Source organism: Eleutherodactylus coqui, chromosome 3 (assembly GCF_035609145.1).
Source record: "Eleutherodactylus coqui strain aEleCoq1 chromosome 3, aEleCoq1.hap1, whole genome shotgun sequence".
NCBI classification, from domain to species: domain Eukaryota; kingdom Metazoa; phylum Chordata; class Amphibia; order Anura; family Eleutherodactylidae; genus Eleutherodactylus; species Eleutherodactylus coqui.
The window spans coordinates 1,678,377-1,822,555 of record NC_089839.1 but is presented as its reverse complement, the minus strand read 5'-3'; the positions used below and the strand labels follow the sequence as shown (position 1 = coordinate 1,822,555).

General features: G+C 53.8%; 4 protein-coding genes across 5 annotated transcripts in view; 2 read left to right on the top strand and 2 right to left on the bottom strand.

Moving 5' to 3' along the window:
• FLVCR1 (FLVCR choline and heme transporter 1) overlaps positions 1-5,994 on the bottom strand; it is an 8,167-nt gene extending 2,173 nt beyond the window's left edge. Inside the window, exons 1-2 of the mRNA XM_066595060.1 lie at positions 5,404-5,994; positions 3,808-3,949 (exon numbers count right to left, since the gene is read on the bottom strand). Coding sequence (XP_066451157.1) covers positions 3,808-3,949; positions 5,404-5,958 — 697 coding nt within the window. The 5' untranslated portion in view covers positions 5,959-5,994. The remainder of the gene's footprint in view (positions 1-3,807; positions 3,950-5,403) is intronic.
• A 34,415-nt stretch (positions 5,995-40,409) lies between these two features.
• SPATA45 (spermatogenesis associated 45) lies at positions 40,410-45,346 on the top strand. Its single transcript, XM_066594454.1, has 2 exons — positions 40,410-41,583; positions 45,234-45,346. Exons 1-2 carry the CDS (start codon positions 40,767-40,769, stop codon positions 45,251-45,253), a joined length of 837 nt encoding a protein of 278 aa, XP_066450551.1. The 5' UTR covers positions 40,410-40,766; the 3' UTR covers positions 45,254-45,346.
• Positions 45,347-56,375: 11,029 nt separating this feature from the next.
• On the bottom strand, positions 56,376-112,892 carry TATDN3 (TatD DNase domain containing 3). Of its 2 annotated transcripts, none has more exons than XM_066595053.1 (10): positions 112,810-112,892; positions 111,787-111,819; positions 106,101-106,174; positions 103,213-103,297; positions 86,132-86,194; positions 83,961-84,070; positions 82,801-82,856; positions 82,578-82,690; positions 67,357-67,437; positions 56,376-56,534 (listed from the first exon to the last, which is right to left on the bottom strand). In XM_066595053.1, exons 1-10 carry the CDS (start codon positions 112,870-112,872, stop codon positions 56,391-56,393), a joined length of 822 nt encoding a protein of 273 aa, XP_066451150.1. In that variant the 5' UTR covers positions 112,873-112,892; the 3' UTR covers positions 56,376-56,390. The 2 variants fall into 2 exon arrangements, with proteins under 2 accessions (XP_066451150.1, XP_066451151.1); XM_066595054.1 differs by having other exon boundaries at positions 67,357-67,434.
• A 204-nt stretch (positions 112,893-113,096) lies between these two features.
• NSL1 (NSL1 component of MIS12 kinetochore complex) lies at positions 113,097-136,786 on the top strand. Its single transcript, XM_066595052.1, has 7 exons — positions 113,097-113,463; positions 122,129-122,602; positions 126,224-126,299; positions 126,838-126,968; positions 127,259-127,313; positions 133,055-133,122; positions 135,073-136,786. Exons 1-7 carry the CDS (start codon positions 113,308-113,310, stop codon positions 135,337-135,339), a joined length of 1,227 nt encoding a protein of 408 aa, XP_066451149.1. The 5' UTR covers positions 113,097-113,307; the 3' UTR covers positions 135,340-136,786.
• The last annotated feature ends 7,393 nt before the right edge of the window (positions 136,787-144,179 follow it).

Sequence of the window (144,179 nt, the reverse complement as noted above, 5' to 3'; positions counted from 1 at the left end):
CCCCCCCCCCACAAATGCAGGCCCCAGCGACCGAGACCCCCCCCCCCCCCCAAATACAGGCCCCAGCGACCGAGACCCCCCCCCCAAATACAGGCCCCAGCGACCGAGGCCCCCCCCCCCCCCAAATACAGGCCCCAGCGACCGCGACCCCCCCCCCCACAAATGCAGGCCCCAGCGACCGAGACCCCCCCCCCCTCCACAAATGCAGGCCCCAGCGACCGAGACCCCCCCCCAAATACAGGCCCCAGCGACCGAGACCCCCCCAATACAGATGCCAGCAACCCCTAGACCCCCCAATACAGGCCCCAGCGACCCGCTTCTCCATTAGGGTCTGCTGGGCGGACAGTAACAGAAGCCCCTCCCACAACCGTTAAGTCGTTGTCTGTTTCCAAGGGCAACCAGTAGAATAAAAAAGCCGCTCCATCCGGGACAAACATGAGCAACAAGGCGGGGCTTGTGGGGGCGGAGTCTGCCCGGCGGGCGGCAGGATGTGGATTTCTGTTAGTCTTCACGTATCCTGATGTCAGTTTACAAGCCCCGCCCACAAAATGGTTTCCCATACATAAGATGGCCGCCTACGGAGGTGCATGAGACCACCTTCCAGCGAGATGGGGCGCCGCCGCCCGCAGACAGGAAGCTGCCGTCCATCTCATCCACAGGCGTAGGGCCCGCAGGCGCGGATTCATGCAGAGCGCGTGTGGAAACCAGCGAACCCGAGACTGCGGGCGAACGCCGGCCATAACCGTAACAAGACCGCCAGTGCTGCGCGGCTCTAAAGACCCCCCAGAAGTGTGCGGACCCTTTAACTGCCCTCTAACACACATCTGACGGACATGACTGAATTGACAAGGGGGCGGAGTCAGTCTGCGCAGGAACGCGAGGCAAATAAATGCGCTTATTGCAAGTTCTGCGTCTCGTAGGGCTGCGGAGGACGAAGGTTTCAGCGCGGTGTGAACGCATCCTTCGGGGGCGCCGGGGACTCACCCCATGGCGGTCAGGTGCGCCCGCTGCCGTGGCATTACTGCAGGTGGAGGGCCGCCAGGTGGGGGCGCAAGTGGTGAAGATGTGCAGCCTACCTGGCAGTATATACGGGCGCATATACTATACACATTACTATGGGGGGGCCCAAAGCGACACCTCGGGGCCCGATGAGATCCCTTACAGGTCCTTACCGCAGCCCCCCCAGGTTACAGGACCCCCGGGCTGGTGTGAAGCCTCGGCCCCCCACGGCCCGCGCAGCTATAATCCACATAATGACAGATTAACCCACATACAGCGGATTACCCGCCTGCAGCGGCCCGTCACAACCGAGGCCGAGAGGACTGAAGACGGCCCGTGGGGCCACTTATCACAAGTGTGACAGGAGGGCGGGGCCTGTTGCCTGTAGCAACCAATCACAGCGCAGCTCTGTGTGACAGGAGGGCGGGGCCTGTTGCCTGTAGCAGTCAGTGTGCAGCCTACAGCATTGTTGTTGGATGGCGGCTGTGAGCAGCTTTTGTGACAGTTCGAGGCGAGGTCTGTGCAGAGGCGCCCCCCCCCCCGAGGCGAGGTCTGTGCAGAGGCCCCCCCCCCCCCCCCCCCCCGAGGCGAGGTCTGTGCAGAGGCGCCCCCCCCCCGAGGCGAGGTCTGTGCAGAGGCGCCCCCCCCCCCGAGGCGAGGTCTGTGCAGAGGCGCCCCCCCCCCCCCCCCAGAGGCGAGGTCTGTGCAGAGGCGCCCCCCCCCCCCCCAGAGGCGAGGTCTGTGCAGAGGCGCCCCCCCCCCCCCAGAGGCGAGGTCTGTGCAGAGGCGCCCCCCCCCCCCCCAGAGGCGAGGTCTGTGCAGAGGCGCCCCCCCCCCCCCCAGAGGCGAGGTCTGTGCAGAGGCGCCCCCCCCCCCCCCAGAGGCGAGGTCTGTGCAGAGGCGCCCCCCCCAGAGGCGAGGTCTGTGCAGAGGCGCCCCCCCCCCCCAGAGGCGAGGTCTGTGCAGAGGCGCCCCCCCCCCCCCAGAGGCGAGGTCTGTGCAGAGGCGCCCCCCCCCCCCCAGAGGCGAGGTCTGTGCAGAGGCGAGGTCTAAGGGATCTGCGACACCTCTCATTCCATCTGACACAGTAATGCAGTCCTCCTACCAGCAGGCGGCGGTTAGCTTTACAGACGTGAGCCGCCATATTTACCTCTACAATACGGGAATACCCATTTAATAAAGTGAGCGGTGAAGGGGGGGGGGGGGGCGACCTCAGGGACCCCAAGAATGAGGGAGCTGCAGCGCTGCCCCCCACTAACCAGCATGGCAAGGAAAAGGAGACTGCGCTAAACATGGCGTCCTTGTCAGACCCGCCCAGGGTTATGGCAGAGCAACACTGTCCCCTTAAGGCCCCCCTGGTTGTCGGACATCGTGCATTCGGTCGTTAGTTGTTACAGATCGGAGGAGAGCTGCCGGTAATGAGTTATACTGCGGCGGTAACGAGAGGGCGCCCCCTACAGCTAGAGGGAAGAAGGCCCCAGCACCAACACAGGAGGGGGTTCTTTACTGTAAGAGCAGTGAGACTGTGGAACTCTCTGCCTGAGGACGTGGTGATGGCGGGATCCATAGAGGAGTTTAAGAGGGACTAGATGTCTTTCTATGATATTACAGGATATAGACATTAGGTGACCAGCGGGGTTGGTGATCCGGGTATACAGGCAGGTAGGTACTATTAGGGGTTGGTCCAGGGAACAGTCTGATTGCCATTAGGGAGTCGGGAAGGAATTGTCCCCCAAATGGGCTAACTGGCTCCGCCTCTTGGGGTTTTTTACCTTCCTCTGGATCAACAAGGAGGATAGACAGGCTGGACTAGATGGACATGGTCTTCATTCGGCCTTACATACTATGTTACAAGGTGGTCTTCAGCTCCACTGGATGTAGCCGCGTCCCCCCCGGCCCCCCTGGACGGCGCCGCGCTCTCCCAGCATGCTCTGACAGTTGTAAGAAGCTCCATGAGGCGCACTCATACGGACTATTTCCTCAGACAGTTTCATCTTAGGAGTCCATTTACTCGCCAGATAGAAAGATGGCGGCAGGTGGTGATTTTCCTTCTACTCCGCGGACGCACCGCACATAAATACCACCGCAGGTTTGTAGGGGCAGTACTGGGCGGGCTTCTTGTACGGATGTTGCCCTCGTCCGAGGAAGCACAAGAATGGACGACGAATCTGAAGGCGCACGGCGGACGACGGCAGCGATATAACAGATCACATAACCCGCACCCTCCAATACAAACACATCTCCCCTACCAACAGGGCGGCGCCACCAGTCCCACAACTCCTTCCATCTCAGGACTGAGGGAGGTCCCAGCAGTCAGACCTCCAACAGGAAGAGTTCTGGAACACCCCTGTAAGCCCCGCCCCCTGGCTAAGCCCCACCCCTCAATTACCATGAGTCTAAGGGCTCACGCAGATGGGTGTATACATGGACCCGCTGGGTTACTCACACGGGCCCGCACACCGCTGCACGTCCTGTTCAGACCCGAACCGCCCATGGAGGTCACCGGGGCGAACGCACCATAAAAACGGAGTCACTGCGGGTTTGCGCCCAACAATGAGCGCCGCTTACGTTTTTTCTTGTTTGCACACATGTGGAAATACGCAATGAACGGTCCGTAAATCTGCCGCGTTCAGTCATGTGCCACACTACCGCCATCATGGTGCCCACTGCAGAGCGGGGCTGCAGCGGTCACCGCGCCAAATCCCCACCACATGTGATAGAATTCGGAAGCCCCTTTAATACGCCTTCACCAAAACCGTGAAGAAACCGGGAGCGCAAGCGGCGGCGCTGAAAGACGGTGGTACCTACCTGCTATAGTCAGGAGGAACAGCACTGTGGACACCGCGGCCGTGCCGTAGAACATGATGCTGATGTTGTGCGCCGTCACATCGATGTCATCCGACCGCGGAACCAGCAGCGGCGGCAGAAGGAAGCCGATGGCCGTGCCGAACTGCGGAGCGAGAAGAGCGCCTATTAGACATCGACCGGTGCTACAGACTTTACAACAGCTTACTGGCACCAGCAGACACTTATGGGGACGTCCGAGGGAACTCCGACCCCGGGAGGAAGGATGCGTGCGCTGCCGGCTGTCCCTGGCTGCCCTGCCCTGGGGGGGGGGGGGGGGGGGTATGGGACCCTCAGACATCGTTCGGGGGAATTACATGCCGCTGTCAGAATTGCCAGCAGCATTTAAAGGGTTAATAGCCACGCCATCCCCCGACGCCCCGGGACACTAATGTACACCCTGCAGCGGGAAGGGCTTAATATCAATACACAGGAAAGAAGGACCATCTACACGGTCAGACATGGAGATCACCAATAAGCCTGCGGATACGGGGGGCGCTGTAGTGCTAAAGCTGGCAGGAGGCCAACCATCTCAGGCGCGGGACCCCCACTGAAGGGACCTCAGGATGGCTGGAAGGCGACCTCAACCCACTAGTAAGGGCCACAACCGGCTACTGGCAGGACACCTCGGACCTACTGAACAAACTGCCAACCGTAGGTCCCCTCCCCACCAGCACCATCCTGGCCACCATGGATGTAGAGTCCCACCTGGCTGCCCAGCACCAAAGCCATACCCACCAGCAGGGGGCAACACACATCAGGGGGCACAGCCCGGCTCACCACTAGGGGGCAGCACAGCCCAGGACACACCCGTCGCACACACCACCAGGGGGCAGCACACATCTTAGGGCATAGCCCAGCACACACGCCACAAGGGGGCGCACTACATACCTGATTGCCCAGCACCACCATTGTGCAGGCCGTAGACACCTGTAGGGGGCGCACTACCCATCTGGTTGCCCGTCACACCCGCACACAGCCCGGGTAACCCGTACGGAGCGCAATACATACCTGGTTGCCCAGCACCACCGTCGCACACACCACCAGGGGAAGCACATATCTGGGGACACAGCCCAGTTCACCACTAGGGGGCGCACTACCCACCAGGCTGCCCAGCACCACCGTCGCACAGCCCAGGACACCTCCAGGGGGCAGCACAGCCCGGCGCACACCCACAAGCAGGGGGCAGCACACACCACTAGGGGGCACAGCACCCACCTGGTTCCCCAGCACCACCGTCTCACACATACACACAGGCTCACCACCAGGGGGCAGCACACATCTTGGGGCACAGCCCGGCTCACCACCAGGGGGCACACTACATACCTGGTTCCCCAGCACCGCTGTCTCACACACACAGGCTCACCACCAGGGGGCAGCACACATCTTGAAGCACAGCCCGGCGCACACCCACAAGCAGGGGGCAGCACACAACACTAGGGGGCACAGCACCCACCTGGTTCCCCAGCACCACCGTCACACACACACAGGCTCACCACCAGGGGGCAGCACACATCTTGGGGCACAGCCCGGCTCACCACCAGGGGGCGCACTACATACCTGGTTCCCCAGCACCGCCGTCGCGCAGGCCGTGGACACTTCCTTCGGGCCGAACCAGACGGACGCCACCCGGGACGGCAGGCCGAGGATGAAGACCTGCGCCACGGAGCAGAGCAGCTGCGCCAGCACGGTGACCGGGAAGAGGTCGGGCCGGGCGCTGCAGCACTTCAGCCAGGCGCCCAGGCAGTTGAGGCCGGAGCCCAGCAGCGCGGTGAGCCGCAGCCCGCGGGTGTCCAGCAGCCAGCTGGCCGGCAGGATGAGCGGCACGTAGACCAGCATGTAGACCAGCGACAGCCAGTCCACGTCCCGGTACTCCACGCCGTAGAAGCCGGTGAAGATGCTGGCGAGGATGCTGTACTGGATCCACTGGAAGGCGTTCACCAGCGAGTAGAGCGAGAAGACGCCGAGCACCGCGAACCTGCGGCGGGACAGCCGCGTCTCCACACCCGCCGCCGGGAGCATGGCCTGCAGCTCCCCGCCCGCGGGGCTCGCCAGCCCGTCAGCCACCTCCTTCCCCAGCGGCAGCCCGTGGCCGTTCATCTCGGTGGACACCATGACGGCAGCCCGGCCGGCGAGCACTGAAGGAGCGCGGCGGACAGCGCCGGAGAGTCATCACAAAACGAAGGCGCCGGCAGCGCGCAGCCAATCACAGCGCCTCGTGTCACCAGCTCAGCCAATCACACGCCGACTGCTAGATGTTGTGGCCGCGCCCAGATCACGCGGTGGGGGCGGGGCTGAGACATGTGTCCTGTCACGTGGAGAGACCGCTAATCGGATCGTTGGATCTATCTGTGAACCCGAACGAAATGTCAGCCGGCAGGTGATTGGCTGGTGCGGCTCTGAGGCCGTCAAGTGAAGACCAATCAGATGGCGCCCCAGACAGCCGGGTGTGGCAGCTTCAACCAGTCGGTGCTCCCAGCATGCCCCGGGGCCGCTCCCTAACATTTGGGGGCTCTCAGAAGCCCCTTCAGGCGCGTCCACACCCACGTGACTGCCATTAATGTACAAGCTGGAGGGAAACCGCAGCAGGAACTCGGCAGCATGTCTCGGGTGCTGGGAACCTGTGCAGGACTCCTCCTCCGGACGGGCCGCCATTGTTGCTTCGGGGTGTACAGCGCTTGCAGTCCGTCCTCGCGGTATGCAGAGATCCGCCCACACGGCGGCTTCACCCCTCTTACTTCTTCCAGGTACTTAGAAATGACGGCAAGGAGACTGAAGAAGCTTCCGGAAGGGACCTGACAGGAGGAGGAGCGGCCGTGGTAGTTGTGGCTCCACCCCTGAGGCTGCACTACTGACAGCGGCTCAATGCCTGAGGCTGCACTACGGACAGCGGCTCCACCCCTGAGGCTGCACTACTGACAGCGGCTCCACCCCTGAGGCTGCACTACGGACAGTGGCTCCACCCCTGAGGCTGCACTACTGACAGCGGCTCCACCCCTGAGGCTGCACTACTGACAGCGGCTCCACCCCTGAGGCTGCGCTATGGACAGCGGCTCCACCCCTGAGGCTGCGCTACGGACAGCGGCTCCACACCTGAGGCTGCGCTACTGACAGCGGCTCCACCCCTGAGGCTGCGCTACGGACAGTGGCTCCACCCCTGAGGCTGCGCTACTGACAGTGGCTCCACCCCTGAGGCTGCACTACTGACAGTGGCTCCACCCCTGAGGCTGCACTACTGACAGTGGCTCCACCCCTGAGGCTGCACTACTGACAGTGGCTCCACGCCTGAGGCTGCACTACTGACAGCAGCTCCACGCCTGAGGCTGCACTACTGACAGCGGCTCCATGCCTGAGGCTGCACTACTGACAGCGGCTCCATGCCTGAGGCTGCACTACTGACAGTGGCTCCATGCCTGAGGCTGCACTACTGACAGCGGCTCCATGCCTGAGGCTGCACTACTGACAGCGGCTCCACCCCTGAGGCTGCACTACGGACAGCGTCTCCACCCCTGAGGCTGCACTACGGACAGCGTCTCCACCCCTGAGGCTGCACTACGGACAGCGTCTCCACCCCTGAGGCTGCACTACGGACAGCGTCTCCACCCCTGAGGCTGCACTACGGACAGCGTCTCCACCCCTGAGGCTGCACTACGGACAGCGTCTCCACCCCTGAGGCTGCACTACTGACAGCGGCTCCACCCCTGAGGCTGCACTACGGACAGCGTCTCCACCCCTGAGGCGGTACTACGGACAGCGGCTCCACCCCTGAGGCTGCACTACGGACAGCGGCTCCACCCCTGAGGCTGCACTACTGACAGCGGCTCCACCCCTGAGGCTGCATTACTGACAGCAGCTCCTGCCGTGTCACCCTCCCACGCCTCCGGTAATAAGTACGGACAGTGGTCCAAGGTGTGGTAGCAATGTGAGTCGTACAGTCGGAGTCTGTATGTACCGTCATCGACTATGACATGATAAAATGCAGGCCCTAACCCAGCTGGCACACGAGAACGTGGAGCAGGTCCATGCCAGCCAGAAGCAGTGGTATGATCAGAACGCTGGAGAGAGCTTATGAGGTGGGTCAGAAGGTGCGGGTCCTAGCCCCCCTGACCCAAAACAAGCTCCATACCTCGTACGCCAGCGACTCAATGAGGTGAACTATGTGGTCACGATTGGTCATGCCTGGAGGAAGCAGAGAGTCTTCCACGTAAATATGATGAAGGCTCATCATGAACGGGGGGGAGCATGCGCCTTGCCCCTGTGCAGCCTTTCTGAAGAAGCCGAAGAAGAGATCCTAGTGGATCTGCTAGCCATATGTCAGGTTCGTAGATCCATTGAGGATGCAGCCTTCAACCTGCAGCTTATTATGGACCAGCTGTCTCAGCTGCAGGAGTTCCTGCTCCCCTTCCTATCCACCTTCACTGGGAAACCGGGGAGGACCCAGTTGACCGTTCACCATGTGAACACTGGGGACCACCTCCTGTTAGACATCCCACCTACCGAGTGGGACGGCTGGCCAGGGGAACAGTACATTACTATTATGGATCTGAGTTGAGGGTATTGGCAGATACCCATGACCACAAAAGCACAGAAGAGGTCTGTCTTCATCACCCCATTTGGACACTATAAGTCCAGGGTGATGCCCTTTGGCATGAAGAATGCTGCCGCAACTTTTCAACACTTGATGGATCAGCTGCTTGAGGGGCTTGAAGAATGTGCGGTTGCGTATTTGGATGATATTGCCGTCTTCAGCCCCATTTGGGAGAAACACCTAGAGCACCTGCCGCTGGTGCTCAGGTGGATCCAGGACGTAGGTCTAACCATCAAGCCTGGAGAGTGCCAGATCGGCATGCCAGAGAGCAGTACCTAGGGCACAGAGTAAGGGGGAACACTGAAGCCAGAGCACGGGAAGGTGGACGCCATTCTGGTCAGGCCCACACCCAAAACAGAAAAAAGGTTATGTCCTTCTTGTGTACCGCTGGATACTACTGTAAGTTCGTGCCCCACCAGAGTGACCTGGCCAAGCCTCTCACTGACCTGACCAAGAAAAAACTGCCTCAGGTAGTGAACTGGACCTCTGACTGTGAATGTTCCTTTGTAGCCCTGAAGGCTGCTCTGTCCAGTGCTTCGGGTATGCAGACCCCAGACTTCACCAGGAAGTTGTAGTGCAGACCAATGTGAGCGCATATGGCCTGGGTGCTTTTCTTGGCCAAGTAAACGCTGGCGGGGAGCAGCACCCGGTACTATATCTGAGCCACAGCTCCTGCCCAGAGAGGTGGCATATGCCACCATAGAAAAAGAGTGCTTAGCTGTCGTGTGGGCTCTGCAAAAGCTGCAGCCCTATCTCTATGGGCGGAATTTCACCAGAGTGATGGATCACAAACCGCTCAGTTGGCTGCATAGTCCCGCAGGCGCCAATGAGAAACTGCTCCGCAGTAATGCTGATGGGTTAACCTGTTGGGACGAGGCAGTGGAGGTGGACTTCATAGGTGATGTGGGAGATCAACCTACTAGACCCACTCTAAAAGGGGGAGGTCTGGTATAATGATATTGGTAAAGTGTCACCCAACTGTCCACCATTCTGGTCTAGGGAAAAGTTGAGTGGGCTCTTCCACATTCATCTCTCCCCTCCTCTCTAAAGTGTTCTATGATGTGCAGGTGGCCTCAGGAAGTCCTTGATCATGATGACAATAAAGTTAGCCAGTGACAGGGGCATGCTAATTACCCCCTGCCAGTGGTATAATTTCCAGATCGCGCTTGGTATTGCTAAATAGATAAAATCATGACTGGAAATATGCCAGACATATATTCCCGATGGGAGGATCTGCGGAAATATGTCCAAAATGGGAAATTATGGTTTTTCCACAAATAAGTACGCATTTACCACACCCCGCTCTCTCCCTGACACCCCCATCCATCCAGTTCAGCCTATTACCCCCCAATGTTCATCCAGAGTAAGGTAAAATCCCCAATGAGCTGTTATTGAGGCCTACGTGATAACACGTCAGACCGAAGAGTGCTGCAGATCATCCGCCCCATCGCTGGCCCACCGCAGATCATCCGCCTCATCATTGGCCCACCGCAGATCATCCGCCCCATCACTGGCCCACCGCAGATCATCTGCCCTGTCACTGGCCCACCGCAGATCATCTGCCCTGTCACTGGCCCACCGCAGATCATCCGCTTCGTCATTGGCCCACCACAGATCATCCGCCTCGTCATTGGCCCACCACAGATCATCCGCCCCGTCGCTGGCCCACCGCAGATCATCCGCCTCGTCATTGGCCCACCACAGATCATCCGCCTTGTCATTGGCCCACCACAGATCATCCGCCCCGTCGCTGGCCCACCGCAGATCATCCGCCTCGTCGTTGGCCCACCGCAGATCATCCGCCCCGTCGCTGGCCCACCGCAGATCATCCGCCCCGTCACTGGCCCACCGCAGATCATCCGCCCCGTCACTGGCCCACCGCAGATCATCCGCCCCGTCACTAGCCCACCGCAGATCATCCACCCCGTCGCTGGCCCACCGCAGATCATCCACCCCGTCTTTGGCCCCCCGCAGATCATCCGCCCCCGGGAGCTGGCCCCCCGCAGATCATCCGCCCCGTCGCTGGCCCACCGCAGATCATCCACCCCGTCTTTGGCCCACCGCAGATCATCCGCCCCCGGGAGCTGGCCCCCCGCAGATCATCCGCCTCATCATTAGCCCACCGCAGATCATCCGCCCCATCGCTGGCCCACCGCAGATCATCCGCCCCGTCGCTGGCCCACCGCAGATCATCCACCCAGTCATTGGCCCACCGCAGATCATCCGCCCCGGGAGGTGGCCCCCAGCAGATCATCCGCCCCGTCGCTGGCCCACCGCAGATCATCCGCCCCGTCGCTGGCCCACCGCAGATCATCCGCCCAGTGATTGGCCCACCGCAGATCATCCGCCCCGGGAGGTGGCCCCTCCGCAGATCATCCGCTCCGTCGCTGGCCCACCGCACAAAATCCGCCCCGCCGCCGGCCCACCGCAGGTCATCCGCCCCGTCGCTGGCCCACCGCAGGTCATCCGCCCCGTCGCTGGCCCACCGCAGGTCATCCGCCCCGTCGCTGGCCCACCGCAGATCATCCGCCCCATTGCTGGCGCCGTGCTTGTGCAATTATGTTTAAAATCGGTGATTCTGGTGGATCTGGCTTAAAGGGTTTACCCACAAAAACAACTTATCGCTTCTCCACTGGTGATTGGTGGTGTTCCAGCGGTCAGACCCCCAGCGGTCAGATACTGTTGTTATCGCCTATCCTGGGAATCACTTCAGGACTTTTTGAAAACGTACATGTTAGATTGCAGTGAACCGCAGAGATGATTGGGTGATTACAGTTAATGGGCAATCTATGAAACTGTCTAAAAGACAATCTATCGTAATCACCCAACAGCCAATCAGAGCGCAGCTTTCATTTTACCAGAGCAGAATACAGAATAAACATTGCGCTCTGATTGGCTGCCAGGTGACAGATTCTCTTTTAGACAGTTTCATAGATCGCCCAAATGTCTCCCTATATTTTCCTACTTGCTAGCAGCGTCTAGTGATTGGCCGATGGCTGCCGGCAGGGTGGCTGTCAGTCTCATCATTTGGTCTGTGAGAGGGAATTTTATTTTGCCTTCATTTGCTCTGTCTCTGTTTACACTTTTGAGCTCTTTCTTGGCTTATGTCATTTGTGTCATGAACTCTGCTGTTCTGTCCTCTGGCTCAGCTACATCCCAGTCAGCAAACAGTTAACCTTTTTACCTTGGACTCCACCTATGACCAGCATACACCTGCCATATTAGGCATTTTTTCCCCATGGAGGATGCCTAAGCGATTGGCCATTGCATGTTGTGCGGTCTTGGCTCTGACCCCAATGGTCTGACCTCTGAACTCCGTGACCTTGGCTCTGTATCTTGAACTATTGTCTGCTGACTGCCCTGACCAACAGCATGGACCTCATGTACGTACTGGTGCTGCCAGTCCTGACCATAGCCTGCTATCCCATTACGTGCCTCTTCAGACCTGCAGGTACTGCACCTCGCTCCAGTGCAGCCTCAGAAACCACACAACTGGGACTGTGTGTTTGGAGGGGTCAAACATGAAAACTGGGGTTCCTCGGGTTCTGCCACCGCAGCCCACAGCCAAACAAGAATGTGGAAAGATGGACCCACATCCGTCTGACTGACAATTTCTTTGGAGTCCAATTCACATTACTTGTTCAATTTTTTTTTGCTGGCTCGGGTGGTTCAACCCAGTGTAACTGTTATATCTGAGCTGGATGCAAGACACCTCCGGACTGGACGCTATATTATGTCCTTAAAGGATGGATATACGCTCCAGCTACAAACATGCATAACACAAAATATCATATAAGGAAATATAAAAAATGGGAAAAAGGAATTCTAGCCCTAACCTTCCAATGCAAGAGAACCCTAGGTAAACGCGGGGTGATTGCCCTGATGAGGACGACCCAACATCCAGAACGTAGAGTGATTCAGACTTCCCCCAAGTGATGACAACGTTTTGTCCAAAGCTTGGTGTTACACAATAAACTGAACCGCAAAAATACAGAAAAGATGTTCTAACACCCCAGACAGACGTATCTAAAGTCAGACTCGGGACTGGGTCTAGTGCAGCTGGCTAGACCAGGAACACCATCAGACCGAAAGTATAACCAGGCTCCTCTGAGGAGTGGCCGTGATAAATACACACACCACTGCTGATTGGCTGGTTAGGGGCGCCCACCTCCTGCCAACCAATCAGTCCATTTATTGGCAGAGAAGTGTAGGCGGCTCCCAGTCACATGATCACTCTTATCCACCGCATAACAGTGATCATGGAAAGTTAAAAAAGTTTAAAAGTTAAAGTTTCATCTCCCTTTATGGATTGTATCAGTAAGGGGAGATAAAATTACATAACTAAGTCCCCGGATTTGTCCCACATTCGGATCTTTATCCGCGGACCTTACCCTGGATTCTGCGCATGCACCCATCAGCAAATTGGTGGACGCATGCGCAAAACTCGAGGATTGTACAGGAAATTGAAAATCTCCCTGCTCCTGGCTACCACGGGTAGCCGAGAGCCTGTAGATGTCACGGGGGGCCGTGGTATGCGGTTCCTGGTCACATGATTGCTGTTATCCAATGAATAATGCGATCATGTAAAAGGAAAAAAAAAAGTTGAAGTTTCATCTCACTGATGCGATGGCGAGAGGAGATGAAACTTCTTACCGGAGGCCTCTGCATTTGAACCCCAACGTTATCCTCCTCCACGGACCTTACTCGGATTTTGCGCACGCGCCTGCCAGCAGAATGCCGGCCACATGTACAGGGCCCAGGGAATTTAAAATCCCCTTGCTCCCGGATACTAACGGTCGGTAAGGGCTTAGAGCAGTGAGCGGTGGCCTCGCTCAGCGGTCCCCGGTCACATGGTAAAAAGGTAGAGATTTACCTTAGGCCGGTCTCAGACAACCGGATAGGAATTACGGATCCCGCATGCGTCTGATCCGCAGAACAATCAAATACATTGGATTACACAATTCTGCTCACATTAGCGGGTTGGAATTATGTAATCCACTCACAGAAAACACAACGCAGCGCGTTCTATTTTACTGCGGATATCTACAACATAGCACCCATTGTGCTCTATCGTCACAGTTATACCCGCAGCCCATACGTCGAGAACGTGGACGTGGGCATCCGAATGAGGGTATGGGCAGAGGCAGAGGTCCTGGGTGGGGTGAAACAGTGCCTGCTGCTGAGGGAGAAGTAGAAGGCCGCGTATCTCTTCTCCCCAGCTTCATGTCACATTTTTCAGGTCCGCGTGGTAGACCATTATTAAAAGCACAACAGTGCGATCAGGTGATGACGTGGATAGTGGATAAAGCATCCAGTAATTTATCCACCACCCAGTCTTCCACGCAGTCCACTCACCTTAGCCAAGGGACTGGACCTCTGAATCCTCACGCTGATCCTCCTTCCTCCCAGCCTGGTCACTCCAGGAAAAGGAGAGATTCAGAACAGGCATACTCCCAGGAACTGTTCTCGGGTCCCTGCCTTGAGTCGAAAAAAAATGGTTCATGAGCCACCTGAGGAGTTTGTTGTGACAGATGCCCAAAATTTGGACCTTTCACAGTCTCAGGGTGATGAGAGTGGGGACTTCCAAGTAGTGTCTCAAGAGGTATTTGATGATGATGATGATGAGACACAGTTGTCTGTCCGTGAGGTTGTTGTTAGGGCAGTAAGTCTGAGGGAGGAGCGCACAGAGGATTCGGAGGAAGAGCAGCAGGACGATGAGGTGACTGACCCCACCTGGGTTGGTAAGCCTACTGAAGACAGCACTTCAGAGGGGGAGGCAAGTGCAGCAGCAGGACAGGTTGGAAGAGGTGGTGGGGTGGCCAGGGGGAGAAGCAGGGCCAGAGCAAATAATCCCCCAACTGTTGCCGACAGCACCCCCTCGTGGCAAGCCTTCGTGCAGAGGGCTAGGTGTTCGAAAGGTCTGGAGGTTTTTTATTGAGAGCGCGGACGACCAACGAACAGTGGTGTGCAACCTGTGCTGCACCAAGATCAGCCGGGGAGCCACCACTACCAGCCTCACAACCACCAGCATGCGCAGGCATATGATAGCCAAGCACCCGACGAGGTGGAACGAAGGCCATTCACCGCCTGTGGGTTATACCACTGCCTCTTCCCCTGTGTCACATGCTGGCACTGAGATGCAATCCCCCTCCCAGGACGCAGACATGAGCGTCTCCCGCCCTGCACCCACCCCTTCACCTGCACGGTCCTCCACAGTCTTCACCAATGTGTCACAGCTCAGCGTTCAGCTGTCCATAACACAAACATTAGAACGCAAGCGCAAATATGCAGCCACCCGCATGCACAATCGCTAAATGTGCATATCTCCAAACTGCTGAGCCTGGAGATGCTGCCATATAGGCTGGTAGAAACTGAGGCTTTCCGCAACCTCATGGCGGCGGCCATCCAGCCCTACACCAGCACGTGTCAGGGAATATAAGCCGTGCCCTCCCCAAGGCGGTTACTGGGAAGGTCCACTTAACCACTGACACGTGGACAAGTGCTGGCGGGCAGGGACACTACGTCTCCCTGACAGCACATTGGGTTAACTTGGTGGAGGCTGGGACTGAGTCTGACCCTGGGTCCGCTCATGTGCTACCCACACCAAGCGGGTCCTACCTCAGGCAAGGTTTCTCCGGCTTATTATGCCACCTCTTCCAACCCCCCCACCTCCTCCTCCTCCACCTCTCAATGACCATCTGTGAGCACATCGCCTTCAGTCGGTAGCTCGAGACAAGCTCAGCAAGGTGCGTCACGTGTGCACACATTTCAGAAAGTCCACCACAGATGCTGCCACCCTCAGGACACTGCAACAGCGCTTCCAGCTGCCAGTTCACTGACTGTTGTGCGACATGCCGATGCGCTGGAATTCAATTTTGCACATGTTGGCCAGGTTTTACGAGCAGCATAGAGCCATTGTTGAATAACAGCTGCAACATGGCCATCGGAGTGGTAGTCAGCCTCCGCACTACTTCACAGAGGAGTGGGCATGGATGTCTGACATCTATCAAGTGTTAGGAAACTGAGGAGTCTACACAAATGGTGAGCGGTGATGCCACCATTATCAGCGTAACCATCCCACTGCTTTGCCTGCTAAGAAGTTCGCTGCTAAGCATTAAGGCCGACGCTTTGCGGATAGAACAGGAGATGGGGGATGACAATACGTCGCTTGATAGCCAGACCACTCTCAGACCACAGGAGGAACGTATCTTTTCATCAGAGATTTATGAAAAACTCTATGAATCTTCCAAGAATCCGGCAATGCCCACTCATAGGCCACAGGATTGACAATTCTAGTGACCAGAAAAGGTCCCACAAATCGCGGAGCCAATTTCAATGCGGGGACCTTTAATTTCAAATTCTTGGAAGATAAATAAACCAACTGACCAACATGAGTCAGAGACAATGTGTCTGTTCTCGTTATTCCTTAGCATGACCCTCTGAGAATGCTCCAAATTACGACGCACCCCACCTCATATCTCCTGAAGCCTCTTGACCATAGAATCCTCTGAAGGATTCTCAAAGACCGGAGAAACAGAAAATAATAATAATAATCTTTATTTGTATAGCGCCAACATATTCCGCAGCGCTTACATAGACAGGGGATACAGAAAGACAAAAGTACAAACATTACAGAACCAACCGCGGTTACATAGTAATCAATTGATGGAAACAATAGGGGTGAGGGGCCTGCTCCAACGAGCTTACATACTACAAGTAATGGGGTGATACAGAAGGTAAAGGGGCTGGAGATGTGCACAGTATGGTAGGCTGGAGATGTGCACGATATGGGGAGGTGGAGATGTGCACGGTATGGTGGGGTGGAGATGGGCACGGTATGGTGGGGTGGAGATGGGCACGGTATGGCGGGGTGGAGAGTGAGCGATGTTATACACATAGACAATGGTCAGACATTTAGCCGTGTGACGGCAGGATCAGTATGACTGCAGGAGCGGTTTATGATGGCTAGCAGGAATTGCAGTCAGTAGGTCGGGGAGCATGTTATCAGGGGGAGTACAGAGAGGTTTGTTTAGGGAATGCGGTATGCCTCCCTGAAGAGGTGCGTTTTTAGAGCACGCCTGAAGTTCTGCGAGTCCTGGATTGCTCGGGTAGCCTTTGGTAGTGCGTTCCAGAGGATCGGTGCTGCTCTGGAGAAGTCTTGGAGGCGGGAATGAGAAGTTCGAATTAAAGGGGCGCTCAGTCTGGTTTCGTTAGCAGAGCGGAGAGCCCGGGCTTGTTGATGGATTGAGATAAGGGAGGCGATATAGGAGGGCGCTGCGCTGTGGATGAGGGATACAATATAGGAGGGCGCTGCACTGTGGAGAGCTTTGTGGATGAAGGTGGCGAGTTTAAATTGAATTCTGTATGTAACGGGCAGCCAGTGCAGTGACCGGCACAGGGCAGAGGCGTCCGAGTAGTGGCCGGACAGGAAGATGAGCCTGGCTGCCGCATTCAGGATGGATTGGAGAGGGTAGAGTCTGGTGCAGGGGAGACCGATCAGCAACGAGTTGCAATAATCGAGCCGGGAGTGGATGAGGGCAACAGTAAGCGTTTTTAGCGTGTCCACAGTGAGAAAAGAGCGGATTCTTGCGATGTTCTTGAGGTGCAGCTGACATGTTCGGGCCAGAGATTGGATGTAGGGGGTAAAAGAGAGATCAGAGTCGGATATGACCCCAAGGCAGCGGGCATGCTGGGAGTTATGGTGCCACACACTGAGATGGAGATGTCAGGAGGAGGTCGGTTAGTGGAGGGTGGAAATACCAGCAGGTCAGTTTTAGAGAGGTTTAGTTTTATGTAGAGAGCGGACATGGTATTAGAGACAGCGGACAGACAGTCGGTGATGTTCTGGAGGAAAGGTGCAGAGATGTCACGGGCAGAGGTGTATAGCTGGGTGTCATCAGCATACAGGTGGTATGGGAGGCCAAATCTCCTGATGGTTTGTCCAATAGGGGCTGTGTAGAGAAAAGGAACACCAGGGATGATAACCAGCAATGCAGAAAAACTGCGAAATTCCAGAAACAGAATTACAGTGATTATTAATGGCAAACTCTGCTAACGCCAAAAAATCTGCCCACTGATCCTGACGATCGCTGACATATAACCTGAGGTACTGAATCAATTCTTGGTTCATGTGCTCAGTCTGCCCATTGGATTCAGGGTAAAAAGCAGTAGAGAATGACAACCCAACCCTGAGGTTTTTACAAAATGCACGCCAGAACCGGGCAACAAACTGAACCCCTCGGTCTGACACTACATTGTCAGGGATGCCGTGTAACCGCACCACCTCCTTGATGAAAGTGGAATCTAATTCGGGAGCCGACGGTAACTTCTTAAGAGGGACAAAATGTGCCATCTTAGAGAACCGGTCAACGACCACCCATATGACCGAGTGTCTCTGAGACAAAGGGAGGTCCGTGACAAAATCCATGGATAAATGCGACCATGGTCTGGATGGAACCAGGAGTGGCATAATGGGCCCCTCGGGTCGTCTCCTGACATTCTTCCCTCGAGCACAAACTGAACAGGACTCGACAAACTTTCTGACATCCTGGGCCATTTGTGGCCAACAATACAGACGTATGCATAATTCCAATGTGCTGAGAATACCAGGGTGGCCCACCAAAATAGATGCATGCACCATCTCTAGAACAGACAACCGCAAGGCACTGGGTACAAACAATCACTTGGAGCACCCGTTTGGGCTCCAAGAATCTGGCTGGAGATGTCTGATGACAAGGCCATCACCCCAGGGAATAGGATACTCTCGGGTTGAGAATTTTCCTTTCAGGCACCCCCAAAACTACGGGATAGAGCATCGGCCCTGACGTTCTTCGACCCTGGTACATACGTAACTACAAAATTAAAACAAGAGAAAAATAATGCCCACCGGGCTTGTCAGGCATTTAAGCGCTTAGCGGACTCTAGATAAATCAAATTTTTGTGATCCGTGAAAACACTAATCTGATGTCTGGCCCCCTCCAGGAAATGCCTCCACTCCTCAAATGCCCATTTGATAGCCAGCAATTCTCTATTGCCAATATCATAATTCCGTTCAGCCGGACTAAACTTCCTAGAGAAGAAGGCACAAGGCTGAAGATTGGAGAGAGAGGCAAATCCCTGGGACAGGACAGCACCCACACCATGCTCAGAGGCATCCACCTCCACAACAAATGGAGAATTGAGGTTAGGTTGTACCAATACCGGGGCAGTAGAGAACGCTTTGTTTAGACGCGCAAATGCTTCCTTAGTCTCAGGTGACGAGACGTCTACCTCAGCGCCCTTTTTGGTAAGGTCCGTCAGAGGTTTGGCCATAACTGGAAAATTACTAATGGATTTACGGTAAAAATTAGCAAAACCTAAAAAGCGTTGCAATGCTTTTAGGTTGGTGGGTTGACACCATTCAGTTATGGTCAGAATACATCTGAATAGCAGAAGGCGTTATGACATACCCCAAAAAAGAGATCTCTTGGACCCCAAATTTGCATTTCTCCAGCTTGGCAAACAAATGATGCTCTCGAAGACGAGAGAGCACAACACGTAAATGACTCAAATGCGTATCCCAACCGGGGGAAAAGATCAAGATATCATCTAAATACACCACCATAAATGTACCCAGAATATCATGAAAAATAGCGTTCACGAATCCCTGATAAACGGCCGGGGCATTGCATAATCCAAACAGCATCACTAAACACTCAAAATGCCCAAAAGGAGTATTAGATGCGGCCTTCCATTCATCCTCTTCTCTAATTCTAATCAGGTTGTACGCTCCCCTCAGATCGAGTTTGGAGAACCATCTAGCTCCAACAGCCTGATTGAGGAGATCAGGGATCAGCGGAAGTGAGTAGTGATTCTTCACCACAATCTTGTTTAATGCTTGAAAATCAATACAAGGCCGGAGATTACCATCCTTCTTTTCCACAAAGAAGAGCCCAGCCCCCGCAGGGGACTCAGAAGGATGTATATGCCCCTTGGATAAACTCACGGTTACATACTCCTTCATGGCCTCACTTTTGGGAACGGTAACATTGTAAATTCCTCCCTTGGGAATCTTACCCCCCCCCCCCTTCCCGGGATGAGATCAATTTTGCAATCCCATTCCCTATGAGGAGGCAACTCTTCTGAAAGTCACTTGGAAAATACATCAGCAAACTCCTCTAAATATTTAGGCAGATCGGAAACCTCACAGCTGGAAGAGTGCAGCTGGACAGATGTTAAATGATCTCCACAACCCGCTCCCCACTGTACCAACTCAGAGGCTGCCCAATAAATAATGGAGTTGTGAAGACATAAGCACGGTAACCCCAATACAATATCAACTGATAAATTCTCCATGACTAAAAACGTACAGGTCTCTGTATGTAAGGCTCCCACTGAGAACGTTAGTTCGGGGGTAATCTTCTTAACTAATCCCGCAATCAAAGGGGTGGAGTCAATTCCAGAGAGCTGTATGGATTCAGATCCTGCAATTCAGCGGCAAAAGACTTGACAAACTCCAAATTTACAAACTTGGCAGCCGCCCCAGAGTCAATAAAGGCATGACCATACATCTGACAGGAACCAAACAAAATGCAACAAGGAATAAGCAACTTAGAAATACCCGGAAGTACCTGAGCTCCTAGGCGATCCCTCCGGACATTGCTTAGGAGCAGAAGTTTTCCTGCAGATATCTCTTATCACAGGTGGAGACCAGATGTCCAGGATCCCCGCAGTAGAAGCACAGCCCGTTCTTTAGGCGGAATGCCTTACGATCTGGAGATGACATATATCCCAGTTCCATGGCTTCAGTATGGTTGCTGGGTAGAACTGAATTCTGCTCCTTCAATGCGGGGGAGGAACTAGGAGACCTAGGGTTAAGTCTGGCCCCAAGACAACGGCCAGCCCTAACTGCTAAAGTATCTAATGTCTTAGGTTCAGGATGAGACAACAGCAGGTCTTTCACTGCCTCAGACAACCCGATAAGGAATAGATCCTTTAAGGCCCGGTCCAGCGGGCATTCCCTCCATTATAGGCCTAGACATGTGTCCTGTAAGTAGATTAGGTCCACAAAGGGTATGTCTCTGAACACAGGACAAACGGGGGGATCCATTTTGGGGTGAAGGTCTTCATTCACGCGTGCGGTACAAAAAAAACAGTTTTTACAATGACACAATTTGCAGAAAAATAAAAGTTGAAATTTTTTCCTTTTGCTTTGCTCAGATTCATTCAAAAACGGTGGAGTCAAAATACGCAGTAAAACGGAGTCTAGATGGATTCGTTAAGGGGTCTAGTTTTCAGAATGGGGTCATTTGTGGGGGTTCTCCATCACTTCGGCCGCTCAAGGGTTCTACAAGTGGGCAATAGGACCTAAAACCCCCTCAAGCAAAATGTCTTTTCTGAAAGCCACCGACTGCTCCTCTCTGTTTGGGCCCCGTTGTGCATACAGACAGAAGATTAGGGCCACAATGGGGATGTCTCTGAACACGGGACACACAGGAGGATACATTTTGGGGTGTAAATCCTCATTTTCATGTGCACTATAGAAAAAGAAGCTGGCTATAAAATGTGCAAAAATCTGAAATAGATTGCAGCAAGCTTGTGAAGGGAATACTTCAAGCACTTATTGGCGTGGTCTGTGCAAACATCCTGCAGCTCCTGCGGCACCTGCCTGTACAAGCTGCAGCATTCACTTGTCTTCATCTTCAGGCAGATTGTTTCTGCCAGCAATCTTCAACTATAAACTACATTCCATCTCTGCCCCTCACTGATTGCCTGTCACACTTGGAGGTCTCCTCAGTGTATTGCAGTTACTTCCCTGCAGTGCAGCCCCCTGTCTGATGCTTAGCAGCCAACATCTTGATCATGAATGATTTTGTTTTCACTTTCACATCTATCCCATGATGCATCAGCACAGCTATACCATTTCTTTCTGCAGAGGATGGGGGTGGGGTGGATTATCATCATCTTCTATAGTCACCTAAATAAGCTACTGCCCATAAGTTTACAATCCAGAGGATGAGCTGTGATCTCCTCTATTATACCTGTGTGATCATCACCAGTAACTGTGACAGGAGGGTCTGTGTCCTGCTCTGGGCAGTTTCTGTGGTAGATTCATGTAACAGCATCACATAGAATGAGAAACTGACTAAAAACTGAACCCATAACCCCAAGTAGCTCTGAGTGTGCCAGAACTGAGATCACATGACCATATGAGGAGGCCGGGGGTCTCAGACAGAAAGCAATAACTAACCAAGGTAACAGCAGCCCACTTATATATACCGGGGGGAGAGCTATATAGTGATAGAAGAATCGCCGGAGTGGCCCTTAAGAAGCATCCAATGTTTTAAACAATTTTGTTCTTGGCTACCAATACTCTGGGGTAAAGAAAGCAGAACTTTGTGCAAAACCCCAGAGGGGTGACCCCGGGCACCTGCCTAAGGTGCGAAGCTGGGAGGGATAAGTGCTGGCTTGTCACGGCGGCACTTACCAGGCTCTGGTCCCTGAGGGATGACACGCAGCCAAGGCCAGAGCAGGACTGCAGGCCACCAGGGACACCCCTATGATAGGGAATGCCAATAAAAGGGATGATGTGGGTAGTCGTTATCACTCGTCAAGCCACCGTTCCCACACACCGGTATGCTGCATGGTGGAGAATAAACACAGACACAGGTGTATAGTACCTCGGGTCCCCAGGAATGGTTAGGGCCCGGTATAACTTTATGTGTAATAACTTTTGCAAACAATTATTTACAGTAATTCTGGTACAATTGTTCTCAGTGCAGGTAGAACAGAGGTCAGAGGTCAGGGAGGGACACAGGATGACACGGGCCTGCAGTCCATGTTATCTGTACGGTACCGCTCCTGGACTGAGAGCACTCCGGAGGAGGAAGGCGGTAGGGGTCACCCCACAGACACTCTGGCAGTATTTGATTACTTTACAGATTAGCACCCCACAAGGGAGACACGTGGGTATGACTTAGTAGTGTACTTCTATGCGGTGATCCTAGCTTTAGACGGCCGTGCAGGAACAACTTGTCTGAATTAGTACCTCTGCACTGGGTCTCTCTATACAGGGTTACTTAGGAATGCTCTCTCTTACAGTTTGGGGGGCTCACTTCACTCACATCCAGTCTTCACACGCTGCTGGACATCTCCTCCTCTTTCATCTTCACCACAAGGAAGCTGAAGGTGCTTCTGCGTTTGGTGACACTCTAAACTCCAGAAGATGAACCCTTTCCCACTCTCAAACACTCATATTCATACCTTCTTACACACCACATGACAGACTGATACATCCACATGCAGGCAATGATTCTATTACTGTTAGCCTCTCAAGCGCTGCAGCTGGTCAGCACACACACTGGAAATAACAAGACAGGTTTTGCACAGTGCATGCGCATAGGACAAACATGTATGACATTTATGGAGGGGACCAGGATGGTGCTCTGGGCCACTAAATTTCCCCCCCTACTTAAGAAAAAGCCACCCCCGGCGCCATCCGGAGTCGGGCCATCTTGAGTGTATTACTTTCATCCCCTTTAAGAACACACTGCTGAGTCATGGAGTGTGCAAGGTGAAACCTGTAAACACAACTCCTACCTCTGGTCACCTATATATAAGGATATACCCACCCCCAGTGTACTCCGACTAAAGGAAGTGTCATTTCTATGTGTGGTGTCTATTAATGACACCATGTAAAGGACTGTAGACCATATATCCGGATATATCTATCTATTTATCCATCTCCTATCTATCCATATACTATCTATCTATCCATTGTATATCCTATCTATCTATCCATCCATCCATCTGCTATGTCTATATATCTATCTATTAATCCATCTCCTATCTATCTGTCCATCTTCTATCTATCTATCTATCCCCCTCCTATCTATTTATCATTCTATATATCTGCTATCTATTTTTCTATCCATCTCCTATCTATATATTTATGTATCTCATATCTATCTATCTATCATCTAGTTCATCTATCTAATATCTATCCATCTATCTATCTCCTGTTTATCATTCTATCTATCCATCTGCTTTCTATCTATCTATCTATCTATCTATCTATCTATCTATCTATCTATCTATCTATCTATCTATCTATCTATCTATCTATCTATCTATCTATCTATCTATCTCTTATCTATCTGCTGTCTATCTATCTATCTATCTATCTATCTCTTATCTATCTCATATCTATCTATCTTTCTATCTCCTATCTATCTATTTCATATCTATCTATCTATCTATCTAACACACCCCAAGGTCGTTCTCATATGTGTTCAGAAACACGTGTGAGCGGTGTGTGTGTCTGAGTGGCCTGTGGGGCTACAAACAAATTTTCATGTAGTGCATTAAATGCGTCATGTTTGGAAAGATTAGGTATGGGTACGGGGGATTGTGGGGTAGAGGCCTAGGGGGGCTCCGAGCTGAACTTTTGCTCCCGGGCCCCTGAGCCTTTAGGTACGCCCCTGACATCGCTGTTTCTTACATAGAGAAAAACACACTGTTACTATACACAAAAATATGAAAGGGTGACTGGCAGGAAAAAGAGCAAGAATATCATCGGAGCCGTCAGTAGCTTAACCGCTGTCCGGGATTTGAGAAGAAGTGAACAGAAGGTCCCGCCCCCCGAGACAGGCTGGAACGGGCTGCTGAACACCACGACTGGACTTAGGGGTACACAAGAGACCTCCAGTCATACACATATAACTATCCCACCATGCACACAGTCTCCAGCATAGGATGACATTGCTATCCCAGCATTACTACATTAGCGGGAATCGATTACATAGACTAGGCATTAATTTGCATGAGAATACTAAATGACTTTACAGATCGTGACCAAGTGAACTTTCCTTTACTTCCTCCGCAAACACTTAAACATTATGGACGTTGCATAACTTTTATAACTTTTCAACATGAAAAAAAACATTTACAAAAGGCAGGACTTTGCAGTCCTTGAATTAAGTCATGAAGGGGAAAAACAAGAACACAGAAGTGTCTCTTACGTGAAGAGCCTTTTAGAAGGTGAGCCGGTCCTTGGGCTTCCTAATAATTTGAGAAACATAAATTTCTCCGGTTTCTGACTCTGTGGACCGGCCAGACGGGGACGGCATGCTCTCCCCCGATGAGGTCCATAGTGATGCCACGGACGAGGGACTATCCAGACCATGGCGCCGTCTTTCCATTGTCTAGGTGGCGTGGCTGGCAGGTCCAGTTCTTTGGCTTTTGGAGGGTCGGTAATTAGAGGCTTCAGCTCCCTCCTCAGCAGCAAACATTCCTGAGCGCTGAAATGCTCTCTCACTCACGGGTCCTCAAAAGCCTGCAGGAAGGGTTGCAACATGGGAGGTATAAGTGCTCGGGCTTGTTGGTGGTCTCTGTGGAGCACTATCCAGGCAAGCAGTGGCTCCTCTCTTCCCTGTGGCCCTAGTCACGGCACCCACCTAGGCTGCTGCACATGCAGAGACAGGATCACTGGTAGCAGTGTGACCTCCTCTACCGGTTTGGGTAGTCTCCAGGGTCTGGCCGGCTGCAGCACCCCAGGAGGGATCAGCCTCTTCTTTGGCAGAAGCACTGGAGTCATGCCCTCCTGGTACAATTCTCAGTGCAGGTAGAACAGAGGTCAGAGGTCAGGGAGGATACACTGTATGACACCGGGCCTGCAGTCCATGTTATCTGTACGGTACCCTTCCTGGACTGAGAGCGCTCCGGAGGAGGAAGGGGGTAGGAGTCACTCCACAGACACTCTGGCAGTATTTGATTACTTTACAGATTAGCACCCCACAAGGGAAACACGTGGGTATGACTTAGTAGTGTACTTCTATGCGGTGATCCTAGCTTTAGACGGCCGTGCAGGAACAACTTGTCTGAATTAGTACCTCTGCACTGGGTCTCTCTATACAGGATTACCTACACTCTCTTTTATGGCTTTGGGACTCACTTCACTCACATCCACAATACAGTCACTATAGGATATCTCTCCTTTGCCTCCATCTTCACCTACATGGAAGCTGAAGGTGCTTCTATGCAGCTCTGTGTTAGCACTCTCTCTCTCCCCCAGAAGATTGGCCCCTTTTCCGCTCTCAAGCACTCCTATTATACCCTCACTCATACCACATGACATGACTGACTGATACATTTACAGGCAGGCAATGATTTTATTAGAGTTAACCTCTCAAGCGCCGCAGCTGTGCTACACACACTGGCTATGACAGGACAGGCTTGCACAGTGCATCTACATAGGACCAACATGTATGACCTTTATGGAGGGACCGGGATGGGGCTCTGGGACATTACACTAGCATATTGTGGAACAACCAAAGGGATCTTGCAAAGTGGATCCCCGTGACAACTGCCCATTGTAGGATGGGTAAGGGGAATCCATCTAGAAGCTCGCTGCTTGAATCCCCGTGTAAAATGCAGATGATTAGATGATCCCGGCTGCACAGGGGTGGGGGGGGGGGGGGGGGGGATGCATCGAAACCGATATATGCTGCACAAATTACACAGAACCAGACCTTTCCGCAGCCTCCTATTTATGCTTCACCTGCCACTATCATTAGTTCTGCATTATTTTATTGTCCCCGAGGCCGGTCTCACATCTGTGTTGGATCCTCCGGTCAGATGCTCCGCCGCAGATCCGGCTGCATGCAGCTGGGTGGAGAGCGGACGGACCCCATTATAGTCAATGTGGTCCGTCTGGCGCCGTTCGTGAAGCGGGTGTGAGACCACCCTAAGAGATTAAGAGGACCACCAATGTACGGGCACACAGTATGTAGAGAGACATGTCTTCAGCGTTCTCTCTAGAGCGGCTCCGTTAAAAAAAAAGTTGACATTTTTGTTCCAGTTGGACGTTAACTTAACCTAAAATGGCAGCATGAAATTATTAAAATACTAATATTTGAAGTCTAATTCTATATACTAATCTGAGGAGCATGGCGCCGCGCTCATCGTCCGGCGCCAAATAGTTTCCGAGATAGGAATTATCAAAAAATGATGGTTCTCGGTGACCTTCAGAGAATTGACCCCCCCCCCCCTTCTATTTCTTGACTCCTTGACCTGAAGAGTCTGTAAATTCAGATTGTTATATACATACTACCAACAAACCAAATGTGTGAAGTTTCATCAGACCGGAGCTGGTGGGGTGTGACCCCATTTATCCTCGTATAGACGGCGCTCTGGAGAGCCTCTTCTAGCCTTTATTTGCCCAGGGCTGAGAGCTCAAGGCATTTGCTGGCAAGCTTTGGGACGGCTGAGGATGGTGAGGCTTGGCCATGGCTGAGGATGGTGAGGCTTGGCCACGGCTGAGGATGGTGAGGCTTGGCCGCGGCTGAGGATGGTGAGGCTTGGCCGCGGCTGAGGATGGTGAGGCTTGGCCGCGGCTGAGGATGGTGAGGCTTGGCCGCGGCTGAGGATGGTGAGGCTTGGCCACGGCTGAGGATGGTGAGGCTTGGCCGCGGCTGAGGATGGTGAGGCTTGGCCGCGGCTGAGGATGGTGAGGCTTGGCCATGGCTGAGGATGGTGAGGCTTGGCCACGGCTGAGGATGGTGAGGCTTGGCCATGGCTGAGGATGGTGAGGCTTGGCCTCGTTCTCCAGTAACCCATCACCCAGTCCTTATCACTTCTACCTGACCTCCTACCTTCCTCCAGCCCATCGGCTCCTCCACCTGCCAGCAGCCGACTCTCCACAATGTGACACTTTATTGATACTTATGTTTTTGTTTGTTTTTATTATCCTTGTTAACCCCTTAGTGACCGGCCCCTAGTGTTTTTACGTCCTAGCAAAGTGGGCTTTAATCCCTGAGGACGTAGAGACATGCATCCCGCAGGGATTAAGGCCCCGTGGGCTGCGGACGTGACCGCCCCATGCTGTCGGTGCTCGGAGGGAGCTGACAACATGGAGCTGTCATCTCGGGCTGCAATCGGCGCTATCCAATAGACACATGCGCAGGAACACAGGAGCCTGGGAAATCTTAAATCTCCTTGCTCTTGATGACCAGCAGAGTGCCTGGAGCGGTGGCCTCGCTGAGCGGTCCCCGGTCACATGATAACAAGGTAGCGATCTACCTCAGGCCGATCTCACCTGACCAGACAGAATTTACGGATTCTGCATGCGTCTGATCTGTGGATCAATCACATTGGATTACACAATTGCGCTCACATTAGCGGGTCGGAATCACACACTCCACGCGCACAAAACAGACGCAGCCGGTTCTATTTCACCACGGATATCCATGACATAGAGCCCATTGTGCTCCACGGTCGCAGATATACCGGCAGCCCATACGCAACTACATTGTATACGGGCTGCGGGTACTGGGGTCATCGCTGAGTGATGGCGGAGGAAATACAAATAATGGTGTACCACACATGACCGCCTGTGTGAGTAGGCAGTTATGCGCAGTACATTACGCGGTTGTACGCAGGGTCACAGCCGGGCTCACAGATGGGATCCGCTGCCGGCCTCCAAGCAGATCCCACATCCGGCCGTGTGAGCCCGGCGTTATTCAGACCGCTACCAGTAATCCGTAATTTACCAGAAGCCCCGGGAACGCTCGCCTTCCTGCAGTTCCAGGAGCAGCTTGTTGAGCGCCTTGTCTGTGAGACCGCCGCACCGCAGCGAGATTACGGAGCCTCACAGAGCGCCACTATTACACCCCGTACCTGCCGCTGAGGTCACGAAATACCCCCCCAAAAAGCATGAGAGGAGGGGGGATATCAGATTTATTGCCCCATGTACCCATCCCAACCAGCCTCCGTATTTACCCCTGTCTTCAGATATAACACACAGTTCACATTATTACTTTTATTGAAGATTTAGGGAACGCCAAAAAGGGTGCAGGGTGTGTGGGGGAGGGGCGGGGGATTATTATTAGGGAGTCAATTTTTATTCTGCACCAGTGAGCAATGGGGCCGGGAATTTATTCCGTTGTGCCCTGAAATCCGTTCCCTCCATTATAGGCCGAGCCGTGGGTCCTGTAAGTATTAGGGCCACAATGGGGATGTCTCTGAACACGGGACAAACAGGGGGATCCATTTTGGGGTCAAAGTCTTCATTCCTATGTGTGCGGTACAAAAACTGTTTTAAAAATTACACAATTGCCAAAAAAATGAAAATCATAATTTTTTTCCTTCTGCTTGGCTCAGATTCATCCAAAAACTGTGGGGTCAGAATCCGCAGTCCACCCCTAGATGAGTGTGTTATGAGGTCTAGTTCTAAGAATGGGGTCCTTTGTGGGGGTTCTCCATCGTTTTGGCCGCTCAGGGGCTCTACAGGTGGGCAATGGGGCCTAAATCACCTTCATGCAGAATGTCTGATCTGAAAGCCCCCGGCTGCTCCTCTCTGTTTGGGCCCCGTTGTGCAGCCAGACAGAAGATTAGGGCCACAATGGGGATGTTTATGAACACGGGACAAACGGGGATTGATTTTGGGGTGTAAATCCTCATTTTTATGTGCGCTAGAGAAAAAAATCCAGCTTTTAAATGACATATTTGCAAAAATATGACTTTTTATTTTTTCTCCTCTAAATTGCATTAACTCCAGAAAATAACCTGTGGGTCACAATCCCCCGGACCCTCAGTGATACATTAAGGGGGCAGTTTATAAAATGGGGTCATTTGTATCCAACCTCTCTCTGACCTCTGGCATCTTTCCCTCTTCTTTCTAACCCGCCATCATATCCCCGCTGCTAAGGAAGCCAACTCTGGGGGATAAAAGCCAGTGCAGACCCCCACAGCGATCGGCCATTAGTTATGGGGCGGGCAGTGGTGAGAATGGCGGCCACTAAACATCATGCTGAGGTCCATAGACAGGTGGTGGGGCAGGATACGACCCCCTCAGGGGGTCCAACGCTACAGGTACAGTCTCAGCTGCGAGCTCTGATGGCCGTTACTGATGAAGCCAGGCTGAGTTCCTTCCAGTGTTGCACCCGATTGTTCCAAGTATCTATATACTCCCTAAAATCCATAAAAACGTTGGAGACCCCCTGGCAGACCTGTCACCCCCAGCAGGGGGCCCTTTTTGGGAACATCTCACGTTTTTTGGACCGCATATTGTGTGAATTTGCCATGAATGCAGCGAACGCGATGTGGAGGTACAAACCGGGGGCGCATTGGCTTCCATAGGGGTGGTTTCACTCTATACTAATATTGCCCATCAGAAGGGTGTTGGCGCCTCCAAGCTTCATCTTGGCAAAATAATGTGGAGAATTTTACTTAATTCATTCTGAATAAACAATTTTCGCCAACGCTGCGGTACGGCTATGGGGGCGGTACGGCTATGGGGGCGGTACGGCTATGGACCATTTCGAGAGAACTTTCGTATATACCTCCCCATCCCTATCCACTATCCTCCCCTCCTGGCATCACGTCCGTGGATGGTGGAGGTACATCGATGATATTTCTTGATGTGGGAGGGCCACGTTCGGGCCTGTTAATAACGTATATTCAGAGCGGAGGTCTACACTGATGCACTCGGCTGATGAATTACAGTTTCTAGATGTATTACTATATAAGACAGACTCACAGCTGTGTACAGACCTCCACACCAAGCCCCCCGATGGCAATAATCTGCTAATGTGTGAGACTTACCACCCCCAGGAAATGGAGCCAACTCCTGCCGATGGAAGGGTGGACAGTCGACTTGAACAGATGTGCAATAAGTTTACAGCAAGGGGATATCCAGCCACCATGCTGACTTTGGCATCCCAGAAGACCAGAGCCCTGACACAGGAGCGAAGTCCGTAACACCAATTCCGTTTGTGTCCACGTTTGGGCTTATAGTGGCCGGGTCTCCGATATTCTGAGGCACCATTGGTCATTATTACAGAGAAACTGTTCCCACATCGCAGCGTTCCAACCATTACCTATGATGGCGTCTAGACGAGGCCCTCATTTACGTCACCGTCTTGTGCGTTCACATTCCATCCCTGTACAATTAGAGAGACCAAGAGTCTTGGCCCCACTAAGTCTGGTGATTTTCCGTGTCTCGGGTGCGCATGCCGCGGTAACATGGCAGGGGGACACGATATTCACCCGGCTACTGGGCAGCCATTCCAGATTAGAGCTAGATGCACCTGCAAGTCCAGGTGTGTTACCTGCGGGTTGTCATGTCCTTGTGGTCTCCTCTATGGTGGGGAGACCACAACGGAAGTACGTTCTAGGATTACCGAGCATAAGAGCTCCGTCACGACACAAAGGTCTGCCAACACCCAAGCATTATTTGGAAAAGGGGCACAGCATATCGCAACTCAAATATAGAGCGATAGATCCGGTACCAATAGGGATCAGAGGTAGGGATCGATCGTGTGCATTGAAAAGAAAGGAGGCCAATGGATGTTTGATCTACGCTATCCCCTAAAGGGTTAATATAGAGTTGTATCTGCCAATTCATTTAGGGTCCCTATTTATCCCCCTCTGTTATAGGTCGTAGAACTAGAAACGGTTTTAATTATTGTCTTTCTGTATAGATGGATGGATGGATGGATGGATGGATGGATGGATGGACGGATGGACGGATGGATGGATGGATGGACGGATGGACGGATGGATGGATGGATGGATGGATGGATGGATGGACGGCTCTCCTCTTACATCATGCTTGGCATCCACTGAAACATCACTTATTTGTCCAAAATTTTTTTTTATTTTTTTTCAAAAAAAAAATTTTTTTCTTCTAAAAAAATCCCCATTTAGTGCGACCGCCATCAAGGTGCTCGGAAGGGTTCGGAGTCACCATGTATATTGGGAATGCGCAGTCCCTGGGTCCTTATACTAGTAGAGGTAATAATACATTTAATAGAGATGGATTCCGTACACATTACATACGTGTTGCTTATTCATGGCTGGTGTGGGCGGAGCTCGTGTCACATGGTATATTATGGGACCTGGTTGGTTACGGTCCTGTCATCCCTTATATCTGGCTGCAGCCTCGATCTTATTGGCCCGATACACACTCACTATTGATGTGTAATAACTTCTATTATCACCTCTCACTTTGCCCTTTAATATTATCACATGACCGACATTGAAACTCTTATTACAAATTATTATCTGGTGTCACACCACACCGCCCCTCGTACATTGATTGCGGAGCGATGGTGGATTCCCACAAGCTGTTTTTTCCTCTGCGGACTAAGTTACAAAAATCAGTGTTGTTGGTAACTATAGTGACGGATGCTCGTTGGACACAATGCTGGCGCATGGGCCCTGACGACCACGGACCGCGGTGCATGTAACGTCATTACGCTGTTGGCGCGTGCGCATTGTACATCTCCAGACGCCAGAAGAGAAGCATACAAACGGACGCCTGATGAGGGGGAGTACTGAACATACCGCTGTCTCCTGTCTTTCTGTGATTGGTCGTAATGTGTGTATATATATATATATATATATACACACACCTCGGTGCTTCTACTTTGTACTGAGCTTGACAAAGGTTACAGCGGTGCCGAAGCGGCGCTACTCTTAACCATATTTGAGGAATAAAGATCCATCTCTGGATGTCATAATACTATTTTTTGCACCAGACTTTGCTGTCCTGCACCGCTGCTTTTCCCTAAGAAGCCGACTCTGGACGTGACTGATGCTGCCAACTACCGACCATCTCAAACCTCCCCTTCATCTCCAAACTACTAGAACGCCTAGTTTACTCCCGCCTTGTAAGCTACCCATCAGAGCACTCTCTCCTAGACCTCCTACAGTCTGGCTTTCGACCTCAACACTCGACAGAAATTGCCCTTACAAGGGTATCCAATGACCTACTGACAGCCAAATCGAGGGGCGATTACTCCCTACTGATCCTCCTCGACCTTTCTGCAGCATTTGACACTGTTGACCACAAACTCCTCCTCAGTATGCTACGCTCCATTGGCCTAAAGGATACTGCCCTCTCCTGGTTCTCTTCCTACCTATCTGACTGCTCTTTCAGTGTCTCCTTTGCTGGCTCTACCTCCCCTCCTCTTCCCCTTGCTGTTGGGGTCCCCCATGGCTCTGTCCTCGGCCCCCTTCTTTTCTCTATCTACACAGCCCCTATTGGACAAACCATCAGGAGATTTGGCCTCCAATACCACCTGTATGCTGATGACCCCCAGCTATACCCCTCTGCCCGTGACATCTCTGCACCTTTCCTCCAAAACATCACCGACTGTCTGTCTGCTGTCTCTAACACCATGTCCGCTCTCTACATAAAACTAAACCTCTCTAAAACTGACCTGCTGGTGTTTCCGCCCTCCACTAACCGACCTCCTCCTGACATCTCCATCTCAGTGTGTGGCACCATAACTCCCAGCATGCCCGCTGCCTTGGGGTTATATTCGACTCTGATCTCTCTTTTACCCCCTACATCCAATCTCTGGCCCGAACATGTCAGCTGCACCTCATGAACATCGCAAGAATCCGCTCTTTTCTAACCGTGGACTCGCTAAAAACGCTTACTGTTGCCCTCATCCACTCCCGGCTTGATTACTGCAACTCGTTGCTGATCGGCCCCCCGCACCAGACTCTACCCTCTCCAATCCATCCTGAATGCGGCAGCCAGGCTCATCTTCCTGTCCAGCCGCTACTCGGATGCCTCTGCCCTGTGCCGGTCACTGCACTGGCTGCCCGTTAAATACAGAATTGTTACGGCACTCTGCCCCCCCGAGCGCCAGGTGGGGTGCCCTGATCTTCCCGCACCCCACTGGCCCTGCCTACTTGCCTCGGCCCTGGCTAACCCCAGGCGGACAACTGGGCGGCGGTCCCTGCGCTGGCTAGGGACCTGGCGACTGCGTAGATGGAACTACTAACAGGGGACAGAGTGCCGACAGAAGAGGCAGGTGGAACAGACCAACAAAACTTACAAGCAGAGTAAGGCTGGAGATGGAGCTCACAGGCAAACTGACAGGATACTGACGAGCAACTAGTGCAGACTGAGACAGACCTGACTAGAGGCTAACAGGACCAAAAACTGGCAGTGAGCTCAGGTCACCGAAGGGACAAAAGGTTTTAATAGCGACTTATGGAATACCCTGTGAACCCTCCATGTGGCTGGCAACCCCAGCTCGTAGGCGAGTGGGTTCACCACACGTGTGATGGCAAACGGCCCCACGTAACGTGGCGCCAGCTTCAAGGACGGGACCCGCAATTTGAGATTTTTAGAAGACAGGTATACCTTCTGTCCCACCCTGTAAGGTTCAGACATCGACAGACTCTTCCCACTACGCAACTGCATACGAGTCCCCGTTGCTTCCAAGTTTTTCTGTACCTCTTTCCATACTCCCCGAAGCGTATCTGTGGCAACATCAGCTGCAGGACAGACCGACGGAGTAGGGATTGCTGTAAGGAAGCGAGGATGCTGACCGTATACACAAAGGAATGGAGATACCCCAGTGGAAGAACAAGGGCGGTTGTTTAGTGCAAACTCTGCCAACGGCAGGAACTCTGCCCACTGATGAGCCTTTTCGCTAGCAAACAACCATAAATATTGAACTAAATCCTGGTTCTTCCGCTCAGTCTGACCATTAGTCTGCGGGTGGAACGCTGAAGAGAAGGAAAGCGACGTTCCCAGGTTTCTGCAGAAGGCACGCCAAAACTGCGACACAAACTGAACCCCGCGATCAGATACAATATTTTGGGGAACCCCATGTAGGCGAATTATTTCCTTTACAAAAATCGTGGCGAACTCTTTTGCCGAGGGTAGCTTTTTTAACGCCACAAAATGTGCCATCTTTGAGAACCGGTCGACCACCACTAAGATAGTGGTGCACTTCTGGGATTCTGGTAGGTCAGTGATGAAATCTACTGATAGGTGCGACCATGGACTGGAAGGAACCGGTAGCGGTCTCAGGGGACCCTCCGGAGGACGCCGCCGACTCTTATTGCGAGCACAGACCGAGCAACCCCTCACAAAGTTGCGGATCTCCTGAGACATGCCTGGCCACCAGAAGTGTCTGGGACAAAGTTCCAGGGTCCCCTGGAACCCTGGATGCCCGGCGAGAACCGACGAGTGAGACTCATCCATGACTCTAGGGCGTAGGGTCTCTGGCACAAACCATCTGCCCTCCGGCACCCCCGAAGGAGCGTCCTGCTGAGCATCCTGTAGTTGAGGGACGAAGTTAGACTCCACAGCTGCCACCACCACGCCGGGGGCTAAGATATTTTCGGGAGTCATGGTCTCACTATCCGGTACCCCGAAACTCCGTGACAGGGCGTCCGCCTTCACGTTCTTCTCTCCTGGGATATATGTCACGACGAAATTAAACCTGGCGAAGAACAACACCCACCTGGCTTGACGAGCTGTGAGTCTTTTAGCATTGGCGAGATATACCAGATTCTTGTGATCAGTATACACGGTAATTGGGTGTCTAGCACCCTCAAGATGGTGTCGCCACTCTTCCAGAGCCCATTTGATAGCCAATAATTCGAGGTTACCCACGTCGTAGTTGCGCTCTGCGGAATTGAACTTCCGCGAAAAGAACGCACATGGGCTATACCCAGACCTCCCACTGCCTTCCTGTGACAATACTGCTCCTGCCCCCACTTCAGACGCGTCTACCTCAATAAAAAAGGGTAGTAGTGCGTCCGGCTGTACTAGCACCGGGGCAGTCGTAAATGCCCTTTTTAGATGACTAAAGGCCTCAAGGGCTGCAGGCGACCATTTTACCAAGTCGGCCCCCTTCTTGGTCAGGTCGGTCAGAGGTTGAGCAATAACTGAATAATTCCTAATGAATTTGCGGTAAAAATTTGCAAAACCCAAAAACCGCTGGAGAGCCTTGAGTTTGTCTGGTCTGACCCATTGGGAGATTGCTGCTACTTTATCAGACTCCATCTGAATCTCCATGGGTGAGATCACATAACCAAGGAAAGATACTTGTTTAGAACCAAATGTACATTTCTCTAACTTGACAAAAAGTTGATACTCGCGCAAACGGGTCAGAACCAACCTCAGGTGCTGCACATGTGAGTCCCAGTCAGGCGAGTACACCAGAATGTCATCAAGATAGATGACCAGAAATACCCCCAGGAAGTCGTGGAAGACCGCGTTCATAAAACCCTGAAACACAGCGGGGGCGTTAGAGAGGCCGGAAGGCATGACCAGACATTCAAAATGTCTTAACGGGGTGTTGAACGCCGTCTTCCATTCATCTCCCTCTCTAATGCAAATTAAATTGTAAGCCCCCCGCAAGTCCAGTTTGGAGAACCAGTGGGCCCCTACCACCTGATTCAACAAGTCAGGAATTAGGGACAAGGAGCACTGGTTCTTCACAGTGATTTTATTCAAGGCCCGATAATCCACACAAGGCCTTAGTGTCCCGTCCTTCTTCTCTACAAAGAAGAGACCTGCCCCGGCAGGGGACCTGGACGGCCGGATATGTCGGTTGGCCAGAGCCTCCGAGATATAGGACTTGAGGGCTTCATGCTCACGGCCTGACAAATTGAAAATGGCTCCCTTAGGGATGGGCCTGTCGGGAATCAGATCAATACCACAGTCCCACTCCCTATGAGGAGGCAGAGCCTTAGACAGTTCTCTGGAGAATACATCCTGAAAGTCTGACAAATACTCCGGAATGAGCACGGTATCTGCGGAGCACACAGCTATGGTAGACAGGTGATTATGACAGGATGATCCCCAATGAGTCAATTCCCGGGTGGACCAATCAAATTGGGGATTGTGCAGTGCCAACCAGGGCATACCAAGCACCACATCAACCGACATTTTTTCCATAACCAGGAAAGACAGTTCTTCCGAGTGGAGGATCCCCACTGTGAACTGTAATCCTGGGGTCCTCCATCGTACCAGGCCTGTAGAGAGGGGGGTAGCATTAATACTGGTAAAATGAATTGGCGCCTTCAGCGCCACAAATTCCGCCATCAGAGAACGGACAAAACACAGACTTATCAAGTTAGCGGCTGCTCCGGAATCAATAAACGCCTGTCCTGATCGGGAAAAGTCCCGGAATCTAACATGACACGGTACCAAAAGTTTAGGAAGTACCTGAAGTCCTAGGCGATCCTCCCTGCAATCGCCTAGGACTCGGAGTTTTCCGCCGGTTCCGACTGCGAGCGTTGAGACCTCAGTGGGCAGGTTATCACCCGATGTCCAGCTTTCCCGCAGTAGAGGCAGAGACGATGCAACAAACGGATCCGGCGTCGCTCTTTGGGGTCCAGCGGATCCACCTCCATCGGCTCGGGGACAGGGACTCGTAAGGAGGAAGAGGGACCAGGGCAACCGACTTCCCTGACTCTACAGGTCTGCCTGTCCTGCTTCCTAGACCTGGGCCTCCTATCTGCCTTCACCGCTAGCTCCATAGCCTCCCTTAAGGACCCGGGAACGGGATGGGAAATTAACAGGTCTGTAACTGCGTCCGAGAGGCCCTGTAGAAAAACGTCTTTCAGCGCGCTATCGTTCCATGTCGTATCCCCCGCATAGCGTCTGAAGTTGGAGCAATAGTCCTCCACACCAGACGACCCCTGCCGCAGCGCCAACAACCGCGAAACCGCCAACCCCGCTCGGTCCGGTTCGTCGAAGATACCCCCGAGTTCCTGAAAAAAGGAGTCCACAGACTGCAGGCAGGAGGAACCCACGGGGATGGAAAAGGCCCAGGTCTGGGCAGAGCCCCGCAGCAGGGACATTATCAGCCCGACCCTCTGAGCCTCCGACCCAGAAGAACGGGGACGCATCCGAAAAAACAGGCGACACGCCTGTCGGAAAACAAAAAACTTGTTCCTCTCCCCAGAAAACACCTCGGGAAGAGGGCACTTGGGTTCTGGGCTGGTTGAGGCGTCCGGCCCCTGCGACACCCCCCGCTGCTCCTAGGCCACCATGCGGGCAGATAAATCCTGGATCACAGGCACCAGGGCCTGCAGCTGGTTCGTGAGGGACGTGATTGCCTCCATGACAAACAGGTTTTAAGGGCCAGTTATTATGTTACGGCACTCTGCCCCCCCGAGCGCCAGGTGGGGTGCCCTGATCTTCCCGCACCCCACTGGCCCTGCCTACTTGCCTCGGCCCTGGCTAACCCCAGGCGGACAACTGGGCGGCGGTCCCTGCGCTGGCTAGGGACCTGGCGACTACCACGATGGAACTACTAACAGGGGGCCGAGTGCCGACAGAAGAGGCAGGTGTAACAGACCAACAAAACTTACAAGCAGAGTAAGGCTGGAGATGGAGCTCACAGGCAAACTGACAGGACACTGAATAGCAACTAGAGCAGACTGAGACAGACCTGACTAGAGGCTAACAGGACCAATAACTGGCAGTGAGCTCAGGTCACTGCCAGCCTTTTAACTTAAAGCCTCCGCCCAGGGGCGGAGAGTGGGAGGAGCCGGCTCTCCCACTGTTGCATATGGAAGGTGGAGGAGAGCGGGCGGCACCCTACGGGCGGACGCGCCCACGCCGCTGCACGCTGGCTGCTCCACGCCGCCGGGAGAGCCCCGACAGCAGAGCTCCGGGACGCCGGAGCCGACATCGGAGCGCCGCGCGCCGGCCGCGGGACCCAGCGCCACCCTGCATGGTAACAAGAATTCAATTTAAACTCGTTACCTTCATCCACAAACCCTCCACAGGGCAGCGCCCCCCTATATTGTATCCCTCATCCACAGCGCAGCGCCGCCCTACATTGTATCCATCATCCACAGCACCGCGCCACCTTACATTGTACCCCTCATCCACAGAGCAGCGCCGCCCTACATTATATCCCTCATCCACAGCACAGCGCCACCCTATATTGTATCCCTCATCCACAGCGCAGCGCCCCCCTATATTGTATCCCTCATCCACAGCGCAGCGCCCCCCTATATTGTATCCCTCATCCACAGCACAGCGCCCCCCTATATCGCCTCCCTCATCTCAATCCATCACCCAGCCCGGGCTCTCCGCTCCGCTAACGAAACAAGACTGTGCACCCCTCTAATTCGAACTTCTCATTCCCGCCTCCAAGACTTCTCCAGAGCAGCACCGGTCCTCTGGAACGCACTACCAAAGGCTACCCGAGCAATCCAGGACTCGCAGAACTTCAGGCATGCTCTAAAAACGCACCTCTTCAGGAAGGCATACCGCATTCCCTAAACAAACCCCTCTGTACTCCGCCTGATAACATGCTCCCTGACCTACTGACTGCAATCCCTGCTAGCCATCATAAACCGCTCCTGCAGTCATACTGATCCTGCCGTCACACGGCTAAATGTCTGACCATTGTCTATGTGTATAGCATCCCGCGCTCTCCACCCCACCATACCGTGCACATCTCCACCCCGCCATACCGTACCCATCTCCACCCCCCCATACCGTGCACATCTCCACCTCCCCATACCGTGCACATCTCCACCTCCCCATACCGTGCACATCTCCACCTCCCCATACCGTGCACATCTCCACCCCGCCATACTGTGCACATCTCCCCCCCCCCCCGCCATGCCGTGCACATCTCCACCCCCCCATACCGTGCACATCTCCACCTCCCCATACCGTGCACATCTCCACCTCGCCATACCGTGCCCATCTCCACCCCCCCATACCGTGCACATCTCCACCTCCCCATACCGTGCACATCTCCACCTCCCCATACCGTGCACATCTCCACCTCCCCATACCGTGCACATCTCCACCCCACCATACCGTGCACATCTCCACCCCCCCATACCGTGCACATCTCCACCTCCCCATACCGTGCACATCTCCACCTCCCCATACCGTGCACATCTCCACCCCCCCATACCGTGCACATCTCCACCTCCCCATACCGTGCACATCTCCACCCCACCATACCGTGCACATCTCCACCCCCCCATACCGTGCACATCTCCACCTCCCCATACCGGGCACATCTCCACCTCCCCATACCGTGCACATCTCCACCTCCCCATACCGTGCACATCTCCACCTCGCCATACCGTGCACATCTCCACCCCACCATACCGTGCACATCTCCACCCCCCATACCGTGCACATCTCCACCTCACCATACCGTGCACATCTCCACCCCCCCATACCGTGCACATCTCCACCTCCCCATACCGTGCACATCTCCACCTCACCATACCGTGCACATCTCCACCCCCCCATACCGTGCACATCTCCACCTCCCCATACCGCGTACATCTCCACCCCCCATACCGTGCACATCTCCAGCCCTTTGCCTTCTGTATCCCCCCATTACTTGTAGTATGTAAGCTCGTTGGAGCCGGACCCTCACCCCTATTGTTTCCATCAATTGATTACTATGTAACCGTGGTTCTGTAATGTTTGTACTTTTGTCTTTCTGTATCCCCCGTCTATGTAAGCGCTGCGGAATATGATGGCGCTATACAAATAAAGTTTATTATTATTATTATTATTTGTGGGGGTCTCCATCATTCTGACACCCATGACCTTTACAATCTTGGCTCGGTGCAGGAAAAGATAATGTTCCTCAAAATGTTGATAATCAATGTTAAATTTGTACGTCTCCTAAATGCTTAAAAAAAAAACTAAAGCTTTTCCAATTTGCTTCCAGAATAAAGGAAAGAAATTAAAATATATATCTTATCAAAAAATTGTACATTATGTTTGCAGATATTTGAGATATTGCAGTTAAAAAGTGAAAAAATTACAATTTTTAAAATTCTTTCCCAATTTTGGTGCTTTTAATAAATCTACACAAATTCTATCTGTCTATATTTACCACCTGAATGTACAACATGTGGCGAAAAACAAGGTGAGAGTCACCGGGATCTGCAGAACCTTTACGGAGTTATTCTAGGTTAGAGTGACACAAAGCAGATTTCCAAAGTTTGGCCCCGTCACTAAAGGGTTAATATTGTTCCATGGGGTGCCGCCGTGTCGTTTACTGGTCCGTTACATGTTGGGGGGCATTTTATTTACTCATTATGTGAAAGACTGAACTATAGGGAAGGATTGTGATTGACCGAATCAATGATGAATCTGTGTCAACAGGCGGCACGAGAGCGAACAGGAGGCTGACGACCTGTAACCCACAGACAGCACAGCGGCCGCGCCCGCCCCGTGGTCATAGTCCTAAGAAGTAGGTGACTGGTCATCAGCATGCAGGGCTGACCTGAAGCTCCTGGACCCCCATGCAGAGTCTGTAGCCCCCCACGGCCACTTATAACACTGGGGGCTTCTCATGTGGCAGGGGGTCTTTGGGACATTCATTCTTATATGTGAAATCGTCGGTAAGGATTGATTTATTTATTGTTTTAGTCGCTGACGATCTGGAGGTAAAGAAGGAAACGCGCTCAAACATCCAAGTATTCATGAAACACAATTGTTTCCTGCTGAGCCCCATTGTTCTGACTGAGAGGCCGACGGGCAAATACGGACATTCTGAAAATGGTGAGCATCCAGCTTTGAGTTTCCACGGCGAGGCTTATGTTTCACTGCTATGGTAACAGGACCCATTGTCCGCCGCGGAGCAGGAGACATCATCTACAGATCCTCTCGGTGACCGCGCAAATGTCTGAAGCCCGGAGACTGCAGGAAACCTACGAGACAAGGGAGAGCTGGTGTCTGGTGGAGAGGCACCCCACGCAGTACTGGTGCAGAGCGGAGAGCTGGTGTCTGGTGGAGAGGCACCCCACGCAGTACTGGTGCAGCGCGGAGAGCTGGTGTCTGGTGGAGAGGCACCCCACGCAGTACTGGTGCAGCGCGGAGAGCTGGTGTCTGGTGGAGAGGCACCCCACGCAGTACTGGTGCAGAGCGGAGAGCTGGTGTCTGGTGGAGAGGCACCCCACGCAGTACTGGTGCAGCGCGGAGAGCTGGTGTCTGGTGGAGAGGCACCCCACGCAGTACTGGTGCAGAGCGGAGAGCTGGTGTCTGGTGGAGAGGCACCCCACGCAGTACTGGTGCAGCGCGGAGAGCTGGTGTCTGGTGGAGAGGCACCCCACGCAGTACTGGTGCAGAGCGGAGAGCTGGTGTCTGGTGGAGAGGCACCCCACGCAGTACTGGTGCAGCGCGGAGAGCTGGTGTCTGGTGGAGAGGCACCCCACGCAGTACTGGTGCAGAGCGGAGAGCTGGTGTCTGGTGGAGAGGCACCCCACGCAGTACTGGTGCAGAGCGGAGAGGAGACACTTTCCTCAGCACCTACAAAGTGTGATTACCGAGAGGCCAGCACCATGCATGGAGTCTAGGAGCACATGGACCAATATAACGCCGAGACATAGGGAGAAAAGGCATTTCCCCAATGTGGGTAAGTGGATGGCCAAGCCAAAGTCTACTCCTACAGCTTGTGTGGCCCCATGGGCCCTGGATGCAGCATGTACTGAATGTGCTCCCAGCCTGGGAGGGATAGAGAGGTAGACAGACCATGTTTCCTCGAAAATAAGACACTGTCCTATATTACTTTTTGCCCCAAAACAGGCACAGTGTCTTATTTTCGGGGGTGTCTTATACTCACCTAGCCGGCGGCATCCCGGTCCCTCGCGCTGGCCTTTGGCGCTGCAGCAGGCTGCCGTGTCCTCTGCACTGACAGCATTCTCTTCCTGGTAATAGGGCTTTAAATCCCCCACCTCAAGGAAGTGAGCGTCACAAGCATCATGGCTCAGCCAATCAGAGTCGGTGCTCAATCATTTACAGCCATTCAGTGAGCTGAGCTGCAATACCAGACACAACACTATGAACAAGGGTGGCGCTGTGTTTAGAGGAATTCAGCCATGTTTTTCTAACTCTGGACAACCCCTTTAAAAACACTTTACCACCCTTAAAGAGGTTGTCCAGTTGTAAATCAGTGATAGCCCGTCCTCAGGATAAGTCATCAGTAGTAGACTGGCAGGGGTTCATCACATGTTCAGTAGGTTACTGTGCTCCTGCACTGAGCTAATTTCTGCAGGAAGCAGACAGCACCGTTCTCACAGCAGTGGCCAGGCTTGGTATTACAGGCAGAGTTGCCAATGAAGTGAATGGGACACAGCCTGCAATACTAAGCCTGGCCACTGCAGTGAGAATGGAGCTGTCGTCCTTCTGTAAAAATCAGCTTAATGCTAAAGCACAGTGGCCTGGCAAGTAGTTGTTAGGCAGGGGTGCCTATCGACAGACCACCACCAACCTACTATTGAAGGAATTATCAAGGAACCACATTTTTTTTCAACGTGGCTCACTGTGGTAAAAGAAGCCGTACTTGCCTCCCCGCTCCCGTGCCGCTCCTCTTCTGTCCCCTGCTGGTCTTCACTTCCAACTGCAGCGAGCCAGCGATGATGTCACAGACAGCGGGGACATTTAAATGCTGCAGCCAATCAGGGCTCACCTCCACCGGTGATTAGCTGCAGCAGCCCCATCGTCGGCACATCAATGCTGATGCAGTAAAAGTCAAAAGCAACAGGTAAGCAGGGGGAGCGTCAGGGAGCGTGCAGCGCTGAGAGCAGCGATCAAAAGTCTGGGGTCCCAGGGTAACCCCTTTAAATGTCTTTGTACAACCAGATAAGCCGCTGCTAATGCTGCCGGGGACGAGGGGGACAACGCCGGTCACACAGGATAGACCAGTGGATGTCCATGGAGGTGAGGGACGGAGAGCTGCAGGATACATGCTAAGGTCCTGCATGAAGAACGGCATGGGTGGAGAGGGGGATCGCTGCGGAGGAATGACAACCATCAGGCAATGAGGCACCAGAGGAGCTCGTCCTCCTCCTTGTCTGCAATGTGCAGAGACCCCAGAAGATAATCAGGGCGGCACGAGGATCTGATAGACACATCCAATGTAGAGCAGCCTGCAGGCGTCTTCTTGCACTTTGACCCCGTGGCTGACCTTCAGTGGATGATTTTGGTGACATTAGATTAGTGCCATCCTCACCACGCCGTAAAGCCATGATACATCGAATGACCTGTGAGGGCAGCCCAAAGCTGCAATGCTCAGTCTTTGGGCGCGCCGCTAGGGAGAGGGAAGAGTTAGTATGTGAGCGGCGAGGAGGAGAGAGTGAGGCTGGGTTCACACGGGCGAGGGGGATAGCGGGCTGTGATTCACGACCCAATATTGCACTTTCCACCAGGTTAAAGCCCGTGGGTGCCAGGCATTTTCATGTGGAAACAGCCTGGCATCACTGCAGGGAATCCCTTCATCCCAATGGGGATGAAGGAATTCCCCAGCCGCTGCTGAAGGATTCCCCCAGCTGCAGCAGAGGATCATGGAGCTCTCCCATTGCTTTCAATGGAAGGGATGGGGGTGGGGGGGAGAGAAGCAGCAAGAGAGAAGTGGTGAGAGATCTGCGGTAATACGCGGAACAATCAAATGCATTGGATTGCACAATTCCGCTCACATTAGCGGATCGGAATCACGTGATCCACTTGCAGGAAACACAATGCAGCAGGTTCTATTTTACCGCAGATATCCGCAACATAGAGCCCGTCAATTATTTAGGGGGTTTAACAACGGGGCCGGGAATGTATTCATTGTGCCCAGAAATCCAACGGGTGTTCCCTCCATTACAGGCTGAGCCGCGTGTCCTGTAGGTATTAGGGCCACAGTGGGGATGTCTCTGAACACGGGAATACAAAAAAACGTTGTCTATAAAATGACATATTTGCAAAAATCGGAAATTTTATTTTTTCTCCTCTAAATTGCATTAACTCCTGAAAAAAAACTGTGGGGTCCAAATCCTCCTGCCCCCCTCAGTGACTACATTAAGGGGTGCAGTTTATAAAATGGTCATTTGTGGGGTCTCTATCATGCTGACCCCTGTGAGCCTTTGCCATCTTGGCTTGGTGTAGGAAAATAAAGTGTTCCTCAAAATGTTAATAATTAATGTTGAATCTGTCCGTCTCCTAAATGGTTAAAAAAACTAAAGTTTTTCCAATGTGCTTCCAGAATAAAGTAAACAGATGGAAATATATTCCTTTTCAAAAATGTGTCCAGCATGTTTGCAGATATCTGAGATATTGTAGTTGAAAATGTGAAAAAATTACAACTTTTTAAAAATATTCTCAATTTGGTGCTTTTAATAAATATACACAAAATTCCTCAGCCTATTTTTACCTCCTAAATGAAGTACAAGATGTGGTGAAAAAACAACATCAGAATCAGCAGGAGATGCAGAACCTTTACGGAGTTATTCTATGTTAAAGAGATACATGGCAGATTTCCAAATTTCCAAATTCTGCTTGGTAATTAAGGGTTAAAAAAAGACCTAGACAAACTGGAGCAAGTTCAGAGAAGAGTTACCAAGATGGTGAGCGGTCTGCAAATCATGTCCTATGAGAAACGGGTAAAGGATCTGGGAATGTTTAGCAGAAGAGAAGGCTGAGAGGAGACTTAATAGCGGTCTACAAATATCTGAAGGGCTGTCACAGTGCAGAGGGATCAGCCCTATTCTCATCTGCACAAGGAAAGACTAGAAGCAATGGGAGGAAACTGAAAGGGAGGAGACACAGATTAGATATTAGACAGTGAGGGGATCAATGAGTGGAACAGGTTGCCACGGGAGGTGGGGAGTTCTCCTTCAATGGAAGTATTCAGAGACCGGACAGACATCTGTCTGGGAGGAACTGAAAGGGAGGTGGATTATGGAGCTATAGGGCCGCATATGTCTCTTTTACTAGAGCCTCCATGCCTGCTGTATCACATCTTGTATCCAAGCTAGAGGTGGTACAACAGGGTACTAGAGCCTCCATGCCTGCTGTATCACATCTTGTATCCAAGCTAGAGGCGGTACAGCAGGGTACTAGAGCCTCCATGCCTGCTGTATCACATCTTGTATCCAAGCTAGAGGCGGTACAACAGGGTACTAGAGCCTCCATGCCTGCCTGTATCACATCTTGTATCCAAGCTAGAGGCGGTACAACAGGGTACTACTATAAGTGTATATATATATATATATATACTCCTTCCCTTATTATGTCTTTTTTTCCCAGGTTCTGGGAGTTTCGTGTAAGCTGCTTGTTGACGGGAAGCAGAAGGTCCTGGCGGCTGCCGGCGGCGACCTCCGCAGCACCACTCACAAATAAACCTACATTCCTTCCTTTGAGCTTCTTGTGGTTTTATTGGACGGTCGTCTCTTCTGAAGACACAGACATGACTGTAACGTACGGAACTCCCTGAAAGGCGGCTGGTGGGACTGCAATTCAGGAGCGACATCCTTCTGAACCCGTGAAAGCAGAAAATCACTCAGAACGCCAGGACCGAACCCCAAGACAGAACCCCAAGACTGAACTCCATGACGAACCCCAAGACTGAACGCCAAGACCGCACCCCAAGACAGAACCCCAAGACAGAACCCCAAGACAGAGCCCCAAGACAGAACCCCAAGACCGAACCCCAAAACAGAACCCCAAGACTGAACCCCAAGACAGAACCCCAAGACTGAACCCCAAGACCGCACCCCAAGACTGAACGCCAAGACCGCACCCCAGGACTGAACCCCAAGACTGAACGCCAAAACTGAACACAAAGACTGAACCCCAAGACTGAGCCCCAAAACTGAACCCCAGAACTGAACACCAGGACTGAACCCCAGGACTGAACCCCAGGACTGAATGCCAAGACTGATAGCCAGGACAGATTGCCAAGAGTGAACACCAGGAGTGAACCCCAAGACTGAATGCCAGGACAGATGCCCAAGACTGAACCCCAAGACAGAACCTGATTACTGAACGCCAAGACTGAATGCCAGGACTGAACTCCAAGATGGAACCCTAGTACTGAACCCAAGGACTGAACTGCAAGGCGAAAGCCCAAGACAACCTGAGGACTGAACCCCAAGCCTGAATCTGAGGACTAAACTCCAAGATTGAACTCCAAGATTGAACCTCAGGACTGAATGTCAAGACTGCACCCCAGGACTGAACCCCAAGACTGAATGCCAAGGCTGAACCCCAGGATTGAACGCCAAGACTGAACCTGAGAACCAAACCCAAGGACTGAACGCCAAGACTGAACACCAGGACTGAACCACAGGACTGAACCTCAGGACTGAACCCTAAGACTGAATGCCAAGACTGAACCCCGAGACTGATCCCCAGGAATGAACCCCAAGACTGAACCCCAGGACTGAACCCCAAAACAACCTGAGGGGACTGAACGCCAGGACTGAACCCCTAACCACGGGGGAACGGGTCTGGACAAAAAGAGTGACCCTGTGACAGCGTAATGGTGACGCTGGGATCTAATTAGAATACTGAGCGCAACTGAATAAAACGAAGTTTTCATGCAGAAAGCAGCACAGGTGATTCGAACAAACATAGTTGTAATAGGTGCCAGAGCGCCCCACGGAGGGCCGACCGGCCAAGAACTGCTTTATAGTTGTAATAGGTGCCAGAGCGCCCCACGGAGGGCCGACCGGCCAAGAACTGCTTTATAGTTGTAATAGGTGCCGGAGCGCCCCACGGAGGGCCGACCGGCCAAGAACTGCTTTATAGTTGTAATAGGTGCCGGAGCGCCCCCGGAGGGCCGACCGGCCAAGAACTGCTTTATAGTTGTAATAGGTGCCGGAGCGCCCCCGGAGGGCCGACCGGCCAAGAACTGCTTTATAGTTGTAATAGGTGCCAGAGCGCCCCACGGAGGGCCGACCGGCCAAGAACTGCTTTATAGTTGTAATAGGTGCCAGAGCGCCCCACGGAGGGCCGACCGGCCAAGAACTGCTTTATAGTTGTAATAGGTGCCGGAGCGCCCCACGGAGGGCCGACCGGCCAAGAACTGCTTTATAGTTGTAATAGGTGCCGGAGCGCCCCCGGAGGGCCGACCGGCCAAGAACTGCTTTATAGTTGTAATAGGTGCCGGAGCGCCCCACGGAGGGCCGACCGGCCAAGAACTGCTTCCAGGGGAGGTCATGCAGGGGAACATAAACACACCCTTTTTGCTCTGTAAGGCGCTGCCCTGCGATGTATGCTGGCGGCGGGTTGCTGTTCTGCTATAATGTGACTGTTACTTTAAAAAAGGATGGCGCTGGGGGCGGGTCTTGCCTGCCAGCGGGTCCCGGAATGGGTGGTCTAAGGCAAAGTGATGATGGGCTACGAGAGCAAGCGAGCTGCAGGGTATTGCTCCGCTGCGATGAGGACTGGGTTCTGATCAGGGTTCGGCTTGTGCACACCGGCTGCTCTTCGGGGGCGTTACGCTCTTGGACTCGCCATCTACAGAGCAGGACGCTTCCACCCTTACCGCCAGGCCACGGCGTCTGGCTTCATGCTGGGTGGTCACGCTGCAGGTCGCCGGCACGTTTTGTGGCTGTTGTGAATAGTTTTGGACAAGAATGTGGTCTCGGCCCGCCCGGCCCGGCGCTGCTCCCCCCTACCAACCCTTGTTGGTCATTGGCCTCATCCTGCGCCCCAGCTATCCCCGTCGGGCGCCGTCCTATCACCGGCTGCCACACTATCTGCCACTCGTCACCTTCTGGCTGTGACTTGAAAAAACTGCAGCGATATTTCATGCAAAAACTGCCGGAACACTAAAGCCGGACGCCTCCCCCGCGAGGGACACGTTAGCGCAGCAGGTACGGCGTTCGGACGGCCGGCGCTCCCGCAAACTGAAACCTTCTTAATAGCTCCGAGTAAAAGCAGGCGGAGGGCGAGCGTCGTGGGGGGTGCAGTCATGGAAATTTCCATCTATTACATTCTACGGAGCGCCGCGGCCCCGTCGTCTGCAGCAGGGGCCCGAGTTCCCGCAGGGTGAAATTCCCGTTCCATGATGTTCCATGCTGATGGTTTCGGGGGGCAGCAGGAAGCGCCAGTTGTAGTTCTCCATCAGAAGCCCCCGTCACTCCGCTCGGCTATCCCAGCTGTTTATGTTGCGGCGGGCGCGGTTACGGAAAACCTTCATAGTCACATCAGGGGTGAGACGCCGCAGGCCGAGGTTATCACAACAAGGACGGCAGATGGGAACAACGAGACGTCTGTTTACACAGTAGATGGAGGCCAACGCTGAAGTCATAACAGCTCCGAGCCCCCCTCGTCACAGAGCGGCCGCGGCAGCACGAGCGGACACAGAGCCGCGCTCCACGCAATACGGCATCCACGGAGATCCAGGGGCTGCCATAAACCCGCATGAGAGGTTAATGAGAAAAATAACCGTGGCCGATATTATGGGGTCTCCAGCAGGGAGGGTATATAACCCGGGCCCCGGGCCCCGAGCCGCAGCCGGTCATAGCTATGGTGACGGATGTGAGCTTTGTACAGCATCGGGGACACTCACCACCCATTTATAAGCCCCCGGCCCCATCACGATCGGCGCCCCCTGTATGGTAATTCTCCCCGTGACCCCGGAGTGCGACATAAAGTCACATGACAAGTTTTCTGTGGATCAGTTTCAGTGTGAATCCACATTAGATGGAAGATCCAGCGATCGGAGCGACTTCCAACAAGGCCGGTCATCGGTGCTGGACTAGCCGGGGTCTCACTGCCAACCGCGGGGGGTTTATCATGTAACGGTGTGGAGAGTATACAGAGAATGGCGCAATGGAGGAAAACATCCAGCGAAAGGGGATCCTGCGGACGGAAACAACTCATCACTGAAAGGGGTCGGAGGAGGATGTCAGGAATCGTTCTGACCAACAGGCTGCACAGTCAGCTGAATACAACGCTGGAGCGCCAACTAACGTGTCCGAACGCACAACTCGCCGTTCCTCCGCACGGATGGTATAACAGCGGGCGACCAGTTCCAGCGCCATTGTGTCTTAGAGAAACAGACTCCAGCGGGCAAAAGAGCGCAAAACTTGTATCACTGAGCAGCAGAAGAACATCTCCTGGTCAGATGGGTCCAGATTATTGTGCTGATGGGAGGTCAGAATTTGGCACAAGCCGCATGAATCGCTGACCCCTTCCTGTCAGCCGGTTAGAACATGTCAGCACCGCCATCTAATCTGCAGCGACTACAAGAAGCTTCCTGTCCGCAGGGGCCGGTATTCCTGCAGGTTTCACCACCGAGTGGGATCTACACCGCGGTGAATCACTGCGGGTCTGAGGGGCGAAGGAGTCTGCCACCATTGGATGGCGGTAATAAAGGGCGGTTGGTGGTGAGCACTGGCGTTGCTGCCTCCGCTGTGCGGCGCTCGGGATTATGTTGGCGATATATAAATATGAGAAATAAAATACATAAAAAAATGTCAATTAACTTTATTGAAAAACGTCAGCTGCAGCCGGACCGCCGGCCGCGCACTGCTTGTCATCCCCTTTAATAAACAGTCCCATAGGGTGCTAAAGGTCATCAATACCAGATGGGTGGTCCGGCTCCTGGGACCCCCGCGAACAGCTGATCCTTGTCGATGTCGGGGGTCAAACCAACCATTTTGATAGTGATGGCCTAACTGAGAAGCAGGCCACCAATCTTGTGGTCCCAGAAACCCCTTCATTACTCCTTAATCGTTTGTCCGGAAGGCGTTATGTGCGGCCGCCTCGCAGATGCTCTCCGGAGGAAGCCCCTCCCACAAGCGACGGACTGACTGGGATGAAGATACGGGACGCCAGACCTGCGATGGTCGTTTGTACGTCCTCCTGCTGAGAGTAAACATATCAGTAGGCTGACGAGACACGGGCGAGCGCGATAGCGGACCACGAATCCCGTCCCCATATAGCGTTCGCCATCCTTAATGATTCCCTGAGGATGTGAGGCCCCATCATGCCAGAACCGTGTCGCTCCAGGGATCCTCCGGCGCGGCTGGCGGCCACACCGCTGCTTCATGGAGTTTCTCCCATTGTTTTCAATGCAGGTGGCGCGATGCTGCTGCCGCCGCCCCACTGGAGACGTTGGGTGCTGCGATGCGAGAGCACGCACACAATAGAACACGCCGCGACTTGTTTCCTGCATCGAACCGCGGTGCCAAAGAGGAAAACATCGCTCAGGTCTGTGACCCCACTTAAAGGAACGGGGTTCATATTTGTGCGTCTCACGAAGCACAAATCTTGCGCAATTTTTTTCTCCCGTGTGAAGCCGGTCTAAGTGTGCGATGATTAAAGGGTTTGTCCAGTTGCAAACTACTCATGGCCCATCCTCACCACGATTAGAGGGGTTGTTGTGTGGGACCCTCACCAATCAGCTGTCCGCTGAGCCAGTGCACTCCTAGTGGCCTGTAGTGGTATCACCTGACCAGCGGCGCTGAGAACCGGAAGCGGGGAAGCGCCACACAGTAGGACATCAGCTGCTGATACTAATAATGCAGATTTTGACTGTTTTTTGGATGTGAAAATTTAAGTCAGCTTCAGGCGCGCATCCACATGTGGCCCCAATAGTAATGGCATCCCCCATAGTGGCCCCAATAGTAATGGCATCCCCCATAGTGGCCCCAATAGTAATGGCATCCCCCATAGTGGGCCCAATAGTAATGGCATCCCCCATAGTGGCCCCAATAGTAATGGCATCCCCCATAGTGGGCCCAATAGTAATGGCATCCCCCATAGTGGCCCCAATAGTAATGGCATTCCCCATAGTGGCCCCAATAGTAATGGCATCCCCCATAGTGGGCCCAATAGTAATGGCATCCCCCATAGTGGGCCCAATAGTAATGGCATCCCCCATAGTGGCCCCAATAGTAATGGCATCCCCCATAGTGGCCCCAGTAGTAATAGTGACCCCTATATTGGCCCCTGTAGTAATAGTGACCCCACAGCGGCCCCAGTAGTAATAGTGACCCCAGTAGTAATAGTGACCCCCACAGTGGCCCCAGTACTAATAGTGACCTCCATAGTGGCCCCAGTACTAATAGTAACCCACACAGTGGCCCCGGTAGTAATAGTGACCCACACAGTGGCCCCGGTAGTAATAGTGACCCCCACAGTGGCCCCAGTAGTAATAGTGACCCCATAGTGGCCCCAGTAGTAATAGTGACCCCCTAGTGGCCCCAGTACTAATAGTGACCCCCACAGTAGCCCCGGTAGTAATAGTGACCCCCACAGTGGCCCCAGTAGTAATAGTGACCCTATATTGGCCCCAGTAGTAATGGCAATCCCCCTAGTGGCCCCAGTACTAATAGTGACCTACTATGCAACACCCCAGAGGGGCGACCCTGGGAACCTGGCTGACGTGAAGAGCTGGGAGGGATAAGTGCTGATTCGTCACGGCAGCACTTACCAGGCTCTGGTCCCGGAGGGATGCCATGCAGCCAAGGCCAGAGCAGAGTTGCAGCTTCGACATCCCTAGGATAGGGAATGCCAATAAACGGGATAATGGGGTTAGTAGTTATCACTTGTGACGCCACCGCTCCCACACACTGGTATGCTACACTGCGGAGAATAATCACAGACACGGGTGTATAGTACCTCGGGTCCCCAGGAACGGTTAGGGCCCCGTATAACTTTTACTTGCAATAAATTCTCGCAAACAATTCTTCACAGTAATTCTGGTACAATTGTTCTCAGTGCAGGTAGAACAGAGGTCAGAGGTCAGGGAGGGACACAGGATGACACGTTATCTGTACGGTACCGCTCCTGGACTGGGAGCGCTCTGGCAGTAATTATTTCCTGGAGACGCCTGGGTGTGATTGGTAGCGTTCTTCTACGCAGGGATCCTAACTATGGACGACCGCGCAGGAACAACTTGTGGTTGGGACTTATTACCTTTACGGATCTCTCAGTACAGAATTACTTATGGATGCTCTCTTATGTTCTTAGGACTCCCTCCTCTACATCCACACCCCACACGCTATGGGATGTCGCTCCTCTTCCTCCATCTTCACTTATATAGAAGCTGAAGGTGCTTCCATGTGGCTCTGTGTTAGGTAGACAGCAGTTCAGACTCTCTGAAGATGGACCCCTTTCCTGCTCCTCTTATAATAATCACTCCTATTATAAGCTCACTCACACCACATGACATGACAGACTGATACATTTACATGCAGGCAGTGATTTTAGTGCAGTTAACCTCTCAAGCGCCGCAGCTGTGCAACAGACACACTGGATATGACAGGACAGCTTTGCACAGTGCATCTACGTAGGACCAACATGGATGACCTTTATGGAGGGGACCGGGATGGTGTTCTGGGCCACTACACCTATATCAGCCTCAGTAGTAAAACTGACCCCTGTATTAGGCCCAGTAGTAATTGTGTTCCTTATATCAGCCCTAGTAGTAATAGTAACCCCGCGGTGGCCTCAGTAGTAATAGTAACCCCGCGGTGGCCTCAGTAGTAATAGTGTCCCCACAGTGGCCTCAGTATTAATCGAGCCCCGCCTGAGACATATATACTTACCTGCTCCTTGACTTAAGAGTGCCATTTCTCCTTTTTTTCAGCACTGCTGAGGGTGTAAGTGTGTGCGCCCGGACGCCTCCTCCTTTCTTTTCACCTCCTGTGGAACCAATGAGGAGAGGAGGGGAGGAAGATCCCAGGTTCACACACTGCCGTCAGTTTGTGCATCCCACAGAGGTGCCGTAGAGTGATGACTAGTGGGGAGTTGTGGCACCCTTCATACCTGGCACTGCACTGTACACTATGTAGCGGCAGCACTGCAGCAGAAGAGACTACAGAGCTCATATGCATATGGCGTTATACAGCCACCACTAGGGGGAGCTCCCTGAATATGGTGTTATACAGCCACCACTAGGGGGAGCCCATAGCCTATGGAGTTATACAGCCACCACTAGGGGGAACCCTATGGCCTATGGAGTTATACAGCCCCCACTAGGGGGAGCTCCCTACATAGGTGCTATACAGCCACCACTAGGGTGAGCTCCCCCCCCTATGGAGTTATACAGCCACCACTAGGGGGAGCCCATGGACTATGGAGTTATACAGCCACCACTAGGGGGAGCCCATAGCTTATGGAGTTATACAGCCACCACTAGTGGGAGCTCCCTGCACATGGTGTTATACAGGCACCACTAGGGGGAGCCCATGAACTATGGAGTTATACAGCCACCACTAGGGGGAGCCCATAGCCTATGGAGTTATACAGCCACCACTAGGGGGAGCCCATAGCCTATGGAGTTATATAGCCACCACTATTGGGAGCCCATAGCCTATGGAGTTATACAGCCACCACTAGGATGGAGTTATACAGCCACCACTAGGGGGAGCCCATAGCCTATGGAGTTATACAGCCACCACTAGGGGGAGCCCATAGCTTATGGAGTTATACAGCCACCACTAGGGGGAGCCCATAGGTTATGGAGTTATACAGCCACCACTAGGGGGAGCCCATAGCCTATGGAGTTATATAGCCACCACTATTGGGAGCCCATAGCCTATGGAGTTATACAGCCACCACTAAGAAGAGCCCAAAGCCTATGGAGTTATACAGCCACCACTAGGGGGAGCCCATAGCCTATGGAGTTATACAGCCACCACTAGGGGGAGCCCATAGCCTATGGAGTTATACAGCCACCACTAGGGGGAGCCCATAGCCTATGGAGTTATATAGCCACCACTATTGGGAGCCCATAGCCTATGGAGTTATACAGCCACCACTAGGATGGAGTTATACAGCCACCACTAGGGGGAGCCCATAGCCTATGGAGTTATACAGCCACCACTAGGGGGAGCCCATAGCTTTTGGAGTTATATAGACACCACTAAGGGGAGCCCATAGCCTATGGAGTTATACAGCCATCCCTAGGGGAAGCCCATGGCCTATAGCGTTATACAACCACCACTAGGGGGAGCTCCCTGCATATGGACCGGTATATAATGTATCACTCAGTAGTTGCTATATGCATTTTGTATTCAGTGAGCCGTTAAGAAGGCATCTGTGATATCAGCGAAAACTTCAGGGTGGGGGAGGGGGTAATGGCAGGATTTTACTTTGAATGTATCCTGGGTGTAAATGATTGGCTCAGATCAACCCGGATGCCAGCTTTGTTGGGGCAAAACTGACTGATTTACCCAGTGTGGCACCTCTAGGGGTCGCAGGGGTCACAATTGTGACACTATGCCGGCTGACCGCGGAGTTACTAGGTCCTCTGTGCAGCTTCTCCTGTACGCTGGCGCTTCTGCGCAGACCTCTGCTCAGCGGAGGAGAACACGACAAGGAGACTGAGCGGAGGGCCGGGTGGAAGCGCTGGCATGCAGGAGATGCGGCCCGCGCCGCGCAGAGGACCTAGTGAGAGTAACTCTGCGGTGGACATGCAGACTGCGGGCATTGCATCGTGCTGCCTCCCCGGGCTCCTGCAGTGCCACTCACATCACTCTTCCAGCGCACCGGATGTGGAGCGGCAGGCGCACCGCGGGCGCAGCTTGATGGTGTAAGTAGTAATGTACACGGGTCTGTCTCAGAGGAGCGTCCTGTGTGCAGAGGGGGGTCAAAGCAGCATGTAAGCTTTCCATTCAGTGACAGCAAGCAGAAGTTTTAAGAAAAAAAAACAAAAGCTCTGTGAAAGCTGCAGAAGACTTTCCATCCAGCGCGTTCCGCCACGGACAGCAGCGCCCGGACGCCGCCCTGCAGAGCGCCAGCTACTAAAACACTCAATCCAAATTCTTGCAGGGAGTCTGGATTCCGCGATGATCTGCATAATGACGAGTTCTACGACGGTCCAATATACTTTGTATCCGTTCCTTGGGGGGCTCCACGCCACTCAGACGCCCGCAGGGCCTCATCCTCACGACATCTCAGACGCGGATAGTAATGGATGCTCAGTTTAGATGCAGCGGTCCTGCAGGCGACGCCCACAATCGGCGCGGGGCGGCAGGTATGGAGTTCTGATAATCGCTTGCCTGACGGATGAGAAGATCGCGCAGACTCTGCGGTGGACTCCTCCGACCGCTCCAGCATCCCAACGCACGGTTTTCGCCCCTCATGAGGTTCAGTGATATCCGCGCCGTTGTTCTGTAGGGCGGATTGAAAGCACGTGTTTTAGGAGAGCGGACTGCGAGGTCCACCGTCCGCACGGTCTCCACGGCCGCACCGGCTCGCCTGCACCCCACTTTGCAACCTTAATGCGATTGTGTGATCAAAACAAAAAACCTTTGCACCGCCTGGCGCCTCCCACTGGGCTGCAGCTGAGCGGCACCTCGGCGTCCGGACCGGCGGACGTCAGCTGATCACTGCAGCCAATCAGAGGCCGCAGCATCACCGTCCCGGACCCCAGGGTGGGAGCGCTGATGCTGCGGCCTGTGACTGTGCTGGGGCTGACGCTCAGCTGCGTCCGTGGAGAGGCGAGTCTTTTATCGTACCCTGCGCCCAGCGGCCTGATGGTTGTTGCAGTGACGCGCGGCGACCACAAGGTGTACGAGGGGCGTGCGGACCGTCCGCGGCGAGTGAGCTGTAATAAATCAGACGAATCACAGGAAAATCGCAGCCGTGACTCACAATGTCTGTGGCGGAAGAAGTCACATGACAACCGCGAGCCGCAATGTCGCTGTGCGGACAATCAGCCGCATACCCCCCGTGTGAGCGCGCCCTCCGGCCGCACACACAGGACCTTAAGCATCAAAGTCAGCGCCGCGGCCGCGGAAACGGACACGGATCCACCGCAGACTTCAGCTAAAGGACGACATCTGCTGCAAAATCCGCTACGTGTGAACGCGCTCGTAAGGGGAAGAACGTCGGCCGCAGCATCAGGCTGCAGGTCAGCTGACACACCGGCTCGCGCACATTCGTCATCCGATTGACTCGCTGGTCAGCTGCACATCCGTCGGAGGGGGGGCTGTGTGACTAATGTGGGGGCGGAGCAACATGCGCTTGTCCTTATACCAGCATGCGCAAAAGACAAGCAGAGGAGCACCAGGGGACGCAAAGCTTCCATTAGAGGAATTGGACCCTCACTGCTGTCCGTGGGGGCCACTTAGTCAGTGGTGACAGGGGGATTTACATCTACCGCTGCGACGGGCTCTTATGCGCATTCGTGCTGCGGAGTGGATGACCCTCCGGTTACCAGACAACCCCGCTTCAGTAGCGCCCCCTGTGTGAACATAAATGCAGCTGTACTGCGGCCGCCAGGGACCAGCGGTGCAGCATAGGTAGGTGGGGGTCCCGCTGAAGCAGGGTGGTCCGGTAACCTCAGTTTTACAAGGGATGAGGACCTCCACATCGGGATGCCGTGGGGTGGGCTGTTCCCACATGCGTCCTGGAGCAGCGGCGCCTCCCTGTAGCTCCCATTGTAGACGCTTCTCAGAGTCGGCGTGGAATAAAGGGGGCACATTACTGTGAGGGTCTTTATTGGGGGACTTGTGGCAGCAGGCGGGGGAAGAGCCTCTGGGCGTTCTGAGTGGTAACACGGAGGACTTCTTCCAGCGAGACGCCTTTGACCTCCGCGATGTATTCTGCGCAGAACGTTATGTTCTTCGGTTCATTCCTGACCTACAAGGTGAAAAGGGCAGATTTAGTTTAGACTCACAGACTTAGCGACACGGCGCAGTCCAAGAGGGCCGCCACACGTTTCTCACTGATTCTGTAAAGCATCACAGGAGAAAAGTAGAGAAAAAACAAAAAAAAAAAACAACATGAGAGCAGAAAGTGCAGTTGTGGGCGGTCCGGCCGACTACGTGCAAACGCCGCTGAGGGAGACGCAAAAGCATCACCTACCGCGGTCACACAGGGGGCGGATCCGAGAACTCTACTAGTGAGGCGGATTGTATTATCGTGCGACGCAAGAACAACCGAAACTTAGATTTGCCAATTTGTGTGTTTGACCAGCAAACCGCTGTCCAACCAGGAGGAAGGAAACGTCTTACGGGGAGAGGGCGGCGGGAGGAAAACGTCTTACGGGGAGGCGGCGGCGGGAGGAAACCGTCTTACGGGGAGACGGCGGCGGGAGGAAAACGTCTTACGGGGAGGCAGCAGCAGGAGGAAAACGTCTTACGGGGAGACGGCGGCGGGAGGAAAACGTCTCACGGGGAGGCGGCGGCGGGAGGAAGCATCTCACGGGGAGGCGGCGGCGGGAGGAAGCGTCTTACGGGGAGGCGGCGGCGGGAGGAAGCGTCTCACGGGGAGGCGGCGGCGGGAGGAAAACGTCTCACGGGGAGGCGGCGGCGGGAGGAAAACGTCTCACGGGGAGGCGGCGGCGGGAGGAAGCATCTCACGGGGAGGCGGCGGCGGGAGGAAGCATCTCACGGGGAGGCGGCGGCGGGAGGAAGCATCTCACGGGGAGGCGGCGGCGGGAGGAAGCATCTCACGGGGAGGCGGCGGCGGGAGGAAGCATCTCACGGGGAGGCGGCGGCGGGAGGAAGCATCTCACGGGGAGGCGGCGGCGGGAGGAAGCATCTCACGGGGAGGCGGCGGCGGGAGGAAGCATCTCACGGGGAGGCGGCGGCGGGAGGAAGCATCTCACGGGGAGGCGGCGGCGGGAGGAAGCATCTCACGGGGAGGCGGCGGCGGGAGGAAGCATCTCACGGGGAGGCGGCGGCGGGAGGAAGCATCTCACGGGGAGGCGGCGGCGGGAGGAAGCATCTCACGGGGAGGCGGCGGCGGGAGGAAGCATCTCACGGGGAGGCGGCGGCGGGAGGAAGCATCTCACGGGGAGGCGGCGGCGGGAGGAAGCATCTCACGGGGAGGCGGCGGCGGGAGGAAGCATCTCACGGGGAGGCGGCGGCGGGAGGAAAACATCTTACGGGGAGGCGGCGGCGGGAGGAAAACGTCTTACGGGGAGGCGGCGGCGGGAGGAAGCATCTCTCACGGGGAGGCGGCGGCGGGAGGAAAACGTCTTACGGGGAGACGGCCGCGGGAGGAAGCATCTCACGGGGAGGCGGCGGCGGGAGGAAGCATCTCACGGGGAGGCGGCGGCGGAAGAAAAACGTCTTACGGGGAGGCGGCGGCGGGAGGAGGCGTCTTACGGGGAGGCGGCGGCGGGAGGAAGCGTCTCACGGGGAGGCGGCGGCTGGAGGAAAACGTCTTACGGGGAGACGGCGGCGGGAGGAAGCGTCTCACGGGGAGGCGGCGGCGGGAGGAAGCGTCTCACGGGGAGGCGGCGGCGGGAGGAAGCGTCTCACGGGGAGGCGGCGGCGGGAGGAAGCGTCTCACGGGGAGGCGGCGGCGGGAGGAAGCGTCTCACGGGGAGGCGGCGGCGGGAGGAAGCGTCTCACGGGAAGGCGGCGGCGGGAGGAAGCGTCTCACGGGGAGGCGGCGGCGGGAGGAAGCGTCTCACGGGGAGGCGGCGGCGGGAGGAAGCGTCTCACGGGGAGGCGGCGGCGGGAGGAAAACGTCTTACGGGGAGGCGGCGGCGGGAGGAAAACGTTTTACGGGGAGGCGGCGGGAGGAAAGCGTCTTACGGGGAGGCGGCGGGAGGAAAACGTCTTACGGGGAGGCGGCGGGAGGAAAACGTCTTACGGTGAGGCGGCGGCGGGAGGAAAACGTCTCACGGGGAGGCGGCGGCGGGAGGAAGCATCTTACGGGGAGGCGGCGGCGGGAGGAAGCATCTTACGGGGAGGCGGCGGCGGGAGGAAGCATCTCACGGGGAGGCGGCGGCGGAAGGAAAACGTCTTACGGGGAGGCGGCGGCGGGAGGAAAACGTCTTACGGGGAGGCGGCGGCGGGAGGAAGCATCTCTCACGGGGAGGCGGCGGCGGGAGGAAAACGTCTTACGGGGAGGCGGCGGCGGGAGGAAGCATCTCACGGGGAGGCGGCGGCGGGAGGAAGGAAACGTCTTACGGGGAGACGGCGGCGGGAGGAAGCATCTCACGGGGAGGCGGCGGCGGGAGGAAGCATCTCACGGGGAGGCGGCGGCGGAAGAAAAACGTCTTACGGGGAGGCGGCGGCGGGAGGAGGCGTCTTACGGGGAGGCGGCGGCGGGAGAAAGCATCTCACGGGGAGGCGGCGGCGGGAGGAAAACATCTTACGGGGAGGCGGCGGCGGGAGGAAAACGTCTTACGGGGAGGCGGCGGCGGGAGGAAGCATCTCTCACGGGGAGGCGGCGGCGGGAGGAAAACGTCTTACGGGGAGACGGCCGCGGGAGGAAGCATCTCACGGGGAGGCGGCGGCGGGAGGAAGCATCTCACGGGGAGGCGGCGGCGGAAGAAAAACGTCTTACGGGGAGGCGGCGGCGGGAGGAGGCGTCTTACGGGGAGGCGGCGGCGGGAGGAAGCGTCTCACGGGGAGGCGGCGGCTGGAGGAAAACGTCTTACGGGGAGACGGCGGCGGGAGGAAGCGTCTCACGGGGAGGCGGCGGCGGGAGGAAGCGTCTCACGGGGAGGCGGCGGCGGGAGGAAGCGTCTCACGGGGAGGCGGCGGCGGGAGGAAAACGTCTTACGGGGAGGCGGCGGCGGGAGGAAAACGTTTTACGGGGAGGCGGCGGGAGGAAAGCGTCTTACGGGGAGGCGGCGGGAGGAAAACGTCTCACGGGGAGGCGGCGGGAGGAAAACGTCTTACGGGGAGGCGGCGGCGGGAGGAAGCATCTCTCACGGGGAGGCGGCGGCGGGAGGAAAACGTCTTACGGGGAGACGGCCGCGGGAGGAAGCATCTCACGGGGAGGCGGCGGCGGGAGGAAGCATCTCACGGGGAGGCGGCGGCGGAAGAAAAACGTCTTACGGGGAGGCGGCGGCGGGAGGAGGCGTCTTACGGGGAGGCGGCGGCGGGAGGAAGCGTCTCACGGGGAGGCGGCGGCTGGAGGAAAACGTCTTACGGGGAGACGGCGGCGGGAGGAAGCGTCTCACGGGGAGGCGGCGGCGGGAGGAAGCGTCTCACGGGGAGGCGGCGGCGGGAGGAAGCGTCTCACGGGGAGGCGGCGGCGGGAGGAAGCGTCTCACGGGGAGGCGGCGGCGGGAGGAAGCGTCTCACGGGGAGGCGGCGGCGGGAGGAAGCGTCTCACGGGAAGGCGGCGGCGGGAGGAAGCGTCTCACGGGGAGGCGGCGGCGGGAGGAAGCGTCTCACGGGGAGGCGGCGGCGGGAGGAAGCGTCTCACGGGGAGGCGGCGGCGGGAGGAAAACGTCTTACGGGGAGGCGGCGGCGGGAGGAAAACGTTTTACGGGGAGGCGGCGGGAGGAAAGCGTCTTACGGGGAGGCGGCGGGAGGAAAACGTCTTACGGGGAGGCGGCGGGAGGAAAACGTCTTACGGGGAGGCGGCGGGAGGAAAACGTCTTACGGTGAGGCGGCGGCGGGAGGAAAACGTCTCACGGGGAGGCGGCGGCGGGAGGAAGCATCTTACGGGGAGGCGGCGGCGGGAGGAAGCATCTTACGGGGAGGCGGCGGCGGGAGGAAGCATCTCACGGGGAGGCGGCGGCGGAAGGAAAACGTCTTACGGGGAGGCGGCGGCGGGAGGAAAACGTCTTACGGGGAGGCGGCGGCGGGAGGAAGCATCTCTCACGGGGAGGCGGCGGCGGGAGGAAAACGTCTTACGGGGAGGCGGCGGCGGGAGGAAGCATCTCACGGGGAGGCGGCGGCGGGAGGAAGGAAACGTCTTACGGGGAGACGGCGGCGGGAGGAAGCATCTCACGGGGAGGCGGCGGCGGGAGGAAGCATCTCACGGGGAGGCGGCGGCGGAAGAAAAACGTCTTACGGGGAGGCGGCGGCGGGAGGAGGCGTCTTACGGGGAGGCGGCGGCGGGAGAAAGCATCTCACGGGGAGGCGGCGGCGGGAGGAAAACATCTTACGGGGAGGCGGCGGCGGGAGGAAAACGTCTTACGGGGAGGCGGCGGCGGGAGGAAGCATCTCTCACGGGGAGGCGGCGGCGGGAGGAAAACGTCTTACGGGGAGACGGCCGCGGGAGGAAGCATCTCACGGGGAGGCGGCGGCGGGAGGAAGCATCTCACGGGGAGGCGGCGGCGGAAGAAAAACGTCTTACGGGGAGGCGGCGGCGGGAGGAGGCGTCTTACGGGGAGGCGGCGGCGGGAGGAAGCGTCTCACGGGGAGGCGGCGGCTGGAGGAAAACGTCTTACGGGGAGACGGCGGCGGGAGGAAGCGTCTCACGGGGAGGCGGCGGCGGGAGGAAGCGTCTCACGGGGAGGCGGCGGCGGGAGGAAGCGTCTCACGGGGAGGCGGCGGCGGGAGGAAGCGTCTCACGGGGAGGCGGCGGCGGGAGGAAGCGTCTCACGGGGAGGCGGCGGCGGGAGGAAGCGTCTCACGGGGAGGCGGCGGCGGGAGGAAGCGTCTCACGGGGAGGCGGCGGCGGGAGGAAGCGTCTCACGGGGAGGCGGCGGCGGGAGGAAGCGTCTCACGGGAAGGCGGCGGCGGGAGGAAGCGTCTCACAGGGAGGCGGCGGCGGGAGGAAGCGTCTCACGGGGAGGCGGCGGCGGGAGGAAGCGTCTCACGGGGAGGCGGCGGCGGGAGGAAAACGTCTTACGGGGAGGCGGCGGCGGGAGGAAAACGTTTTACGGGGAGGCGGCGGGAGGAAAGCGTCTTACGGGGAGGCGGCGGGAGGAAAACGTCTCACGGGGAGGCGGCGGGAGGAAAACGTCTTACGGTGAGGCGGCGGCGGGAGGAAAACGTCTTACGGGGAGGCGGCGGCGGGAGGAAGCATCTCTCACGGGGAGGCGGCGGCGGGAGGAAAACGTCTTACGGGGAGGCGGCGGCGGGAGGAAAACGTCTTACGGGGAGGCGGCGGCGGGAGGAAGCATCTCTCACGGGGAGGCGGCGGCGGGAGGAAAACGTCTTACGGGGAGGCGGCGGCGGGAGGAAGCATCTCACGGGGAGGCGGCGGCGGGAGGAAGGAAACGTCTTACGGGGAGACGGCGGCGGGAGGAAGCATCTCACGGGGAGGCGGCGGCGGGAGGAAGCATCTCACGGGGAGGCGGCGGCGGAAGAAAAACGTCTTACGGGGAGGCGGCGGCGGGAGGAGGCGTCTTACGGGGAGGCGGCGGCGGGAGAAAGCGTCTCACGGGGAGGCGGCGGCTGGAGGAAAACGTCTCACGGGGAGACGGCGGCGGGAGAAAGCGTCTCACGGGGAGGCGGCGGCGGGAGGAAGCGTCTCACGGGGAGGCGGCGGCGGGAGGAAGCGTCTCACGGGGAGGCGGCGGCAGGAGGAAGCGTCTCACGGGGAGGCGGCGGCGGGAGGAAGCGTCTCACGGGGAGGCGGCGGCGGGAGGAAGCGTCTCACGGGGAGGCGGCGGCGGGAGGAAGCGTCTCACGGGGAGGCGGCGGCGGGAGGAAGCGTCTCACGGGGAGGCGGCGGCGGGAGGAAGCGTCTCACGGGGAGGCGGCGGCGGGAGGAAGCGTCTCACGGGGAGGCGGCGGCGGGAGGAAGCGTCTCACGGGGAGGCGGCGGCGGGAGGAAGCGTCTCACGGGGAGGCGGCGGCGGGAGGAAGCGTCTCACGGGGAGGCGGCGGCGGGAGGAAGCGTCTCACGGGGAGGCGGCGGCGGGAGGAAGCGTCTCACGGGGAGGCGGCGGCGGGAGGAAGCGTCTCACGGGGAGGCGGCGGCGGGAGGAAGCGTCTCACGGGGAGGCGGCGGCGGGAGGAAGCGTCTCACGGGGAGGCGGCGGCAGGAGGAAGCGTCTCACGGGGAGGCGGCGGCGGGAGGAAGCGTCTCACGGGGAGGCGGCGGCGGCAGGAAGCGTCTCACGGGGAGGCGGCGGCGGGAGGAAGCGTCTCACGGGGAGGCGGCGGCGGGAGGAAACGTCTCACGGGGAGGCGGCAGCGGGAGGAAACGTCTCACGGGGAGGCGGCGGCAGCGGGAGGAAACGTCTCACGGGGAGGCGGCGGCGGGAGGAAGCGTCTCACGGGGAAGCGGCGGCGGGAGGAAGCGTCTCACGGGGAGGCGGCGGCGGGAGGAAGCGTCTCACGGGGAGGCGGCGGCGGGAGGAAGCGTCTCACGGGGAGGCGGCGGCGGTGGGAGGAAACGTCTCACGGGGAGGCGGCGGCAGCGGGAGGAAACGTCTCACGGGGAGGCGGCGGCGGCGGGAGCAAACGTCTCACGGGGAGGCGGCGGCGGCGGGAGGAAACGTCTCACGGGGAGGCGGCGGCGGCGGGAGGAAACGTCTCACGGGGAGGCGGCGGCGGCGGGAGGAAACGTCTCACGGGGAGGCGGCGGCGGCGGGAGGAAACGTCTCACGGGGAGGCGGCGGCGGCGGGAGGAAACGTCTCACGGGGAGGCGGCGGCGGCGGGAGGAAACGTCTCACGGGGAGGCGGCGGCGGCGGGAGGAAACGTCTCACGGGGAGGCGGCGGCGGCGGGAGGAAACGTCTCACGGGGAGGCGGCGGCGGCGGGAGGAAACGTCTCACGGGGAGGCGGCGGCGGCGGGAGGAAACGTCTCACGGGGAGGCGGCGGCATACTGTGAAATGAGATTGATCGTCACCTTGAAAAAGCATGGCTGCAAATCCCAGAAGGGCTGAAGGGGTTAAGCTGCGGCCGGGATCGCTGCGGTCGGCGCAGTCTTCATATCACCGGCTCCATAAGTTGCTTTGCAAGTCAAAACAACCGCATGCAAATAAAAACCATCCAGCGATGCTAACGATAGCCGAGGGCGCCAACAGCAGGCGACGAGCGGCGGCGCAGATTGTGGGGACAGAACACGCGGCTCTCATTGGGTAAACGCCGCTCATCCGGATTTGCCAGTCGCAGTAATTCCGCTCGGCTCCGCCTCGATATCTGCGTCAGTCCTGCCGATTGAGGGGAGGTCGAATTCCGTGGTAGAAATATTCCGCCCGTGTGAACGGCCTAAAGGGGAACTCTAGTCGGCACATCACAAGTGTTGCTTGCGGGGTCGCGGCGGAGACCCCCATTAATCGCTCGGATGAGCGGCTAGAAGAGTCAGGTGAGCGCTGCTCCGCGCTCCCACGGGAAATAATGGATTCTCACAGCGGAATTACCTAGAATACGACAGCGGGCTCTTCCTGCAGGCGGGGGTCATCCTTCAGCGGACAGCGGGCTCTTCCTGCAGGCGGGGGTCATCCTCCTGCGGACAGCGGGCTCTTCCTGCAGGCGGGGGTCATCCTCCTGCGGACAGCGGGCTCTTCCTGCAGGCGGGGGTCATCCTCCTGCGGACAGCGGGCTCTTCCTGCAGGCGGGGGTCATCCTCCAGCGGACAGCGGGCTCTTCCTGCAGGCGGGGGTCATCCTCCAGCGGACAGCGGGCTCTTCCTGCAGGCGGGGGTCATCCTCCTGCGGACAGCGGGCTCTTCCTGCAGGCGGGGGTCATCCTCCTGCGGACAGCGGGCTCTTCCTGCAGGCGGGGGTCATCCTCCTGCGGACAGCGGGCTCTTCCTGCAGGCGGGGGTCATCCTTCAGCGGACAGCGGGCTCTTCCTGCAGCCGAGGGTCATCCTCCTGCGGACAGCGGGCTCTTCCTGCAGGCGGGGGTCATGCTACTGCAGACAGCGGTCTCTTCCTGCAGGCGGGGGTCATCCTCCTGCGGACAGAGGGCTCTTCCTGCAGCCGAGGGTCATCCTCCTGCGGACAGCGGGCTCTTCCTGCAGGCGGGGGTCATCCTCCTGCGGACAGCGGTCTCTTCCTGCAGGCGGGGGTGTCATCCTCCTGCAGACAGCGGGCTCTTCCTGCAGGCGGTGGTCATCCTCCTGCGGACAGCGGGCTGTTCCTGCAGGCGGGGGTCATCCTCCTCCGGACAGCGGGCTCTTCCTGCAGGCGGGGGTCATCCTCCAGTGGACAGCGGGCTCTTCCTGCAGGCGGGGGTCATGCTCCTGTCCTCCTGCAGACAGCGGGCTCTTCCTGCAGGCGGGGGTCATCCTCCTGCGGACAGCGGGCTCTTCCTGCAGGCGGGGGTCATCCTCCTGCGGACAGCAGGCTCTTCCTGCAGGCGGGGTCATCCTCCTGCGGACAGCAGGCTCTTCCTGCAGGCGGGGGTCATCCTCCTGCGGACAGTGGGCTCTTCCTGCAGGCCGGGGTCATCCTCCTGCGGACAGCGGGCTCTTCCTGCAGGCCGGGGTCATCCTCCTGCGGACAGCAGGCTCTTCCTGCAGGCGGGGGTCATCCTCCTGCGGACAGTGGGCTCTTCCTGCAGGCCGGGGTCATCCTCCTGCGGACAGCGGGCTCTTCCTGCAGGCGGGGGTCATCCTCCTGCGGACAGCGGGCTCTTCCTGCAGGCCGGGGTCATGCTACTGCAGACAGCGGGCTCTTCCTGCAAGCAGGGGTCATCCTCCTGCGGACAGCGGTCTCTTCCTGCAGGCGGGGGTCATCCTCCTGCGGACAGCGGGCTCTTCCTGCAGGCCGGGGTCATGCTACTGCAGACAGCGGGCTCTTCCTGCAAGCAGGGGTCATCCTCCTGCGGACAGCGGTCTCTTCCTGCAGGCGGGGGTCATGCTCCTGCGGACAGCGGGCTCTTCCTGCAGGCGGGGGTCATCCTCCTGCGGACTCATGGTAAGCATGACATCAGCGCGGCATACGTGGACCCATTCGCATTCAGAAAATCGTGCCGTTCACTGAAAGTATTTTGTGATTTCTACGCACAAGAAAACTGCAGGTTTCATCAATAGGAAAGATGGAAACACGCGAGGTGATACTTTACCCCAACACTGGAGGCAACGGGCGGTCATAGAATCCTAGAAAGGTAGGGTTGGAAGGGGCCTCCGGGGTCATCGGGTTCTCCGGGGTCATCGGGTTCTCCGGGGTCATTGGGTCCAACCCCCTGCTCCGTGCAGGATCACTAAATCATCCCACACAGATGTCTGTCCGGCCTCTGAAGACTTCCATTGTAGAACTCCCCACCTCCCGTGGCAACCTGTTCCACTCATTGATCCCCATCACTGTCTAATATCTAATCTGTGTCTCCTCCCTTTCAGTTTCATCCCATTGCTTCTAGTCTTTCCTTGTGCAGATGAGAATAGGGCTGATCCCCCTGCACTGTGACAGCCCTTCAGATATTTGTAGACAGCTATTAAGTCTCCTCTCAGCCTTCTCTTCTGCTAAACATTCCCAGATCCTTTAACCGTTCCTCACAGGACATGATTTGCAGACCGCTCACCATCTTGGTAACTCTTCTCTGAACTTGCTCCAGTTTGTCTATGTCTGTTATAAAGTGGGGTGCCCAGAACCGGACCCAGTATTCCAGATGAGGTCTGACTAAGGAAGAGTAGAGGGGGATAATGACCTCACGTGATCTAGACTCTATGCTTCTCTTAATACATCCCAGAATTGTGTTTGCCTTTTTGGCTGCTGCATCACATTGTTGACTCATGTTCAGTCTATGATCTATTAGTATACCCAAGTCTTTTTCACATGTGCTGCTCCTTAGCCCAATTCCTCCCATTCTGTATGGGCTTTCTTCATTTTTCTTGCCCAGATGTAGGACTTTGCATTTCTCCTTGTTAAATACCATTCTGTTAGTCGCCGACCACTGTGCAAGCTTTTCTAGATCTTTTTGAATCCTCTCTCTTCCCTAGTGTTAGCTATCCCTCCTAGCTTTGTGTCATTGGCAGATTAGATCAGTTTCCCACAATTCCCTTCTCCAGATCATTTATAACAATGTTGACCACCACTGGGCCCAGGACAGAGCCTTGTGGTCCCCACTTGATACATTCTTCCACTTGGATGTGCAGCCATTTATGACCCCTCTTTGGCCACTCAGCCAGTTGTGAATCCACCTAACAGTTGCCTCGTCAGTCCCAGATTTGGTCATACTGTCCCTAAGTCTGGTATGAGATCCTATGTCATGCGGAAGCGCAGCATGTTGTACAGCGCTGGCAGGGAGGACGCACGCGTGTAACTAGAGCCGACGGCGGGGCGATCACACCCTAGAAGAGCTTTAGTGGAACGACTCATGTTGGCCTTCACGGAAGGCGCACATTCTACAGCAGGGAGCTTCTGCAAGAGGCAGCACGGGAAGCCCCCACTTCCTCCCAGCGGTCACCATGGTGATGGTGTCAGAGGGTCTCCAGTCAGTTGTGGACTCAATTCCTGCTCTCCATGTATGGGATAATAAACTCCTCCCACCGCTCCGGCGCCGCAGCGGACATCTCGCATGACACGGTGGGGTCAGCCTCTGTACAGGAGACAAGACTGCTACAACCAATCAGATCTCATGCTTGAAGCATCGAGCTCTGGGATTGGCTGCAGCAGTTTGTGACATCCCATAAACAGCAGTCTGTAAATACAAAACTGGCGCCAAAGCTGCAGTGGTGGGAGGAGCTACGGGAGGCGGATGAAGGGTTATTTTCAGGAATCTACCTCTATTACATAAGTAGCAACCCTTTAACTGCCAACTAGCGAGCACACAGCGTAGCGGCGGCCGCGCTGCAGCATCTCAGGCCCTTGGGGAGTTAGACTGCAAAACACAGAGAAGCTCATCCACCCCTCCCCCCTACCTGCTTCTCGGGCCCCAGGGCCGGGCAGTCCGTCTCCAGGCACAAGCTCTCCAGCGGAAGCTGCCGCACCAGTCGCTGCTTCTTACACCACATGGAAGAAAAGGACACACGGCCACCATTACTGCTGCTCACACAATACATGCTAGACATGGCTGCATTCACTACCCACTGGCTTCAGAGCCGACATCTCCCAGCATTCCTGCAAAGAGACTCCCGAAACAAATCACTCATCTAATGATGCAACAAGTTAGTAGTCACACAGTGACTCCACCAGCAGAATAGTGAGCGCAGCTCTGGAGTATAATACAGGATGGAACTCAGGATCAGTACAGGATAAGTAATGTATGTACACAGTGACTCCACCAGCAGAATAGTGAGTGCAGCTCTGGGGTATAATACAGATGTAACTCAGGACCAGTACAGGATAAGTAAAGTATGTACACAGTGACTCCACCAGCAGAATAGTGAGTGCAGCTCTGGAGTATAATACAGGATAAGTGATGTATGTACACAGTGACTTCACCAGCAGAATAGTGAGTGCAGCTCTGCAGTATAATACAGGATAAGTGATGTATGTACACAGTGACTTCACCAGCAGAATAGTGAGTGCAGCTCTGCAGTATAATACAGGATGTAACTCAGGATCAGTACAGGATAAGTAATGTATGTACACAGTGACTCCACCAGCAGAATAGTGAGTGCAGCTCTGGAGTATAATACAGGATGTAACTCAGGGTCAGTACAGGATAAGTAATGTATGTACACAGTGACTACTAGCAGCAGAATAGTGAGTGCAGCTCTGGAGTATAATACAGGATGTAACTCGGGAGCAGTACAGGATAAGTAATGTATGTACACAGTGACTCCACCAGCAGAATAGTGAGCGCAGCTCTGGGGTATAATACAGGATGTAACTCAGGATCAGTACAGGATAAGTAATGTATATACACAGTGACTCCACCGGCAGAATAGTGAGTGCAGCTCTGGGGTATAATACAGGATGTAACTCAGGATCAGTACAGGATAAGTAATGTATGTACACAGTGACTCCACCAGCAGAATAGTGAGTGCAGCTCTGGGGTATAATACAGGATGTAACTCAGGGTCAGTACAGGATAAGTAATGCATGTACACAGTGACTCCACCAGCAGAATAGTGAGTGCAGCTCTGCAGTATAATACAGGATGTAACTCAGGATCAGTACAGGATAAGTAATGTATGTACACAGTGACTCCACCAGCAGAATAGTGAGTGCAGCCTGCAGTATAATACAGGATGTAACTCAGGAGCAGTACAGGATAAGTAATGTATGTACACAGTGACTCCACCAGCAGAATAGTGAGTGCAGCTCTGCAGCATAATACAGGATGTAACTCAGGATCAGTACAGGATAAGTAATGTATGTACACAGTGACTCCACCAGCAGAATAGTGAGTGCAGCTCTGCAGTATAATACAGGATGTAACTCAGGATCAGTACAGGATAAGTAATGTATGTACACAGTGACTCCACCAGCAGAATAGTGAGTGCAGCTCTGGGGTATAATACAGGATGTAACTCAGGAGCAGTACGGGATAAGTAATGTATGTACACAATGACTCCACCAGCAGAATAGTGAGTGCAGCTCTGGGGTATAATACAGGATGTAACTCAGGGTCAGTACAGGATAAGTAATGTATGTACACAGTGACTCCACCAGCAGAATAGTGAGTGCAGCTCTGGGGTATAATACAGGATGTAACTCAGGGTCAGTACAGGATAAGTAATGTATGTACACAGTGACTCCACCAGCAGCAGAATAGTGAGTGCAGCTCTGGGTTATAATACAGGATGTAACTCAGGAGCAGTACAGGATAAGTAATGTATGTACACAGTGACTCCACCAGCAGAATAGTGAGTGCAGCTCTGGGGTATAATACAGGATGTAACTCAGGATCAGTACAGGATAAGTAATGTATGTATACAGTGACTCCACCAGCAGAATAGTGAGTGCAGCTCTGGAGTATAATACAGGATGTAACTCAGGAGCAGTACAGGATAAGTAATGTATGTACACAGTGACTCCACCAGCAGAATAGTGAGTGCAGCTCTGCGGTATAATACAGGATGTAACTCAGGAGCAGTACAGGATAAGTAATGTATGTACACAGTGACTCCACCAGCAGAATAGCGAGTGCAGCTCTGGAGTATAATACAGGATGTAACTCGGGAGCAGTACAGGATAAGTAATGTATGTACACAGTGACTCCACCAGCAGAATAGTGAGAGCAGCTCTGCAGTATAATACAAAATGTAACTCAGGAGCAGTACAGGATCAGTAATATATGTATACAGTGACTCCACCAGCAGAATAGTGAGTGCAGCTCTGGGGTATAATGCAGGATGTAACTCAGGATCAGTACAGGATAAGTAATGTATGTACACAGTGACTCCACCAGCAGAATAGTGAGTGCAGCTCTGCAGTATAATACAAAATGTAACTCAGGAGCAGTACAGGATCAGTAATATATGTATACAGTGACTCCACCAGCAGAATAGTGAGTGCAGCTCTGGGGTATAATGCAGGATGTAACTCAGGATCAGTACAGGATAAGTAATGTATGTACACAGTGACTCCACCAGCAGAATAGTGAGTGCAGCTCTGCAGTATAATACAAAATGTAACTCAGGAGCAGTACAGGATCAGTAATATATGTATACAGTGACTCCACCAGCAGAATAGTGAGTGCAGCTCTGGGGTATAATGCAGGATGTAACTCAGGAGCAGTACAGGATAAGTAATGTATGTACACAGTGACTCCACCAGCAGAATAGCGAGTGCAGCTCTGGAGTATAATACAGGATGTAACTCGGGAGCAGTACAGGATAAGTAATGTATGTACATAGTAAATCCACCAGCAGAATAGTGAGTGCAGCTCTGGGGTATAATACAGGATGTAACTCAGGAGCAGTACAGGATAAGTAATGTATGTACACAGTAACTCCAGCAGCAGAATAGTGAGTGCAGCTCTGGAGTATAATACAGGATGTAACTCAGGAGCAGTACAGGATAAGTAATGTATGTACACAGTGACTCCACCAGCAGAATAGTGAGTGCAGCTCTGCAGTATAATACAAAATGTAACTCAGGAGCAGTACAGGATCAGTAATATATGTATACAGTGACTCCACCAGCAGAATAGTGAGTGCAGCTCTGGGGTATAATGCAGGATGTAACTCAGGATCAGTACAGGATAAGTAATGTATGTACACAGTGACTCCACCAGCAGAATAGTGAGTGCAGCTCTGGGGTATAATACAGGATGTAACTCAGGATCAGTACAGGATAAGTAATGTATGTACACAGTGACTCCACCAGCAGAATAGTGAGTGCAGCTCTGGGGTATAATACAGGATGTAACTCAGGAGCAGTACAGGATAAGTAATGTATGTACACAGTGACTCCACCGGCAGAATAGTGAGTGCAGCTCTGGAGTATAATACAGGATGTAACTCAGGATCAGTACAGGATAAGTAATGTATGTACACAGTGACTCCACCAGCAGAATAGTGAGTGCATCTCTGGGGTATAATACAGGATGTAACTCAGGAGCAGTACAGGATAAGTAATGTATGTACACAGTGAGTCCACCAGCAGAATAGTGAGTGCATCTCAGGAGTAGGTTGGTTGTTGGAGAGCTCTGCTGGAACCAGGGTGTGGTCAGGAGTCCCAGGTGAAGATCTAGCTGGGATCCCAGGAAGAGTGCACTTTCTCGGGTGCGTGTTTGAAATGGAGTCCCGCACCTCCTCATTCCGATCTCGGTCGGAGGGAGAGAGGGCAGTGATGGCGGCGATGGCGGCATCAGCGACAGCAGCGACAACAACATCTTCGCTACAGGTGCCAGAGAAGCCAGCAGCAAAGAGAAGACTAGGAGCCACAAGCAGCACGGTAAGGAGAGCGGGCTCTGGTCGTGGCTGCAGTGACACGGCCCGGTTTGCCAGCGCGGCCACGGTGGACGTCGCAGCAGGCGAGGGTTTGACCCGTAGTCAGGCCCGCAAGATTAAAGGTGAGCCACAGACAGAAGCAAAAGTGTCAAAATGGAGTGATAGACGGGAGGAGGAATCTGTGATAGACCTGGCCTCCCGCTTGGCAAAGCACATGCAGGACTATGAGACTGCAGGCAAGATGATTGTCCTGCAGAAGGGAAAACTGAGATCTGCTCGGCTCATGAAAGAGCAGAAGAAGTCCAAGGAGGACAAAGCAATAGCCAGGAGGGCAATAAGAGACTGCAGAGACTGCATCAATATGTGGCGAGAAGTCAGAGAGAAAATCTTAGAGGAGAGCGGCCCCTTTAAGGAGAAACTTCTCAACGATGATCGGTTTGCAAAAATGGCGGCAGGGCACAGTGACCACGTGGAAACCGATACATCCAGCGATAGTGAGAGCTCAGATGAAGAGGAGTATGAGGATGTGCAGGAGAGTCTGGGGGAGCAGCCTGTGTGCTCTGGTGAGCAATCACTGACCCAGAGCAGCACCACAAGTGCCAGAAGTCTCCAGCCTGAGGAGGTAGAACTGCCACCAACATCAGAGGAGTCTGAGGTGGACGGGAGAAGGAAAACAGGAGCACTACAAGTGCAGAAGACCCCACAGCTGAAAGCCTCTCCGGATATGGGGGGCTTTTTATTCGGCAATGATATGCCAGAAAAGGACTCTGTGGTCCATAAAAAGAAAAAGAAACCAGAGAAGGTGCAGGAGAAGCTGGTGTTTGTGTCGGTCCCTGAGAGCGCTGGTCCAGCTGAAAAGTTGGATCAGGGCTCTGACCCCAAGAACCCCACTAACTCAGGCTCTGAGGTGGGCCGGGAGCGGGGCGTTGGGAAGAAAAGGGCCGAGCTGGTCAGACCCCCTGTCCCTGTGTTAGTTGGTAATGGGGACAGAGAGGTCAGAAAGAATGGCGCAGGAAAGGCCAGTACAGCTGGAGGTGACCGAGGTGATGGCAAGGAGGGTGGCAGCGGTGCCACTGGCAACATTGCAAGAGCGGCCTGTGATGCGGAGGGGGCTCCTGGCCAAGCAGGATCCCGGGCTTCCAGCGATGTGGAGACCAAAAAGAAAAAAGGGAAAAACAAGACTAAGAATAAAAACAAAACTGATGAGGTCCTTCCATCTACCTCCGGAAAGGCCAAGACCCAAAGTCCAGATCCAGCTAAAGGAGTGAATGTGAGAGAGAATGCTGGTGATGGGGGAAAGGATGCTGGGGGTGCTGGTTGTGCCTCTGCTACATCTGGCAACGGTGATGCCATACAAGTGGATGCTGGTTTGGATGGAGGTTTAAAGGATGGTAATGTAGTAAGGGATAGTAATGTAGTAAGGAAGGAGGGGTTACAGGTTCCAGTCGCCCCTCCAGCGGCGACAACACCTGGTAGGAGTTATGCCAGTGTCGCCGCTGGAGGGGAGGGGTCCTCCTTGTCTCCAGGCTCTAGGGAGGGCGTTTTGCAACAGCGTCTCCTGGAGGCTTTACGGAAGGGGGAGAGTACAATCACAGTTGGAGGAAGAGAGGTGGATCTATCTCTCTGGAAAGAGAGACATGGCTTGGGTGCCTTCCGAGAGCAAAGGGGGGAGACCGCATGGTCCCTACCGACACCCGGGCAGGACGCAGGTCGTAGGAATGTGGTCTGTCTTCGTTGGAGAGGCAATGATGCATGCCCCCCGAGGGCAAGGGTAGTGGAGCTTCTACTGAAGATGGGCTTCAGGGCGGTTGACATCTTTGCCCTGATCCATCCTTACGGCACGTCTGAGTTTGACATCAGTTTCGTTCGCCCAGAGGGCCTAGAAATCTTCTGGGGGAATTACGAGCTGGTGAAAAACGAGCCCGGCTGGCGAGACTTTGCCATCCAGGTGGTGTCTCGCCAGAACGGTATCAAGAAGGTGACCGTTTTGACTCGTAACGAGTCACTTTCTTGCTTTGACATCATGACGTGGCTCAGTAGGTATGGAGAGGTGACGGAGATGCCCCAAAAGAACAGGGATGAGCACGGCATATGGTCTGGGGCCTGGACGTTCATGGTCAAGCTGAAGCGTTCAGGTAACTCAGTGGCACACATACCATCTGCAGCCTTCCTCGGCAGGGATCGTATCTTGGCCTTTTACCAGGGGCAGCCGAAGCTCTGCCACAGGTGCGGCGACCCCTCACACTTGAGCGCCGCTTGTAAGACCTTGAAGTGCGCTCTGTGTGGGGGTCTGGGTCATCTAGCCGCCTCCTGTACAGAGATTAGGTGTAACCTGTGTGGTGACCTCGGTCACCCATTTAGTCGCTGTCCGCGCTCCTTTGCCAATGCGGTTTCAGCACCTACGGATGGGGGTCATGAGGTGGCCTCCGGGGGTGAGGGGACCAGCAGAGGTGGAGGAGCTCAGAAGCCAGGGAAGAACCGGCAAAAGACGCCTGCGGAGCAGAGGCGTCAGGAGAAACGCAGACGGAGCAGGGAGCTGACAGGAGCGCCCACAGCAGGTGGGTCGATGGTGGCCCCTGTTCCAGAAGCAAATCTTACGGCTGAGGCTTTGAGGGACAGCGATTTAGATGAGGAGGACAGGAGGATCCAGAGGGAGGAGACCAACTCTGCAGATTCCTCCCACTGTGAAAGTGTGGATGGGGAAGGCAAGAGGTGGCTAGAGAAACGGCGTAAGCTAGGTGCCACGAGGAGGAAACGAAGGGGGGATTCAAGATCTTCTCCCACCCCGGGCCAAGTACTGGAAGGAGAAGCCTGCTCCCCTCCAGTTGGACTCTCCAATAGGTTCCGAGCCCTCCAAGACATCTCTTCCTCCTCTTCTGAGGGGGAGGCGGAGGGCAAGGTTCCTAGGGCAAAGGAAGGGTCAACAGGGGGCGCTGAGTCTCCACCTCGTGAAGGCATAGTTCCTTCCGGGGTGGAGGCTACTCTGGAACCTGGAAACAAGGATGACGGGGTCGGGGGATCCCCTGCTATGGACACATCTGTGTCCAAAAAAAGAGGCAAGGGGCTTTCCTCTGACCCCGAGGAAGCGGGTGTGAGGAAGAAAGCCGTCTAATTTAATCACTCATGATGGCGGCACCCACTCCGCTGACTCTGGCATCAATTAACGTTGCCAGCATTAAGTCGGATACGGCTAGATTTGCGGCCTTTGATTTTCTCGGCCGCGTTGAAGCCGACATTTTATTTTTGCAGGAGACCAGGCTGACAGATTTGGCAGCCATACATAAGGCAAAAAGGGAGTGGAGGTCAGGCCCTTCCTACTGGTCTCTTGCGGCCGAGCCGTATAGCGGAGTGGCGGTACTTTTTACCGCAGCGGTCGAATGCCGACGAGTAATTGAATTAGAAATGGGAAGGTGCCTGATCTTAGATGTCCTCATGAAGGGACAAGAATTAAGACTTGTCAACATCTATGGTCCCCAGTCAAAAAAGGACAGGAAGAGTCTCTTTATGAGGATCAAGCCCTACCTTTTTACCAGCCGCCAAGTTGTCTTTGGAGGTGACTTTAATGCAGTCACGAGAGCCCGCGATAGGGGAGGCTCTGCAGACAGGCGGTTGACTTTTGACAGCGTCGCACTTAATAGCGTAGCTAGCGAGGCTCGCCTGGTGGATGTCCACATCCGGCACACCCCAGGCCACGAGGGGTTCACCTATTATAGAGGTCAGAGCAGGTCTAGAATAGACAGGTTTTATTTGAAGGAGGAAGCCATCTCTTCACCAGTGTCCGTTGTTGAGGTGGAATTCTCCGACCACTGTCTAATTTTGTTTTCTCTGAATGTTGCAGAGACCCCCCGGATGGGCAGAGGTTTGTGGAGACTGAATTCATCACTCCTGGAGGAAGCAGAGATAAGACAGTCCTTTGAGGATTTTCTGCAGAGCCAGGTACCATTACTGGATCTCTGTAGCAGTAAGTCAGAGTGGTGGGAGATGTTCAAGAGAAGGGCGGCAAGGTTCTTCCGAGAGCTCTCCAACCTCAGATGCCTGGACAGGTACCGCCTGTACAACGGCCTGAGGAGGAAACTCGAACATCTCATTTCGACTGGAGGTAGCCGCGAGGAGATCTCCAGAGTGAAATCTTTGCTCAAGAAGTGCCAGTACGATAGACACGCATCCTTGGTTTTTGAGAGGGATTTCGGGAAGTACCGCTCGCCCGACCCTTACAGAAACTGTAGGATGTCAGTGAATAGTAAAGTGGTCACTGGACTGATTGACAGTACGGGGTCCCTGAATCGATCCAGATCAGGGATTCTGGAGGTCGTCAGATCCTACTACTCGCAACTCTTGGGAAAGAGGGATCTAGATTCGGAAGTGATGTCGGCTTTCCTGGCTGAAACTGTCCCTGAGCCGGGGGTAGACACCTCTCTTGATGTTTTGACAGGAGAGATCAGAATAGAGGAAGTTAAACTGGCGATTGATGGGCTCCGGCTCAAAAAAATCGCCAGGACTGGACGGACTAACATCCGAGTATTATAAGACCTTCAAGGACCTCTTGAGTCCCCTCTTGACGGAGGTATTAAATGAGTGTCTTTCCTTGGGCACTCTGCCAAAGTCAATGAGGAGGTCAGCTTTGATCCTTCTGTCAAAGGGTAAAGACTCGAGCCGTATTGAGAACTGGCGTCCCATAGCACTTCTCAATACGGACAGGAAGGTTCTGGCAAAAGTGCTGTTTAATCGGTTGGTCAAGTTTGCACCCCAGCTCCTCTCGGGGGCCCAGCATTGCTCTGTTCCAGGCCGTAGCACCTTTAGCGCTGTTCTTGGTGTCCGGGAGGCAGTGGAGCAGGGTAGGGCTGGTCACTGGGAGGGGTACTTGCTGTCCTTGGATCAGGCCAAAGCGTTTGATCGGGTTAACCACGAGTACCTCTGGTCAGTCCTTCTGAGATACGGCCTGCCAGTGGGGTTTGTTGATTGGCTGCGAACATTGTATGCAGGGGCTGAGACTTTCCCGCTGGTGAACGGTTGGCTTGGCCGCCCTTTCGAGGTGGGGTCCGGTGTCCGTCAGGGCTGTCCTCTAAGTCCCCTGTTGTATGTGTTTGCGATAGACCCCTTCCTTAGGAGGGTTGATCGTGGACCTATAGCAGGGGTCGGGATGGACCGGGCGGTGCCGGAGGCTACCCTGAGGGCAGTGGCATACGCCGATGATGTCACGCTCTTCGTATCCTCAAGGGAGGAGGCGGAGTTTGTGGTGTCAGAGGTGGATGGCTACTCAGAGGCATCTGGGTCCAGGGTCAACTGGGATAAGTGCGAGAGTCTCTGGTTAGGAAGGGGGGATCCTGTGTTTGATCTCCCGGACACTCTTCCGGTGCCCCAGACTTCAGCAAAAGTTCTTGGCATCAAATTTGGCCAGGGGGATTACCCCATGCAAAATTGGGTAGACAGGCTGGATGGTGCCACTCACAAGGTCAATCAGTGGAAGGGTTGGTCTTTAACCCTTCGGGAAAGAGTTAGCTTGATCAAAACATACCTGCTCCCTTTATTCATCTACCTGGGCAGCGTATGCATTTTGCCAGAGCCTCTCTGGACCCGGGTCTACAACCTGTTCTTCCTAATGTTGTGGGGGAACAGGTTGAACCTGATCAGGAGAGATGTTACATACCGCACGAGGAGACTAGGGGGGTTGTCTATGGTCAACCCTGTGGTGTTTCTTGTAGACACCTTTTTTAAGATCAACATAGGCAACCTCTGGCAAGAGAGGGCTCCTCCGTGGGTCTACTCCTGCCGGGGATGGTTTCGGCCCTTCTTCCAGGAATGGGAGACAGGAGGGCGAGTGAAGGACCTTCGCACGCAGCACGGATATCTCCCGGCTTACGCTACCTTGGTTCTGAAGGTGATACGCCGGTGGGGTCTGGGGATGTGGGAGATCAGGACTCTGACGAGGAGGCTCCTCGACGAAAGAGTCCTGTTGACCCATTTCCAGAAGCCCCTGGCGCTCAAGGACTGCCCAAGTCGGGACCTGGAGGGAGGGTTACGTTTACTGAATTCAACCCAGGTCCCCTTGAAGTTTTGGGACTTGGCTTGGCGCTGCTTTCACGGGAGACTGTATGTAAGGGGTAACTTGAAGAGCAGGCCTCTGATTGACAGGGGTTGCCCCCGTCAGGAGTGCAGCGACATGCTGGAAAGCGTGGAGCATTTCCTGCTTCAGTGCTCCTTTAATACAGAGGTATACCAACGGGTAGGGGTCTCCATAGGCTGGCGTCAGCTGGCACACCTCTCCTACGTGGAGTGGGCTTATGGAGCCTTCAGAGGCCTTGGTGGCAGGGACCGCTGCACTTTATTTCTAGTTAGCCTAGTGGTCAGGTTCCACATCTGGAGTGCACGGTGCCTGATTTTGACGGAACTGAAAGTCCTCCCCGTGGATACGGTATGTAGGAACATCCTGGGTGACCTGGTGAAGGTGCGTTCTGTGGAGTATGAGAGGCTGGGCACATCTAAGGCTTCTCTCCTATGGAGAGGGCTTGTTTTTCGTTAGGGACAGTCTTTTCTTAATCTTCTAGGGGCAGAGTAGGGAGAGAGGAGGGACAGGATAGGGAGAGAGGAGGGATAGGGCAGGGACAGTTTCTATGAAGGGTCAGACTGAGGGGCAGACTAAGGACAGTCTAGGGCAAATTAGGGAGAGAATAGGGAAACCTTTTTTAAATTCAAGGGATAGTACATTGTCATGTCTGTGCCCGGCTTATCACCTCCAATCCCGGTGGGGGGCTGTGAGGGCACCATGAAGCCTTTTGTTTTGGTTTGGGCAAAATGGAATGAAGTAGGGCTGCGGGAGAGCCGACCTTAGGCTTTCGGGTTATGTATATAGTATATATTATGTATGTTGGTTATTGGAGTGTATTATGGTTTGTATATATTGTATATATTCACGTTTTGGGTGGTAGGTAGGTTGGGTGGGGAGTTGGGGGGAGTGGGGTTCACGCCTTGAGCTGTAGCCTGGCACGTCCCGAACATTGAACTCTGGGCACGGACTGGTGGAGCGGGCATGGCCCCCAAGCTGCGGCGGGCACAGTGTGGCATTAATAAAAAAATAAAAAAACCCTGGTGTGGCTTGGCACGTCCTGAACTGAACTCTGGGCACGGACTGGTGGAGCAGGCTTGGCCCCCAAGCTGCACTGGGGACCAAAAAAAAAAAATAAATATTTTTAGTTAGTTTTTTATGCCAGTTTGGCTCAGTCTTTCTGTTTGAATTTGGTTATTTATGTTGCTATTTCAGTTATTTATGCTGTTTATGTTATTGCTTAAGTTTTGTTCTGTGTGGGTACAGTGCGGCACGGCTGGACCTGGAGTTATAGGTTACAGGGTTTATGTAGTTATAGTTTCCTTAGTTTTATACTTTAGGTATATACCTGTATATTGTGTTATAGTTGTATACTGTGTTATATGTTGAGTGTGTATGTGTGTGGGTGTGTACGGCGGGGGGAAACCCGGATATGGACGTTTACTTTGTTTATGGATCACGGACTGTGGGGGAAGGGCCTTATATTGCTTTATATGGTTATTATTGTTACAGTTTGTCTTTGTTGTGTTTTTTACTTTTATAATAAAAGATCTACAGGAACTAACTCAGGAGCAGTACAGGATAAGTAATGTATGTACACAGTGACTCCACCAGCAGAATAGTGAGTGCAGCTCTGGAGTATAATACAGGATGTAACTGAGGAGCAGTACAGGATAAGTAATGTATGTACACAGTGACTCCACCAGCAGAATAGTGAGTGCAGCTCTGGAGTATAATACAGGATGTAACTCAGGAGCAGTACAGGATAAGTAATGTATGTACACAGTGACTCCACCAGCAGAATAGTGAGTGCAGCTCTGGGGTATAATACAGGATGTAACTCAGGATCTGTACAGGATAAGTAATGTATGTACACAGTGACTCCACCAGCAGAATAGTGAGCGCAGCTCTGAAGTATAATGCAGGATGTAACTCAGGATCAGTACAGGATAAGTAATGTATGTACACAGCGACTCCAGTAACAGAATAGTGAGCGCAGCTCTGGAGGATATTACAGGATGTAACTCGGGATCAGTACAGGATAAGTAATGTATGTACACAGTGACTCCACCAGCAGAATAGTGAGTGCAGCTCTGGGGTATAATACAGGATGTAACTCCGGATCAGTACAGGATAAGTAATGTATGTACACAGTGACTCCACCAGCAGAATAGTGAGTGCAGCTCTGGGGTATAATACAGGATGTAACTCAGGAGCAGTACAGGATAAGTAATGTATGTACACAGTGACTCCACCAGCAGAATAGTGAGTGCAGCTCTGGAGTATAATACAGGATGTAACTCACGGTCAGTACAGGATAAGTAATGTATGTATACAGTGACTCCACCAGCAGAATAGTGAGTGCAGCTCTGGAGTATAATACAGGATATAACTCGGGAGCAGTACAGGATAAGTAATGTATGTACACAATGACTCCACCAGCAGAATAGTGAGTGCAGCTCTGGGGTATAATACAGGATGTAACTCAGGAGCAGTACAGGATAAGTAATGTATGTACACAGTGACTCCACCAGCAGAATAGTGAGTGCAGCTCTGGGGTATAATATAGGATGTAACTCAGGAGCAGTACAGGATAAGTAATGTATGTACACAGTGACTCCACCAGCAGAATAGTGAGTGCAGCTCTGGAGTATAATACAGGATGTAACTCAGGAGCAGTACAGGATAAGTAATGTATGTACACAGTGACTCCACCAGCAGCAGAATAGCGAGTGCAGCTCTGGAGTATAATACCGGATGTAACTCAGGATCAGTACAGGATAAGTAATGTATGTACACAGTGACTTCACCAGCAGAATAGTGAGTGCAGCTCTGGAGTATAATACAGGATGTAACTCAGGAGCAGTACAGGATAAGTAATGTATGTACACAGTGACTCCACCAGCAGAATAGCGAGTGCAGCTCTGGAGTATAATACAGGATGTAACTCGGGAGCAGTACAGGATAAGTAATGTATGTACACAGTGACTCCAGCAGCAGAATAGGGAGTGCAGCTCTGGAGTATAATACAGGATGTAACTCAGGGTCAGTAGAGGATAAGTAATGTATGTATACAGTGACTCCACCAGCAGAATAGTGAGCGCAGCTCTGGAGTATAATACAGGATGCAACTCAGGATCAGTACAGGATAAGTAATGTATGCACACAGTGACTCCACCAGCAGCAGAATAGTGAGTGCAGCTCTGGGGTATAATACAGGATGTAACCCAGGAGCAGTACAGGATAAGTAATGTATGTACACAGTGACTCTACAAGCAGAATAGTGAGTGCAGCTCTGGAGGATAATACAGGATGTAACTCAGGATCAGTACAGGATAAGTAATGTATGTACACAGTGACTTCACCAGCAGAATAGTGAGTGCAGCTCTGGAGTATAATACAGGATGTAACTCAGGAGCAGTACAGGATAAGTAATGTATGTACACAGTGACTCCACCAGCAGAATAGCGAGTGCAGCTCTGGAGTATAATACAGGATGTAACTCAGGAGCAGTACAGGATAAGTAATGTATGTACACAGTGACTCCACCAGCAGAATAGTGAGTGCAGCTCTGGAGTATAATACAGGATGTAACTCAGGAGCAGTACAGGATAAGTAATGTATGTACACAGTGACTCCACCAGCAGAATAGTGAGTGCAGCTCTGGGGTATAATACAGATGTAACTCAGGGTCAGTGCAGGATAAGTAATGTATGTACACAGTGACTCCACCAGCAGAATAGTGAGTGCAGCTCTGGGGTATAATACAGGATGTAACTCAGGAGCAGTACAGGATAAGTAATCTATGTACACAGTGACTCCACCAGCAGAATAGTGAGTGCAGCTCTGCAGTATAATACAGGATGTAACTCAGGAGCAGTATAGGATAAGTAATGTATGTACACAGTGACTCCAGCAGCAGAATAGTGAATGCAGCTCTGGAGTATTATACAGGATGTAACTCAGGATCAGTACAGGATAAGTAATGTATGTACACAGTGACTCCACCAGCAGAATAGTGAATGCAGCTCTGGAGTATAATACTGGATGTAACTCAGGATCAGTACAGGATAAGTAATGTATGTACACAGTGACTCCACCAGCAGAATAGTGAATGCAGCTCTGGAGTATAATACTGGATGTAACTCAGGATCAGTACAGGATAAGTAATGTATGTACACAGTGACTCCACCAGCAGAATAGTGAGTGCAGCTCTGAGGTATAATACAGGATGTAACTCAGGAGCAGTACAGGATAAGTAATGTATGCACACAGTGACTCCACCAGCAGCAGAATAGTGAGTGCAGCTCTGGGGTATAATACAGGATGTAACCCAGGAGCAGTACAGGATAAGTAATGTATGTACACAGTGACTCCACCAGCAGCAGAATAGTGAGTGCAGCTCTGGGGTATAATACAGATGTAACTCAGGGTCAGTGCAGGATAAGTAATGTATGTACACAGTGACTCCACCAGCAGAATAGTGAGTGCAGCGTGGAGTATAATACAGGATGTAACTCAGGGTCAGTACAGGATAAGTAATGTATGTACACTGTGACTCCACCAGCAGAATAGTGAATGCAGCTCTGAGGTATAATACAGGATGTAACTCAGGAGCAGTACAGGATAAGTAATGTATGTACACAGTGACTCCACCAGCAGAATAGTGAATGCAGCTCTGGAGTATAATACTGGATGTAACTCAGGATCAGTACAGGATAAGTAATGTATGTACACAGTGACTCCACCAGCAGAATAGTGAGTGCAGCTCTGAGGTATAATACAGGATGTAACTCAGGAGCAGTACAGGATAAGTAATGTATGCACACAGTGACTCCACCAGCAGCAGAATAGTGAGTGCAGCTCTGGGGTATAATACAGGATGTAACCCAGGAGCAGTACAGGATAAGTAATGTATGTACACAGTGACTCCACCAGCAGCAGAATAGTGAGTGCAGCTCTGGGGTATAATACAGATGTAACTCAGGGTCAGTGCAGGATAAGTAATGTATGTACACAGTGACTCCACCAGCAGAATAGTGAGTGCAGCGTGGAGTATAATACAGGATGTAACTCAGGGTCAGTACAGGATAAGTAATGTATGTACACTGTGACTCCACCAGCAGAATAGTGAGCGCAGCTCTGGAGTATAATGCAGGATAAGTAATGTACACAACATGCTATGCCGGTTATACTTCTACGTGGTTGGTTATATGGGGTTCTGACAGATTGCACTCATCCTTCTTCTTGTTACCTGGTCGCTTCTGATGATAGATGGGGGAATAGAGAAGAAGAATCCCGCTTTAACTCCTTCCATGGCCACCGACGGCTTCCCATCAAATGCATGAAGGAGGACATGTTCAGCGCCTGATAGATGGAATAGGACATGTGAATGTCTTGCGGTCTGCGGCTGATGAAGCGTTTCAGTGTGGGTGCGGGAAGCTACTAGTGTCAGCCGTTTGTGAAGAGCGCCGCACCTTGTTCCTTCAGGAGGTTAATAGTCGGTCTTCCAGCTGAACGGGAGTGAACATTTCTGAAGGGAGAAGAAAAACCAACACTTGTAAAACAAGGCAAATAACAAGCGCAGACAGTGTACTGAATTAGTGGCGGTGTGCACGGGGGCAGGCCGAGCCATGCCGCTGCTCACAGGGGCAGGCCCAGCCATGCCGCTGCTCACAGGGGCAGGCCGAGCCATGCCGCTGCTCACAGGGGCAGGCCGAGCCATGCCAGTGCTCACAGGGGCAGGCCGAGCCATGCCAGTGCTCACAGGGGCAGGCCGAGCCATGCCAGTGCTTACAGGGGCAGGCCCAGCCATGCCAGTGCTTACAGGGGCAGGCCGAGCCATGCCAGTGCTTACAGGGGCAGGCCGAGCCATGCCAGTGCTTACAGGGGCAGGCCGAGCCATGCCAGTGCTTACAGGGGCAGGCCGAGCCATGCCAGTGCTTACAGGGGCAGGCCGAGCCATGCCAGTGCTTACAGGGGCAGGCCGAGCCATGCCAGTGCTTACAGGGGCAGGTTGAGCCATGCCAGTGCTTACAGGGGCAGGCCGAGCCATGCCAGTGCTTACAGGGGCATGCCGAGCCATGCCAGTGCTTACAGGGGCAGGCCCAGCCATGCCAGTGCTTACAGGGGCAGGCCGAGCCATGCCAGTGCTTACAGGGGCAGGCCGAGCCATGCCAGTGCTTACAGGGGCAGGCCGAGCCATGCCAGTGCTTACAGGGGCAGGCCGAGCCATGCCAGTGCTTACAGGGGCAGGTTGAGCCATGCCAGTGCTTACAGGGGCATGCCGAGCCATGCCAGTGCTTACAGGGGCATGCCGAGCCATGCCGATGCTTACAGGGGCAGGCCCAGCCATGCCAGTGCTTACAGGGGCAGGCCCAGCCATGCCAGTGCTTACAGGGGCAGGCCGAGCCATGCCAGTGCTTACAGGGGCAGGCCGAGCCATGCCAGTGCTTACAGGGGCAGGCCGAGCCATGCCAGTGCTTACAGGGGCATGCCGAGCCATGCCAGTGCTTACAGGGGCAGGCCGAGCCATGCCAGTGCTTACAGGGGCAGGCCCAGCCATGCCAGTGCTTACAGGGGCAGGCCCAGCCATGCCAGTGCTTACAGGGGCAGGCCGAGCCATGCCAGTGCTTACAGGGGCAGGTTGAGCCGTGCTGCCAGCTGGATCTGTCTGATAAACACTTGTCGCTGCTCCTCCTTCTGCTCGTCCGTCTTCGCTATCCTTGGAGTGAAATCCAAACCCACCTATCAAACAACATTAATAAACACGGATGAGAGGATACAGGTGATTGAATGACCACAGATGGACCCATATCAGATCACAGTGCCAGTGATGGTTACAAGACAATTGGGAATAGCCGGATGATTGGGGGCATCAGCACTCCAGCTAACAAGGGTCTGGGGTAATGAGACCACCCTGTCACATCAAATGGGGTTTCCAAGACCACAACGTCTGTCTTCTGCTAGTCGGTAAAGCTTGGTTTCATGACACAAAGCTCCAAATACCCTTCATAGCTAAGATGATCAATGGGCGCCCCAAGAAGAGAATCACAGTATGTTAGACTGAAGGGAGACAGCTTCCATCCAGTTCAGCCTGTTTCCACCCCCCTTGTTGATCCAGAGGAAGGCAAAAAACACAATGAGGGAGAAGCCAATTTAGCCGAATTGGGGGAAAAATTCCTTCCCGACTCCATAATGGCAGTCAGAATAATCCTTGGATCACTATCTGATAGTTCCTCCCTGTCTGTAAGACCCGGATCACCAACCCCGCTGGTCACCTAATGTCTGTATCCTGTAATATCATAGAAAGACATCTAGTCCCTCTTACACTCCTCTATGGATCCCGCCATCACCACGTCCTCAGGCAGAGAGTTCCACAGTCTCACTGCTCTTACAGTAAAGAATCCCCTTCTATGTTGGTGATGAAGCCTGCTTTCCTCTAATCGTAGCGGATGCCCTCTTGTTACCGTCGCAGTCCTGGGTATAAACAGATCCTGGCAGAGATCCTTGTATCGTCCCCTCATGTATTTATACATAATTATTTGGTCGCCCCTTAGCCGCCTGTTTTCCGGGGTGAATAATCCCAGTTTTGGTGCCTCTCTGGGTATTCCAGTCCCTTCATTCCATGTATTAGTATAGTTGCCCTTCTTTGAACCCCCTCAAGCGCTGCAACATCCCTCTTGAGTACCGGTGTCCAGAACTGTGCGCAGTATTCCATGTGGGGCCTATACGAGATTGGTCTGACATGATGGCCCCCTCATGAATCCATGCTGGTGAGGAGTTATTCCGTTGTTCTCCTTGAGGTGATCTAGGATGGCGTCTCTCAGAAACCGCTCGAATATTTTTCCAGTTACTGAAGTGAGACTTACTGGCCTGTAGTTACCAGGCTCACTTCTAGAATAGTATATTGGAACCACATTGGCAATGCGCCAATCCAATGGTACAACCCCGGTCTCTATAGTGTCCCTAAATATATGAAATAGTGGTCTGTCTATCACATCACTTAGTTCCCTTAGACCCCTTGGGTGTATTTCATCTGGGCCTGGCGATTCTGTGTTAGGCATGCGATATTTAGTGGGGGGTTTGTTTTATCCCCCTGCATCTTGTGTGACATTTCATTTTCTTCGTGAATACACTAGAAAAAAAACTAATAGATTTGCCTTCCCTCCATTATCTTCAATGATTTCTCCTGCATTATTTGTTAAAGGGCCAGCGCTCTGCCTGCAAATCCTTTTGCTGTTAATATAGCTGAAGAATAGTTTGGGGTTCTTTTTGCTCTCTTCGGCGATCAGTCTTTCTGCCTCCTCGGCAGTTTTGATCTTTTCCTTACATATTTAGTTTTTTTCCCTGTATGATTTTAGCGCTTCTTCGCCGCCTTCTTCCTTTAGTAGTTTGAACGCTTCCTTTTTTTCGCTTATTGCCCCCTTACCATCTTGTGGAGCCACATTGGTTTCCTTCTATTCTTTTATTATTAAGTGAAGTTCATTCACTCCAATGGGGGTGCTGGGAGTTGTAGTACAAGCGGGAGTTGGGGGAGTAACCCCAATAAATGATACAGCCACCACTAGGGGGAGCTCACTGCATACAGTAGACAGACCTGCTGCCCCCACACCAGCATAACCCCCTGTGGGTTATGGTGGTCTTCTTCGTTGAAACAGACAATATCTAAGCTTTCTGGCCGCCCAAGAGCCGAACCTCCTCTCAGATTATCAGAGGTAAACTGCAGAAGCCGGAATGATGCAAAGAGCGTCTCGACCGTCCCGCAGCAGGCGGAGCAAGAGTGATACTACTAAGAGTGCGCGGTACCTCGCCAATGGCCACCAGGTCGTCTCTGTAGCGCTCTATCACCGGCAGCGCATCTTCCAGGTCCTGGGAAAACAGAGTGGGCGGAGTTAACATACATCCAGAAAGATAAAGGCTGTTACATTGTCACAAACCCTCTCCGGCCGCTCCATAGTTGTTTGCCTGGAGACACTCAGTATGCCGTCTCTTAAAGCGCCCGCAGCGGCCGTCACCCCACAAAATGAACAGAAAAGGCATTTTGGCTTCATTTTCCTTTGCTGTGTAGTATAAGCAGTCGCCCCGGGTGCGCCCATGTCCAACTGGCTTTTTTATTTTTTTTAAACAAAAGAAGGGAAACTGCAAAAAGTTTTTTTTCTTTCCATCTTTTATGTCCCTTTAGGGGGTTTGCAAAGAAATAATCCTTTAATAAAGCATTCTTTCCTGCGCTCACAGAACCAACTTATAAGACACGGTGTAAAGGAGGAGCCTCCCTTTGGGGGAGGGGCTTATGATGTCCAATGTTCGCCCTCCTGTGCAGCCACCAAAGATTCTTCCTTCAGCCAGGAGTTTTATTTAAAGTCAACCAGACAATGGTATAACGACAAGCCTTCCGGAGCACAATGTACCCGTATCAAGTCAGAAGAAGCACTTAAAACAGTAGATATATATATATACATAGAGGTTTTACCTGCCTAAACCCCGGTGTTTGTCCTTCTGAATCCCCTTGGGGGGAGGGAGTGGTGGGTCGTCGGCGCGTTCTCAAGCTCATAGAGTGCGACGTCCATCTCATCTGGATGCACGTCACTACGTTCCGAGGTCCCGGGAATCACGTATGGCATGAAGCGTCACGGCGTATCGCGTCAGCACGGCTAGACCTCCGTCACTGCATCACGTGGTGCTCGGAGCTCGGATACACCACCGCGTCTCCACGTCATCATGTATGGCATGAAGCGTCACGGCGTACCGCGTCAGCACGTCTAGACCTCCGTCACCGCATCACGTGGTGCTCGGAGCTCTGGGATACACCACCGCGTCTCCACGTCATCACGCACCCCACAATATGAATCAGACAAGTGCGTTTCACTCTGGGACAAATTGGATCAGACTTAAAGGGGTTGTCCCGCGGCAGCAAGTGGGGTTATACACTTCTGTATGGCCATATTAAAGGGGTGTCCCGCGGCAGCAAGTGGGGTTATACACTTCTGTATGGCCATATTAAAGGGGTTGTCCCGCGGCAGCAAGTGGGTTATACATTTCTGTATGGCCATATTAATGCACTTTGTAATGTACATTGTGCATTAATTATGAGCCATACAGAAGTTATACACTTACCTGTTCCGTTGCTGGCGTCCCCGTCTCCATGGCGCCGACCAAAGCCTTCTTCTCCCTCGATTAGCATAAAAAAAGGTAAAAATATATAAAACCCCACATATTTGGTATTGTCGCGTCCGTAACGACGCGTACAATAAGTTGCACATGCTTTTGACTGTGCACGGAAAAAACACAAAAAAAACCCGCTAAAAAACTGAGGCAAAATGCTAATTTTTAGCATTTTGCCTCACTAAAAATGCAATGAAAGTGATCAAAAAAGCCGTATGAACCCCGAAATGGTACCAGTATAATCTACAGCTCGTCTCACAAAAAATAAGCCCCCACAGAGCTCCGTACATCAAAAAATAAAAAACTTACAGGACTTTGAATGCAGAGATTTAGAAAAAAAAGAAAAGATTTCCAAAAAAAGGGTTTTTATTGCAGAAAAGTGGAAAAAAAAATTCAAAAATGTAAGAGTTTTGGTATCGCTGTAACCATACCGGTCCGCAGAAAAAATGCAATGTCTCATTTATGCTGCATGATTAACACTGTAAAAAAAAATAAAATCTATGGCAGAATTGATGCGTTTTCTCTCCCTGCTATCATTAAAAAAAAAAATAAAAGTTTTACAATATAGTCTGTGTACCCAAGAATGGCACCGATAAAAACTACAGTTCGCCACGCAAAAAACAAGCCCTCATACGGCCGCGTCGACGGAAAAATAAAAAAGTTATGGCTTTTGATAAACGGAGAAGAAAATCCGCCAAATATTGTTGCGTCCTTAAGCCCAAAATAGGCCGTGTCATGAAGGGGTTAAGTCTTAGGCTGGGTTCACACAGGGCGGATTCCTGTCGGAAATCTCGCAGTTTGGCCGCAGCAAAAACTGCGAGATTTCCGCCGGGAGAACCGCCGCGGTTTAACCCCTTGAGTGGCGGGTTTCCTACCACCCTGTTGTGCCCACCAGGGCAGGTTTTTTAAAATGGTCTAATCATTGAATTTCAACTAGTTTTGCAGTTGCGTCCCAAGAGCCATAACTTTTTCATTTTTCCATTGACACGGCCGTATGAGGGCTTGTTTTTTGCGGGACAAGTTGTGATTTTTTAAACAGGGGGGAGGAAAAACAGAAATGGGGAAAAAAGAAAAAAAGGGGCCATGTCATTAAGGGGTTAAATAATGTACTAACTTCCTTCTCTGGGTCATTACGACGCACACGGATACCACATGTGTGATTGTATTTTTGATTTTTTACAAAGTAAAGGGAGACAAGTGTTTTTATATTTTTTTACTTTTTTTTTTTTTTTGTCCCTTTAGGGGACTTCCACAGGGACCCATCAGGACCCCTGATCACATTCCGGGGTCCGATGGTGACAGCCCTTTACATGCTGCAGTGACAACCCTTTACATGCTGCAGTCACATAGACTGCAGCATGTAAAGGGTTAACACAGTAGAGATCGGAGGTTTTCTCTGATCTCTGCTGTAAGAGCAGGTACCTAGCTGTCCTCTGATAGCCAAGCACCAAGCTCTCCCTGCCACAGAGACCATCGGCTTGCTTCTGACAAGCCGATGGTCTCTATGGCAACTTGTAAACAAAGCAGGAGATTGCTGGCATATCTGCAATATCTTCTGCTGGTTTTTCAAAGCCCTTGCTTTGTTCTCTCCGGGTCTGTGCAGGCAGAGCACACTGTCACAGCTTGTGGCATTGTGCTCTGCAGCTCCCATAGTGATACATAGCCCGGGCTATGTCGCTATGGGCAGTGGAGCTTGTCCCGGAAAATTTCCGGGCGTGCCACTCAAGGGGTTAAGCGGCGGCGGCTTTGAAGCGGCTCGGCCGCATGCTTTTCCGTTGCGGCCGGCGCTCCCATAGAGGAGAGCGCGGCCGTGACGAAAATAAACAAACAAACAAAAAAAGTAAATAGACATGCTGCATCTTTTGAAACCGCGGCGGACGCAGCCGCGGTTTCAACCAGATTTACCGCAGTGGACTAGCCGTCCCGTGTGGACGAAGTTTCTGAGAAATCTCATCCACATGGCTGGCTAATCCCGAGATTAGCGGCCGCGGGCGGATCGGCCCTGTGTGAATGCAGCCTAATATCCACAACAAGTTTGATGGAAGAATTGAGAAGCAGCGGACGAACACCCCTCCATCAAATACGGAGTTAGAGAGGCTGGAGAAGAAATAAAGGAAAAAGACCCCGAGACCCAGGCTGTCGGGATAAGAGATGGGACAATGGAGAGGTTGGAAAACGAGACACCCAACAAGTTAGAGAAGAATCAGATCTCATTACCACCAATCGAGAGCTCGAGAATCACACGCAGCACTTCAGCAAAACATCAAATCAATGTCTACACCAAAAAGAAAAACAAAAATAAACCAATTTTATACACCAATGAAAACCCCCCAAACAGAAGGATACCGAAGCATCCTCTCAAAGAGGGGCCGGCGAGGGCAAGGGGGCCGGCGAGGGCAAGGGGGCCGGCGAGGGCAAGGGGGCCGGCGAGGGCAAGGGGGCCGGCGAGGGCAAGGGGGCCGGCGAGGGCAAGGGGGCCGGCGAGGGGAAGGGGCCGAGGAATGTCATATAGCCGCCCCCCCCAGCTAATTGATTCGATTTATTTATAGATTTGAACCAATATGTTAAAAAACTCACAATCAAGAGACTTTAGGAAATCAGGCAGAAAGCGGACCCTAAATTAATGAATGAGATTGAATTAGAATATAACGATTAGAACCAATTAGAACTAACCTTAAACCAAAAAGTGGATTTTATCCAACAGAGAGTAAAGGAAAGTTTTTAGAAAGTTTTTACCAAAAAGTTTTAAGTGATTTTACTAAATTATGTGAAACACAACATAAACGAACTTTGAATTGAAACAACAAAAAATATTTTATTAACCTTGGCGGGGAATAGGGACATCGTTATTAAGGCGGCGGACACAGGGGGCGCCACAGTCATTATGGACTCCGAATACTATGAGAAAGAGGCCCTACGAATCCTGAATGATGGAGTACTACGGTCGTTGGACCACAACCCCACTACTGACGTAGGGTTAATAAAGCCTTAGAATAGAATTGTGTAAAAAAGAGAGACATTTTATATTAATACGTCAACCTGAGGTCCACAAGGAGGGATTAGCCCCGCCAGGACGCCCGATAATAGTGGGAGGGGGCTCCATAACCAGCGCCGACATCCCACAGAGGGCAGTAAACTCCCGGCTTATATTAAAGACACAATAGAGTGGGATGACGACGGCATCTTATGTACACTTGATGGTAAATCGTTGTACTCTAACACCCCCACAGTGAAGGGACAGGGTCAGACTGAGACGGCGATGCCGGAGGGACAGGGTCAGACTGAGACGGCGATGCCGGAGGGACAGAAAGCTTTTATCTTAGAAGGAATTCGGTTCATTTTAAAAAATAATTATTTTATTTATAAAAATTTATTTTTTATTTTAAAAAAAGGGACCGCGATGGGGACAAGATTCACCCCGGCGTACGCCAGTTATTTATGGGGGCCTTGGAGGAAAACATTTTAACCCCGAATATAACATTTTACTGCAGGTTTATAGATGACATCTTTTTAATATGGAAAGGACTGAACACAAACGGTCGGGGTCTGCAGCTCTTCGGGGAGTACAATCCATGCAGGGCCAGTATTAGGTGTGAAGTTAACATCAGGGGAGCAAAAATGAAGACGCAAACTTTAAAAAACCACTGATGCGACTAGTTATGTTAACTGCAGAAGTTGCCATGCGAGATGTTGGAAAACCGAATCCCCTGAGGGCAATTCACCAGGATGAAACGAGATTGTGCGGATGTAGAGACATATAAGGCAGTCACTGGTCAAAGAGAAGCAATATCCACTCCAATGGTGGAAGCGGCCTTTAGAGGGCGCTCCAGAATACGGAGAGAGGGCAATTGGAAGAGAAGGCGACAGAATACGGAGAGAGGGCAACTGGAAGAGAAGGCGACAGAATACGGAGAGAGGGCAACTGGAAGAGAGAGCTCCAGAATACGGAGAGAGGGCAACTGGAAGAGAAGGCAACAGAATACAGAGAGAGGGCAACTGGAAGAGAAGGCGACAGAATACGGAGAGAGGGCAACTGGAAGAGGAGGCGGCAGAATACGGAGAGAGGGCAACTGGAAGAGAAGGCGGCAGAATACGGAGAGAGGGCAACTGGAAGAGAAGGCGACAGAATACGGAGAGAGGGCAACTGGAAGAGAGAGCTCCAGAATACGGAGAGAGGGCAACTGGAAGAGAAGGCGACAGAATACAGAGAGAGGGCAACTGGAAGAGAAGGCGACAGAATACGGAGAGAGGGCAACTGGAAGAGGAGGCGGCAGAATACGGAGAGAGGGCAACTGGAAGAGAAGGCGGCAGAATACGGAGAGAGGGCAACTGGAAGAGAAGGCGACAGAATACGGAGAGAGGGCAACTGGAAGAGAGAGCTCCAGAATACGGAGAGAGGGCAACTGGAAGAGAAGGCGGCAGAATACGGAGAGAGGGCGATTGGAAGAGAAGGCGACAGAATACGGAGAGAGGGCAATTGGAAGAGGAGGCGGCAGAATACGGAGAGAGGGCAATTGGAAGAGGAGGCGGCAGAATACGGAGAGAGGGCAATTGGAAGAGAAGGCGGCAGAATACGGAGAGAGGGCAACTGGAAGAGAAGGCGACAGAATACGGAGAGAGGGCAACTGGAAGAGGAGGCGACAGAATACGGAGAGAGGGCAATTGGAAGAGGAGGCGGCAGAATACGGAGAGAGGGCAATTGGAGGAGAAGGCTGCAGAATACGGAGAGAGGGCAATTGGAAGAGAAGGCGACAGAATACGGAGAGAGGGCAACTGGAAGAGGAGGCTGCAGAATACGGAGAGAGGGCAACTGGAAGAGGAGGCTGCAGAATACGGAGAGAGGGCAACTGGAAGAGGAGGCGGCAGAATACGGAGAGAGGGCAATTGGAAGAGGAGGCGGCAGAATACGGAGAGAGGGCAACTGGAAGAGAAGGCGACAGAATACGGAGAGAGGGCAACTGGAAGAGGAGGCGACAGAATACAAAGAGAGGGCAATTGGAAGAGGAGGCGGCAGAATACGGAGAGAGGGCGATTGGAAGAGAAGGCGACAGAATACGGAGAGAGGGCAATTGGAAGAGAAGGCGGCAGAATACGGAGAGAGGGCAACTGGAAGAGAAGGCGACAGAATACGGAGAGAGGGCAATTGGAAGAGGAGGCGGCAGAATACGGAGAGAGGGCGATTGGAAGAGAAGGCGACAGAATACGGAGAGAGGGCAATTGGAAGAGGAGGCGGCAGAATACGGAGAGAGGGCAATTGGAAGAGGAGGCGGCAGAATACGGAGAGAGGGCAACTGGAAGAGGAGGCTGCAGAATACGGAGAGAGGGCAATTGGAAGAGGAGGCGGCAGAATACGGAGAGAGGGCAATTGGAAGAGGAGGCGGCAGAATACGGAGAGAGGGCAACTGGAAGAGAAGGCGACAGAATACGGAGAGAGGGCAACTGGAAGAGGAGGCGACAGAATACGGAGAGAGGGCAATTGGAAGAGGAGGCGGCAGAATACGGAGAGAGGGCGATTGGAAGAGAAGGCGACAGAATACGGAGAGAGGGCAATTGGAAGAGAAGGCGGCAGAATACGGAGAGAGGGCAACTGGAAGAGAAGGCGACAGAATACGGAGAGAGGGCAACTGGAAGAGAAGGCGACAGAATACGGAGAGAGGGCAACTGGAAGAGAAGGCGGCAGAATACGGAGAGAGGGCGATTGGAAGAGAAGGCGGCAGAATACGGAGAGAGGGCGATTGGAAGAGAAGGCGACAGAATACGGAGAGAGGGCAATTGGAAGAGGAGGCGGCAGAATACGGAGAGAGGGCAATTGGAAGAGGAGGCGACAGAATACGGAGAGAGGGCAACTGGAAGAGAAGGCGACAGAATACGGAGAGAGGGCAACTGGAAGAGAAGGCGACAGAATACGGAGAGAGGGCAATTGGAAGAGAAGGCGGCAGAATACGGAGAGAGGGCAACTGGAAGAGAAGGCGGCAGAATACGGAGAGAGGGCAATTGGAAGAGAAGGCGGCAGAATACGGAGAGAGGGCAACTGGAAGAGAAGGCGACAGAATACGGAGAGAGGGCAACTGGAAGAGGAGGCGACAGAATACGGAGAGAGGGCAATTGGAAGAGAAGGCGACAGAATACGGAGAGAGGGCAATTGGAAGAGAAGGCGGCAGAATACGGAGAGAGGGCAACTGGAAGAGAAGGCGGCAGAATACGGAGAGAGGGCAACTGGAAGAGGAGGCGGCAGAATACGGAGAGAGGGCAACTGGAAGAGAAGGCGGCAGAATACGGAGAGAGGGCAACTGGAAGAGGAGGCGACAGAATACGGAGAGAGGGCAATTGGAAGAGGAGGCGGCAGAATACGGAGAGAGGGCAATTGGAGGAGAAGGCTGCAGAATACGGAGAGAGGGCAACTGGAAGAGAAGGCGACAGAATACGGAGAGAGGGCAACTGGAAGAGGAGGCTGCAGAATACGGAGAGAGGGCAACTGGAAGAGGAGGCTGCAGAATACGGAGAGAGGGCAATTGGAAGAGGAGGCGGCAGAATACGGAGAGAGGGCAATTGGAAGAGGATGCGGCAGAATACGGAGAGAGGGCAACTGGAAGAGAAGGCGACAGAATACGGAGAGAGGGCAACTGGAAGAGGAGGCGACAGAATACAAAGAGAGGGCAATTGGAAGAGGAGGCGGCAGAATACGGAGAGAGGGCGATTGGAAGAGAAGGCGACAGAATACGGAGAGAGGGCAATTGGAAGAGAAGGCGGCAGAATACGGAGAGAGGGCAACTGGAAGAGAAGGCGACAGAATACGGAGAGAGGGCAATTGGAAGAGGAGGCGGCAGAATACGGAGAGAGGGCGATTGGAAGAGAAGGCGACAGAATACGGAGAGAGGGCAATTGGAAGAGGAGGCGGCAGAATACGGAGAGAGGGCAATTGGAAGAGGAGGCGGCAGAATACGGAGAGAGGGCAACTGGAAGAGGAGGCTGCAGAATACGGAGAGAGGGCAATTGGAAGAGGAGGCGGCAGAATACGGAGAGAGGGCAATTGGAAGAGGAGGCGGCAGAATACGGAGAGAGGGCAACTGGAAGAGAAGGCGACAGAATACGGAGAGAGGGCAACTGGAAGAGGAGGCGACAGAATACGGAGAGAGGGCAATTGGAAGAGGAGGCGGCAGAATACGGAGAGAGGGCGATTGGAAGAGAAGGCGACAGAATACGGAGAGAGGGCAATTGGAAGAGAAGGCGGCAGAATACGGAGAGAGGGCAACTGGAAGAGAAGGCGACAGAATACGGAGAGAGGGCAACTGGAAGAGAAGGCGACAGAATACGGAGAGAGGGCAACTGGAAGAGAAGGCGACAGAATACGGAGAGAGGGCAACTGGAAGAGAAGGCGGCAGAATACGGAGAGAGGGCAACTGGAAGAGAAGGCGGCAGAATACGGAGAGAGGGCAACTGGAAGAGGAGGCGGCAGAATACGGAGAGAGGGCAACTGGAAGAGAAGGCGGCAGAATACGGAGAGAGGGCAACTGGAAGAGGAGGCGACAGAATACGGAGAGAGGGCAATTGGAAGAGGAGGCTGCAGAATACGGAGAGAGGGCAATTGGAAGAGGAGGCGGCAGAATACGGAGAGAGGGCAATTGGAAGAGGAGGCGGCAGAATACGGAGAGAGGGCAACTGGAAGAGAAGGCGACAGAATACGGAGAGAGGGCAACTGGAAGAGGAGGCGACAGAATACGGAGAGAGGGCAACTGGAAGAGGAGGCGACAGAATACGGAGAGAGGGCAATTGGAAGAGGAGGCGGCAGAATACGGAGAGAGGGCGATTGGAAGAGAAGGCGACAGAATACGGAGAGAGGGCAATTGGAAGAGAAGGCGGCAGAATACGGAGAGAGGGCAACTGGAAGAGAAGGCGACAGAATACGGAGAGAGGGCAACTGGAAGAGAAGGCGACAGAATACGGAGAGAGGGCAACTGGAAGAGAAGGCGACAGAATACGGAGAGAGGGCAACTGGAAGAGAAGGCGGCAGAATACGGAGAGAGGGCAACTGGAAGAGAAGGCGGCAGAATACGGAGAGAGGGCAACTGGAAGAGGAGGCGGCAGAATACGGAGAGAGGGCAACTGGAAGAGAAGGCGGCAGAATACGGAGAGAGGGCAACTGGAAGAGGAGGCGGCAGAATACGGAGAGAGGGCAACTGGAAGAGAAGGCGGCAGAATACGGAGAGAGGGCAACTGGAAGAGGAGGCGACAGAATACGGAGAGAGGGCAATTGGAAGAGGAGGCGGCAGAATACGGAGAGAGGGCAATTGGAGGAGAAGGCTGCAGAATACGGAGAGAGGGCAACTGGAAGAGAAGGCGACAGAATACGGAGAGAGGGCAACTGGAAGAGGAGGCTGCAGAATACGGAGAGAGGGCAACTGGAAGAGGAGGCTGCAGAATACGGAGAGAGGGCAATTGGAAGAGGAGGCGGCAGAATACGGAGAGAGGGCAATTGGAAGAGGAGGCGGCAGAATACGGAGAGAGGGCAACTGGAAGAGAAGGCGACAGAATACGGAGAGAGGGCAACTGGAAGAGGAGGCGACAGAATACAAAGAGAGGGCAATTGGAAGAGGAGGCGGCAGAATACGGAGAGAGGGCGATTGGAAGAGAAGGCGACAGAATACGGAGAGAGGGCAACTGGAAGAGAAGGCGGCAGAATACGGAGAGAGGGCAACTGGAAGAGAAGGCGACAGAATACGGAGAGAGGGCAATTGGAAGAGGAGGCGGCAGAATACGGAGAGAGGGCGATTGGAAGAGAAGGCGACAGAATACGGAGAGAGGGCAATTGGAAGAGGAGGCGGCAGAATACGGAGAGAGGGCAATTGGAAGAGGAGGCGGCAGAATACGGAGAGAGGGCAACTGGAAGAGGAGGCTGCAGAATACGGAGAGAGGGCAATTGGAAGAGGAGGCGGCAGAATACGGAGAGAGGGCAATTGGAAGAGGAGGCGGCAGAATACGGAGAGAGGGCAACTGGAAGAGAAGGCGACAGAATACGGAGAGAGGGCAACTGGAAGAGGAGGCGACAGAATACGGAGAGAGGGCAATTGGAAGAGGAGGCGGCAGAATACGGAGAGAGGGCGATTGGAAGAGAAGGCGACAGAATACGGAGAGAGGGCAACTGGAAGAGAAGGCGGCAGAATACGGAGAGAGGGCAACTGGAAGAGAAGGCGACAGAATACGGAGAGAGGGCAACTGGAAGAGGAGGCGGCAGAATACGGAGAGAGGGCAATTGGAAGAGAAGGCGACAGAATACGGAGAGAGGGCAACTGGAAGAGAAGGCGACAGAATACGGAGAGAGGGCAACTGGAAGAGAAGGCGACAGAATACGGAGAGAGGGCAATTGGAAGAGAAGGCGGCAGAATACGGAGAGAGGGCGATTGGAAGAGAAGGCGACAGAATACGGAGAGAGGGCAATTGGAAGAGGAGGCGGCAGAATACGGAGAGAGGGCAATTGGAAGAGGAGGCGGCAGAATACGGAGAGAGGGCAACTGGAAGAGAAGGCGACAGAATACGGAGAGAGGGCAACTGGAAGAGGAGGCGACAGAATACGGAGAGAGGGCAATTGGAAGAGGAGGCGGCAGAATACGGAGAGAGGGCAATTGGAAGAGAAGGCGGCAGAATACGGAGAGAGGGCAATTGGAAGAGTAGGCGGTAGAATACGGAGAGAGGGCAACTGGAAGAGGAGGCGGCAGAATACGGAGAGAGGGCAACTGGAAGAGAAGGCGACAGAATACGGAGAGAGGGCAACTGGAAGAGGAGGCGACAGAATACGGAGAGAGGGCAATTGGAAGAGAAGGCGACAGAATACGGAGAGAGGGCAATTGGAAGAGAAGGCGGCAGAATACGGAGAGAGGGCAACTGGAAGAGAAGGCGGCAGAATACGGAGAGAGGGCAACTGGAAGAGAAGGCGGCAGAATACGGAGAGAGGGCAACTGGAAGAGGAGGCGGCAGAATACGGAGAGAGGGCAACTGGAAGAGAAGGCGGCAGAATACGGAGAGAGGGCAACTGGAAGAGAAGGCGGCAGAATACGGAGAGAGGGCGATTGGAAGAGGAGGCGACAGAATACGGAGAGAGGGCAACTGGAAGAGGAGGCGGCAGAATACGGAGAGAGGGCAACTGGAAGAGGAGGCGGCAGAATACGGAGAGAGGGCAACTGGAAGAGAAGGTGGCAGAATACGGAGAGAGGGCAACTGGAAGAGAAGGCGGCAGAATACGGAGAGAGGGCAATTGGAAGAGGAGGCGACAGAATACGGAGAGAGGGCAATTGGAAGAGGAGGCGGCAGAATACGGAGAGAGGGCAATTGGAAGAGGAGGCGACAGAATACGGAGAGAGGGCAATTGGAAGAGAAGGCGGCAGAATACGGAGAGAGGGCAATTGGAAGAGGAGGCGACAGAATACGGAGAGAGGGCAATTGGAAGAGAAGGCGACAGAATACGGAGAGAGGGCAACTGGAAGAGAAGGCTGCAGAATACGGAGAGAGGGCAACTGGAAGAGAAGGCGGCAGAATACGGAGAGAGGGCAACTGGAAGAGAAGGCGGCAGAATACGGAGAGAGGGCAACTGGAAGAGAAGGCTGCAGAATACGGAGAGAGGGCAACTGGAAGAGAAGGTAGCAGAATACGGAGAGAGGGCAACTGGAAGAGAAGGCGACAGAATACGGAGAGAGGGCAATTGGAAGAGAAGGCTGCAGAATACGGAGAGAGGGCGATTGGAAGAGAAGGCGACAGAATACGGAGAGAGGGCAACTGGAAGAGAAGGTGGCAGAATCGAGGTTCATGACCAAGTACAATCCTCAACACAAAGACAAAAGCTATCAGTGACCATTGGGATCATTAGGACCCGTTCTGTAGGTCGCTTCACCGCAGAATCATAACCTTTAGGAGGAATAAAACATCCGGCATTATGAGGCTCCTTCTCGCCCGACTCTAAGAGTCAAGATCCTCGGAAGAAAGCAATAGAGGTACTTTACTAACACAAACACCTCTCCGAGGTCCCTCCAGGTCTGCGACGGGGACTGTAAAGGCTGCCAAAATACTGTCCATGGGAGAAAGGAGATACACGTGGGGGAGGGGAGATAGACATGGGGGAGGGGAGATAGACATGGGGGAGGGGAGAACGCCACATACCTTATGGAGATACATGAGCTGCGGCACGACCTACAGAATATACCGTATAGAGTCGGACTCAGATATGGGGGCCGCACCATCCATGCGTTGAGGACTGGGCATAGAACCAATATAAAAAAACAATTCCTAAACCCCCACAATAAAGATTTCACATTGTTAGACACGGCTGGAGAGCGTCCAATCAGGGCTCTCCTCAGTACTAACACATCGGGAGAGGTACCTGAAAACCAGGGGGGGGGGGGGGGGGGATGACATTGTAGATTGTGAGTATATTGTATCTAACGAGTTCCTATAATTGGGGAGTCGGATCCGCTGGATATTAATATGGATGATATTGGAGGTTTATATGATTATAATTTATGCCTTGATTCATCTCATTAGTAAATATAATTATTAGCTCTAGGATCTGATATAAGGTTACATTAGGGAGGTTATAATGGAGGATTCGGTGAGTGCAGAATAACATGGATGGAGGTTATTATGTGTTACAAATGAAGGATAAGAGAGATCAAGTAATTACACATTAAATTAGTGGAGTGACGTAGTATCACGTGATGCGGTGACGGAGGTCTAGACGTGCTGACGCGGTACGCCGTGACGCTTTATGCCATACATGATGACGTGGAGACGCGGTGGTGTATCCCAGAGCTCCGAGCACCACGTGATGCAGTGATGGGAGGTCTAGACGTGCTGAGGCGGTACGCCGTGACGCTTCATGCCATACATGATGACGTGGAGACGCGGTGGTGTATCCCAGAGCTCCGAGCACCACGTGATGCGGCGACGGAGGTCTAGACGTGCTGACGCGGTACACCGTGACGCTTCATGCCATACATGATGACGTGGAGACGCGGTGGTGTATCCCAGAGCTCCGAGCACCACGTGATGCGGTGACGGAGGTCTAGACGTGCTAACGCGGTACGCCGTGACGCTTCATGCCATACATGATGACGTGGAGACGCGGTGGTGTATCCCAGAGCTCCGAGCACCACGTGATGCGGCGACGGAGGTCTAGACGTGCTGACGCGGTACGCCGTGACGCTTCATGCCATACGTGATGACGTGGAGACGCGGTGGTGTATCCCAGAGCTCCGAGCACCACGTGATGCGGTGAAGGTCTAGACGTGCTGACGCGGTACGCCGTGACGCTTCTTGCCATACATGATAACGCGGAGACGCGGTGGTGTATCCCAGAGCTCCGAGCACCACGTGATGCAGTGATGGGAGGTCTAGACGTGCTGACGCGGTACGCCGTGACGCTTCATGCCATACATGATGACGTGGAGACGCGGTGGTGTATTGCAGAGCTCCGAGCACCACGTGATGCGGTGACGGAGGTCTAGACGTGCTGACGCGGTACGCCGTGACGCTTCATGCCATACATGATGACGTGGAGACGCGGTGGTGTATTGCAGAGCTCCGAGCACCACGTGATGCGGTGACGGAGGTCTAGACGTGCTGACGCGGTACGCCGTGACGCTTCTTGCCATACATGATGACATGGAGACGCGGTGGTGTATCCCAGAGCTCCGAGCACCACGTGATGCGGTGACGGAGGTCTAGACGTGCTGACGCGGTACGCCGTGACGCTTCACACCATACATGATGACGTGGAGACGCGGTGGTGTATCCCAGAGCTCCGAGCACCACGTCATGCGGTGACGGAGGTCTAGACGTGCTGACGCGGTACGCCATGACGCTTCATGCCATACATGATGACGTGGAGACGCGGTGGTGTATCCCAGAGCTCCGAGCACCACGTCATGCGGTGACGGAGGTCTAGACGTGCTGACGCGGTACGCCGTGACGCTTCATGCCATACGTGATGACGTGGAGACGCGGTGGTGTATCCCAGAGCTCCGAGCACCACGTGATGCGGTGAAGGTCTAGACGTGCTGACGCGGTACGCCGTGACGCTTCTTGCCATACATGATGACGCGGAGACGCGGTGGTGTATCCCAGAGCTCTGAGCACCACGTGATGCGGTGATGGAGGTCTAGACGTGCTGACGCGGTACGCCGTGACGCTTCTTGCCATACGTGATGACGTGGAGACGCGGTGGTGTATCCCAGAGCTCCGAGCACCACGTCATGCGGTGATGGAGGTCTAGACGTGCTGACGCGGTACGCCGTGACGCTTCTTGCCATACATGATGACATGGAGACGCGGTGGTGTATCCCAGAGCTCCGAGCACCACGTGATGCGGTGATGGAGGTCTAGACGTGCTGACGCAGTACGCCATGACGCTTCTTGCCATACGTGATGACGTGGAGACGCGGTGGTGTATCCCAGAGCTCCGAGCACCACGTGATGCGGTGACGGAGGTCTAGACGTGCTGACGCGGTACGCCGTGACGCTTCACACCATACATGATGACGTGGAGACGCGGTGGTGTATCCCAGAGCTCCGAGCACCACGTCATGCGGTGACGGAGGTCTAGACGTGCTGACGCGGTACGCCGTGACGCTTCACACCATACATGATGACGTGGAGACGCGGTGGTGTATCCCAGAGCTCCAAGCACCACGTGATGCGGTGATGGAGGTCTAGACGTGCTGACGCGGTACGCCGTGACGCTTCATGCCATACATGATGACGTGGAGACGCGGTGGTGTATCCGAGCTCCGAGCACCACGTGATGCAGTGACGGAGGTCTAGACGTGCTGACACGGTACGCCGTGACGCTTCATGCGATACATGATGACGTGGAGACGCGGTGGTGTATCCCAGAGCTCCGAGCACCACGTGATGCAGTGACGGAGGTCTAGACGTGCTGACGCGGTACGCCGTGACGCTTCTTGCCATACATGATGACGTGGAGACGCGGTGGTGTATCCCACAGCTCCGAGCACCACGTGATGCGGTGACGGAGGTCTAGACGTGCTGACGCGGTACGCCGTGACGCTTCATGCCATACATGATGACGTGGAGACGCGGTGGTGTATCCGAGCTCCAAGCACCACGTGATGCAGTGACGGAGGTCTAGCCGTGCTGACGCGATACGCCGTGACGCTTCATGCCATACGTGATTCCCGGGACCTCGGAACGTAGTGACGTGCATCCAGATGAGATGGACGTCGCACTCTATGACCTTGAGAACGCGCCGACGACCCACCACTCCCTCCCCCCAAGGGGATTCAGAAGGACAAACACCGGGGTTTAGGCAGGTAAAACCTCTATGTATATATATATATCTACTGTTTTAACCCTTTCCAATCCAATGTTGGGCCTGCCCCAACATCATAATTCCCCTCCACAGCTCCGATGTCGGGACAGGCCCGACACTGCAGTGCAGGAGTGGATCTGCACCCGATCGTCAGACACATTGGGTTCAGATACACTCCTGCACTGGTCCTCATTGAGGACCCCGAGGAGAAGGCAGGAAGGGTTTTTAACCCTTTCTGCCTTCTCCTTTACACATTACATTGCGCTCAATTAGCGCTATGTAATGCACAGAGATTCCGGCCGCTATCATGTGACCGCCGGTTTCACCAGACCCCCAGCGGTCACATGAACGCCGAGCCGGGAGCCTGCAACGTGGGGGGGGGTGGGTGGGGGGTTGGCTGCTTACCTGTCCCGCGTCTTCCGCATTGTCCCTTTTGTCTCCTGGCTCAGTGATCATGTGACCACTGGGTGCCACCTGACCCCGGCAGTCACATGACCGCCGAGCTGGGAGGCAGAGGGAGTATGCGGAAGACGCCGGACAGGTAAGCAGCCCCCCCACGGTGCAGTGAGCACCTGCACCCTCTTGAGCTCCGTCAGTTCAGGAGGGGGCAGGGAAATGTATTTTTTCTCATTCATTCTCATCAGCTCCAATTTATTTGCTGGGGAGAATGGGGGAGAAACAATAATTGGATTGGAAAGGGTTAAATGCTTCTTCTGACTTGATACGGGTACATTGTGTTCCGGAAGGCTTGTCGTTATACCATTGTCTGGGTGACCTTAAATAAAACTCCTGGCTGAAGGAAGAATCTTTGGTGGCTGCACAGGAGGGCGAACATTGGACATCATAAGCCCCTCCCCCAAAGGAAGGCTCCTCCCTTACACCGCGTCTTATAAGGGGGTTCTGTGAGCTTTGCATTTTATATGGGGGTTCCTTTGATGGACCCCTGAACTTTCTCCAGCGACTCCCCCCTTGTGAAAAGTGGATTATTCTAAATACAGAACTACGACAAGTGGCCATGGAGGTGAGGCAGCCGGTCTGATACACCAGGCTCCATCCTTCCTTCTTGGATCATTCACGGACCCATTGCTTCTCTGGCGCTTCCTCTCTTTTCTATCCACTGTAGGTGATTTGAACCCTTGGTGCTCCGACCGAACTGATAATACACTGCAGTACTTCTGTATTACAAGTGATTGGATTATCACATATTATAGTGCCTGCAGGCCATAGCAACCCATCAGCCCTCCACGTTTACATTGCGGAGGGTCGATGACATCACAGAGGCAGCATGTAAGGGGTTAACTGCGGGGCCGGCGTCACTACCGCAGCAGAGGAGCTCACGCATTGGATTCTTGTGGGCAAGTGCCTTTTCAGCGAGCTCAGGCACCGGGCGGCTGCATTGAAGGCTTCTTACCTTAAGCGTCGCGCTGCGCTGCAGCTCCGGATGTGACGCTTGGACGGGATGCACTCCGAGACACGGGAAGACCAGCGCCGGGTATCTGCGGAGTCATGACAGACAGGACGCGGTATTAGGACACCACAGCCCTCTTTATACCACCACACCCACCTGGGCAGGTCACACATACAGCATCATCACCACCATCATCAATCATCACCATCACCCCCATCATCAATCATCACCATCACCCCCATCATCAATCATCACCATCACCCCCATCATCAATCATCACCATCACCCCCATCATCAATCATCACCATCACCACCATCATCAATCACCACCATCACCACCATCAATCACCACCATCACCCCCATCATCAATCATCACCATCACCCCCATCATCAATCATCACCATCACCACCATCATCAATCATCACCATCACCACCATCATCAATCACCACCATCACCCCCATCATCAATCATCACCATCACCCCCATCATCAATCATCACCATCACCACCATCATCAATCATCACCATCACCACCATCATCAATCACCACCATCACCCCCATCATCAATCATCACCAATAATAACAATCATCACCATCACCACCATCATCAATAATAACAATCATCACCATCACCCCCATCATCAATCATCACCATCACCCCCATCATCAATCATCACCATCACCACCATCATCAATAATAACAATCATCACCATCACCCCCATCATCAATCATCACCATCACCCCCATCATCAATCATCACCATCACCCCCATCATCAATCATCAATCATCACCATCACCCCCATCATCAATCATCACCATCACCCCCATCATCAATCATCACCATCACCCCCATCATCAATCATCAATCATCACCATCACCCCCATCATCAATCATCACCATCACCACCATCATCAATCACCACCATCATCAATCATCATCATCACCCCCATCATCAATCATCACCATCACCCCCATCATCAATCACCACCATCATCAATCATCACCATCACCACCATCATCAATCATCACCATCACCACCATCATCAATAATAACAATCATCACCATCACCCCCATCATCAATCATCACCATCACCCCCATCATCAATCACCACCATCATCAATCATCACCATCACCCCCATCATCAATCATCACCATCACCACCATCATCAATCATCACCATCACCCCCATCATCAATCATCACCATCACCCCCATCATCAATCATCACCATCACCCCCATCATCAATCATCACCATCACCCCCATCATCAATCATCACCATCACCCCCATCATCAATCATCAATCATCACCATCACCCCCATCATCAATCATCACCATCACCACCATCATCAATCATCACCATCACCCCCATCATCAATCATCAATCATCACCATCACCCCCATCATCAATCATCACCATCACCCCCATCATCAATCATCACCATCACCCCCATCATCAATCATCAATCATCACCATCACCCCCATCATCAATCATCACCATCACCACCATCATCAATCACCACCATCATCAATCATCATCATCACCCCCATCATCAATCATCACCATCACCCCCATCATCAATCACCACCATCATCAATCATCACCATCACCACCATCATCAATCATCACCATCACCACCATCATCAATAATAACAATCATCACCATCACCCCCATCATCAATCATCACCATCACCCCCATCATCAATCACCACCATCATCAATCATCACCATCACCCCCATCATCAATCATCACCATCACCACCATCATCAATCATCACCATCACCCCCATCATCAATCATCACCATCACCCCCATCATCAATCATCACCATCACCCCCATCATCAATCATCACCATCACCCCCATCATCAATCATCACCATCACCCCCATCATCAATCATCAATCATCACCATCACCCCCATCATCAATCATCACCATCACCCCCATCATCAATCATCACCATCACCCCCATCATCAATCATCAATCATCACCATCACCCCCATCATCAATCATCACCATCACCCCCATCATCAATCATCACCATCACCCCCATCATCAATCATCAATCATCACCATCACCCCCATCATCAATCATCACCATCACCACCATCATCAATCACCACCATCATCAATCATCATCATCACCCCCATCATCAATCATCACCATCACCCCCATCATCAATCACCACCATCATCAATCATCACCATCACCACCATCATCAATCATCACCATCACCACCATCATCAATAATAACAATCATCACCATCACCCCCATCATCAATCATCACCATCACCCCCATCATCAATCACCACCATCATCAATCATCACCATCACCCCCATCATCAATCATCACCATCACCACCATCATCAATCATCACCATCACCCCCATCATCAATCATCACCATCACCCCCATCATCAATCATCACCATCACCCCCATCATCAATCATCACCATCACCCCCATCATCAATCATCACCATCACCCCCATCATCAATCATCACCATCATCAATCATCACCATCACCCCCATCATCAATCATCACCATCACCACCATCATCAATCATCACCACCATCATCAATCATCACCATCACCACCATCATCAATCATCACCATCACCACCATCATCAATCATCACCATCACCCCCATCATCAATCATCACCATCACCACCATCATCAATCATCACCATCACCCCCATCATCAATCATCACCATCACCCCCATCATCAATCATCACCATCACCACCATCATCATCAATCATCACCATCACCCCCATCATCAATCATCACTATCACCACCATCATCTTCAATCATCATCATGATCACCACCATCACCCATCAGCAGCCGCCCCCCCCCACCACAACTCCCAGCTCACCGCCTAGAAAGCTCAATGACTTTGTCAAACTCAGCTGCATGTTCAGCCACGGCCACCAGGGCGCGGACACCAACCTGCAACAGAGGAGGAAAATCACCAACCGACGAGAAGCAGCGAAAATGTGTGAAAGGTAAGGAGCGTTAACAGAAGAAGGGTCCCGCGGCCGCCCCGACAGACAAGTCGTCAAACCGCAGTCAGAGCGCCGGTCAGTCACAGAGGTGACAGCAGGGAATCTGCAGCGGTCGTTCCCGCCACATGTGAACAGGATTCGCTTTACTAGTAAACATTTCTGCCGGGTGTGAAGGGGTCTGCACTACTGATAGTGTCCTCCGGGTAGGATCGGCAGCTCCGTGGTCTGCGGGCGGCTGTCAGGATGGATCGGCGGCACCGCAGTCTGCAGGCGGCTGTCAGGGTGGATCAGCGGCACCGCAGTCTGCAAGCGGCTGTCAGGGTGGATCGGCAGCTTCGTGGTCTGCAGGCGGCTGTCAGGGTGGATCGGCAGCTCCGTGGTCTGCGGGCGGCTGTCAGGATGGATCGGCGGCACCGCAGTCTGCAGGCGGCTGTCAGGGTGGATCAGCGGCACCGCAGTCTGCAGGCGGCTGTCAGGGTGGATCGGCAGCTTCATGGTCTGCAGGCGGCTGTCAGGGTGGATCGGCAGCTCCGTGGTCTGCGGGCGGCTGTCAGGATGGATCGGCGGCACCGCAGTCTGCAGGCGGCTGTCAGGGTGGATCAGCGGCACCGCAGTCTGCAGGCGGCTGTCAGGGTGGATCGGCAGCTTCGTGGTCTGCGGGCGGCTGTCAGGGAGGATCAGCGGCACCGCAGTCTGCAGGCGGCTGTCAGGGTGGATCGGCAGCTTCGTGGTCTGCGGGTGGCTGTCAGGGAGGATCAGCGGCACCGCAGTCTGCAGGCGGCTGTCAGGGTGGATCGGCAGCTTCGTGGTCTGCGGGCGGCTGTCAGGGAGGATCAGCGGCACCGCAGTCTAGAGGCGGCTGTCAGGATGGATCGGCAGCTTCGTGGTCTGCAGGCGGCTGTCAGGGAGGATCGGCGGCTCTGTGGTCTAAAGGCAGCTGTCAGGGTGGATCGGAAGCTCTGCGGTCTGCAGGCAGCTGTCAAGATGGATCGGCGGCACCGCAGTCTAAAGGCGGCTGTCAGGATGGATCGGCGGCACCGCAGTCTAAAGGCGGCTGTCAGGATGGATCGGCGGCACCGCAGTCTAAAGGCGGCTGTCAGGATGGATCGGCGGCACCGCAGTCTAAAGGCGGCTGTCAGGATGGATCGGCGGCACCGCAGTCTAAAGGCGGCTGTCAGGATGGATCGGCGGCACCGCAGTCTAAAGGCGGCTGTCAGGATGGATCGGCGGCACCGCAGTCTAAAGGCGGCTGTCAGGATGGATCGGCGGCACCGCAGTCTAAAGGCGGCTGTCAGGATGGATCGGCGGCACCGCAGTCTAAAGGCGACTGTCAGGATGGATCAGCAGCTCCGTGGTCTGCAGGCGGCTGTCAGGGAGGATCGGCAGCTTCGTGGTCTGCGGGCGGCTGTCAGGGAGGATCGGCGGCACCGCAGTCTGTGGGCGGCTGTCAGGGTGGATCAGCAGCTCCGTGGTCTGCAGGCGGCTGTCAGGGAGGATCGGCAGCTTCGTGGTCTGCGGGCGGCTGTCAGGGAGGATCGGCAGCTTCGTGGTCTGCGGGCGGCTGTCAGGGAGGATCAGCGGCACCGCAGTCTGCAGGCGGCTGTCAGGGTGGATCGGCGGCACCGCAGTCTGCAGGCGGCTGTCAGGGTGGATCGGCTGTACGCAGACGCCTATGTACTTTGCAGCGCCGGGTTGGATTCAATGAGAGCTGCCCGTGCAGTTCCTGACCTGGGCCACCGCAGGATGTCCGGAGCTGTCAGCGTCCAGCTATGTCCCCACTGACAGTCACCTGCAGACAGCGGACCACCCAAGTCCTGAGTTGTTCAACTATTGATGACCCACCCTGAGGAAGGATCACCAATAGATAAAGGGGTCATCTGCGTAACGGACAACGCCCCTTTAATAGGGCAGCCTGTAGTAAAATAGTGACCTCTCCCCCGGGATCCCGCGCTGCCGTCCTGGTGAGTGTTGTGACAGCTGCTGAGAGGCCGCGGTGTCATCGCTCACATCCCAGGCGCCATGATGGCAGGAGTTCAGGAACGTCACACTGCAGCAATTACCCGTCTTCTGGTGATGTCAGCGGCAGCGCTCGGTCACGGCGGATGAGAGGTAATTACTGTTCGGTCTACTGCAGGCGGCTCTATCATAGAGGAGGACTGGAGGCGCCCACTAATGACCGCTGGGACCGACTGCAGCAGAGGAGGACTGGGGGCCACCCACTAATGACCGCTGGGACCGACTGCAGCAGAGGAGGGCCGGAGCCCGCCCACTAATGACCGCTGGGACCGACTGCAGCAGAGGAGGACTGGAGGCGCCCACTAATGACCGCTGGGACCGACTGCAGCAGAGGAGGGCCGGAGCCCGCCCACTAATGACCGCTGGGACCGACTGCAGCAGAGGAGGACTGGAGGCGCCCACTAATGACCGCTGGGACTGACTGCAGCAGAGGAGGACTGGGGGCCACCCACTAATGACCGCTGGGACCGACTGCAGCAGAGGAGGACCAGAGCCCGCCCACTAATGACCGCTGGGACCGACTGCAGCAGAGGAGGACCGGAGCCCGCCCACTAATGACCGCTGCAGCAGAGGAGGGCCGGAGCCCGCCCACTAATGACCGCTGGGACCCGCTGCAGCAGAGGAGGACCAGAGCCCGCCCACTAATAACCGCTGGGACCGACTGCAGCAGAGGAGGGCCGGAGCACGCCCACTAATGACCGCTGCAGCAGAGGAGGGCCGGAGCCCGCCCACTAATGACCGCTGGGACCCGCTGCAGCAGAGGAGGGCCGGAGCCCGCCCACTAATGACCGCTGGGACCCGCTGCAGCAGAGGAGGACTGGGGGCCGCCCACTAATGACCGCTGGGACCCGCTGCAGCAGAGGAGGACTGGGGGCCACCCACTAATGACCGCTGGGACCCGCTGCAGCAGAGGAGGACTGCGGGCCACCCACTAATGACCGCTGGGACCCGCTGCAGCAGAGGAGGACCGGAGCCCGCCCACTAATGACCGCTGGGACCGACTGCAGCAGAGGAGGACCGGAGCCCGCCCACTAATGACCGCTGGGACCGCTGCAGCAGAGGAGAGCCGGAACCCGCCCACTAATGACCGCTGGGACCGACTGCAGCAGAGGAGGACCGGAGCCCGCCCACTAATGACCGCTGGGACCCGCTGCAGCAGAGGAGGACTGGGGGCCGCCCACTAATGACCGCTGGGACCGACTGCAGCAGAGGAGGACCGGAGCCCGCCCACTAATGACCGCTGGGACCGACTGCAGCAGAGGAGGACCGGGGGCCCGCCCACTAATGACCGCTGGGACCGACTGCAGCAGAGGAGGACCGGGGGCCGCCCACTAATGACCGCTGGGACCGGCTGCAACAGAGGAGGACCGGAGACCGCCCACTAATGACCGCTGGGACCGACTGCAGCAGAGGAGGACTGGAGGCGCCCACTAATGACCGCTGGGACCCGCTGCAGCAGAGGAGGGCCGGAGAACGCCCACACGACTTCCGGGACCCGCTGCAGCAGAGGAGGACTCGGGGCCACCCACTAATGACCGCTGGGACCCGCTGCAGCAGAGGAGGACTGGGTGCCGCCCACTAATGACCGCTGGGACCCACTGCAGCAGAGGAGTACTGGGGGCCGCCCACTAATGACCGCTGGGACCCGCTGCAGCAGAGGAGGACTGGGGGCCACCCACTAATGACCGCTGGGACCCGCTGCAGCAGAGGAGGACTGGGGGCCACCCACTAATGACCGCTGGGACCCGCTGCAGCAGAGGAGGACTGGGGGCCGCCCATTCATGACCGCTGGGACCCGCTGCAGCAGAGGAGGACTGGGGGCCACCCACTAATGACCGCTGGGACCCGCTGCAGCAGAGGAGGGCCGGAGACCGCCCACACGATTTCCGGGACCCGCTGCAGAAGGAGAGGACCTGGGACCACTCACGCATGACCGCCGGGACCGGCTGCAGCAGGCGAGGACCGCCCACACATGACTGCTGGGACCCGCTGCAGCAGGGATGGACTGGGGACCACCCACACATGACCGCCGGGACCGGCTGCAGCAGGGGTGTACCAGGGATCACCCACACATGACCGCAAGGACCTGCTGCAGCAGAGGAGGACAGGGGACCACCCACACATGACTGCTGGGACCCGCTGCAGCAGGGATGGACTGGGGACCACCCACACATGACCGCCGGGACCGGCTGCAGCAGGGGTGTACCAGGGATCACCCACACATGACCGCAAGGACCTACTGCAGCAGAGGAGGACAGGGGACCACCCACACATGACCGCCGGGACCCGCTACAGCAGGGGTGGACTCGGGACCACCCACACATGACCGCCGGGACCAGCTGCCACAGGGGTGGACCAGGGACCACCCACTCATGACCGCCAGGACCCGCTGCAGCAGAGAAGGATCGGGGACCGCCCACACATGACCGCCGGTACCAGCTGCAGCAGGGGTGGACCAGGGACCACCCACACATGACCGCTGGGACCAGCTGCAGCAGGGATGGACCGGGGACCACCCACACATGACCGCCGCGACTGGCTGCAGCAGGGGTGAACTGGGACTGTCCACACATGACCGCCGGGATTGGCTGCAGCAGGGGTGGACCGGGACCGCCCACACATGACCGCCGGGATAGGCTGCAGCAGGGGTGGACCGGGACCGCCCACACATGACCGCCGGGATTGGCTGCAGCAGGGGTGGACCGGGACCGCCCACACATGACCGCCGGGATTGGCTGCAGCAGGGGTGGACCAGGAGCGCCCACACATGACCGCCGGGACCGGCTGCAGCAGGGGTGAACTCGGGACCACCCACACATGACCGCCGGGAACAGCTGCAGCAGGGGTGGACCAGGGACCGCCCACACATGACCGCCGGGAGCGGCTGCAGGGGTGGACTGGGACCGCCCACACATGACCGCCGGGACCGGCTGCAGCAGGCGAGGACCGCCCACACATGACCGCCGGATGCAGCAGGGGTGGACACACTTTTTCTTTACTTTACACCATTTGAAGTCCAGGATTTTTTTTTTTAAGTCCCAGATAACCCCTTTAAGTCAATCTGTAAGTATATCCACTTTGGACAGTGGGGTTCTGACTTCTGTGGCCCCCGACTCTCCTGGACCCCCGACTCCTCTCAGTTGTGCTGTGGCGACGCCCCTGACCCAACGTCACACAGAACGACCCACCATGCAGGACGGAACACGAAGCGCCATGTCCGCCATACTGGTCATCACCCTGCCGCCCTGAAGACGAGGAGCATCATGTCCGCCGAGAGCCCGCCCCTCGCTCGCACGCATGGCACGTCCGCCGGGAGCCCGCCCCTCGCTCGCACGCACGCACGGCACGTCCGCCGGGAGCCCGCCCCTCGCTCGCACGCATGGCACGTCCGCCGGGAGCCCGCCCCTCGCTCGCTCGCACGCACGGCACGTCCGCCGGGAGCCCGCCGCTCGCACGCACGGCACGTCCGCCGAGAGCCCGCCCCTCGCTCGCACGGCACGGCCGCCGGGAGCCCGCCCCTCGCTCGCGCGTCACACTCACCGCTACGGCTGCACTCACGACGTTATCAAGGTCCTGCAAGTAAGAGAGACAAGAGAGAATAAATGGCGCTGGTCAGCGAACCGCCTGCGACCCTCCCCAAGATAGAAGAGCTGGCTGCCTGCAGCGCCCCCGCAGGAGACATGAGGCATTACAGGCCCCCCGTGACATCAGAGGTTCTGGAAGCTTCTCGGCGCGGGTTACTGCTCTTCAGGATCAAGAAACCTGACAGTCGGCGCTGCCCGCCCCCAGAGCCGCCCGCCGAGCGCTCGTCCGCATCAGCTGACCCAACGCCAGTTCGCTTCATTTTCCTCCATCCAGCGGCATCGCTGGGCTGGTCCCTTAAAATCCCCAAACCGGCGCCACCAGAAATGCCCTCTGCCGGTAATAAAAACCGCCAAAGCGGATGCCGGAGGTGCGGCAGGGAGTCCAGCGCGCCATTCCTTCTGGCACAAGAAATCTGCGAGACGGCTGTTCTCGGCGCCACTTTTAGGCTCTTAAACGGAAATACGGAGCGAGACCGCCGGACAGAGACCATAACGGAGCGTGCGGAGCGACTCCTCCTACGATCCGCCGCGGGTCATGTGATTTCTCCCCTCGTGGCGAGGAAGGTCACATGACGACGACGGCCTCCGCTCTCCGGGTAAGCGCATACGAGGCGTGACTGCTGCGGATTCACAATCCAGACTTGGAAGGGGAGGTCCGCCGCGGTTTACAGCGCGATGGAAGAAAGGCGACGGTCCTACATCTCATTTATGGCGCGGCCTGTAAATCCGTAACGCGTCGACCTCCACGCCGATGTCATTACTTTAAACGTACCGGCGCGGCCGTCCGTGAACCGCAGGCGCTGCACGGCCACCATGTTTCCTACAGTCGGACGCCCTGCTTGCGCTAATTGTGCCCTCGCTGCTTCTCCGTAGACTTTCCTGTCTCTCCGTTCTAAACTAGTGGAACTACAAGTCCCAGCATACTGCATAGGAAGCAGCGGCTGCCCGTGATGTAAAGGCGCGACGACTATGAACGTACATGGCTGAAGTCAGCGGCGGACAGGTGGCAGTGACAGTCCACGGCTCCGCCGGCCCACGCCATGCCTGGCCGCTCCGAGGGCACACTGCGCATGCGCGTCACCAAGCACCCGCCGCCATCTTTGTACACCTTCTGATGAAATGAAGGCGAGAAACATGATAATAATTGTAGGTCACGGAATATTTTAATATACTGAAGACTCTCTGAGGAATGTACGACTGAATATTATAAAAACCTTAATGTAGGGGAGGTATGAGGACATGTATGGAGTACTAAGATGGCGCCGTCCCTTCCGGCAGCCGGTCCGTGAGGGAACCGCTGTAACTCATCTCTGGGCAGTAGATAACCAGAGCGGTGACGGATCCCGAGGGAACCATCCAGTAACTCTGGCTGCGGCCCGTCCTCCGGGTCTCTAAGCGGAACGATTGTTCGGGCCTCGGTTCCCATAGGGACGGGTTAGGCGGGGGCACTTCCGGCGCCGCTCCTGGACGTTTGAAAATGGCGGCAAATGTTGATAGTCCAAAACGGAGAAGTGTCCAGCTGCAGCGGGGAAGTCCGGAGGAGGCCGAGGGGAGGCCGCGGGGGTGTCCGGCCGCCCATGACAACCGCGGCGGGACGGAGAGGCGAGAGGATGGAAGAGCCGCCCCTTCCACGGTGTGTAGTGCGGCCCTCCGCTGCTCCTCCTGGCAGTGTGGGGTCTGTCTGCACCAGCTGCCCCGCGGGGTACAGTAAGGCCTCCGGCTTCTGCAGCAGGTGCAGCCCGTAGCCTGCAATGACAATCCGCGGCGTCCTGCCCACGAGCGCAAAGCGACTTTGTGTGGGCTGCGCACGGTCAATGGAAGCCGTCCGGCGACAGTGAGGAAGTATGGCGGAGCTGGCGTCACCGCAGAGAGCTGCTGAGCGGAAGACAGTGGACCGGTCCGCCCGCGAGCAGGAGGCCTTAGGCCTCCTTCCCACGAACGGATTTCCGCCGCGTAATTCGCGGCGAAAATCCGCTGCGTTGCCCGCAGCTATTAGGTTCTATTGAACCTAATAGCACAATGCTCACGATGCGTAATTCCACCGCGGAATTACGCACCGCGATTTCTCCCGTCCTCACCCGCAGCATGCTCTATTTTCTGCGGGTGAGGACGGGCTGTACGCACTGACGGCTTCCATTGCAGTCAATGGAAGCCGTCCGTTCACGCTATCTCCCGCTGTCACCAGCGGGAGATAGCGTGAAAAAACGCTTTCCCGCCCACCGCCGCGCGTCATATGACGCCATATGACGCGCACGGCCGCGTCACGTGACACGGCCGGTGACGCGCGGCGGTGGGCGGTGACGGGCGGTGACGCGGCGGCGGTGGGCGGGGAAGCGATTTCACGCTATCTCCCGCAGGTAAGTATAGGGGCTCTGGGGGGCGCCGTGACGGGCTTCGCAGCGGAATATTACGCTGCGGAGCCCGTCACGCTCGTGGGAAGGAGGCCTTACGAGACCCCGTACTCGCCTCTGGATCCGCTGCGTAGCGCCCGCATGACCCTGCCGCAGTACAGCACATGAGGCGGGGGCGGGGCGCGTATATACTAAGGCTGCGCTACGGCCAAAGTACAGCGTGACGGGCGGCTTCCATTGACTACGATTCCCGCAGCGCAGTCTGCCGCGGCCCCCGGGTTATCTCACGCTGCGGACATAGAGCCAGGGGGTTCATAGTGAACAGCGCGGTCCGCGCCCGCGGGCATTGGGGCGTAGGCGAACAATGGTGGATCTTAATGCACGCGGTCCTTGTGAAGAGGACGAGCTGCGCAAAACCCACCAGAGCGGCCGGCATAAAGACCCCCACGATAGAGACGCTGGTCTGTGCGCCCCGCAGGGGTCCACGAGAGCGTCATGAGCGCCACAGCGAGGAGGGCGGGGGAGACGGGCGGGTAACCGTACTGCAGGGTGAGCCGCGGGAGGCAGCGATGTTACCGTGTGCAGAACATGTCCTCCCGGGGGACCTATAATGTGTTGGAGATGTTACTGGCCGCACTCTGGGGGACATATAATGTGTTGGAGATGTTACTGGCCGCACTCTGGGGGACATATAATGTGTTGGAGATGTTACTGGCCGCACTCTGGGGGACATATAATGTGTTGGAGATGTTACTGGCCGCACTCTGGGGGACATATAATGTGTTGGAGATGTTACTGGTTGCACTCTGGGGGACATATAATGTGTTGGAGATGTTACTGGTTGCACTCTGGGGGACATATAATGTGTTGGAGATGTTACTGGTTGCACTCTGGGGGACATATAATGTGTTGGAGATGTTACTGGTTGCACTCTGGGGGACATATAATGTGTTGGAGATGTTACTGGCCGCACTCTGGGGGACATATAATGTGTTGGAGATGTTACTGGCCGCACTCTGGGGGACATATAATGTGTTGGAGATGTTACTGGCCGCACTCTGGGGGACATATAATGTGTTGAAGATGTTACTGGTTGCACTCTGAGGGACATATAATGTGTTGGAGATGTTACTGGCCGCACTCTGGGGGACATATAATGTGTTGGAGATGTTACTGGCTGCACTCTGGGGGACATATAATGTGTTGGAGATGTTACTGGCCGCACTCTGGGGGACATATAATGTGTTGGAGATGTTACTGGCCGCACTCTGGGGGACATATAATGTGTTGGAGATGTTACTGGCCGCACTCTGGGGGACATATAATGTGTTGGAGATGTTACTGGTTGCACTCTGGGGGACATATAATGTGTTGGAGATGTTACTGGTTGCACTCTGGGGGACATATAATGTGTTGGAGATGTTACTGGCCGCACTCTGGGGGACATATAATGTGTTGGAGATGTTACTGGCCGCACTCTGGGGGACATATAATGTGTTGGAGATGTTACTGGCCGCACTCTGGGGGACATATAATGTGTTGGAGATGTTACTGGCCGCACTCTGGGGGACATATAATGTGTTGGAGATGTTACTGGCCGCACTCTGGGGGACACATAATGTGTTGGAGATGTTACTGGTCGCACTCTGGGGGACATATAATGTGTTGGAGATGTTACAGACCGCACTCTGGGGGACATATAATGTGTAGGAGAAGTTACTGGCCGCACTCTGGAGGACATATAATGTGTTGGAGATTTTACTGGCTGCACTCTGGAGGACATATAATGTGTTGGAGAGGTTACTGGCTGCACTCTGGGGGACATATAATGTGTATGCGATGTTACTGGCTGCACACTGGGGGACATATAATGTGTTGGAGATGTTACTGGCTGCACTCTGGGGGACATATAATGTGTTGGAGATGTTACTGGCTGCACTCTGGGGGACATATAATGTGTTGGAGATGTTACTGGCCGCATTCTGGGGGACATATAATGTGTTGGAGATGTTACTGGCTGCACTCTGGGGGACATATAATGTGTTGGAGATGTTACTGGCTGCACTCTGGGGGACATATAATGTGTTGTAGATGTTACTGGCCGTACTCGGGGGAACATATAATGTGTATGCGATGTTACTGGCTGCACACTGGGGGACATATAATGTGTTGGAGATGTTACTGGCCGCACACTGGGGGACATATAATGTGTTGGAGATGTTACTGGCTGCACTCTGGGGGACACATAATGTGTTGGAGATGTTACAGACCGCACTCTGGGGGACATATAATGTGTAGGAGAAGTTACTGGCCGCACTCTGGAGGACATATAATGTGTTGGAGATTTTACTGGCTGCACTCTGGAGGACATATAATGTGTTGGAGAGGTTACTGGCTGCACTCTGGGGGACATATAATGTGTATGCGATGTTACTGGCTGCACACTGGGGGACATATAATGTGTTGGAGATGTTACTGGCTGCACTCTGGGGGACATATAATGTGTTGGAGATGTTACTGGCTGCACTCGGGGGGGACATATAATGTGTTGGATAGGTTACTGGCTGCACTCGGGGGGACATATACTACCGTTCAAAAGTTTGGGGTCACCCAAACAATTTTGTGTTTTCCATGAAGTCCCCCTTATTCCCCACCATGCGTTGTGAAATGAATAGACAATAGAGCCAAGACACTGACAAAGTTAGAAATAATGATTTGTATCTGAAATAACATTGTTTTTACATCACACTTTGCTTTCGTCAAAGAATCCTCCTTTTGCAGCAATTCCAGCATTGCACACCTTTGACATTCTAGCTGTTAATGTGTTGAGGTAAGCTTGTGAAATTGCACCCCACGCTTCTAGAAGCATCTCCCACAAGTTGGATTGGTTGGATGGGCACTTCTGGCGTACCATACGGTCAAGCTGCTCCCACAACAAGCTCAATGGGGTTCAGATCTGGTGACTGCGCTGGCCACCCCATTACCCATAGAATACCAGCTGCCTGCTTCTGCTGTAAATAGTTCTTGCACAATTTGGAGGTGTGTTTAGGGTCATTGTCCTGTTGTAGGATGAAATTGGTTCCAATCAAGCGCTGTCCACTGGGTATGGCATGGCGTTGCAAAATGGAGTGATAGCCTTCCTTATTCAGAATCCCTTTTACCCTGTACAAATCTCCCACCTTACCAGCACCAAAGCAACCCCAGACCATCACATTACCTCCACCATGCTTAACAGATGGCGTCAGGCATTCTTCCAGCATCTTTTCATTTGTTCTGCGTCTCACAAACGTTCTTCTTTGTGATCCAAACACCTCAAACTTGGATTCATCCGTCCACAACACTTTTTTCCAGTCTTCCTCTGTCCAATGTCTGTGTTCTTTTGCCCATCTTAATCTTTTTCTTTTATTGGCCAGTCTCAGATATGGCTTTTTCTTTGCCACTCTGCCCTGAAGCCCAAAATCCCGCAGCCGCCTCTTCACTGTAGATGTTGACACTGGTGTTTTGCGGGTACTATTTAATGAAGATGCCAGTTGGGTACCTGTGAGGCGTCTGTTTCTCAAACTAGAGACTCTAATGTGCTTATCTTCTTGCTTAGTTGTGCAACGCGGCCTCCCACTTCTTTTTCTACTCTGGTTAGAGCCTGTTTGTGCTGTCCTCTGAAGGGAGTAGTACACACCGTTGTAGGAAATCTTCAATTTCTTAGCAATTTCTCGCATGGAATAGCCTTCATTTCTAAGAACAAGAATAGACTGTCGAGTTTCAGATGAAAGTTCTCTTTTTCTGGCCATTTTGAGCGTTTAATTGACCCCACAAATGTGATGCTCCAGAAACTCAATCTGCTCACAGGAAGGTCAGTTTTGTAGCTTCTGTAACGAGCTAGACTGTTTTCAGATGTGTGAACATGATTGCACAAGGGTTTTCTAATCATCAATTAGCCTTCTGAGCCAATGAGCAAACACATTGTACCATTAGAACACTGGAGTGATAGTTGCTGGAAATGGGCCTCTATACACCTTTGTAGATTTTGCACAAAAAACCAGACATTTGCAGCTAGAATAGTCATTTACCACATTAGCAATGTATAGAGTGCATTTGTTTAAAGTTAGGACTAGTTTAAAGTTATCTTCATTGAAAAGTACAGTGCTTTTCCTTCAAAAATAAGGACATTTCTATGTGACTAGAGATGAGCGAACGTGCTCGGCCACGCCCCTTTTTCGCCCGAATACCGCGAATTCCGAGTAGTTCCGTACTCGGGCGAAAAAATTCGGGGGGTGCTGTGGCGGCACGGGGGGTAGCAGTGGGGAGAGGGGGAGAGAGAGAGGGCTCCCCGCTGTTCCCCGCTGCTCCCCCCCCCCCCCCCCGCACCGCCACGCCTCTCCCCGCCCCCCGAATCTTTTCACCCGAGTACTGAAGTACTCGAAAATGGCGGTACTCGGGTGCGTAAGTACTCGAAACGAGTACGTTCGCTCATCTCTAAATGTGACCCCAAACTTTTGAACGGTAGTGTATAATGGGTTGGAGAGGTTACTGGCCGTACTCTGGGGGACATATAATGTGTTGGAGAGGTTACTGGCCGCACTCTGGGGGACATATAATGTGTTGGAGATGTTACTGGCCGTACTCTGGGGGACATATAATGTGTTGGAGATGTTACTGGCCGTACTCTGGGGGACATATAATGTGTTGGAGATGTTACTGGCCGCACTCTGGGGGACATATAATGTGTTGGAGATGTTACTGGCCGCACTCTGGGGGACATATAATGTGTTGGAGATGTTACTGGCCGCACTCTGGGGGACATATAATGTGTTGGAGATGTTACTGGCCGCACTCTGGGGGACATATAATGTGTTGGAGATGTTACTGGCCGCACTCTGGGGGACATATAATGGGTTGGAGATGTTACTGGCCGCACTCTGGGGGACATATAATGGGTTGGAGATGTTACTGGCCGCACTCTGGGGGACATATAATGGGTTGGAGATGTTACTGGCCGCACTCGGGGGGGGACATATAATGGGTTGGAGATGTTACTGGCCGCACTCTGGGGGACATATAATGGGTTGGAGATGTTACTGGCCGCACTCTGGGGGACATATAATGGGTTGGAGATGTTACTGGCCGCACTCTGGGGGACATATAATGGGTTGGAGATGTTACTGGCCGCACTCGGGGGGGGACATATAATGGGTTGGAGATGTTACTGGCCGCACTCGGGGGGGGACATATAATGGGTTGGAGATGTTACTGGCCGCACTCTGGGGGACATATAATGGGTTGGAGATGTTACTGGCCGCACTCTGGGGGACATATAATGTGTTGTAGATGTTACTGGCCGCACTCTGGAGGACATATAATGTGTCGGAGATGTGACTGGCCGCACTCTGGGAGACATATAATGTGTCGGAGATGTGACTGGCCGCACTCTGGAGGACATATAATGTGTCGGAGATGTGACTGGCCGCACTCTGGGAGACATATAATGTGTCGGAAATGTTACTGGCCGCACTCTGGGAGACATATAATGTGTCGGAAATGTTACTGGCCGCACTCTGGGGGACATATAATGTGTCGGAGATGTTACTGGCCGCACTCTGGGGGACATATAATATGTTGTATTTATTGCTGGCCGCCCTCTGGGGGACATATAATGGGTTGGAGATGTTGCTGGCCGCCCTCTGGGGGACATATAATGGGTTGGAGATGTTGCTGGCCGCCCTCTGGGGGACATATAATGGGTTGGAGATGTTACTGGCCGCACTCTGGGGGACATATAATGTGTTGTAGATGTTACTGGCCGCACTCTGGAGGACATATAATGTGTCGGAGATGTGACTGGCCGCACTCTGGGAGACATATAATGTGTCGGAGATGTGACTGGCCGCACTCTGGAGGACATATAATGTGTCGGAGATGTGACTGGCCGCACTCTGGGAGACATATAATGTGTCGGAAATGTTACTGGCCGCACTCTGGGGGACATATAATGTGTCGGAGATGTTACTGGCCGCACTCTGGGGGACATATAATATGTTGTATTTATTGCTGGCCGCCCTCTGGGGGACATATAATGGGTTGGAGATGTTGCTGGCCGCCCTCTGGGGGACATATAATGGGTTGGAGATGTTGCTGGCCGCCCTCTGGGGGACATATAATGGGTTGGAGATGTTACTGGCCGCCCTCTGGGGGACATATAATGGGTTGGAGATGTTACTGGCCGCCCTCTGGGGGACATATAATGGGTTGGAGATGTTACTGGCCGCCCTCTGGGGGACATATAATGGGTTGGAGATGTTACTGGCCGCCCTCTGGGGGACATATAATGGGTTGGAGATGTTATTGGCCGCCCTCTGGGGGACATATAATGGGTTGGAGATGTTACTGGCCGCACTCTGGGGGACATATAATGGGTTGGAGATGTTACTGGCCGCCCTCTGGGGGACCTATAATGGGTTGGAGAGCTTTTATTACAATCATAGAATGGTGGAGTTGGAAGGGACCTCTGGGGTCATCGGGTCCGACCCCCTGCTTAAGGACATTTCTGTCCTTAAGAACATCCCGCCATTGGATTCTTCCTCTTCCTGAGTTCAGTAAAATCTGCCTTTCTGAAATCCAACCTTGAGGTCTGAGTCTTCTCAGGTCTTCCTCCCCTTGTTATCCAACATCCAAGGATATCATGATCACTGCCTCCTAAGGTCCCAGCCACCCTTACTTCCTCAACCATTCCCTCCCTGTTGGTAAGAATTAGGTCCAAGATAGCAGATCCCCTTGTTTTCTCTTCTACCTTCTGGAAGATAAAGTTGTTCCAAGAGCAGATAAGAATCTGTTGGATCCATTACTTTTACCTGAGAGATTCCCAACAAATGTCTGGATGGGTAAAATCTCCCATGATCACTCTGTTGGGCTTCTCTGAGAGCTTGGCCATCTGATGTAGAAGGAGTTCCTCCATATCTTCTGCTTGTCCCGGCGGCCTATAGTAAATGCCTACAATGGTGTCCTTTCTGTTGTTCTCTCCTTGTATTCTTACCCAAACAGTTCCTACAGAACTCCCAGCTCTGAAGCTTGAATCTCTGTGGAGATGAATGTTCTCCTAACATACAATACAACAACTCCTCCCCTTTTATTAGGTCTGTTCCTTATAAATACATTGTATCCTACAAGCCTTGTATCCAATCATGTGTATCATCCCACCAAGTTTCCGTGATGCCGATGACATCATATTTCTCTTCCTGTGTTCGGAGCTCCAGTTTTCCTTGTTTGTTTCCCAGCTCTGGGCATTTGTATATAATCATGTTAGTTTGTGATCGGGGTCTCTTGTTCCTCTACTTGCCTTCTGAATTGTTTGTCTTTGTTTATCCTTTCCACTTCTAATAACGAGGTTCTCAGTTGTATTAATTAGCTGTATATTTTTGCCTTTCACTTCCCTTCCCATATTGTTTTAGTTTAAAGCTCTCCTAATGAGTGAAGCAAATCTATGCTTACCTGTCTGTAAGGTGCAACCCGTCTCTAGCAAGCAGTCCATCATATAGGTAATTCACCCCATGGTCTAGGAATCCAAATCTTTGCTGACGGCACCATCGACGTAGCCAGTTGTTCCCCTCTAGGATCCTGTTCCATCTTCTTATTCCATGGCCATCCACTGGGAGGATGGATGAGAAGACCACCTGAGCCCCTGGTTCCTTCACCTTCTTTCCAAGGTCTTCAAAGTCTCTGCAGATAGTCGCAGATTACATTTTTGGTGGTAGATTATAAATGAGTAAAAAGGTCTGAGACAACGGGGTGGGGGGGATACTGGTATTCCCACAAATGGAAGTCGGACCACTAAACTACACAACGTGGCTAAGGGGCGTATTGTCGTTCAGGACTGTAACACTTTTGCTCATTTGGGAGTTAAGTGCCACAAAGTGATTGCAGTAATTAAAGGGACTTTTAATGTTCTCATTCCAGGTTGGCCGACTGGGCGGTGATGTGGGGGAGACGGGGTCCCCCCAGGAGAGCAGACAACGCGGTGACGACTGTGTTGGAAGGATTGACGTACAAGCTTCTTCCACCACAAGCCGAACGACCGGTGGAGAGAGAGTGGGGCCTTCTGTAGAGATGACGGCCGGGTCCTCAGGGGTACCGAGCAGCGAGAACGCCGGGCCGTCCGCACAGAGCACTTCACCGAATAGTGAGAAACGAAACCCCTCTCTATTAAGTCCATCGAGACGTCTTCCATGCGGCCCTGACAGCCCTGTAAGAAATGCAGATAGGAGAACTTCCGGCCCTCCTCGTCCAAGAGACGGCAAAGTGCAGTGTGTGTCCAAGAAGCTGCTGCAGGATGTCCTGGGGATGTGCGCCGACTTCAGCAGACAGATCCTGGAGAGTCAGAGCGACCTAAACCAGGAGCAGCGCCAGCGGGAGACCCACAACTTCATCTGGGTAAGAAGACTTCAGGCTCCGCCGCGACTTCTCAATCTATTGTCATCTTCAGCTTCTCGAATCTCTCCCTACATAGACTGGCAGAGTTGGAAGGGACCCCCGGGGTCATCGGGTCCGACCCCCTGCTCAGTGCAGGATCACTAAATCATCCCAGACAGATATCTGTCGGCCTCTGAACACTTCCATTGTAGAACTCCCCGCCTCCTGTGGCAACCTGTTCCACTCATTGATCCCCTCGCTGTCTAATATCTAATCTGTGTCTCCTCCCTTTCAGTTTCATCCCATTGCTTCTAGTCTTTCCTTGTACAGATGAGAATAGGGCTGATCCCTCTGCACTGTGACGGCCCTTCAGATATTTGTAGACGGCTATTAAGTCTCCCCTCAGCCTTCTTTCCGGATCCTGTGTGTCTGGGGAGAGACCTGTCAGTCTTTGTGCCGTGGGCGGGGAGGAGGCAGGGTGGCGGTGCCCCGTTCAGACTGACCTTCACAGTGTTTGTTCAGGGCGACGCTGGACTTCAGACCAAGAGAAGCGCGCTGCTGCGGTTCGTGCGGACTGCGGTTTGAGCTGTATGGACCAGCTGACAGGTTCCCTTTAACCCCTTAACGCTATATGACCGAAGTTTGTCATGGCTGCCGGCTGCGGGTGCTTAAAAAAAAATTAAAAAATCCCACAAGTTTGATTGTAATTGTATTTCTAACGACCCAAACAATAAATTGAACGCTCGGTTTATCCTGCGCAGCAAGGAATGGCAAAGGAGGAAATACAAGAAGCAAAATGCTAAAGCTCTTCACTCTGCCGCCCAAAAAACACACAAGGGATCACAAATGCCGCAAGTACCAATAAAACTGCAGCGCGCCACACGAAGAACATCCCTCAGATGGCGTGTTGATGGAGAAGTAAAGGCATGGCCTAAATACGCCGTGTCCTTAAGGGGTTAAAGACTCCCAGAAGCCTCATTAACCAAGTTGTGGTGTTGGCAGGGCGGCCGGGGGTCGGGGGCGGCTGCACTTCTACCTCCCGTTCCTCTACTGTCAGCCGTTTGACGTCTGAGCGGACTGTTTTCCCGTCGGCACATACGGCTTTCTTGGAGAGAGCGCTCGGGCTGAAGGATGGAATCGCGGGCCGCGCCATCCTCCACGGGTAACGCCAGATGCGACAGGTTCCCTTTATGTAGCCACTGGACCCACCAGACACCCCGGAATATTAAAGGGGTTGTCCCGCGGCAGCAAGTGGGGTTATACACTTCTGTATGGCCATATTAAAGGGGTTGTCCCGCGGCAGCAAGTGGGGTTATACACTTCTGTATGGCCATATTAAAGGGGTTGTCCCGCGGCAGCAAGTGGGGTTATACACTTCTGTATGGCCATATTAAAGGGGTGTCCCGCGGCAGCAAGTGGGGTTATACACTTCTGTATGGCCATATTAACCCCTTCCCGCTCCTGGACGTACCTGGTACGTCATGGCAGCCTGGTACTTCCCGCAACATGACGTACCTGGTACGTCCTGGAGATAGCGCGGGATCACATAAGATCCCGCGCTATCCCGCAGCGGGAGCCGGCTGTCAGTCACAGCCGGCGTCCCGCTCCAACAGCGGGGGGACATCGGAGATGCGCCCGCCGCTGTTAACCCCTTCCCTGCCGCGATCTAAGTAGATCGCGGCAGGGAAAGAGTTCACAGAGGGATCGCGATCCCTGTGTGTCTCCGGCCGGAACTCGCGATGTTATCGCGAGAGCCCGGCCTGTCACCATGGCAACAGGACGCCAGACACCGGCGTCCTGTATTGCCTGTGCCTATAATCGCTGTACAAGCGATAAGGCATGGCAGAGCAGTAGCTTTGCCATGCCTTATGACAGCGATCATAGGCATAGTGCTGCAAGTCCCTCAGAGGGACTCAAATAGTGTAAAAAAAAGAAAAGAAAAGTGTAAAAAAAAGAAAAATGTAAAAAAAAAATGTAAAAAACCCCTTTTTTTATGCTTTTTCTAATATTAGCATAAAAAAAGGGAAAAAAAAACTAAAACCCCACATATTTGGTATTGACGCGTCCGTAACGACGTGTACAAAAAGTTGAACACGCTTTCTATTTTGTACGACAAAAAGCGTAAAAAAAAACGCTAAAAAACAGAGGCAAAATGCTAATTTTTAGCATTTTGCCTCACAAAAAATGCAATAAAAGTGATCAAAAAAGCCGTACATTTCCCAAAATGGTACCAATAAAAACTACAGCTCGTCTCGCAAAAAATAAGCCCTCATAGAGCTCCGTACATAGAAAAATAAAAAAGTTACATGACTTTGAATGCAGCTATAGAGAAAAAAAAAAGATTTCCAAAAAAAGGGGGTTTTATTGCAAAAAAGTGTAAAAACCTAAAAAAAATATAACAATTTTGGTATCGTTGTTACCATACCGACCCGCAGAAAAAATTTAGTGTGTCATTTATGCTGCATGATTAACGCTGTAAAAAAAAAAAAAAAAAATCTATGGCAGAATTGATGCGTTTTCTCTCCCTGTTATCATTAAAAAAAAAAATAAAAAATTTACGATATTGTCTATATACCCAAAAGTGGCACCGATAAAAACTACAGATCGCCACGCAAAAAACGAGCCCTTATACGGCCGCGTCGACGGAAAAATAAAAAAGTTATGGCTTTTGAAAAATGGAGATGGAAAAATACCAAAAAATCGCTTGGTCCTCAACGCCAAAATAGGCCATGTCATTAAGGGGTTAAAGGGGTGTCCCGCGGCAGCAAGTGGGGTTCAGCACTTCTGTATGGCCATAATAATGCACTTTGTAATGTACATTGTGCATTAATTATGAGCCATACAGAAGTTATTCACTTACCTGCTCCGTTGCTGGCGTCTCCATGGTGCCGACTAATTCTGATGTCTTCTTGCTTTTTTAGACGCGCTTGCGCTGTGCGGTCTTCTCCCCTTCTGCTCGGTCCAGGCACGAGCGGCGTTCTGGCTCCGCCCCTTCTACGCGTCATCGCGTAGCTCCGCCCCGTCTTTTGTGCCGATTCCAGCCAATCAGGAGGCTGGAATTGGCAATGGAATGCACAGAGCCCATGGTGCACCATGGGAGAAGACCCGCGGTGCACCATGGGAGAAAACCGCAGTGCATCCCTGGGAAAGGACCGGCGGCCATCTTGGGAGAAGATTTTTTTAAAGTCCTTATTTATAAGCTTAAAAACCGCTTTAATTTGCTATTTTATGCCAGGGGGGTGACGGGGGGGAATGGGGTAAGGTAAAATTTTGAGGTTTGCCGCGAGACAACCCCTTTAACTTATCAAGAGAAAACAAAATGTCATCGGCTTCCTCGCTGACTCCGGACCGCGCCGATTCGGCAGCACCATGTGATGGCGCTCTCCACGTGAGGCCCGTTATGATGGAGTCTGAGAACCTGGCAGTAACAAGGAGAAATCAGACGGCTGAACTAGTGGGCAGACGGACAAACCTCAGTGTATATAGCGTATCCCGCAGCTCGTGACGTCACATATCTCGGGGCCCGCGGTCTGTGAAGGACTCGGCCCCCGGCCGTCCACATTTGCTCATCAGTGTTCTGTATTTCTCTTATTTGATGTTTTTGCCCTGGAAGGTAATGGCGGCTGATTTGTTCCATTTTAGAACTTTGAAACGGCTTTACAAGACAACATCAGCGTCAACGGGCAGCCGTGGCACGAAGCGCCCGACACGCCATCTGGTAAGCAGAACCTGCGACTGTCTGCAGATCTCTTCACATCCTATTCGATGGGTGAAGGGCAATAGTTTGTCAGTGTCCTTGGGTAACACGGGTGGACCTTACATATAGTTACCACTAGGAGGCGACACTAAGCAAAGAATGATGGCTGTCTGTTCCTCCTATAGAAAATTCTGGTTTGGCTTGCATCCTTGGTCCCGTCAGTCGGGGGTCGACTTTATAGAGTTGCTATTGGGGCAATCCAGGACTCACAAAACTTCAGGCATCCCACATCCCCTAAACCAAGCCCCTCTGTACCCCCTGATAACATGCTCCCTGACCTACTGACTGCAATCCCTGCCTGCCGTCACACGGCTTACTGTCTGCCGACTGTTTGTGTATAGCATCCCTCACTCTCCAGCCCGCCGTAGCGGGCACAACTCGGTATGGAGGGCCCGGGGGGATCTATAGAGGCGCTGTGACCAGATCTGGCGCGGTTGTCACGGTTTTCATTTCTCGCGCTGCTTCCTAGTGCCAACCGCTATGTGTTCTCTTCCTACAGAACCTGCTTTTAAGCTCCTTGAAGACCGGCTGGATGACTCCGTCTTGGAGACCATGATGAAAAGGAAGCGGAACCCCAGGAAAATCCTGCACCACTTTGTGAAAGGGCTGAAGGTTGAGCGGGAAATATTGGTAGGTGGGCAGATACTCCGACCGAATGCTGGGGTGATTGGCTGTCCTCACCAGAGGGAGGCGCCTTGTGGTCTTCCATGCAGGGAGTGTTCTATGGCGCCTCCTGCAGGAGATGAACGTTTGTGTAATGCACTTACTAGAGTCTTTGTAGGTAATAGAGGGTCCGGCTCTCGGGCCCCTTCCTCTCTGACCTCCATATGACTGAGTATCCGGTGGTAGAATTTGTAACCCCAGCATTTCGTTATTGCAACAATATGGATGTTTAATGTTAACTGATCTGCTTTTTGCAGGATCACTACAAGCCGGAGGTGCGGCCAGAGGAGGCGAAGCTGGACTCAAGATCTGGTGAGTGTAGAGGCCACCATGTTCTATCCATAGGGGTGGGGGTCTCGCTGCTGAGTCCCCCTGACTATGATCTGTGGTCTGCTCTGCCTGTAACTGCAGGTAGCCCCCTGCCCAGCTGAGCAGCATCAGTCTGGCACTCACCCGGGGGCGGGAGGGGGCGTCGTCCAGGAAAGAAAAGGGCGCCAGAAATGCACTTATTTGGTCAACTTTGTCTCACAGAAATAATGCAATAACAAGCGATTATAAAGTCGTATGTATTCCAAAATGGCGCCAAGCTGCAGGACGTCCCGCACAAAACGAGCCCCGCTCAAAATAAGTGTGCGCAGAAGATGGCAGAAAATAACTTTAAGATAAAATGTTTTTGAAAAAAATTAGTACAGCAAAAAAACCAAAAACACTAAGTTTGGTATCGCAGTAACCGCACCGACCCTCAGAATAAAGTCATCAGGTCACTTTTGCAGTTTGTGCGCCGTAGAAACAAGACGCACAGAAAGATGGCGGGGTGTCATGTTGGGTTTGTTTTTTTTTTTCATTTTACTTCACTTAGAATTTTCTTTAAAGGTTTTTTCAGTACATTAAATAATACAACTCGTCCTGCAAAAAACAGCCCTCATACAGCCACGCCGATGGATGAATAAAGGGGTAGGAAAAAACTAAGGGGGGGCATGTCCTTAAGGGGTTAAAAGTAGAGTAATAATAATAATCTGTATTTGTATAGCGCCATCATATCCCGCAGCGCTTACATAGACGGGGGATACAGAAAGACAAAAGTACAAACATTACAGAACCACGGTTACAAAGTAATCAGCTGATGGAGACAATAGGGGTGCGGGTCCTGCTCCAACGAGCTTACATACTACAAGTAATGGGGTGATACAGAAGGTAAAGGGGCTGGAGATGGGCGCGGTATGGCGGGGTGGAGATGGGCGCGGTATGGCGGGGTGGAGATGGGCGCGGTATGGCGGGGTGGAGATGGGCGCGGTATGGCGGGGTGGAGATGGGCGCGGTATGGCGGGGTGGAGATGGGCGCGGTATGGCGGGGTGGAGATGGGCGCGGTATGGCGGGCTGGAGATGGGCGCGGTATGGCGGGCTGGAGATGGGCGCGGTATGGCGGGCTGGAGATGGGCGCGGTATGGCGGGCTGGAGATGGGCCCGGTATGGGGAGGTGGAGATGTGCGTGGTATGGCGGGCTGGAGATGGGCGCGGTATGGCGGGCTGGAGATGGGCGCGGTATGGCGGGCTGGAGATGGGCCCGGTATGGCGGGCTGGAGAGTAAGCGAATGGAGAGTATTAGTTATTTTCTGACCACCATTACTTTTTTATTTTTCCATCATAATCTGCTTGTCCGAGGACGTTATTTTATTTTCGGGACGTCTTGTAGTTTGCGATTTTAATCTATAAAATATTTTGTCTTAACTTTTTTCTTCTTCAGTACCCTTAGGGCATTGAACTTGTGATCATTTGATTGCTCATACAGTATAATGTAATGCCATAGTATTGCATTATACTGTGTTCTGAGAGGCAGTTTATCAAACTGTGCCACAGGCATGTCTTAATATGCAATCAGTGGCAGCCCTGGGGCCATCAGAATGTTAGAGTTGGAAGGGTCCTCCGGGGTCATCGGGTCCTCCAGGGTCATCGGGTCCGACCCCCTGCTCAGTGCAGGATCACTAAATCATCCCAGACAGATGTCTGTCCAGCCTCTGAAGGAGAACTCGCCACCTCCCGTGGCAACCTGTTCCACTCATTGATTCCCCTCACTGTCTAATATCTAATCTGTGTCTCCTCCCTCTCAGTTTCATCCCATTGCTTCTAGTCTTGTGCAGATGAGAATAGGGCTGATCCCTCTGCACTGTGACAGCCCTTCAGATATTTGTAGACCGCTATTAAGTCTCCTCTCAGTCTTCTCTTCTGCTAAACATTCCCAGATCCTTTATCCGCCCCTCATAGGACATGATTTGCAGACCGCTCACCATCTTGGTAACTCTTCTCTGGACTTGCTCCAGTTTGTCTGTCTTGTATAAAGTGGGGTGCCCAGAACTGGACCCAGTATTCCAGATGAGGTCTGACTAAGGAAGAGTAGAGGGGATAATGACCTCATGTGATCTAGACTCTGTGCTTCTCTTAATACATCCCAGAATTGTGTTTGCCTTTTTGGCTGCTGCATCACATTGTTGACTCATGTTCAGTCTATATGATCTATTAGTATACCCAAGTCTTTTTCACCTGTGCTGCTGCTTAGCCCAATTCCTCCCATTCTGTATGCACTTTCTTCATTTTTCTTGCCCAGATGTAGGACTTTGCATTTCTCCTTGTTAAATACCATTCTGTTAGTCGCCGACCACTGTGCAAGCTTTTCTAGATCTTTTTGAATCCTCTCCCTCTCTTCCCTAGTGTTAGCTATCCCTCCTAGCTTTGTGTCATCAGCAAATTTGATCAGTTTCCCACAATTCCCTCCTCCAGATCATTTATAACAATGTTGACCAACACTGGGCCTAGGACAGAGCCTTGTGGTCCCCACTTGATACATTCTTCCACTTGGATGTGTAGCCATTTATGACCACTCTTTGAGTACGATCACTCAGCCAGTTGTGAATCCACCTAACAGTTGCCTTGTCAATCCCAGATTTGGTCATTTTCTCAATAAGTCTGGTATGAGATACTTTGTCAAATGCTTTACTAAAGCCAAGATATACTATATCCACCGCATTTCCCTGATCAACCCAGTCGGTGATTCTGTCATAGAAGGAAATTAGATCCATCTGGCATGACTTGTTTGTTACGAACCCATGCTGGCTCTGGTTACTTACTCCATTCTCATCCAAGTACTTGCATACATGCTGTTTAATAATTTGTTCAGAGACCTTTCCTGGTATAGAAGTCAGGCTTACAGGCCTGTAGTTTCCTGGATCCACCTTCTTCCCTTTTAAATATAGAGACAACATTTGTCTTTCTCCACTCTTCTGGGACTTCTCTGGTTCTCCAGGAATGTTCAGACAGTAGGGAATCCCCCACGACCAGCGCACTCCTTTTCTTCTTCACAACAGCACTTCTTTTTCTCCATTCAAGAGGACTTACTACACAGCTCTTTGTGGGTAGAGTCATTTCTTGCTGTACCTCTTTCTCCTCTGCTCTGCTCTTTGTGGGTAGAGTCATTTCTTGCTGCACCTCTTTCTCCTCTCCTCTTTGTTGGTAGAGTCATTTCTTGCTGTACCTCTTTCTCCTCTCCTCTGCTCTTTGTGGGTAGTGTCATTTCTTGCTGGACCTCTTACTTCTCTGCTCTGTTCTTTGTGGGTAGAGTCATTTCTTGCTGGACCTCTTTCTCCTCGGCTCTTTGTTGGTAGTCATTTCTTGCTGCACCTCTTTCTCCTCTCCTCTGCTCTTTGTGGGTAGAGTCATTTCTTGCTGGACCTCTTTCTCCTCTGTTCTTTGTGGGTAGAGTCATTTCTTGCTGGACCTCTTTCTCCTCTGCTCTTTGTTGGTAGTCATTTCTTGCTGCACCTCTTTCTCCTCTCCTCTGCTCTTTGTGGGTAGAGTCATTTCTTGCTGGACCTCTTTCTCCTCTGCTCTTTGTGGGTAGAGTCATTTCTTGCTGGACCTCTTTCTCCTCTGCTCTTTGTGGGTAGAGTCATTTCTTGCTGGACCTCTTTCTCCTCTGCTCTTTGTGGGTAGAGTCATTTCTTGCTGGACCTCTTTCTCCTCTGCTCTTTGTGGGTAGAGTCATTTCTTGCTGGACCTCTTTCTCCTCTGCTCTGTTCTTTGTGGGTAGAGTCATTTCTTGCTGGACCTCTTTCTCCTCTGCTCTTTGTGGGTAGAGTCATTTCTTGCTGTACCTCTTTTTCTCCTCTGCTCTTTGTGGGTAGAGTCATTTCTTGCTGTACCTCTTTCTCCTCTGCTCTTTGTGGGTAGAATCATTTCTTGCTGCACCTCTTTCTCCTCTGTTCTTTGTGGGTAGAGTCATTTCTTGCTGTAACTCTTTCTCCTCTGCTCTTTGTGGGTAGAGTCATTTCTTGCTGTAACTCTTTCTCCTCTGCTCTTTGTGGGTAGAGTCATTTCTTGCTGGACCTCTTTCTCCTCTGCTCTTTGTGGGTAGAGTCATTTCTTGCTGGACCTCTTCCTCCTCTGTTCTTTGCGGGTAGAGTCATTTCTTGCTGGACCTCTTTCTCCTCTCCTCTGCTCTTTGTGGGTAGAGTCATTTCTTGCTGTACCTCTTTCTCCTCTCCTCTGCTCTTTGTGGGTAGAGTCATTTCTTGCTGGACCTCTTTCTCCTCTGTTCTTTGTGGGTAGAGTCATTTCTTGCTGGACTTCGTTCTCCTTCTGGTACCGGTTCCCGAGCAGTATGGATGCTGGCCAACTTCGGATCCTCCGGCGTCTTTGGGTCACATGCTTCCATTCCTCGGCTTCTGCAGGTACACTGGACATTTCTTCTCCTTTTACATTTTGAAGACTTTCTTCTGCTGTCAAGAAAATCCTCACCTTCCTTAAAGGGGTTTTGTCATTAAAAAAAAAATTATCTAAACTTACTTATTCCTTCCCTGTCTGTCTCCTTATCACATCTTCTCCAGTGCCCCAGGTCAGCTCACTGCAGGCTGGGACCAGCTTGTTATGAGGGCTGCTTATCACAAACTCCTTCCTGCTGGGTCAGTGAAGGTCACGTCCCTGTGCTGTAGCTTCACTGCCTAGGAAGGAATTGTAATCTCTGAAGTAGATAGGCAGTTCTCCTGCTGGCCTGTGAGCTGTGAGGTAACATATATTGGAAGACTGCCAACCTCACAGGAAGGAGAAGAATCAGGCAGCTGAAGCTGAAGTGAGCCCCCGGACTGCAGGAGACAGGATAACATGGGGGAGGTGAAGATCTGGTAAGTAGACTGATGGGGGAGGAATAGATAAGTAGAGCATTTTTCTTTTTTAGTGACAGAACCCCTTTAATGAGTTACAATGTATCTATTCTCTCCTGAAGACTCTGCACCTTTTCCTCCAGTAGAGACACAAGCTTACATTTCTGGCCGGTGAAGCTTGGCTTTTCCTCTGGTCGGTCTGTAAACATATAGCATACGCTGCAGCTCACCACATGGCTCCTCCCACTTCCATATTGTCCCATGGTGTCACTTCTAAAAGTCAAGAATTCTTGTGGTGATAGTAGCGTCTTATAGGTCATATAAGTGTACAGTTGTGCGCTGTCAGGCGATGTCCAGGAGCAGCCAGATCCGGCTAAACGCAGCAGTCTTCCACCTCGCAGCGGAGTAGACCAACTATCCCCATCATGACAACTGATCAGCAGTTTGCAATATAATCGCAGGGGGCGGTTCAGGATGTGTGAATGTTGCTGGCAGAATGGCCGGGCAGTTAAGGGTTAACAGCCGTGTCCAGGGGGAATCGGCGCAGAACACTGGGAGCAACAAGCGTCATCCAGATCGGCCGCTTCTCCTTGGGGCTCATTCACACTTGTGTTTACCCTCCTCTTTGGCTTCCCGTCTCATTCTGTTTCTCTGCTCAATAGAACAAAGTCTTCCGTTTTTACCACAATTGTCTTTAACCCCGAGGGCTCCTTGTTGCTTTCGTTCTGTGAGGTTAAGCAGTAATGCCGCAAAAAGCCCGACGCCTCTAAAAAACGGAAACCTGAAGCCGCTGGAAGCTTTGGTTTTAAAAACCCTGTTGAAGTCAATGGTGATAAGCGGAAGCCGTTAGTTCTGTCTCTGCCCCAAACTGGAAGCGCTTATTCATTGTTTCCTCCTCTTAGAATCCCGCATGACGGAACAAAGCGCCGCCGCCGCCGCCATCTGTCAGCAGATTAAGGAAACCATGAAGGTAAGAGGAGACCATTAGATGTGCGTAGTAATGCTGCCTCAATCTGCTGTATATCCCCCGGACCGGGCCTCTAGCCATGGGACACGCAGCGGCGGACGTGGTGGTCGCGGTAATCCAGACCTGCAGCGCCTCCCATCGGGGCCTCGGAACCCTTTCCCCCTCCAGGGCATAAGTTTACGTCCTGGCAGCGGGGTACTTCCTGCAACAGGGCGTAAACTTACGTCCTGGGAATAGCGCGGGATCACTTATGATCTCGCGCTATCCCGCAGCAGGAGCCGGCTGTCAGTCGGCCTCCCGCTGTAACAGCGATGGTGCATCGGTGATCTATGTAGATCGCGGCATGGGAGGGGTTCAAAGAGGAAGCGCGCTCCCTCTGTGATGTCACCAATCTCTCGCAATATAATCGCAGAGAGCCTGGCTGGTTCCTATGACACTGGCGTCCTGTATTGCCATAGCCTGTGATCGCTGTATAAGCGATAAGGCAGCCCTGTCATGCCTCATCACAGCGATCTTCAGTGCTGTACTATAAGGGCCCCAAAGGGATGCAAATTGTGGGGGGGGGGGGGGAACCCTTTTTTATGCTTTTTCTCATATTGGCATAAAAAAGGTAAAAAATAACCCCACATATTTGGTATTGTTGCGTCCGTAACGACGCGTACAATAAGCTGCACATGCTTTGGACTGTGCAGGGGAAGAAAGCGTTAAGAAAAACACTAAAAAACTGATGCAAAATGCTAATTTAGCATTTTGCCTCCCTAAAAACACAATAAAAGTGATTTTTAAAAAGCCGTATGAACCCCAAGATGGTACCAATAAAAACTACAGTTGGCGGACTTTGAATGCAGCGATTTAGAGAAAAAGATTTCCAAAAAAAGGGGATTTATTGCAGAAAAGTTGAAAAACCTTAAAAAAAAGTAAGAATTTTTGTCTCGTAACCGTACCGACCCGAAAAAATGGATTGTGTAAGTAATGCTGCATGATTAACGCTGTTAAAAAAAATAAATTAAAATCTATGGCAGAATTGATGCGTTTTCTCTCCCTACGATCATAAAAACAAATAATATAATAATTTTCTGCCTCCTCCGGCCCCGACTGCTGAAAGAGCTTAATAGCAGTGCAGGGGAGCCGGCCGGAGGACGCGGCTGAGCGCCGGAGAGGTGAGGAATACATTTTTTTTTTCACACTTCTTGATGATTATCAGGGAAGGGCTTATATTTCAAGCCCTTCCCCGATAATCATACTGCAGGACTTGCCAGAAAGTACTGCTTTCAATGGGATCGGCAGCAGCGCTAGCCCCATTGAAAACATAGGAAGAATGCCGCTGACTTCTGCCACAGCTGTGACAGAGGATTCCTTCATTCCTGCGGTCCCCGCGGGGATGAAGGAAACTCCTGCCACAGCTGTGGCAGAAGTCCCTGGCATTCTCCATCTCTTTTCAATGGGGCAAGCGCTGCTGCCGCTGGCCCCATTGAAAAGACTGGCGATATGTCGGCGGGATGCCGTTTTTTTTTTTTCTTCTCGCACTGCGATGGGAGACTTTAACTTTAGTCTTGCATCGCAGTGGAGAAAAAAACGCCAGTGGGTGGGAGCCCTAAGTTTTACACTCATCCTTCCGTCCTGACGTCCTGTGCCCCCTCCCCCTGTTGGCCCGGCGCCTCTGGTTGACCCCTCCCCCTGTTGGCCCGGCGCCTCTGGTTGACCCCTCCCCCTGTTGGCCCGGCGCCTCTGGTTGACCCCTCCCCCCCCCTGTTGGCCCGGCGCCTCTGGTTGACCCCTCCCCCCCCCTGTTGGCCCGGCGCCTCTGGTTGACCCCTCCCCCCCCCTGTTGGCCCGGCGCCTCTGGTTGACCCCTCCCCCCCCCTGTTGGCCCGGCGCCTCTGGTTGACCCCTCCCCCCCCCTGTTGGCCCGGCGCCTCTGGTTGACCCCATATGGTTTCTTTCATTTTTCAGGCACTTCCAGCTCACTTAGAAAAAGCGGAAGGATTTTCCCAGGTTCTCAGTCTTCAGCCGCTGCTGCAGGGATCTCATCTACGCCAAGATATCTTCTCCAATCAAGTAGCCCCACAGCCCCCGGCAGAGCTTGAGACCACCCCGGGTACCAGTGTGCCCGCAGCGACCCTCTCCCCAGGGCGCAGCCTGAGACGACGGCCAAGCTCTTCACTCCATAATGACTTGTATCCTCTGAGGTCGAAGCGGAAGATCAGCCTGGAAGGATGAGGGGGACCGATCCGTGCCATGAACTGTAACTTATTACTGTGTCCTCACCCGCTGACCACGAGGGCCGACCGACGGCCACCACTGCATCACACTCCTACCACGGAAGATCAGATCCTTACAGGGGTCTCCCACTGCCTAAAACTACTTCCCCAACACACTCTCCGTCCTCGCTGCGGCCGCAGCCCAGGTCATGTGACTGCTGCAGCCTATCACTGGCTGTAGTAAGTCATTGCTGGCCCAGTGCTTGGTTGCCACAGTCACATGTCCTGGTCTTCCGCAACTATGAAGGGCGGAGGGGCTTAGCTAGTGGGAACCCCCCCTCCCTTATAGCTTGCCCGTCTGCGCTCTATGGTGGGCGTCTCCCGTCGCTGGAGAAGACTTCTCAGATGTGGACTAGCTATTTGTCAGTGGGCCAAAGACGGGGCGGCAGCTTGCTGTAATGGAACTACACCGACCAGCAGGCCCTCTACGTGGTCAGGTAACAATTGTCAGGTGTTTTGCCCCAATAGCCGGTGCCGTTTACCACAATTCATTGCGGCTGCCTGGGCCTGTGGTGTTTTATAAGGGTCATTGAGCTTATAGGGGGTCTCCAAGTGTGATGCGTGAGCTAGAAGGCTGCAGTAAGTAATAGAAGCAGTGGTGGTCCTAGCGGGTGCTGCGCCTGTCCTCCCACCTGCCCGCTGCACCCAACCAGAGGCCGCAGCATGGCTCCCAGCATCTTAGTGGTGATGCCAGGGATAGGGCGAGTGACTGCTGCTGTCTGTAATGAGGGGGAGGGGCATGCAATCTGTCTTGCTGGATCGGCAGGTGCCTACGGCTGCTTCTATTACTTTAATACACTCTCAGCCTCTTCTCAGATGATGATTCTGCACTTGCAGCCACTTTAGTGAGCGATGACCAAACTGGCACCCATGTGTGCCCACCGCAACAGTCACCTCTGGGCTGGGAGCGGGTTGGCAAGCGCATTGCTCTCCCATTGAGCCATAGAAGTGAATGGAGCGCTGGTTACCGTGTACTATCGCCCCATTCACATGGCGGAGTCGGGGCGCACAGAGCTGGGGGGAGCGCATCAGTCGGACCCCTGTAATCGCACACAGATTGTGGATGGGGAAATGGCATTGATGTGAAAACACCTTTAAGGTATATTATGCAGCGAGTCTGCGGACTGGAAGGCGAGTGGTCCAACCTGAATGATCACGGAGGGATGTTGGGCCCTGCGGCGGCCGTGGAACGTATTCTACATTCAGCTTCTACTCTTCCTGCTCCGTATTCAGACGACTTCAGCGATTTTCTGCTTGGTGAAGCCGATGGCACAGCTGCCTCCTTCCCCTGGTGCAACTCAGACCCCTCGCCTTGTATGAGGCTCTCTAGATGTTGCTGAAGATTTGTAAATACGATTTGGAGAAATCTTACAAAATGATTATTAAACCCCCATCTGCCCTATGAGTCGGCAGCCGTGTCATCACTTCTCTGCCCCGGGGCCGACGCACACAGAATATTGCTGGTACTTCTGCATGGCTGGCCGCTGCGTGCGGAGTCTTCTGTCCTGTGTGAACAGTCCCCGAGGCGGACACTCTGAGTTTGTCAGATGGCATGGAATTATAAGACGCTCTTCCTGCAGCCACCAGCCGAGGGCGCTCTGTGCAGCTGGTGACTGGGTGAAGAGAAGCCGTTTGGGGTCTCCTCCTGTTACGTTCAGCGTTTCCCTCTCCACCTTCTTATAGTAAATGGCCGCGCCAGGACCGATCCTTGAAAGGGTTGTCCTATCAGGGCCTATGGTCATCCTACAGGGGCGTCCCGATAGTCAGGAGCCGCCACCAGTGAGCGCAGCGTGTCTTCCGAAGGGCACGGGGCAGGTTTACTGACATCTAAAACACCGGTCTAAACCAAGTGCCACAAATTATTAAGGGGTTCAAGCCGCCTCGTCTACTTGTCCCAACGGGCACCACTGCTGTGTGCCACATTGATGCCAGCTGCCCACGCCCCCCAATGTTTATCCCCACCTCCTTGAAGTCTTCGGGTGTGATGCAAACAGGGGCTCTTCACACTTGCAGTTTTTGTGCAATGCGGTTTTAACATTAGTAAGTCCTATTGACAGTTGCAGCGCGATCGCCCGTGTGAGGGCGGCCTGATTAAGGCAAAATTGCCACAAGCCCGTTGGCGCACATTTACATCTGCATTAGTGGCTCCGATGCTCCCCCTCCCCCATAGTCAATGCTGTCCGTTCTGCCCGAGCAATCGCTGTAGCTAGCGGTTCTGGGATAGAGCTGGTGTGAATGAGGCTCTCCGTACGTCTGCCACTATGCCTCTTAACCCCTTCCTGCCCCCGACAGTGAATATATGTCCTGGCTGTACCTTACATCCTATGAATAGGGTGGGCCCACGCCAGCCGCAACTTTTAACCCCTTACTTGCCAAGAACGGTGCAGACAGCGGCATGTAAAGGGTCCACAGAGGGCGGGCTCTCTGCGATGTCATCATCCCTGTGCCATATAATAGCAGAGCGACCCCTACCTGTTACCAATGCACACTACAGCGCGCCACGCAAAAAACCCACCGCCGACGTCCGGCCGCGCCCGCCGAGCCATAAATATGGTATGGCTTTAGGAAAGTGACAATAAAAATGGTCACATCTCAGGACCAAAGTCAGAACTATTGTAAGTGGGGGACTGTCGCCATACCCATCCGCCCGCAGACCCACTGTCAGATCTACATGCCCGGCCTTACCCACTATATAACCTGGTGTGTAATGCCACCCTCAGAGGGTGCTCCGTGCCGGACTGTGACAGCAGCAGTCTGCCTGACAGCACCCGCGGCGGTCTGATTACACGGCCTCTTGTAGTCGCCGCCGGACACCAGATGAGACACAGGGTGCAGGAAGTCTTATCAATGGATCCACCGTCCTCACTGCGCCTGTAGCGGTCTGAGTCACCGCAGCGAGGGAGGAGCTGCTATCAGCGGGGGCTCAGAGTATGCAGCCCCTCCGTCTCCAGCAGTCTATATGACCATCCTTGTAGGTGGGGCGCTCTCTTCCTGACCTCCTTATTTGGCAGTTTGGGGCTCATTCCATCTGCTCTACGGACAGCTGAGCGGGGCAGATAACCCGGCGACTGGCCCCTATACAGATTGTCGCGAGGTAAGGCAGAGACGTACGCAAATGTGACTTTCCGTGCTAGAATTCTGCATGTGGCTTTTGTCCATTGACAGCAAATTCTGAACGTGGATCCGCGCCAAAATCCATAGCAGAAAGACGTGGCACGTGCTGCAGTGACTTCCACCTTGTGAACGTACCCTGAAAGTGGTTTCATCTTTACAGCAGTGACTGAGGGTGAGAAGACGCCATATCGTTGTGATTGGCACAAACCTGACCTGCGGCGCGCCACGATCCTGAGAATGTGCAGCAGAGCTCCAAACACTTGTACCAGAAGTGCGGCCCCACTGACGCGGATGAGGAGAGCGGGGGGCGCCGCTGGGCGGGGAAAACGTAAGGGAAACAAGTCTGATCCCTTCACGGGAGCAGTGGGGGTCCCAGAGGCGAGAACATAAAGTTATGGATTACCCCAGTGGGATATCGTCACGTTATCAGATTGGAAGACCCCCAGTATGCTGAAAATATAATGCAGATTGCAGCTCTGCACCAAGAGCATCCCTGCAGATGTATAATATATATGTAATATGTGTAATACACTATGCTGGCACAAGTATCCCCCCCCCCCCGCAGTCAGGTGATGTGTGAACATTAGGTATAAAGGAGAGGATTCCACAGGAGATCCCAGAAACCATCAGATGCCCTCAGGTGTAGAGCTGACAACGGGGTCTGGTGGAGTGATGTCACCAGGTGAAGAGCTGACAATGGGGTCTGGTGAGGGGGATGTCACCAGGTGTAGAGCCGACAACGGGGTCTGGTGGGGGGGATGTAACCAGGTGTAGAGCCGACAACGGGGTCTGGTGGGGGGGATGTAACCAGGTGTAGAGCCGACAACGGGGTCTGGCGGGGGGATGTCACCAGGTGTAGAGCCGACAACGGGGTCTGGCGGGGGGATGTCACCAGGTGTAGAGCCAACAACGGGGTCTGGCGGGGGGATGTCACCAGGTGTAGAGCCGACAACGGGGTCTGGCGGGGGGATGTCACCAGGTGTAGAGCCGACAACGGGGTCTGGTGGGGGGATGTCACCACCATCTGCCAGAGTCCACGGTTAGCCGTGTTGTTGGGAGATGGAGACCATCTGGAGTGTGCGGTGCCGCCACGTTCAGGGAGACCTCAATAAACTGACAGACTGCTGACAACAAAGCCTTGTAGGAGCTGTGAAGACATCACACACATCGTCTGCCCTCACTCAGGGGGGTCTCAGGCCTGTGGAATGTCCATTAGTACCAGAACCATCCGTAGGGAACGGCATGTGAAGGGTTACCATGGATGAGCGGCTGCACACAACATCACAGCAGCGCCTATGATGGGGCTCGGAGCGACGGACTGTAAGTGAGTGGAAGCAAGTGTTATGGATGAATCACAGCACACCGAAAGATGGGAATACAATCACTTTCATGCCCTTCTATGCGGCCATTGTATCAGCTGATGTGTTTCATGAGAGCAGCAGGCTGTACAATGAGATGTCTGACCGAGGATCCCACCACATGTGTTCTCTGCAATATAAAGGAGAAGTGGTGGAAAGTAGTCATGTCTAAAACCCTTCCTCCGGTCCCACCGTGTGCATATAGTGATACACAGCAAGTAGTCGCTCACAGCGCCAGTAAATGCAGGAGACTCCTACACGACTGTCTGTCCGCTGTCTAACACCTAAAACTAAACCTCTCTAAAACTGACCTGCTGCTGTTTCTGCGCTCTGCTATCCGCTCTCATCCTGACATCTCCATCTCAGTGTGTGGCACCATAACTCCCAGCACGCTCGCTGCCTTGGGACCATATTCAATCCCGATCTCTTCTTTGCCCTCCACATCCAATCTCTGGCCCGAACATGTCAGCTGCACCTCAAGAACATTGCAAGAGTTCGCCTTTTCCTCACTGTGGACATGTTAAAAACGCTCACTGTTGCCCTCATCCACTGTCGGCTCGATTATTACAACTCGTTGCTGATCGGCCTCCCCTGCACCAGACTCTACCCCCTCCAATCCATCCTGAATGCGGCAGCCAGGCTCCTCTTCCTGTCCAGCCGCTACTCGGACGCCTCTGCCCTGTGCCAGTCCCTGCACTGGCTGCCCGTCAAATACAGAATACAATCTACACTCACCACCCTCATCCACAAAGCTCTCCACAGTGCAGTGCCAACCTACATTGTATCCCTCATCCACAGCACCGCTCTACATTGTATCCCTCATCCACAGCACCGCGCTGCCCTACATTGTATCCCTCATCCACGGCACCGCTCTACATTGTAGCCCTCATCCACAGCACCACGCTGCCCTACATTGTATCCCTTATCCACAGCGCAGCACCGCTCTACATTGTAGCCCTCATCCACAGCACCGCGCTACATTGTAGCCCTCATCCACAGCACCGCTCTACATTGTAGCCCTCATCCACAGCACCGCTCTACATTGTAGCCCTCATCCACAGCACCGCTCTACATTGTAGCCCTCATCCACAGCACCGCGCTACATTGTAGCCCTCATCCACAGCACCGCGCTACATTGTAGCCCTCATCCACGGCACCGCTCTACATTGTAGCCCTCATGCACAGCACCACGCTGCCCTACATTGTATCCCTTATCCACAGCACCGCGCCGCCCTACATTGTATCCCTCATCCAGAGCACCGTGCCGCCCTACATTGTATCCCTTATTCACAACACTGCACTGCCCTACATTGTATCCCTTATTCACAGCACTGCACTGCCTTACATTGTATCCCTCATCCACAGCACCGCGCCGCCCTACATTGTATCCCTTATTCACAGCACTGCACTGCCCTACATTGTATCGCTCATCCACAGCACCGCGCCACCCTACATTGTATCGCTCATCCACAGCACCGCGCCACCCTACATTGTATCCCTCATCCACAGCACCGCCCTACATTGTATCGCTCATCCACAGCACCGCCCTACATTGTTTCCCTCATCCACAGCACCGCGCCGCCCTACATTGTATCCTTCATCCACAGCACCACGCCGCCCTACATTGTATCCCTCATCCACAGCCCCGCCCTACATTGTATCCCTCATCCACATTACCGCGCCGCCCTACATTGTATCCCTCATCCACATTACCGCGCCGCCCTACATTGTATCCCTTATCCACAGCACTGCGCCGCCCTACATTGTATCCCTCATCCACAGCACCGCGCTGCCCTACATTGTATCCCTTATCCGCAGCGCTGCCCTACATTGTATCCCTCATCCACGGCACCGCTCTACATTGTAGCCCTCATCCACAGCACCACGCTGCCCTACATTGTATCCCTTATCCACAGCGCAGCGCTGCCCTACATTGTATCCCTCATCCACAGCACCGCTCTACATTGTAGCCCTCATCCACAGCACCGCTCTACATTGTAGCCCTCATCCACAGCACCGCTCTACATTGTAGCCCTCATCCACAGCACCGCGCTATATTGTAGCCCTCATCCACAGCACCGCTCTACATTGTAGCCCTCATCCACAGCACCGCGCTACATTGTATCCTCATCCACGGCACCGCTCTACAATTGTAGCCTCATCCACAGCACCACGCTGCCCCTACATTGTATCCCTTATCCACAGCACCGCGCCACCCTACATTGTATCCCTCATCCAGAGCACCGTGCCACCCTACATTGTATCCCTTATTCACAGCACTGCACTGCCCTACATTGTATCCCTTATTCACAGCACTGCACTGCCTTACATTGTATCCCTCATCCACAGCACCGCGCCACCCTACATTGTATCCCTCATCCAGAGCACCGTGCCACCCTACATTGTATCCCTTATTCACAGCACTGCACTGCCCTACATTGTATCCCTTATTCACAGCACTGCACTGCCCTACATTGTATTGCTCATCCACAGCACCGCCCTACATTGTTTCCCTCATCCACAGCACCGCGCCGCCCTACATTGTATCCTTCATCCACAGCACGACGCCGCCCTACGTTGTATCCCTCATCCACAGCACCGCCCCGCCCTACATTGTCTCCCTCATCCACAGCACCGCGCCGCCCTACATTGTATCCCTTATCCACAGCACTGCGCCGCTCTACATTGTATCTCTCATCCACAGCAGCGGGCTGCCCTACATTGTATTCCTCATCCACAGCATCACGCCGCCCTACATTGGTTCTATCATCCACAGCGCCGCCCTACATTGTATTCCTCATCCACAGCACCGCGCCGCCCTACATTGTATCCCTCATCCACAGCACCGCCCTACATTGTATCCCCTCATCCACAGCACCGCGCCGCCCTACATTGTATCCCTCATCCACAGCGCAGCCCTACATTGTATTCCTCATCCACAGCACTGCCCCACCCTACATTGTATCCCTCATCCATAGCACCGCACCGCCCTACATTGTATCCCTCATCCACAGCAACACGCCACCCAACATTGTTTCCCTCATCCACAGCGCCGCGCTGCCCTACATTGTATCCCTCATCCACATTACCGCGCTGCCCTACATTGTATCCCTTATCCACAGCACTGCGCCGCCCTACATTGTATCTCTCATCCACAGCACCGCGCTGCCCTACATTGTATTCCTCATCCACAGCACCGCGCTGCCCTACATTGTATTCCTCATCCACAGCACCGCGCTGCCCTACATTGTATTCCTCATCCACAGCACCGCCCTACATTGTATCCCTCATCCACAGCCACCGCGCCGCCCTACATTGTATCCCTCATCCACAGCGCAGCCCTACATTGTATTCCTCATCCACAGCACTGCCCCACCCTACATTGTATCCCTCATCCATAGCACCGCACCGCCCTACATTGTATCCCTCATCCACAGCAACACGCCACCAACATTGTTTCCCTCATCCACAGCGCCGCGCTGCCCTACATTGTATCCCTCATCCACATTACCGCGCTGCCCTACATTGTATCCCTCATCCACAGCACTGCGCAGCCCTACATTGTATCTCTCATCCACAGCACCGTGCTGCCCTACATTGTATTCCTCATCCACAGCACCGCCCTACATTGTTATCCCTCATCCACAGCACCGCCCTACATTGTATCCCTCATCCACAGCACTGCACTGCCCTACATTGTATCCCTCATCCACAGCACCACGCCACCCAACATTGTATCCCTCATCCACAGCACCGCGACGCCCTACATTGTATCCCTCATCCACAGCACCATGCCGACCTACATTGTATCCCTCATCCACAGCACCATGCCGACCTACATTGTATCCCTCATCCACAGCATCACGCCGCCCTACATTGGTTCCATCATCCACATTACCCGCGCCGCCCTACATTGTATCCCTCATCCACATTACCGCGCCGCCCTACATTGTATTCCTCATCCACAGCACCGCGCCACCCTCCATTGTATCCCTCATCCACAGCACCGCACCGCCCTACATTGTATCCCTCATCCACAGCACCGTGCTGCCCAACATTTTATCCCTTATCCACAGCACCGCGCTGCCCTACATTGTATCCCTCATCCACAGCACCACATCGCCCTACATTGTATCCCTGATCCACAGCACAGCACCACCCTACACTGTATCCCTGATCCACAGCACAGCACCACCCTACACTGTATCCCTCATCCACAGCGCAGCACCACCCTACATTGTATCCCTCATCCACAGCACCGCCCTACATTGTATCCCTCATCCACAGGACCGCACCGCCGTTCATTGTATCCCTCATCCACAGCACC

Bases quoted from the DNA above. Each gene is read 5' to 3' on its own strand.
- SPATA45 (XM_066594454.1), top strand. From the start codon at position 40,767: ATGTTTCACTGCTATGGTAACAGGACCCATTGTCCGCCGCGGAGCAGG. The intron at 41,584-45,233 runs GTAAGTGGATGG...TTTTTTTCCCAG, and splicing joins AAGGCATTTCCCCAATGTGG to GTTCTGGGAGTTTCGTGTAA.
- NSL1 (XM_066595052.1), top strand. From the start codon at position 113,308: ATGGCGGCAAATGTTGATAGTCCAAAACGGAGAAGTGTCCAGCTGCAG. The intron at 122,603-126,223 runs GTAAGAAGACTT...GTTCCATTTTAG, and splicing joins AGACCCACAACTTCATCTGG to AACTTTGAAACGGCTTTACA. The intron at 127,314-133,054 runs GTGAGTGTAGAG...TCCTCCTCTTAG, and splicing joins GAAGCTGGACTCAAGATCTG to AATCCCGCATGACGGAACAA.
- TATDN3 (XM_066595053.1), bottom strand. From the start codon at position 112,872: ATGGCGTGGGCCGGCGGAGCCGTGGACTGTCACTGCCACCTGTCCGCC. The intron at 86,195-103,212 runs GTAAGAAGCCTT...CTGTTTTCCCAG, and splicing joins AGCGCAGCGCGACGCTTAAG to GACCTGGAAGATGCGCTGCC. The intron at 82,857-83,960 runs GTAAGCACTGGC...TTCTCCCTTCAG, and splicing joins GCACGGCTCAACCTGCCCCT to AAATGTTCACTCCCGTTCAG.